The sequence below is a fragment of the Hermetia illucens genome, chromosome 1 (assembly GCF_905115235.1).
Source record: "Hermetia illucens chromosome 1, iHerIll2.2.curated.20191125, whole genome shotgun sequence".
NCBI lineage: Eukaryota > Metazoa > Arthropoda > Insecta > Diptera > Stratiomyidae > Hermetia > Hermetia illucens.
In genome coordinates this window covers 194,809,289-194,941,211 of record NC_051849.1, presented here as the reverse complement: position 1 = coordinate 194,941,211, position 131,923 = coordinate 194,809,289, and the positions used below count along the sequence as shown (strand labels likewise).

The following is a 131,923-nucleotide window of genomic DNA, read 5'->3' as shown; positions in this document are numbered from 1 at the left end:
CCCGAAACCAGTCAAAGTCCCGTTTCGATAGCCAAAGGTCATAGCCGTGAGGTTAGCCCCTATCCGAAGTGTTGTTGACCTTTCGGTAGCAGTAAAATTTTCAGGTTGCTATCCCACAAATTTCTATTCCTGCCTCTTACGATAAGCAGAGAAGACTTCGGGTGTATTCTTAAGCCCTCACAGGGTATTTTTGAGGCCTAAGACAAGTGAATTTCGTTCAATAGCATATGAAGAAAAGAAAATATACAGAGGAGCCTAGAATCATGGTAACATACCCCACTGTATAAGATATACAATATCGTGAAGGTTATCTAAAACAATGAAAAATTATTTCCGGTTGCATTTAATATCCTATTTGAGCTCAAGCAGGCACGTTTCGCAGTAGCCCACATTATCCCCTTCATTCCAGGTCCTGCGGCAGAATCCGAATAAAGATGTACGTACCTTTTCGGTGTGGACTTTCATTATCTTCAGTTACGCTTCCATATACTGCCATAACCTTTTAATGTTCATGGTGCCCTTTTACGACATGACCTACAATCGAATTCGCATAAAAACTGAATTCTTCTTCGGTGTTTATTCAGTATCAATAAACATTCAATGGTTAACTCTCCCACTGCCAAATTACAGCTGAATTGCTGAAATATTCAATGATAAGTTAAGGCCTCCCCCGCCTATAGAGAGAGAGAATAACACTGGAATTCTGGAATTCTAGATCCAGCTGACTAAAGCTCCAGTCTTCAAAAATTTCAATATTATTTTTGAGGGGCATACGCACACTTCAGAAATCAGTTTTTGTCCCATATGTCAAAATTAAAAAAAAACAGCCAGAATAATCATTATGGCTCAATTCTAGCAAATAGCAAATTGAATAAACTACCCCTTAAGAAACTGTTGAATAACATTTGCATTTCAAACGGTAGTTGCCATAACTTGACATGAACTTGGGACTTTCAAATCATGATAAGTTCATGAATCATTACATGACCAACTTATTACCTACGTGCATACATACTCGTCACAACCATCTCAATAACCTTCAACCTAAATTTAATTGAAATATAATTCACCGCATTGAACCTTTTGGCGCTGACATAACCGCCACCCAAGTGACCCCCTTATCTCTTTTCTAAATCGTTATTGATCATAAACTTGCCTGTTTTTCTCAACCAATGAAGCATTCAAAGTACAACATTCGGGATCCATGCCGCCTTCACATGTTGAAAATGTTTTCCACCATTCAAACTATCATTACTAGTTCGAACCGGAAACATACCAGATTAGATCTTCGAGAAAATTGTGATTCTATTACTGAGAAATATAATCAAAAGGCGGAAACAACCCAAAGGGAGAATTAGTGTTTAGAGGGATAATATCTGAACATTTATTTTACAATTCCATTTTATTTACTTTATCAATTTAAAAATACTTAAAATACCACTATTATTTAAAAAATAGTTAGCATGTTAACATATAAACAACTTTATTATTTTCTTATTTCATCTAATTTATTATTTCATCATTATAGTATGTGCTATAGGTAAGGATACTCATAATAAGCAATACCTATTAATTCTAGATGACTCGGCGGTTATAGCACTAATTTGTCGCAATGATCCACATGGATCAAATCTCAGTGATGGCAGATTGATTTGTAATATTATTGGATGTTGGATACCAGTCGATCCAGCCGGGAAAAAGTACCTGAGTCAAATCAGGGCAATAATCCTGGACGATCGTAATGCTGACCACATTGCCTCCTAGTGTACTCTTACGATCTTGAAAAAGAAGTGCTTTAACATGCTTCAAGGCCTAAATTCAAATCGAATTATTCTGCCATCGAATAGCATTAATACACAAAACTAATCACGAAATTTTATTCATGACGCCAATTTGTCTGGTTTTCTTATTTTATTCATTCATGGTGGATTCATATTTAGGCGATTTGTTATGCTCCCAAATCTACAAACTGCAATCATTTCACTAGGCTTTTGATTCTTTCCTTCTATGGTTCATAATTGCGATCCCCCGCGCCAAGCCACGATCAGCTCAAGCATCTAATTCGAATTGGAAAAATTTGTTTAACTGCTGCCGAATATTGCATTTTATTTATAGTAAAAATGAAATCTGATAATCATATCTTTGCAAGATAAAGCTCGAAGCATATCATCATCCTTATTTGATAAAAAACATGCAAACGACCTGTAACATCGTATCCTCTAACCACGGGTACTAATTGCCATAGAGTACTTGTTAATGAGGAACTCTCGAATTTTCATTTTTCTAATATAATACTACGCGTGGTCTTAAACTAGGAATTAATAAGTCTCTGCCAGAACCTACTGCGGACAAAGTTGATAAGAACTATAACAACTCGTGCAATCTAGAAAGCACTAAAAGAAATCATTTTCCGGGGGAAATAAACACCACCAGTCAAAAGTTCCCCAAGTTCGCTTCAAAATGCGCCCAATGTGGGGCAATTTGTAATAATCGCTTATATTTGGCCATTTCAATGCTAAGAAGGTGGTAGTCGAGACCTTCTTAACCCTCAGTTCTATGTCCAATCTCCAATTTGGTTGTGGATCCAGGATTACACCCAGATACTTTACATTGGAGAAAAGAACCAATCTTTGTTCATTCAGCCGTGGTAGGTGGAATTCAGGTATCCTTGTCTTGGTGGTGTTCCATCAGTTCCGTTTTGGTTGGGTTTATGCCGAGTTCGCATCTTGCGGCCCACAGGCACACTTTTCGCATGGACGGAAACATCCCTGACACTAATATCACCAAGTCATCAGCATACTTCACTACCTTCACCCCGCTGCTGACCAAAATTCGTAAAATTTCGTCCATCACTCTTAACCAATTTGCGAGAGTTCGTTCTTAATTACTTGACTAAACTTTCTCCAGTTGATCCTCCTGGGGTCTCTGAAGGGTTTAGAGACCTCTGCGGCGAGATCTAGACTGAAAAGTAGTCAACTGTGATCTAAGAAGGATCTCTGATCAGACACTCTCCAGTTATCGACTCTAAGAATCCCATTGTCAGTTATTAGGGTGATATCAAGGACTTCCTCACAGCCACCACAGTTCTCTGAGCTGGGGAAATGGATAGTTGGTATACTGCCCCTGTTACAAGCCGATAAGTTTGAAGTAATAATAAAATCAAAGAATGACTCATGGCTCTCGTTGATTCTCGAGCTGCCCCAAAGGGCATACTTTGCATTGGCTTCGCAGCCTGTCAACAGGCTGGCCTTTTTGTTGCTATAGTCTTCGTGTGATGTTCTAGTTCTTCTCGCGGAGCTGATCGGTCGTAAGCTATATAAACCGAAAAAATATACATGTTCTCTGTCTCCGCCTGCTCCAGTTTGACCACCAGTTTCCAGATCGCCGGAACTCAGGTCCGGACACAGAAACGTGCGGACTCTTCCTCGTGAGGATACATACTCTAGGTCTGTCCTGATCAGCGTCTTCTGTGCTGCGGAATAAATTAAAATATTTGCTTTGGAACCCTTTGATGGTTCGGTTGCCTCCTACCCAAGGCTCCTATGTTAGTGCGATGTCGATGTCTTCCTCTAAGAGGAAGAGAAGCAGATTAGCCGAGGCACACTTCGAATGATGCAGATTTATCTGCGCTTTTGTGGGGGGTTTGTCAGTTCCCGTCGGACCGTCGATCGTTTTCTCCTCCAACAGCTCGTTGACGGTATAGATTGGATCTAGGTCGTCGTCCAGTTTTGCAGAGCGGATCACTTTTACCTTTGCGTTCCTGACTCCGAACCGCACTTTATAGTCTATTTTTTCCATTGCCTCCAGGCACTCTTCGTTTATATGGAGTAGAAAAGTTTGGCGGTTTGTCTGAAGTTCCACCTCCTTGATAACAACCCTGTCGTCCATGGGAATTCCGAGGTTTTGAAGGCGCAGGGATTGGATGAGTTTGTCCTTATCCATGCAAATCTTCCGCAACCAGATGCGAGCGACTGGTCTCCTGGGATTCTCGTCGTAACGGATTACATTGAACTTTACGCCCCCCCCCCCCTGTCGCTGATCTTAGGGACGCATGAATTGAGAAAGTCCTTAGAGAATTGATCCTCGCAAGCTATAACGTGGAACCCACGGACCACCTGAGAGGAATCAAAGCAGGGGATGAATCACTTGTGTTTGCCTTCGGTGTCCAGGAGATGCTCAATGACCATCTCCGATAACACTGGTCCACACCTCCGGCACTAGTTTGTCACTAACAGAATTACCATCTGCCAGCACCACACGTAAGTGACTCCTGGCCACGTCGCTTAAGGGTTTCGCAGTTCGTGGCTCGTCGACTGAATGTTGCCGCGTACTTTTCTTCAGATGCTGCTCAACGTCTGAGTTCATGCCCATTCTGCTCCGCTTGCGATCTTGTTCGACCTCGTTTTCAGATCGATTGCGTTTCAGAGCGATGGGCTTCGCCTTCTTGGCGTCTACCAGGCTTTTGCTCCTGTATTCCTCAATAATCACCTGGTATTTAGCGAGGTCCTTTTCATCCCGCTCGTCGACAGCACCGACCTCCTTATTGTTAGCAATCCTGCAGAGAATAAGAATGGCCTTCTGATACTGACTTTTGAGCAGGACGCCAGTGGACCTTCACTTCTTAGTTGGTTTCCGGTAACCGGCGTTCTTGTCAGTCTTTACTGTTGAAAGATCCCCCGACACCGAGGGTTTCGGGTTAGGAGGATTACGTCTGGTTCTCGTCCCGCCCAGTTTGACGGGTAGAAACCACTAGTCCGCCTCGCTCCGGAAGATCCCTGCGGCTGGTTTCAACACAACGTTGTTACGGCTGGCACCGAGTGTACTGCTCTCGGCGGTTATTGTCTGGCTGGATGCCAGCAGCTCTTCCTCTAATGATGCGCCTGGCATCACCTCCTCTGCTTCCATCATCGGTGTTTTTATTTTTGAAATTGAGTCCATGTTTTGGTCCCACAAGTAGTCCGGGAAGAGTGTCCACCCTGACTGGCCCGGCCACCAGGGTCTTATTTGAAACTGAAGGTGCCGAAGGTATTCAGAGTTCGCATACTAAACACCAAACTTCCTATTCCACGTAGTCGTCGGCATATGCTGTTCCACCTTGGCTTGGGGTCCTATTAGCACTTTCTCCTGTGCAGGGAGGACGAGCCACACTCTTGGCCCGTGCGAAAACAGTTTCCAGCGGCCACCACGAGGAGATTGTAAGAGGACTTGCCGAATTATGTAACTTTATCCAGAAGCATAATCCGACTAGGCCGCCAAAAAAAAGTTCAGCTAATTATGGTTTTTTTCGATAATTATCGATGTAGCTTCATAGGTGAATGTAATTATAAATGGTCTTGAATAAATGAACTTTACTTCAACAGGTTTCTAGAATTATAGATTACAGTTAAACAGTATTCTCACCATATATGAGGGTCTTTAATACTTACGTCCATCGCCTCCTGTGATACTGTCATTTGGTGATGTCCTAGAATGTAGTAAGCTCGCATTGGAAACACAAATTTTGGCTTCTATACCTGCAACCTCTATTTTTGCCAAGCTTCAAATTCATGTTTTACACAGTGGTATAACAACAATTTTTCTCAAATTTTTTGTTTAGGTAATCTCCGGGAATGGGTACTTTTTTAAGCTCCTTCCAAGGACGCAACGCGCCAATCGCCCTTCAGAAATTAATGCTTGCTCCATTTACAATAGTTTATCGATTTTAAAGTCTTCTCTTGTGAGAAGAGTGATGAAAGATGCAGCTCAGAAAAACTCTCTTCTTCTACATCCATCGCGCTATAGTTCATTGCTTTCCTTGGCCTCCCGAACTCTGCGCCTCCAATCTTCTCGACCACAGACCAAGCATTGCGTAACTCGATTTTCAATCAAGTCCTGCTATTTCGGTTTCGAGGCTTCATAGGCACTCCTCGGCCTCGTACGTAGCCTTTGAGCAGGCGCGTGGGAATTCTTCTGTAATCCACCTGCTTTATTTTACCACTGTGACACAGACGATGCTACTAGTATGACATCCATATGATCTTTAGTTAACCCTAACCTTCAGAAGGCACGTGAACAAATTTTACAGCTGTCGAACTTTTATTATAATTTGTGCGATAGAGTACTTTAAGTGAGGCAACTTGTGTTAGTATGAAGAAAATAGATAAGAAAGAATTTCGTGTGTTTAATAAAGCATTGCTTTTTGCTGAAAAAAATACTTTTGAAGCCAAGGCTTGGCTTGATAAACATTATTCGGACTTTGTACCACGGAAATTAACCGATGAGAAGATGAGGATGGGTAAGTTTAAACAAGGCGAAGTGAGCACCGACGATGATGCGCACAGTGGACGCCCCAAAAAGGCTGTTACCGACAGAAGCATCAAAAAATCCACAAAATAATTTTGGATGACCACAAAGTGAAATTGATCAAGATAGCTGAGGCTCTAAAGATATCAACGGGTAGTGTTGGACGTATGGTGCATGAATATTTGGATATGCGAAAGTTCTGTGCATACTGGGTGCCGCGTGAACAATCAAAAATGACAACAAGTTGGCAATTCTGAGCAGTGTTTGAAGCTCTTTCTCCATAAAAAACCCCAAATTTATGTGTCGATATGTGACAATGGACGACAACTGGCTCCATTATTTTCCACGGTGAACCAGAAAGGGGATGAACCGACTAAAAAGGGTGCAAAAACGCAACAGTCGACTGGCAAGGTTATGGTATCAGTATTTCAGGATGCACATGGTATAATATTCATCGACTATCTTGGGCAGGGAAAAACCATCAACAGCGAGTGTTACATAGCGTTATTGAAATCGCGGAAAAACGGCCCCACTTGAAAAAACCAAAGTGCTATTTCATCAAGCCAATGCACTGTGTCACAAATTAAATGTTGTGCCTCCGCGACTCTCTCAGGCAATGCGGTGCACGTGATCTAATGATGGCAGTCGGCATTTTGACTAAAGGTAGGAAACCCAGTAAAGATTCCGGAAATGACAAATCGTTGAGTAGATACCCATCACCAAGGAACTGAATTCTCCAACAAGTTCCCGACATGCAGATCAACATGTAGAGAAACGCTCGAAACGTCTCACCATAAGGTCAAGGGTCTTACTGTACAAGATTATGATTTTGCCTCGGAGACCTGGATTGTTAGCAAAACCAGCGTTTAATCCTCTGAAGAACTTTTCGCCCCCTACATGAGGATGGACGATTCCGCAGCCTACATAACGATGAAATCTATGAGCGTCACCACGAATTGTGGATAAAATCCGACTGAATAGGTTACGGTGAGTGGGTCATCTAATCCGTATAGATAAGAATGATCCAACTTGAAAACTCTGTAAGGGCAATATCTGTGCTAGAAAGAGAAGACGCGGCAGACCCTCCCTGATATGGAGCGATGGCGTAGGTCAGGATGCCAGACAGCTTTTAGGGATATCGAATTGGTGGATCTTGGCGCAAAGCCGCGGTGTCTGGAGTTCCTTACTAAGGCACTCAGAGCAGAGATGAGAAAGCATTTGAAAAGTTACCTCTGCCCTGAACAAAACCATATTTTTTAAATTCCAAAAAAAAATGTTTGCGAAAAGAAACTGGAACAACGTAGACCGTATTTAGTATATACTGAGGAAAACGGGGCTTCAATCACAATCGATGGGCATAGTACACTGAGGTAATTGCAAGAGGAAGAGAACAAAAGTTAAGGGGTAGCTTTAGTGAGAATCCTACAGGTGCAGGGGCTTAACATAAGTTAGTAAAAGAATATTATTTAGAGTTTTTTGAAAGAGAGATGCAGCATATAAATAGTGGTTGGATCATCTGTTTTGTTATGGCTCTTCGATAAAGAATATTGTTAATACCCTCCGTATCTGTTTCCCATTTATTTACAGTATTGCTGGTTAGAAATTTCCTTGGATTACTGTTGGTCACTCGGAACTTTCTTTGTAATAAAAGTGAGTTGTGTCCTCCTTTGTCCCATTTCATCTAGAATGCAATATATATTGTTGATAACCTCTACATCTATTTTTAAGATTTTGTGTAAAACAAAACCTTGTTAAAATCGGTTTATTATCTATTTGTCTGTCACATGCATTTTTCTCGAAAACGGCTCTAGCAATTAACACTAAAAATCTGATGGAAAGGTGGGAACTGCAAACACTGACGCATACAGTCAGTTACATCATTCTACGTCGAATTTAAGGGGGGTTGGGGGCATACATGCAAAGAAATTTGTTCAGCAAATATATCCATATTTGTCAACAAATATGCCAAATATGTGAGACATCAAATGAAAGGTCTCGGTTAGTACTTTCCAAAGCCGGTCTTAGTTTTGACATCTATAGGAAAGGTGGGAAGTGGGGTGGCCGAAAATGATCATTTATTGCAAGGACCCATTCTCAGAAACTACCCAACCGAAAAATCTGAAAAAAATGAAGAGGCTGCCACGATATGGTGTCTAGACACCGAAATACCCTCCATACCGACATCTGTTCAAATAAAGTTTATAATTGTAGTAGTATATTACTATATTTATTAGTAATTCACTGAAAACCCCCTCTAAAGTTTACCAATAATATAGGCTATAATTTAGAGCATGAACTTGCCAAGTTTGGTGGAAATCGTACTATTACGAACAAAAGGAAACAGGTAAAAATTGTCGCTTCTGCTCAAATTCTAAACTTTGAATGTCCGTGTCACGCAAGAGTGGATATTCTCACAATGATGAGCAGCGCTCTTTTCTCCTTTAAAAAGTGTTGTATTAGAAATTGTTGTGCTTCGCATTCCCCTTCGGTTTTCCTCCACAAGGTATATTGTAAACCACATTAGCTCCAGATCTTTCACTTTTGAGAAGTATCTTCCCACATTGTACTGAGTTCTGTACTATATTATTTCATCCGTAGAGCCTCCTTCCAAAATATATAGCAAGTAGTCGGTCAGGGGATAGTCATCGTGTGCTGTTGCCTTTGTGATCTCTCTGGATGGTAGTTAGGGCCTTCGATATCAGGTGTTTAATATTATTTTCCGGTAAACCATTTTTCAACAGAATTCGAAAGAGTCTGGTTTTACTGTCGCCAGGAAACTCCGCCCTCACCGTAAGTGCTCTAGCTATCAAATTGTAACTGGCGTTGATTTTCTCCCTTCTGAGAGCAACAAAAATCACTCTACCTACAAATACATCCCGAATTCCCGGCTTATAGCCTTTTAAAAAAATTATCAATGAAATTTTTCAACACACTATAAAAGAAAAATTTGATCAAGTGCCATGTAAGGTGGAGTTCAATCTGCTAACGGCTCCAAGAAAATAAATTTTCAAATCTATCGCCAATAATGTAATAAATTCCTTTTAAGTTTTCCCTGACAGAAAAATTATTTCACTGTCAGGGAAAAATCAAAAAAAGAATTTATTAGACTACTTGCAAAATGTTTAGATATCCGCAATCGTTATTAGGTTGCACCGATCGGGGAAAAATTGCGAGAGAGGGGTCTTCGATGGTGCGGTCATGTAATTTGTGCTAACGAAAATTCACTTGCCAAGATTGGTCTGAATATCGAAATCGATGGTAAACGACCAAAAGGCAGGCCAAAGTAACAGTGGCTTGATACGCTGTATGGGGATTTAAAAGCCTCGAGATTGTGAACGGGACAAAGGCTGAAAAAAAGAAGACTTGCAAACTGTTTAGAAGTTTTTTTTGCATTTGCACTTTAAAATACATATATTGATTCATATCTAACGTACTTCACCAAATTTATCTTCCTGATCATTATTCTGAAAGGCCCAGGTCTGATGTATCTTTGGTTAGGAACTGTTGTGATGCCAAGGCAACTTGGCTAAACGTTACAATTGCTGGAATAAATATTTTTTGGTTCAAACTCACTTTTATTCAAATATGCTGGTTTTATGGCCGCTCTTGTTCTTCAAATCTGATTTATTCCTAACAAGCCTGTTCTTTAAAAGCTGCTTCTTGTTCATATATATGCCGCCTCACATTTTCGTTGGTTAGGATATCGTATACACCACATTGGCTTAATTAAGAATAATCCCTGAGGATTTCACTGTCGAGAAAATTTTTCCCATATTATGCCAAGTTCTATAGCATATTTATTTGCCTAAAGGGTCTTGTAGTATTCTCCTCACTCCATCCAAAATACATGGCAAGTTTCCTTGTGATCTCTTTGATGTATGCCTTATCAGGTATTTAATATATTTTCTTAGAAAACCATCCTAAACGGCTTGCTTTTATTGTCCCCGTGAAAATCCATGCCACTCATTATCAACACGTCCTGATGACAATTTACCTTTTTAGATTCTCGATGCAGTATGACAAAGTTGTCTAAGTATGCAAGTTTGTGGTTGGATTCCATTGCTAAAGCGAGCAACAAAAACATCCGTGACCATCCTGATATCAATCTGGCCATCTTGATTATTAATGAAAGACGAATTTTCAGGGAGTCTGATGAGTATCTCGGTAAATAAACTTTGTACATGGAAGGACCCTATTATTCCCCTTCTCTGACAATCTGTAGATTTGTAACAAGTGCGGAGAAGGGTAGGCTGTAACTAGCTCCCACAACTTCGAGATATTTTTTGTATAAATATGGCAAGTTGGAAACCAGAAGCTTGGTGATGTAAGATTTTGGAACAATATTTGGGCGCGCAATGGTCGTACTGTATAAAAGTTGAATATACCCGACATTAAATTCGATGCGATATTAACATTTTATCTATTATATAATAATAATTTGAAACAAAATTGCTAATAATATTTTGATTTCCACCAAACTTTCCAATATTCAAAATAATATAATATACTATTATTAACTTTATTTGCCCCGATAGCAAAGGATATTTTGATTTTGCGTGGACCGCTACAATTTTTGTCAGATTTCTCGATTGGGTAGTTTCGAAGAATCGGCCTTTGAATTAATTAACCCCTTTCGCACCCATGCACTCCACACCTTTGTTACTAACATCAGCTTCGAAAAGTACTAACCGTGACCTTTCATTTGATACCTCACATGATTGTATTCAGTAAATCAAATTTGCACTCATCTTTTATGTGTATAAGGACCAGCCTACGACCCCAACTCTATGTTCAGCGTGTAACAATGTAATTCACTGCTTATGTGGTGATTCAGATTCCTAACGTTTCTACCAAATTTCAATAGGTGTGACCGTTTCTAAGAAAAAAGCGTGTAACAAACAAATAGATGGACATACAGCCAGTGAACCGATTTCAATCAAATTTTGTTTGAAAAAAAAATTCAAAAACGGTGTCCTTTTTTATCTAGCTGCAAGATAGTCATGTCTTCGATAGGAATGTTTTAAAAAAATGTGACTACGTACTGGTGGACCTCGGGGCAAAACCGGTATGTCTGGAATTTCTTATTAAGGCAGACCTAGACTGGATACCGGTAGTTGTGCTCCAGAAAGCCAAATAAGTGCTGACACAGATATACCTAAAAGAATTTTAATGAAATCATTGGCGAACGTTTTGGAAAAAGCTGACAGAATTAAATGTTTGGAGCCGTGAAGACGAAAGCATGATTCCAGCTTCAGCCAATTACAAGAAAAGCAAAATGGTCTCCAACTTCAAACAATCCAGCAATTTAACGTCATCTTAGAATAAATACATTTTTTAAAGCGTATCTGGCTTCCATCGGGTGATGTTTGCGTTTGCAATGTTCAATGCTTTCTAAATCGCTTCCTATTTCTTTCTGAGATTACCATATTGGCTATACCATTACCCCCTCGGGAATTTACAAGGTCAAAAAATCAGATTTCAATCAAAAGAAACTTAAACACAACCCCCAAAGTACGTAAATACTAAAAAAGTGATACTACTAATGGACCAAATCCCGATTACAATAACATCCGATATCTTAACTACTGATTTCTTCGTCTATATATATACATATGTTCCCGTTTGTTATATTTTCCTTTGTACCAGGCTACCGGAATCTCTCATATGACAAAAATAAATTTTATTACAAACCTCCGGTCAATTAGTCCATACACACATACGTACATTATCCAACCAAAATCTTTTTTGTGCGTGTTGCTGATTGTTTTTCTTAGCAATCTGAGACATGGTCCAACAGCAATCTTTTCTTGGACTGTTGACTACAAAGTCGAAAGCATGACAATTTCCTTACCACAATACTGAACTCGCCAGATAGCCTCTGACCTATCTAAGAAGGAAAGGCCACGCAAGAGTTGGTGTTGAAATCAATTAGCCGCGCTGGTGACACACTTTCTTATATCCCGTCCATTGGCAGTGTAGCCGGGAACATTCTTAGAAAATTTAATTGCGGAGTAATTGGAAAATATTGCATGTAATGATATCTCAATGTCCAAATGATAGCATTATCGGAATGAACTATTATATTTGCTATTTACAAAGAACTGTTGCAATTTCAAATCGTTTTTCATAATTTCTCGATTAGGCTCGAAGTCGCATAATTGAAACTCAGCTTTCTCTAAAATTTTTATGGTTGTGCCATGTGGAGCGATAGGCTCGTCTGAAGGCAATGTGCGATTGAAAGCAGGAATGGGTGTATCTACTCCGAAAAAAATATTCAACAAAAACGTGTTGAACTCACTGGAACGTGCCTTTGTAGACAATAATCTTCACACAACTACATGAGCCTCAAAAAATTATTCAATAATAACAGTAAGTGTATCAATTGAAGGAATGCAGTTGAATTTTAAATGAAACTTTTTCAAAAAAATGAAGGAAAAATAGCATAGGCTCCATTTATACGATTTTTCATTTTTGGATATGAAAAAAATAAGCAATATTCAGTAAATAGTGCAGAAAAAAAACCAATTCGAAAAGAATTTTCTTCGTAAGTTGAAATTTTTTATTTAAAGTCACAAATACTCTATTTCGGGAACCAATTGTCCTCAGAGATCCTGTGATGAAAGCGATAGTTGGTTGCGGAAGTACAGTATTTGTTTGAAAGCGAGAAAATAAAAAAACTTTGAGCTTCTTTTTAAGGTTTTGTTTGTAAAACAAAACCTTATTAAAATCGGTTTACTGTCTGTCTGTCTGTCCGTCTGTCTGTCTGTCTGTCTGTCTGTCTGTCCGTCACACGCATTTTTCTCGGAGACGGTTGTAGCGATTGGCACCAAATTTGGTAGAAAGGTGGGAACTGTGAACGCTCACGCATATAGTGAGTTACATCCTTTTACGTCGAATTTAAGGGGGGGTCCCCATACATGCAAAGGGAGGGTGTAAATTTTTTTTTCATCAAATATAGTCATGTGGGGTATCAAATTAAAGGTCTCGATTAGTACTTTTCGAAGCCAGTCTTAGTTTTGACATTTGTTGAAAAGGTGGGGGGTGCGGGGGGTTGAAAGTGGTCATTTTTTTAACGAACCCATTCTCAGAAACTACTCAACCGAAAAATCTGAAAAAAATCAGGGGGCTGTCACTATATGGTGCCTAGGCTCCGAAATACCCTCCATACCGATACCTGTTCAAATAAAGTTAATAATAGTATATTACTATAATTTTTAATAATTGACAGGAAAACCCCCCTTAAGTTCACCCTAGAATCACAAAATTTTGCAACAATATAGGCTACAGCATAGAGCATGATCCTGCCAAATTTGGTGGAAATCGCACTATTACTAACAAAGTAATACTAAGTCAAAGCTGTCGCTTCTCTGCAAATTCGAGACTATGAATGTCAATATCACTTGAAAGTGGCTATTTTCACATAATATATGCATATTTTACGTGCTACATGCTAATGGGACAAATGCACACCCAAATCTCTTTATAAAAGAAATAAACAAAACCTTTCATACCTGAAGCGTCTAGCTTCCGGTTTCCCGACTTGTTTCTTATTCGCTAGTGTTGACTTTTATTTTGCAAATACCGATATTTCGGGAACCACTTGTTTCCTTCATCAGTACTATCTGCTCATCAGTGGGTTTATTAGCTATACTTATACTAATCTAAATCTATAATACTATTCTAATTATGGCTAAATTAGTTTTTCAAGACTTATATCTAAATACTGAAAAAGGAGAATATTTAATTACATTTTAAGGACTTATCTGTCCATCCTGAAAGAAGAAGAGGTTTTTATTTAGTTTTTTAAAAGCTTTTAACGTAATGGTGAATAGCAATTGCCTAGATCGGAATTCAATCTAGTGTCTACCGGCTGTTTGCTAATAAATAAGCTTACCTGTTTTAACACTTTCAAATCGTCGGCGCTTATTTTATGGCCGCATTCCACCATATGTTTAGCCACCATATATTTTGTATGTTTTTGGGAGTACTTGATAGCCAACTCTGCCTCCTTCGTATGCTCCCTAAATCTATAATAGTAGTTACCAGTCTTTTCGTTTGTCCGATATACACCTTCGGACAATCTGAGCAAGCGATTTTATATATACCGCTCATCTCCTTTACCGTTTTTCGGTCCTTTTCTCTAGTAAACTGGGATTTTAGCTGGTAGATACGACTTGATCCTACCAGTTGAACGTCGAACCTTTTCGATGTCCGTTTTATATGTTTGGACAGATTTAAGAAGGTGACACTTGATCTTTTTAATGCGGTAGACGTCGATTGTTGGGTGTACAGTGTAGTTAGATTACTACGTTCTATACTTCGTGCGTGTCTCCTGATCATCGTATCTATTGTGGTGCTGACGTACCCGTTTTTCCTTTCAGTATCAATAATGTAGAGTTTTTCGCTCTGGTAGTCTTCCTCTGTAAGTGGGTTGCCAAGTTGTCATTTCATACTGGTAAGTGACCAGGATTGTCCGCTGGGTGCTGGTGGGTTTCCTGTAAATAGAAAATGAAATTGACCGTTTTCACGTTTAATTAATATGTCCAAGAAAAGTAATTGATTATTAACTTCAATCTCATGAGTGAAGGCTATTTTAGGGTGTAGCGTCTTGATGTTATCCAACATATTGTTGATACTTGTGTTCGGGATCACTGCCAAAATGTCATCCATGTACCTCAACCGTATATTTGGCAATAATCCATCTTGCTCCATTTTCTCCTCCAGTGATGCCATGAACATTTCATTCAGGAGTGGGGAGAGAGAATTGCCCATCGCTACACCCGAGGTTGTCTTGAAGTATTCTCCCCTGAATGTGAAATAATTTGAAGCCAACCTCGCATATTGTTTTGCTTTTCTCCTCCATTCTGGTGTCGAACCAAACCGAAGTAGCCACTCTTCAAATTTTGTTATTGCCTATTTTATAGGCGACTGGGAAATAAAGCTTTGACATCAAATGATACTAGGCGTTTATTATGTGCCAAAGCCTCTACTACACTCAATCTTTTCTCATCAGTTCTTTCCAATCTTTGACAGATGGCTTCCCGTTCGTAGACCCCAATTTTTGGCATTCCTCAACCAACCACTTCGCAATGTTGTAAGTAGGGGAGTTACAATCTGCAATAATATCCCTCATCTCATTGCCTGATGTGTGCATTTTTGGCTGGCATTGGATTCTGGGTAAAGGGGGGTTTGGCATCCGGAGCTGGGCTGGGTTATCAACCACTAGAGAGCATTCTTTTAGGGCTTTCTCTACTCGTTTTATAGATCCTAGTAGCGGGTCATTTCTCAATTCAAAGTAGTTTCCTCCAGTCAACTTTTCCATTACTAGGTTGTCGTGATGTTACTTATCCATAATTACAATCGCATTACCTTTGTCTGCTTTTATGTAGTATACCGGCTTTTTCAGCAGTTCTCGAACGCTGGTTAGCAGACTTATGAATCTTAGTTTGATAATCGTTGGCTTTGGATAATTCGTGCCGGATTTCCTCCTTCGCTTCATTGCCCATAAATTTTATGGCTCCTTCCACATCTACAACAACGTGTCCAACTCGTAGGTCGGTCTTTACGGCCATTGTTTGAGATCCATTTCCTCATTGCCGAAACTAATAGATGATTTTTTAATAACTTGATTAGGAATAGCACTTACCGTTGGTTTTTCCTGTCTAGTGCGCGGCGAATTCTTTATCGACAGGTTGAGCTTCTTTCTTAGCAATGTCCGTTTGAATAGTAGTATAGATTAAGATTAGTATAAATATTGCTAATAAACCCACTAATGAGCAGACTTGTTAGCACTAATGAACGGAACAACGCTACACATTACACTTTGATGACTGAGGGAAAGGTGGGATCCAATTGACTGCAGGCTCCTTTGAACAATCCGATCCTTCACATCTCATTATGCAGATATTCACATGTCCTTTCCGACGCTTGGGACTGCACCGGATCCTGAAAATTCACAAGCGCGGGTATTCACGCGGCCCTACTGAAATATCATCAAGCGAGTTAAACCTGGAAAGGAAATTAAAAAATAACGGCTCGACCGCGCGCGAGGAGCCGTAAAACCCCGATAGATTGGGAGGATCCACGACGGATCACATCCTCGATTAATATTCCCCAGACAGGCGCGGCCTTCGAGGTTCCCGCCCTGCTTTGGCATCCTCGAGCCATTCTATTGAAGGATACCACTTCGTAAAGAGAGTTTTGCGGGGTCAAAGAGGAGGAGGGTAAAACTGAACCCCCAAATCAAAAAGAATTTAAAAAGCAAAATTAAAAAAAATAGACTGCATCGATTGAATGCAGAGTTTAACGATTCCACGCACGCGGTCGGATCGTTATTTTTTTTTATTTTTACTTTCCAGTTTAACTCGCATGATGTTATTTCGATACGTTCGCGTGAATCTCCCTGCTTGTGAAATTTTCAAGATTCAAAGCGGATCCACTCCGAAGCGGATGCTAGCATCGGTAAGCACATATAAACTTTTGTATAATGACACGTGAAGGATCGAAGTGAACAAAAGACCACCCACATTCCCAAGGCTGACTAGCACAGAGGCATGCAAACACGTATCGATGGAGCACTTCAATGGAGCTTCAACAGTTGGAAGTGTACGTTCACGGCCAATTTCGCCTTTTTTTTAGGTTTTTGGGATAGCTTTCCCCTCTTGGTCGTGTCTGGGCACTCAGGATGGTCGTTGACCACCACTCAACGGTTTGAGTAGTCCTAAGCTCACATCAACTTGATGCCGGACTGGACCATTAGGACCCCGCAATTCTCAAAAAATATTTTCAGCTCTGGCCAAGCTTTGATCAACAGTAAAGGCAGATTTGCGCTCAATATAATTCTGCGAATTATATAAAAGAGCACTAAACATCTGCGAGCCGCTTCGATCACACTAAAGCCGTCATCTCCTAATCTTTGTAAAGTTTAGGTGCTAAGCCCTAAACGAGGGGTCTGTGGACCAAAGAAAGAGGGAGTAAGTTGCTCCCTATTTGGTCCGGTCCGGCATCAAGTTGATGCGGACTTAGGACCCCGCAATTCTCAAAAAAATATTAACACGGTAATTTTCTTGCACCTGCGAGCTAAACCTGAGAATAAAAATAAAAAAAGACGGTTCAACCACGCGTGTAGAGCTGTGAATCTTCGGACCCGCGTGCCGCGATCGAAAACGAGAATTTATGACGGATCACATCCTCGATCAATGTTTCTCCTATCTCAGATGTATTGTGAGGCGCGGCCCCGAGTTTCCCACCCTACTTTGACATCCTCAGGCCATGATGTTGAAGGATATCCCCTGCCTAGATGAGTTTTGCGGACCTAGAGAGGAGTAGGGGAAAGGTAGTCCTCTAGCACTACTAGCATATACATATATATACACATATACGTACACATGTCTACCTCGAGCAATTGACACTGAAATGCAAATAACTAAAAAAGGCCAAAAAAGGAAAACTAAAACGTCCCCATAGACCTCGCCGTTCATTTAAGTATATGATGATGACGTCATATACATCTAAAGGCACAATAAATTTACCTGAAATGCGAAACATTGACCTTCTATAACTTTGCCAATAATAGTCGGATTGCCTTCAAACTTTACAGGATAGGATTATGTACATTATCGTCTATACTGATGCCAAATTTTGAGATAAACTTAAGGGGGCTTTCCGGTAAATTTCTAAAACATGGTATACTATTATTAACTTTATTTGTGCACATATTGGAATGGGATGTATTTTGAGGCTTAGATTTGATATAGTTGCATCACTGTGATTTTTTTTAAGATTTTTCGGTTGGGGCCCACATTTTGTGACCTATCGCCCCTATGTTTCAGCCAATATCAAAAATAAGATCAGTTTCGAAACTACTAATTGAGCCCTTTCATTTGAAACGCCACATTGACCATGTTCTGTGAAAAAAATTACACCCTTTTTTCGTATGAAATGGCCCCACTTGCTACATGTAAAGAGATACCAAATTTCGCAACAATCGGTTCCGCTATTTCCGAGTAAATTGTATATGACAGACAAACAGACAGAGAGACAGACAGACAAACAGACGGACAAACGTTTTCTTCTCAAAATTTGAGGCTTTATTTTCAGAAATTGTTAGTACATTTATGATTAAAAGTATTATCTATCGCTGGCCACTATTTTTCCCGGCCTCAAACGCTTCTGTTGAGTTCCATATCGTTTGCCTGTAATGGTTTCACTCGGTTTTAGCAGCTCTTAGTAAACTACACCAAACTGGTTCCATCAAATACAAAGCATAATCTTGAAGCCGTGAATATTAGGTTTGGCTGCCGATGTGGAAACATGGCCGGGCGTCTTTTGCAGCCAGATTAATCAATAAAACACAGCACAATAACAACCCTAAAACTGACTCACATGTTCCTAGCACAAAAACATTCATTGAACCATTCATTGAGCCAGAAATTAATGAATCCGGATGAGTTGAATAAAACCTCATGTCGGTTAATGACATCTTCATGGCTTACAGAATAACCACCTAGTCTTTTCCTCTGACGTGTGTCGGAGAATAGTAGAAACACTCCACTAACCACTCGCTCCGCTCTAGTGCATGGTATTCGTCCATTTGGATTGGTATTGAAACACGTGGTTGGCATTGGTTTAGCATTCAATTTGTCTTGAAAAGTTTGGATCCTCTGATTCCTTCTTTAATCATACATCGATGCTTTCCCTTCAGTTAAGCCAACGTATAAAACACTGTCACACCTTTTTCAAATTTAACTCCACAAATTGTTGTCTTACTAGAATCGTCTGCTTGAATATTATCCGCTTTTGCTAGGCTTCCCTCAGTGATTTTGAAAACTTCCACTGAATTCTGATATGTCCCTGCGCCCACTTGGTCAAAATGTCTTCCACTGCTACATGTAAGACACGGGAAGATTTCTGTGAAACTGTCACCTCACCAACTGCACGGAATTTAGTCAACTGAGTGAGATTGGATGTCGTCATACCCGAATGAATCTGCATCCACCAGTACGCCGTCTTCCCCTCAACTTTAGTCCTTTTTATCTACGACATTCTGGGGAAAAACACAAAAAGAACTCCTTGGACTACTTCACTTTAGTTACACGTTTACTCTCTCTACTACACAACCGCACCCGGGTCAACTGTTCCGCTCTCCATCAATCAGCCGGTCGTGGCCCAGCTAATTTTCATTTAAAATGGATTTTCACTCGCCTCAACCGGATCAGCCGTTAGGCCTGCATTTTCGAAATATATGAATATGGTCAAGTTTAAGTGCAAGGTAAATGTTCTCTTTGGACCGATCATACAATATTTGAACATTGTTATTATGATAAAATTGACAATTTGTATATAAATATAAGCGAGTTTTAAAATTTTAGGAAGAGGTAACAGCTAGTGGGTTTTAATAAATAAAATGAAATGATTGATTTTTAAATTTTTAAATGGTTGATGTAAAGGGGAGAGGTATATCAAGAACGGTACGGGGTGTTAAAATGGAAGAAAAGGGGAGAATATTACGTATTATAAGATGCATCCCCTTTTTAGTTTGTCTCTGGAAAAAGCGAATGAAGAACTGCGCTTAGTTAGTCGAGTCTTAGCCTCTCAATCTCGTTGCTTCGAATATGAATACTTTCGCCTTTCCTGTTTCTTTTTTTTGAATAGGCTTATCACTTGCTCAGCATTGAGTGTGATGAAGTCTCATTTAAAGTGAACAGCAGACATACATATATTGCAAACCACATATCCCTATTATTCCTTCACAAAGTAGGGCCCAGACGAAAATGAAGGACCTGCGCCCCTTTATATTTCTCATTGGCGCTTGACGATAAAAATAATTTCAGTAATCGTTGTCTCTAAGATGAGACCGCAGAATTCAATTTTTGGGAAATTTAAAATGACTTTGGAATTACACGATCAGATTGACCAACAGGCAACTGAAAGTCTTGATGCGTCTAATTTAACCTGAGTCCCCTTGAATTTATTTCAAACCATATTTTCTAAATCTTCTTGATTACGTGAGGGTCACATTGACTGTTTTATTGTATCGAATTGTCACTAATTCGCTTAATCATTTTCTTATATTTTCAAAAATTTGTTTACCGTAGACGAGAATTACAGTAAAATTCCATATTTTTTGTATTCCCAAACATGATACGTTCAACTGTACTTCAATAAAAATTAAAGAGAATCTAATTTGGTATTAAAAGTAGTTTCTGATTACATACGAGTATGTACATAGTCCAGAAAGCATTTTTATCAAAAGTAAACTATTGTCTTAAAATAATGGATTATAAGGTCACAGCGGAATCAAAATTACGATTTATAATTTTCAGGAGTCGAGCATCTCATAACCAAAGTATCTACGTCATTTGAGACAAAATTTATAATGTACCAATACGAGTTAGTGTGCCTGGAACGAGATGAGCCAAGTAAAAAATATTGAGCTTAAAACTGATAAGCTGACTCCAACTGATAATATGTGTAATGGTCACAACAAAACACAGATCGCTAATATGCAATGTATTTTTTTATTCATATTTCGCTATTTATACGGTATTATTGTATAAATCAGTGGATGTTCTCGAAATTTTCTTAGTATGGGGATTTTCTCAATCACATAACCATTGAAGTCCTTTGCCTAAGCTTTCATTGAGTTCGAAGTCAGTCAGCAGTCGGTTCTCTGGCTCTTGAAATCTTTACTGAGCAAAAGATTAGATTTTTGAGTCTTTGTTCATCTATTAAAATAGTTAAAAAGTTCACTGACTGCTGTGATAGTTGTTCAAAATCAACACCAAAAAAGGGAAAAAAATAAAAAGCATAATTTGGAAATAAGTGAAAGAATTGAAAACGAAAGAGTGAAGTGGAAAAAGAGTTTAGAATGGGTGAAATAGAAATAACAGTGACAAATAATGAACCAACTGCTAAAAATATTCTAATTGTGGTTTCAAATCGACTACCCTTTGTGCTGACAAGAGACCCTAAAACAAAAGTTTTATCGAGGAAAGCAAGGTTAGTATTGCAGTTTAGATTGAATTTAGGTCTTTTAGGGAGTTCTAACAGCAGACGTTCAAGTTTTCACAAAATTGCTTTAATATATAAAATATATATTGCATTACAAAGCAGTTTTGAAAAAAGTCGTACTCTTTTGAGGACTCTTCCTCTATAATATTCAAATAAAAAAATTAATAAACAAAGAAATGAACCATTTTCGAAAACGTTACCTAAGTTGCCTTTCGCTGCCCTTAATGCATAGGAAACTTATATTGGAAGAAAAATCCTATAAATTGGTTAAAAAAAGAATGTCTAATGGTTTCATCACAAATTAGTACTAATGCCTTAAAAGTATCTCGTTACGCTAAGACAAATGCAACAAGCGTTGGAATAAAGCTTTTACAATAACATATCTCTCCGTTCTTTACCCATTTGAAAAATAATAAAATAAACCTTTTTGGTGGTCTTATCCGGTCACTAAAGGATCTGTTTTTAATCCACTTATATAACCAACTTTGAGACAAACCTTACATAACCCGGAATGCAATTGCACATTATTCCTTGGAATATTATTTTGTATACTTTAATCAAATTAAAGTTTTCGGTGATTTTTGAGGCAAAGTAATTTATCAGTGTACAAATTAGATGCCTAATATGGACCCTTATTTAATGATAACTATATATATTATAGTGCTGATGTACACTCGATAAGGTGAAGCAAGGGGCCTGCGTAAACGAGACTATTTTACTAAATTGAAAAAAATGTATCAAGATTTTCTATCTAATTTTTGTTTTCCATTATTCGTTTTTTGACGCGGTAATGATCTTCGATAATTCTGAGGACGAAACTAAGGCATACCTGGTGAGATGGCAGAGAGGCAGAGAGGATTCCCTCCGGGCCGGGAACTCTCCCAGAGGCTTGTAGAAATAAATTTCAAAAAAGGAATAGAAGAAGACCTGCATCATTTTTCTCCCATGCCCAGGTTTTCTCTCCAAAGCACTGAAGCGAGCTACTTATTTTCGGCCTACCCTCGCTTTTCTATACCGAAAGCAATCATATGAGGCCTCTCAAGATTCTAACTTGATTGTACTTCAGCAGTTGAATGACCAGCGCTTTCATTTCTCTTCTTCTCAATTTCTCGAAAAATTGAGTATCTTTTTCTTACACGAACAGATCTTTTCTAGGTTGTTTACGATCTGTCGACACAAAAAAAACTTCTTGTGTTTAGATCTCATACGGTGCGGAATTAGAAATAAGTAAAGCAATTGCCTTATCTCGCATTTAAACTCTGCTGGTTCCCAACTATATGTAACACACCTAGTACTATAATAATATTTTTGGGAAGAAAATGGAAATAACATCAATTTAGGAAAACTAAACTAAACAAAGCCCTCCATTGCAAGTTCGTGTTCCAAAACAGGGTTCAATATTTTGGCCCCGGCCGATGCTTATTGCCTGCCAGATATTTTTACCTTTACTGAAACTGCAAGTGTACTGCCAGATGGTTCTTTACGTTTCGTTTAGTTTTTATAAGATCAAAATAACTTTCTAAACTTCCCAAAGTTTGGTTTTGCACTATTCATAGCTAACTCCGATATAGTGATCATCTGCCAAGATGACATAGCTGTCAGTGCACTATAAAACCGAGATAATCGGACGCTGTCGCCTGTGAAACCTGGCCTTCACTCGTCCTTCCCAATATTTCTTTAGTCTGGGAGATCAACGATTTTCAGTATAGTCTTGATTAAAAAAAACCGTTAGCTTCAATTCACTGACAACACCTAGTACTCTAAAAGGTTCCCTATGTTTCTTATTATTGCCCGTCATACCATCTCAGATTACATGAATTTCGTACTATTTTGTTGCCTTTCTCTCTGTCTACTTTATTGAAATAGTCATCTTAACAAGCCCACACAAAATGATAACGCAAATACCTACTAAACCGGGAATGTCGGTTCGCGAGACACGCAGTCTACTTCTCTCACTATAAACAAATCTGGAATCTCAGAGATTTACCAAACATTCTGTATAAATGACAACTACGACTACATGACAACTACAGAGGTAGGAAGAGATTTTGCTGTACTTCCATATAAGAGCATAAATTCACCTCCTAGGAGAGCGAAACACAGCTAGGGAGAGAAAGCCATTATTGCCTTTCCAGCTAATTGTGGAAGAGTCACTTATGCTAAATAGAAGTTTGACATTCATATCAGCGGCTGCCAGGCTTATGTAACTTTATATCTCTACTGTATTTGGGTGGCCAGAACCCGGTTACAAGTAAGCTGTATGCTGGTTTCGAAGACCTTTCTTTTGCATTTTGACGAAACAGCCATCTTTTGTATGGAATTTCCAAAACAGAACAAACAGTAGGGTCAGGGGGAATAGGAAAGGTGCGTGAAATTGGAGAAGACTTTTGATAAAAATCGACTACAAAAAAACTACTCCTTCCGAGTAAATATTACAAATAATAAATTAGCAACCGAGTAAAGGGAGTGGAACTACCTTAACATACATTTGGAGTGCTGACCGCAATCGAAAAGTGCTAGATCCGCCATCGTTGCTTCATCCAGAAGCTGGGAATGCGCCTGCGATTTCAATACCAAGTTGAGGTTCTTTCACGCCAATGCTCCTTCTGTGCTATGTATAGGTTTAAAACAAGTCGGAATACCGGAAGCTCGCGCTTCGGGTATAAAGGTTTTGTGTTCATCTTATGTGAGAAACTTCAACGCACATTTTTCTATCCGTGTATAGCTACAAACCCAACATATTCCTTCATATTTTTCCAAACTACGAGACATACGTACATATTACAGCCATAGATATTACGCTCACCCTAAACAAACAAACTGCCTATTTCCGAATACCGTACACATATATGCACGTATATAAATTGATCGTACCCATATTTCCGATTTACTTCTTATATCTATCTGAATAGGCACTACCCACAAAGTTCATTAGCACGCATATACTATATACCTACATACACAGTTGATATTCATATACAAATGACTAAAAAACTAAAACAAAATAATTCTTTGGGACCCCATTCATAAGAACTCATTTGGTTGTGGTATTGACGAATTGATATGTGATGATGACGTCATGCAGTCATGCATGAAGAGTGGGCGAAATTCACAAAAAATGGTAAAGTTTTACTCCCTATAACTTTGTCAATAATAGTTGGATTTTCTTCAAACTTGACCAAACTGTGCACTACGATCTTCATTATATGCATGCCAAATTTTGTACTTCTGGGATGAACATAAGGGGGGTGCCGGGTAAATTTCTAAAATGTGGAAATATACTATTATTAACGTTATTTGTGCAGATATCGGAACCGGATATATTTTGAGGCCTAGATCTCGTAGAGATGCACCACTGTGATTTTTTTCAGATTTTTCGGTCGGATAAGTTCTGAGAACGAGACCTGTTACACTTTTTGGGGGTCATATTTTGAGCCCTCACTCCTCTACATTTCACCCAACATCATATATTGCACCAGTTTAGAAAAGTACTAATTGAGACCTTTCATTTGATACCCCACATGGCCACATTTTATGAAAAAAAATTTTGCACCCTCCTTTCACATGTATGGGGAGCCCCTCCTTAAACTTAACACAAAATGGCGTCAGTTGCTGCATGTAAAGGGAACGGCAGATTTCATACTCCTACCAATTTTCGTGACAATCGGTTCAGCCGTTTCCGAATAAATCGGGTATGACAGACAGACAGACAGACAGATAGACAGACGGACAGACAGACAGACAGACAGACAGACAGACATCGAATCGATTCTAATAAGGTTTTGTTTCACACAAAACCTTAATAAGGTTTTGTTTCATACAAAACCTTAAAAAGGCGGGCCATGACATGCAATGGAATCCACTGCCCTAGGATAAGCGAGGAGTGGTTCTTCCTAGCAACACGTAGCACAGAAAAGTAGTGAAGTAATATAGGCTCCTCTGGTAATCCCAGGCGAAACCGTAGAATATTGCCGGAAACCTGCAGCAATGGTGCGAATTCGTAATTAGCACGCCTTACCTAGGGATCGATGACGGCCGTAAAACCGAATAATGCTCAGTTAATAGAAAACACCACATTTTGCATGCTACTTACCAGTAATAATCGGAGAGTCGAAGGGACAACACTTACTTCAAATGTGAAAAGCTAATTAAGCAAATCCAATAGGTGTAAATAATAGTCATATAAGAAGCAAATAATAAACACCAGGAGACATGGGTTTAATGCGGGAAGTTCTAAAAAACAGATATCACCATATGTCATGCAATAATCAACGAAATTTGTAAATTTTCCTTAAGGCAAATTAGTGCGGCCAGATTTACCACTTACACCACTTAAAAATAATTTTTACATTTTTAGTTTGGCGACAGAACTGTCACTTCATTTCGTCTAACTTAACAGTTAAGGGTAATTCGCAAATTATATCCCTTGGCCCTTTTTCCAAATCGGCCAACAGTGTGTTTTTTTGCTCCATATTACAAAGGACACCAAATGAAGAGAGAATCATTGATAAAAAGGAAATTAAAATCTGTTTATTTGGTAGAACGCTTTCTGTTTGCCTCGACTCTTCTGAACATTCTCGTCCACCTTCAAGCCTTGAAGACGTTGAAGACAAGGTATCATCCCAGACGGCGTTCTCAACCTTTCCCTTAGTTAAAAACTTGATAATAACCTTTTCTACAGCGGACGATAGAGCATTTCCTCGCCCATGGCTATGGCTTGTAAGAACTAAACTGAAAAGGTTCTGAAAAAACCAAAGGGATTGGTCAAGGTAAATGGAACTGATTTTGACCCATCTGGAATTCAAGGGTTAAAGCATTTCTCAGTGCGTCTTCAACAGTTTATCCTGCCTCAAAGTCGAAGTGAGAAACCTACCGTTTACCTGTAAAGATGGCTTTCACTGACTCCGAAAACTTGCAATTGTGGACAGTCTTTATTGTACAAAGGGGGGGGGGGGTATATATATGTATTTCCGAACTCCAATCAACTGCACTTCACTTTATATGATGATGACGCCATACACGTCTTAGAGTGCCATAAAATCTCGTCAAATACACAATTTTGGCCTTCCTATAACTTTATTGATAATAGTTGGATTTTTCCCAAACTTGCCAAAATTATGCATTATGTTATTACTTATAATCGTACCATGGTCGTGTACTTCTAGGAAGAACTTAAGGGGCTTTCGGGTAAATTTTTAAAATATAGGAATATACTATTATTAACTTTATTTAAGCAGATATCGGAATGGAATGCATTTTGAGGCCTAAATTTGGTATGTACCACGGTAATTTTTCCCAAGTTTTTGGGCCAGTTTTTCACCCAGTACCAAAAATTTTATCAATTCGGAAAAGTATTAACTAAGCCCTTTCATTTGATTCTATATTCTGTGAAAAAAAAATGTAAAACCCCTTTCACATGTATGGGAACCCCCTTAAACCCAGTGCCAAATGACGTTCCCCGTTGTATGTAAAGAAATTCACAGACTGCACGTAATCACCAAATTTCGTGGCAATTGGTTTAGCCGTTTCCGAATAAATTGGGTGTGACAAACAGACAGACATCGAATCGATTTTTTGTTGCGTTGCGTTCCACAACTGGTGTCCTTTGTGATCGACGTATCAACGAACGTCTCAAATCTAAAATTTACCGCAATGTCGTCCGTCCAGTCACTCTCTATGGTTCTGAGTGTTGGCCGACCATAAAAGACAATGAACGGCGTCTCGCGGTAATGGAGACGAAAATGCTACGTTGGACTAGTGGCGTCACACGTTTAGATCACAACCGAAATGAGGATATCCGCGATCGTTATGGGGTTGCACCGATCGTGGAAAAGTTGCGAGAGAGGCGTCTTCGATGGTATGGTCACGCAACTCGTGCAAACGAGAATTCACTTGCCAAGATTGGTCTGAACATCGAAGTCGATGGTAAACGACCAAAAGGCAGACCTAAGCAACGGTGGCTTGATACGCTGGATGGGGATTTGAAAGCCTCGAGATTGCACCCAGATCAGGCATTCGATAGAGCCAAATGGCGAAGCCGATCACGACGAGCCGACCCCGCTTGTGAACGGGACAAAGGCTGAAGAAAAAGAAGAAGAATGTTTGTCCATCTTTATTAATCCTTATCAGTTAATGTTTTTGCTAAATAATGTTCCTAGTGTCCGGATAGCTGAGTGATTAGAGCACAAGGCTGTCGTACGGAAGGTCGCGGTGCAAATCTCACTGGTGGCAGTGGAATTTGTATCGTGATTTGACGTCGGATACCAGTCGACTCAGCTGTGAATTGAGTACCTGTGTCAAATCAGGGTAATGCTGACCACATTGCCGCCTACAGTATACTGTAGTGTACCGTTGCGGTCTTGAATGAAGTGCTCTAACATATTTCAAGCCCCTGATCCAATATGGATTGTTGCGCCAACGATTATTAAGATTTTGGGCGAACTTCATCCGGCTCTTCCTCCAGAGAAAAGTGTCCTATCACGAATCCTCCAAACCAATTTGACACAGTTTTCAGACAAGGTGCATTCGCCCCCTATGCATTTTGGCATTCATTAAAAATTTGTGTTGGCTTCAGCTGACGCCGAAAACAGTTGAAAGTAACGCATCGATTTCCTGTTGTGTGTGGGGGGGCTGCTACACTTTTTTGTCACCGAATATAGTCATACTGGGTATCAAATAAAAGGTATTGATGAGTACTCTCCGAAGATAGCGTCAATTCTGACGTTTGAGGGAAACGCAGTTACTGAAAAACGATAAATTCTTTCACCGACCTATAGTCAGAAACTCCTCAACCCAAAAATCTTAAAAAGAATCACGAGGCTAGCACCATACGGTACAAAGGCCGAATTCCGATACATATTAAATAAAGTTCACAATAGTATGTCACCATATTGAAATTGGCTAGAAACCTTCCTTAACGTTATCTTACAGTCACGAAGTATTGCAGTCATATAGACTATACTGGAGAGCAGGATACTACCAAGTTTGGTGGATTACAAGCAAATATTACTATTCCTATCCTGAAGCCTTCAGATTCCTTTTGTTTTCGTCTAAACACTTTCTGCTTTGGCTGCTCCTTAATAGTTCCCAATATTTTTTGCTTTGATTCCACTTTCTCCAGGTGAACTTTACAATATTGGCAGATATCAACCGGTTTACTGCCACATTCTTCAATCTTTTTCAGTGCTCAGTAAACCTAGGATTCGATGTGTAAACCTAGGACAGTATGGTGAATTGCCATGTTATGTATAACAACCTCAAGGATTACGTTCCTTTGTTGTTTAATTCTTGACAAGTCTGGCCAATCCGTCTGCATGTACAACGACCAGTTTGTGACTCGTCTTTTGCCATTCTGCGAGAGAATCTCTCCATGCTAGCAACCGCCAAAGTGTAGACACTCAACGTGTTTCTTGAAGCCGAACTTTATGTTTATTATTACTCCCAAGTATTGAAGAGCTAGTTGGGAGTAAATTATTTATTCACCAACTTAATTTTCACGGTTGTGTCCTTTCCTCTCTTGTTGGTTAACAATATTTTGTTTTATGTAAACTCAGTAAGCGATAAGCCAGCATTTTTCAACCAGGAATTGACCTCCCACATCACTTCATGAAACATGAAGGATCTAGGACGCCGAAGTTGCCGAGAATGTTTTCTTTCAATTGTCTGAGACGTAGTATAATAATCCCCCCAAATAAAGTTGATTACAATACGTATAATGTATGGTTCTGAGTGTTGGCTGACTATAAAAGACAATGAACGGCGTCTTGCGGTAATGAAGACGAACATGTTGCGTTGAACTAGTGGCGTAACAGCTTTTGATCACATCCGAAATGAGGATATCCACGATTGATATGGGATTGCACAGATCGTGTAAAAATTGCGAGAGAGGCATGTGGTATGGTCACGTAATTCCCGCTAACCAGAATTCATTTGCTAAAATTGGTCTGAGCATTGAAGTCCATGGTAAACGACCAAAAGGCCGGCGGAAACGACAGTGATTTAATACGTTGGATGGGGATTTAGAAGCCTCGAGATTACATCCAGATTTGCTAAAATAAAATGGTGAAACCGATCACGACGAGCCGACCTCGCTTGTGAGCGGAACACATGCTGAAGAGAAAGAAGAAAAAAGTTTGATTAGCATCTCAATAGTTAAGTTCTATTAAACGGAATTGGATGCATTTTTTATATCGCCAAAGCCTTACGCAAGCTGATTGCTGATAAGAAGGAGAGAACTCAAAAGGCTTGGCAATGGTGTTAACTAGACATATCAAATACCTAGTGGTTTACCTGATCAAGATCAGCTTTTGTAGCTTCCATTTACTTAGGAACTTCCCTTGTTTAAGGTATGCATAAAAGCATGGGTGAAAATACCACTTTCAGTGCAAAATTCCGGACTCTGGGATCTTCAAGGTCGGGGTCTTATCCTAACAAGTATCTCGGAGACATATAAAACTTTTCATTAACCAAAGCAGGGGGGGGGGATTTACATAGACTGCAGGAAAGCGATTCTTTCGGAAAAGAGTGGTAACTATATTCTGCAACAATTAATCGGTGGGGAACGTTTGCCTTTCAATGATTATATAACCGGCTCGTTCGCGCCTCCCCATGGATCAAAATCAACTTCGTTACATATCTGATTAATATGTTCGATTTTGTTCATCGTGATAGACGATAGCAATTTTGTTCTCTCGACTTTGTATTGCACGTGAGTCCTTGCTTTCAGCTAGGTTTCTTCAACGCTGGGAACAGCCTCCTAGCATTGAAGAAACTTTTCTGGCAAATCTCAATTTACGAATTTCACAAAAAATTGGGCATTTATTTTCGAAGAGCGATATAACGAGGCACAGAGACGACACATGTTGCAATTTTTCTGCGATCTGAGGAACCTCTGGGTCTCCTAACTCTATTTGTTGGTTTCATATTATCCCTACGTGAAGTTTGAAAAGTGATGGATGATCAGAATCTTATTAAATTTCACAAACATATTACTGCAGCTCCTCGGCTAGTGTATCGCTAACCTAAGGTCTATTGTTAATTATATTCATGTGAGAGAATGTATCCAGTAATATACATCTTTTTATATCGATTTCTGAGCTTCATAATGGTATATAGGTTGGAGGGTCCGAGTGCCAGGAAAATTGCTGATTTTTGGAGGAATCTTAGGGAAAACTTTAAACGCTTATATCTCCGTTAATATTGAGAATTTTGCAAAAACGAGCTTAATTCGTGACCACTACTACCGGGGAGGGTCTGAGGGGATATCGATATCGAATTAGGGGACCTCCGCGTAAAACCGGGGTGTCCAGAGTTCCTTTTTAAGGCAGGCCTAGACCGGATACCCATTGTTGGGTCGTTAATGATGATGATGATGAACAGCTTGCATTCAAGGATAGTTTCTCCTGCAAAGATGTGGATTCTTGTGAGACTCAACGCTGCTTAACAGCGATAGATCTGCATGCTCCTTATCTTAGTTCTTTGTATTCACCGCTTAGTGGAGTATAGGGCATCCACATAGTCTTTGATGAAACTGTGCCACAGTTTCATTATTATCACACTTAACGTTATGCAAGTGATATGTAGCGTCCTATCTTGGCTCCACCTTAACCCATCCTGTGGGTGTTTTTTCCTAGCATCTTCAATAGCTTAACTTTAGCGCTCCTTATCGCTTTCTGTCTATCGCACATAGTTTTCTAAAAAACGGTAATATCACTATATTTGGTAAGAAGGTTGAAACTGTGAACCTTCACGCATACAGTGAATGATATCGTTCGAGTTAAGTTTGAGGGGAGTCCCCACCATACATGAAAAAGGGGGCGGGCGTAAAATTTTGTTTCAACGAATATAGACAAAAAATGAGAGAAAAAATGTGGTAGTGCCCAAATTAGTATCACAATGAACTTTGGCTTCCTTAGTATGACCTTGTAAAAAAGCCAAGTAGGTAGCTCATTCCTTCCGCTGAAGACAATGTACCAGGAATTGGTCACCGTGTTGTCCAACCTATTAAACGAAGACTATCTATATAAATGACGTTTTCTCAATGTTTGCATGGCTTTTGGATGCACTAGGATAGTTAATCCAATCATTTAAAGACCATGCAAATCCTAAGGAAGTGACAACCAGGAGTACTGACCTCATTAAACTTCTACGTGACAATTTTTAGGCTTGTGCGAAAAAGTGAAAGCTGTGGTACTTCCACCCACTTTTATTACCAATTTGGCCATTCATACTTGACAAAGCGTGACACCACAAGCATAAATCTGGCTTGCAAGTGTCTTCGACTTTTTTTTTGTCCATTCTCACACACGCTGTTGTAACCAAACCAGGGTTATCTTAGTTTCAATACACTCTAATTTATATAAAATGTGGGCTATATTTAGTCAAACAGATCTAAAGAAGTAGGTTCATGTGTCCAGGGCATGACATATTTCCAAGAAATAACAACTTTCTTTTGGAACATTCAAATATAAATATCGAACAGTAAGTTAAGTATGTCCACGGCACGTGACTCTCTCTCGCTGATGCACATAACCCCAGCTTGATAATTCTTCTCCCTTAATTGTGTTATATAACGTTTATTCAAGCATTCGGAGTGCACTGAGTCCAGCTCCTATCAAAATCAAAAACAAATAGACTCGATTAATTTATGCAGTTCGTTCTTAAATCAGTCATTCTGTTTACAATGCATTCCTGTGATAATCTTTGTTGAATTTTACTGTCATAAACAATAACGCGGTAGTAATAGCGGTCCAAGTGTTCGAGATGATACCAGTCCAACATGGGACGTTATTGACTAGAATAAATCCTCTTATCAGTGTTTGCGTAGAAGATTTCAGATTATTCTTAATTAGACAGTGCCAGATAATAACCACAAAAAACCAGATGATTGCTATAAGCGTAGCGTTAGTAAGGATTGCATGGATTGTGTAACGTTATAGTAAAAAAATAAACGTGCCAGCCATTGCGCAACAAGAATTATGACCATCTGACCATCATCCATTACCGCTGAGAAAACCGCGATCATTCTGAAACAGTCAACGGTATTTTTAAGATATTGGGGTAAGTGGCTTATTCATTTTAGATGATAGCCTCTAATACCTTGTTACAGACCTGGAAGTTGAAGGAGGATCAATTGAGTAACGGAGTTGAATCCTGTCGACCACGAAGACAGACCTGTAGCTAACTATAGAAAGTTGGCGATTGTCACTATTCAGCTCCGCCATAACTATTGCTCGACAGAAGCCTCCTTTCCAGTTGGCAGGGTCCTTCACAAATCGGTCTCCCATACGTCATTATTCTAAATTCACGTCATCTTCCAACGTCAGTTGTCTTAGAGGCGCGACCACTAGAATATCTAAGTTTGCGAATAGTCAACATCCTTTACCTATGCTTCAAGGTTCAATCAATTTTTCAACAAATTTTCTTTCTTTCAACAGCGCCGGAGGACTGGTAACTGCAGTATGTCCTGTGGTAATAAATGGAAATGGAATTTGGGTTGGCTGGCCTGGTCTGCATCTTCCGGATCCAAATGAACCTATTCCAGAACCAGATCCAAATGATCGCACACCAACAGCCGGATTGAAATCGGACCAGGTAATTAGTGTGAGGTAATAAATTTAGTGGAAAATTGGAAAAAATAGCGTTAAATCTTATATCTTAAATATTCAAATAGATTTTGGATTAGTCAGATAAGTTGATACATATCGTTCAATTATCAGAAGCAATCCTAGGTTATTGTTTAAATTCACTTAAAAAGTTGATAGAATTTGAAAATGTAATGTAATCCACTCTGGTACAGTTCCCTCTTCTGTGTATATGAACCATTTGGACAGTCTGCTGTTATTGTGAAGAAATGGCCTGAAAAGGCCTTCAAGATCTGAAAACATGTTGACCAGACGAAACGATACTTTGTCTAGCTTTTTCGATTAAGGGAACCTTGATCTTGGTAACTACATAGAATAGACGTAAATCGGTTAGAAATGTCGTTTCGGAGAAACCCAAAAAAACCTTGAGCGCAAAATTAAAGAAATTGTTCATTAAAGAATACAACAACCATCACAGCAGTATTAGGAAAATTATTTCATTTAAGCTTCTTCTGAACGTATGCTCCGAAGGCGTATTCGGCTGAATGAATGGGAAGATTAAGGGGATTTCCACAAGGCCGAATTGAAGATTAAATCGGCACAATCGGTAATAAATTTATTCTCCAAGCAGAAATATTCTGCGTACTACCTTCCACAATATCTTTCCGTCCGTGCATTTCCATCTATTTCGCCGTGCCCAAAAAAAACCCGAAGGATGTGTATGCTTGCCATTCACCCTTGAATTGCGTTTTGCTCAAATCTGCCTCAGCTGCCACCAGTATCGACGCAAACTAGTGTTGACGAAGATTTGGACCTTTCAGAAAGAACAGATTTGATGTGTGTGTTTCCATTTTCAGATTTTAGACAAAGCAACGAATACTGATATATCATTGTTAATACGTCGGACTACATCAAGTTCGGTAACGTCGTTAGCAGAAATGCTCCCGAGCTATATATCAATTAATCATTACCCTAAATAGATATCCCTAAAAGCTGTCTGGCGTCCTCACCTACGCCATCGCTCCATTTCAGGAAGGGTCTGTCTCGTCTTCTTTTTCTACCATAGATATTGCCCTTATAGACTTTCCGGGCTGGATCATCCTCATCCATACGGATTAAGTGACCCGCCCACCGTAACCTATTCAGCCGGATCTTATCAACAACTTGACGGCCATGGTATCGTTCATAGATTTCGTCGTTATGTAGGCTACGGAATCGTCCATCCTCATGTCGGGGGCCGAAAATTCTTCGGAGGATTCTTCTCTCGACCGCGGCCAAGAGTTCGCAATTTTTCTTGCTAATAACCCAAATCTCCGAGGAATACATGAGGATTGGCAAGATCATAGTCTTGTACAGTACAGCATTGACTCTATGGTGAGACGTTTCGAGCGGAACAATTTTTGTAAGCTGAAATAGGCTTTGTTGGCAACAACCGAGTGCGGATTTCATCGTCGTAACTGTCATCGGTTATGATTTTTGACCCTAGATAGGAGAAATTATCAACGATCTCAAAGTTGTATTCTCCTATCTTTATTCTTCCCGTTTGACCAGTGCGGTTTGATGTTGTTTGTTGGTTGATTTTCGGTGCTGCCGGTACCGCCATATACAGGGTGCGGTAGCATAACTTCCTTTTTTAAAATGCGCGCCACTCAGTTAGTTGATGTCATAGCGGAGCGCTAGTGGTCTCGTTCAAGAGGGGATACTGTAAAGTTTTGTCCCGACACGGTTCAGTCGCCATCATGCGTTGGAATAGTGAGGAGCGTGCCTTTGCCGTTGAGGTTTACTTTTCAAGCGGATGTTCGGTTATTGCAACACAGCGTGCATTTCGGAATCGCTTTAATTTAGCCCCGTTGGCTCTCGTCCCAGACCGCAAATCAATTGTTACATGGGTCACTACATTCAGACAAACTGCAAGTGCGACAAAAGGAAGAGCTGGGACTCCAGTTCTTCGGCCCGTTAGATCACCTGAGAACATTGAAGCAGTGAGAGCGTCAATGTTGTGATCGCCACGGCGTTCTGCGCGCAAACACGCATCTGCCCTTGGACTATCCGATCGTTCTGTGAGAAGAATTCTTCGTGATGATCTTCATTTTCATCCCTATAAGATGGCGATAGTGCAAGAACTTTCAGAACGTGTCTTCAATTCTCGGATGAACGCGTGTGAGCTTCTTTTTGATGTCGTTCCCGAGGGTGCTATTGTTTTTTTAGCGATGAAGCCCATTTTCATTTGTGTGGGTCGGTTAACAAACAAAACATGCGCTACTGGGCTGACACCAACCCTCGAGAATTGCATCAAAAGCCTTTGCATTCACCCAAAGTCACAGTGTGGTGTGCAATTTCCTCAGCTGGAATTATTGGTCCCTGGTTTTTTGAGGAAAAATGAGGCTACAGTGACAGTGAATTCGGACCGGTATGTAAACATGCTACAGATTTTTTTTTCCCACGGCTAGAAAATTTGGATTTTGGATTTTGGAATGGCCGGCACGCTCCCCCGATCTGTCCCTTTGTGATTTTTTTCTATGGGGTTTTTTGAAATCCCGTGTTTATGTGAACCGTCCAAGAACCCTACAAGATTTGAAGACCAACATCCAAGAAGAAATTGCCAATATAACACCTGCTATGCTAACAAGAGTAATGGCAAACGCCAGAAATCGGTTTACGCAATGTATGGAGAATGGGGGACGTCATCTAACAGATTTGATCTTCAAAACAATGTAAAAAAAAACTTTAGAAATGTACCTACATTATAAAAAATAAATAAATATTTTCCGATGCATACAATAGTTTTTATTGAGTTTTGAAAAAAAGGAAGTTATGCTGCCGCACCCTGTATTTTGTCTTGCCTTCATTAATGTGCAGCCCAAGATCTCGCGCCGCGCCTGCTCGATCTGGATGAAAGCAGTTTGTGGGTGGTTCTTCACATGATGTCGATATCGTCAGCATAGGCCAGTAGTTGGGTGGACTTAAAAAGGATCATACCTCTTACATTTACCTCAGCATCACGGATCACTTTCTCGAAGGTTAGGTTAAAGAGGACGCATGATAGGGCATCCCCTTGTCGTAGACCGTTGTTGATTTCGAATGGTCTTGAAAGTGATCGTGATGCTTTTATCTGACCGCGCACATTGGTCAGGGTCAGCCTTATTAATTTCTTCAGGATACCGAATTCTCTCATGGCCGTGTGCAGTTGTACCCTGGCTATGCTGTCATAGGCGGCTTTAAAGTCAATGAAAAGATGGTGGAACTGATGGCTATAGTCCAACCGTTTTCTCATCGCTTGCCGCAGAGAGAAAATCTGATCTTTTGCTGATTTGCCTGGAGTGAAGCCTCTTTGGTATGAGCCAATGACGTTCTGGGCGTATGGGGCTATTCGGCTTAGCAAGATAGCGGAGAATATCTTATAGATGGTACTCAGCAACTCTCCCTTTTTAAGTATGAGACAGATAATGCCTCGTTGCCAATCATCAGGCTTTGATACGCTTTTCCATACCTTGAGCACAAGTTGATGAACCACTTGGTGTAACTGGTCGCCTCCATATTTAACCAACTCGACTGTAATTCCATCGGCTCCTGACGACTTATGATTTTTAAGAATTGCACGGGCTGTTTCTCCTATACTTTGTGGTGACAGTATTTGTCCGTCGTCTTCAATATTTTGGTTGTTGAGCAGTTCAAAATACTCAACCCATCGCTCCGATATACCCATTTTGTCAGAAATCAGATTTCCCTCTTTGTCTTGGCAGGATGATGCTCCCTGTACTTTCCTAGTTCACAGACTTGTTGGTTCTCCCAGGCTTCCTTTTTCCGTCTGTGAAGCCGCTTCTCCTCTCGACGGAGTTCGTGATAATTCTCTGCGCGTGCCCGCATTCTTTGAGAATGCAACATTACTCGGTATGCAACATTCTTCGTTGCTAGCTTACATTCATAGTCAAACCAAGCATTCCGACCTTTTTTGCGACTGGTGCCAAGTATCTTTGTGGCCGTATCAATAATAACGTTCTTCAGGTGGTTGTGAAAATCATTTGTTGATGTTTCATCTCCAGGATCTCTGTTGACTGTGGTTATTGCGGCATCCATTTCCCTCTTATAAGTGTTGCGGAGGGCTGAGTTGTGGATGGCTTCAGTATTCACTCTCACCTGATTGTCAGAGGGGATTGTAGGTGATGTCGCAATTCGAGCTTGGAGCACCATGCCAACGAGATAGTGATCCGAGTCGTAGCGTTACACTTTATTATGACAGTGCCCTGTAGGATGCAATGTAGTCAGCATTGCGCCCGCTAATGATTATTACCCTGATTTGTGTCAGGTACTCATTTCCAGCTGAGTCGACTATCCGACGTCAAGTGACGATATAAATTCCACTGCCACCGATGAGATTGGCATTATGAGCTATCCGGACATCGTTGGTGAAGAATGCTGTATTATAACCCTGCAACACGTCGCCGGTCTTATACTCTACCCGGGTTGGAAACTCCTAAGCAATTTTCTCGTGAAACTCGGCTTGCGTGAGGCATAATCCGTTAGGAATACCTAGAGTTCCCAAGGCACTTCGTCTAGAGTGTTACTATGGCCATGGGCTTCAATGTCATACATCCGGATTCATGTAGTGTGGCAGCACTGCACGCTACAGCATATGTAATGTGGAAGTCCATAGGAGGAGGTGCAACAGTATATTGAGACCATGTACCTTGTAGGACTCCAGAACCCCACCAACTCGTTGGCATGCGCGACAACCTTCACCCCGCTCCTATCCAATATCGGTAGGCATTATCAACCTGAGCACTTGCCACCCTGGAGTATCTTTCTGCTCACAGCTCTGGACAAGTGGTTACCTCCCAGATTAGATTGAATTATCCCATGCATAAAATACTCCTCCAATCCTATTCTGGCAAGAGCCTCCTTAGCAAACCACCTAGAGATGCATCCCCCTTTTCATCCAAGAGATGCTCGATGATCATCTCCGATAGCCTGGCCTCAAGACTTTCATACCTCCGACGGCATTCGTTTTGTCACAGCCGTACTTTGTTGGACGTCTCATACTTTGCCACAATAAAGGAGCTCTAGCGCGTGGCGCTCACTCACAGTCATCGACTGACGTTGTTCTTTCTTACATTCATTGATCCAGATCCATCCACCTCCAGATAAAGACATAGAAAACTTATCCTGAAATGGCGTAATAGTATTTGTGCTTGTTTAGGTGAGCTGTTTCCGAAGTCCGAGCCTTCGCTGTTTTCTGGCGATCGCACTGAAGAGAGGGGCCGGGGTGTGGAGAGATTCTTTCTCAGTGTTGCTTGCGAGAGGATTTTTTTCCATGCTTTCTGGAAGACTGCCAGAGTTGTTGTGCTCCTGAAGCCACCAGAAGAGGATAGGAGTAATCCTCGGGGGCCATATTTCTTCTCACGCCTTTAGTAAGGTCCTGGAGAGGATTATGGTCTAACGGCCAGGAGTAAAAGGATCCCATCTAGCGCCAGAAGAGCAGTAGGGTTTCTGAACTGCCAGGTCTACCAACGGCGCCTTGATGTATGATATTTAGAAAACCTTCTCATCGGTTGTGCTAACAAATACGTTCTTTGAATCTTTGTAGATTTGATTGGGCCAAGGTGTCGGCAGCGCGGACAAAGCGTCAGCCCCGCAATCTTGCTGCTCTAGGTTCGAATGCTAGTAGCTATGGGTGTATATGTCCGTCTTGTGTTTGTCTCGCCGCTACGAGCTTATCACTTACACAGTGAGCAGGTGATGACAGTAAAATCGAAGCACTGACTGTGTGAATGCCCTATACTCCAGTAAAGAGTGAACAGGAACTGTTTAGGTGAGCTTGAATGCGTTGCTTATACGGACGGCTTCCTCATTCTTGTTAAAGGAACAGCCGACGTGAGCTCGAACAAGGGGTACTGAGTACATGCGGATCGTCAATGCATGGTCTCTTAAAGTCGCCATTGTGATCTCAACGTCGCGATCACAGTTAAGGGGGAATACGTGAAACAACTTTTTGCTATATGGGTGAGCACGCCGTAGTACCAGAATAGCAAAAACTCACCGATCTCTCTCTTACCAATACGATTTGACGAAGATTATGCCTTTTCCTTGTTTAGCGTCTCTGATGTGTACAGATAAGCTTCTGCAAGCACATTCGCAAGTGGGGTCATTTTAGTAAGGGTACTGCCTATAGTAGATCTACTGTGCTCGCGATATTGCTGAAAGGCAACTTAAGTCATCTGTCACTTGTCAAGTTGCATGCAGCGTATTTAAACTAGCGAAAGAAAGTGACATACCTGTGAGTCACAATCGCGGAACGTACGTACTTGTATTCGCATGATCTGTTGTATGAGTTTCCGATAACGGTATAGGGCAAGAAACTGCTTTAGACCTGGCAGCGAGTGGCGCTGTTAGCATGGTTTTCTGTAGATCTAGGTGGTGGGCTTAGGACCGCTTCCGGTCAAAAAATGCACGGATTAGAGGGTTCCACGTACTGAGCTAGTTCCATTCAAGTAGTTACCTTCCCCATTTACTCGATGAGGGCGATCAGACCCGAGCGTGCCGTGTACGAACATGAGCGTGGGATTATAAGTACACGGCAGGTTCATAAGGTAACCTCCAGGACCCTCCAAAAGATAATTCCTAAATTTATTAAAGGTCTCCATATAATCAATTTAATTAGATGTTTGTTGCTGATCAGTTGAAACCCAACTGATCTTTTGGTGAACTTTTCTCAAAATTTTCCCACAATATTATATTTTCGTCAACCATACTAATCTAATTTTTTTCTTTTTTACGTAGGTCGTCCCAGTGAACGTAGACCCCGCCACATTCGATAGCTACTACAATGGATGTTGTAATGGTACATTTTGGCCACTTTTTCACTCAATGCCTGGACGAGCAGCATTCAGCGCGAGCGATTATCGGAACTACGTAACTGTCAACAAGTGTTTTGCAGCCAAGACAATTGAAGCTTTGGAAAAATGCCACAAGAATAAGAAAAATCCCAACGCTGTGCCAATCATCTGGATCCACGACTATCACCTAATGCTGGCAGCCAATTGGATTCGTGAAGAGGCTGAAGAAAAGAAACTGCCCTGTCAACTGGCCTTCTTCATGCACATTCCATTCCCACCATGGGATATCTTCAGATTGTTCCCGTGGTCCGATGAAATCCTTCAAGGAGTCCTGGGTTGTGATATGGTCGGCTTTCATATTCAGGATTACTGCCTGAACTTCGTGGATTGTTGTCAGAGGAATCTGGGATGTCGTGTTGATCGGAATAACTTGTTGGTTGAGCAGGGTGACCGATCAGTGAGGATTCGTCCGCTTCCTATTGGTATTCCATTCGAAAGATTTGAGGAATTAGCAAAGAAAGCGAAAAGAGTTCTAAAAACGAAACAAAAGGTTATTTTAGGAGTTGATCGATTAGACTACACAAAAGGACTTGTTCATAGGTTAAAAGCATTTGAAGCTCTGTTGGAGCTGCATCCTGAACACAGAGGTAACGTAAGCTTACTGCAAGTTTCAGTCCCTTCACGAACAGATGTGAAGGAATACCGTGAGCTCAAGGAGGAAATGGATCAATTGGTCGGTCGAATCAACGGACGATTCACTACAGCCAACTGGGCCCCTATTCGTTATATCTATGACTATGTCGCCCAAGATGATTTGGCTGCCCTTTATCGAGACGCTGCTGTTTGCCTAGTTACCCCATTACGAGATGGAATGAATTTGGTCGCCAAGGAGTTTGTCGCTTGCCAGATCAACGAATCACCTGGGGTTTTAGTTATATCACCCTTTGCAGGCGCAGGTGAAATGATGTTGGAAGCATTGCTGTGCAACCCCTACGAAGTAACCGAAGCGTCAGAAGTGATTCATCGAGCGTTGACCATCTCTGAAGACGAAAGAATTCTAAGAATGAGTCGATTAAGGTCTCGTGAGAAAGAATGTGATGTCAACCATTGGATGAGGAGCTTTTTAAAGGCAATGGGAACATTGGAAGTGGACGATGTTGGTACAACTACAATGCAACCGGTTTCAATAGACGACTTCGATGACTACTTGCTGAAGTAAGTTTTACGCTTTTCAAAAAATAAATAGGTTGACATGGTTTTGATGGTTGTAGATACATTGGCTACAATCATAAGTTAGCTTTATTGATGGACTACGACGGTACTCTGGCTCCCATAGCACCTCATCCAGATTTGGCAATCTTATCACCGGAAACTAAGAATGTACTCTTCAAACTATCGAATCACTCAGATGTTTATGTAGCAATCATTTCGGGACGAAGTGTTGACAACGTAAAGAAAATGGTAGGCATCGAAGGTATCACATACGCAGGTAACCACGGATTGGAAATTCTACATCCTGACGGCAGCAAATTTGTTCACCCAATGCCAAATGAATACGAAGAAAAAGTTAGGTTACTTCTTAAGGCACTCCAGGATTCTGTAAGTACTCCGTTATTTTTCCTTCTGATGGGATTCGACTTACTTTTATCTTTTCAAAATATTAGGTATGCCGAGATGGTGCCTGGGTAGAAAATAAAGGACCTTTGTTAACATTCCACTACCGAGAGACACCTAATGAACTCAGGCCAGCTATGATCGAGAAAGCTCGTACCTTGATTGAAAAGTATGGATTCCGCGCAACAGAGGCTCATTGTGCCTTGGAAGCTAGACCTCCAGTACAATGGAATAAGGGTCGCGCCTCAATTTATATTCTGAGAACGGCATTTGGCGTTGACTGGAGTGAAAGGATAAAAATCATATATGCTGGCGACGATTTAACGGACGAAGATGCCTTGGTGGTAAGTGATAAAGCTTAGAACTTCCAGAAGATATCTGCGCGTACAGAAATATGGAATCTTATCACCAACCACCATGATCTCTCTGCTTTGTAATTTCAGTCCCTCAAAGGTATGGCCAGGACCTTCCGTATCACAAGCTCGGACTTCGTCAAAACCGCTGCGGATCATCGTCTACCATCAACGGATTCGGTACTGACTTTGCTGAAGTGGGTAGAACGACATTTCATGGGAAGGAAGGCTCGAGCGAACTCATTGACTTTTCGAAATCGAAAAGAGGATGGTGTAACCACTCATATGTCATTTGACTTGGTACCGAATACTCTGAATAACTGTGACAATTTGTAGATAAGTATTTGGATGAAAACCAATCGAAGCCTAATTCAAATTTGGTTTTAATCATTGATTTTATAAGATAATTAGGTTGTATTAATGTTTAGGGAATAGAAAATTCAAATCAGTAAAAAAACTGAAAAGATTATGGTGAAATGTAGAATTCTATATTCATATTTATGAGTAAATTTGATTCCCAAAGGAATTTATAGACCAATGTCTCATTCACAAAAATAATATGAATCCTTAGATGTACTTTCAATCAAATCGCGGTGACGTCTGTCATGCACCTCTTACCTGTATAAAAGCAGCACTAGGCATAAGCAAAGTAAAGCCGGAAAGCTGGATTGTGTAATGTTGATAAATACAGAGCAAATAAAAACCATAAGAAATAAGCTTTAATTAATTCGAAATAATAAGAGGTTATACGAGGGGCAGCTGATGAGTTCGTGACCTAAGATACTTCATCATCAGCGACGCAACAATCGGTATCTGGTCTAGGCCTGCCTTAGTAAGAAATTTCTGACATCGCGAGAACAACAAATTTGATATCCCTAAAAGCTGCCCGACGTCGTGGCCTTCGCCATCGTTCCACCTCAGGCAGGGTCTGCCACGTCTTCTTTTTCTACCATAGATATTGCCCTTATTAACTTTTCTGGCCCACTACAACCTCTTGAACCGAATTTTGTCCACAAACAGAAGAGCTATGGAATCGTTCATCTTTCTGTATGGTCAAACATTTTCTGAAGCATTCTGGCAAGATTATTATCTTGTATAGTAGGCGGTTTGGCCTCGAAACGTCTCACCTTTCGAGGGGAATAGTTTCTCTAAGCTGTAAGCTGTAAGTGGATGAGTCGGCCAAGTTGGACTCTCTTAGAAAACCCGACGGTACTTTCACCAGCTCCAGACTGGAGTCAGTACAGACCCTCTGGGAAGTACATCACCCGGGGGAACGGGTAAGAGAAGTGGCGGGGGGGAATTTGACGATTCTTTCAACCCCTTCAACATGCAAGTGCTGCAAGGGGAACTGAAACACTGCGAAAGCGGTTGTTACCTATGAAAAGGTGAGAGCTGCCATACTGTTCTTCGAACATTTCAAAGCACCTGGCATGGATGGCATCTATTCGGCAATGCTAAAGGAGGGCATGGAGCACTTAGAGCAACCTCTGAGAAATATTTTTTGAGAACGTCTTGCTTTGGGCTACGTGCCTTCCTCTTGGCAAAAGGTTAAGGTAGTCTTCATACCGAAACCTGAAAAAGATGACTATTGTAATCCGAACAACTTTAGACAGATCAGCTTAACTTCATTCTTGCTGAAAGGTTTGGAGAGACTGGTGGAGCGTCACATTCGTGGAAACGTACTTAGGTCCCACCCACTTAAAAAAAACCAACATGCTTATCAGCATGGAAAGTCCTGTAAGTCTGCTCTTCATTCTTTGGTTTCAAAGATAGAGGATGCAACTTGGAATGGTGAGAACGCGATGGGGGTGTTCGTGGACATTAAAGGGGCTTTTCACTGTGCGCCTTTTCAAAAACTTTGTGATGCCGCCAGAGCGCATGGTGTAGATGATGTTTTAATTAAGTGGATCCATGCTATACTAGCTCAAAGATTGCTGTGCGCTGAGGGGTGTTGATCACTATTTGACTGCAGAAACAACGAAAGGCTGCCTCCAAGGAGGTGTGCTTTCACCACTTTTGTGGAGTATGCTGATCGACTCTCTACCATTCCAGCTGCAACATTTGCCAATATACGCTCAAGCTTATGCTGATGACGTGGCTTTGCTTGCTGTTGATCGGGAACTTGGAACGGTATGTAGAAAAATACAACGTGCCGTTGATTTGATAGACAGTTGGTGCCTCAGAGATAACCTTTCAATACCTCAATGTTATTATTCATAAAAAGAAGGAAAGTAGATGGACTTTGCCTCCCTGAGATGAGAGAAGCGAAATATCAGGTAAAGATGAAACGAGCTCTCACAGCTTATGGACTGTGCAGATGGACCTTTACCTCGACATGGGGACTCAGGCCTCATATAGTAATGTGGATATACATTACTATCATTTGGCCGATGTTCGTTTATGCATCCGTAGTGTGGTGGGTTAAGATGAGACAAAAAGGTTTTCACCTTAAACTAGCCTCACTGCAAAAAACTGTGTGTCTGGGTATCACTGGTGCCATGAGCACGACATCTGGCGCAGCTCTAAATGCACTACTCAAATTGCAGCCCCTGAATATATTTATTCAAAGCACTGCAATGAGAGCAGCTTATAGAAAAATTTGATTAGATCTATGGGGAAACAACGGATGGGGGGAGGGGGCACAGAGCATTGAAAGAGTAACCGGGAGTACTGAATCCAGTTCTTACAATGCCTTCCGATTCTCGTGTCCCCATCCATTTATTCGGTAGAAAATATGAAGTTATCTTGAAGCGTAGAGAAACTAGGTACTCCCAGAGGAATGCGTGGCAGGATATACGGAAGCTCAATATAATTCGTAGTCATGTCTTGTTCTGCGAATTATATAAACGAGCATTTAACATCTGCGAGCCGCTACGGTCACGCTGCTCCCAGGGCAGAGGTGAGGCAGCGTCTGACGATTTGCCTCTACCCTGGTAAGAAACTGTAAAGCCGTTATCACTTGACATTTCTGTGAGGTTTGGGTGCGGACCCTAAGCGAGGGGTCCGTGGACCAGGAAAGAGGGAGTAAGTTGCTCCCCATTTGGTCCGGTCCAGCATTGGGTTGATGCGGACTTGGGACCCCATCATTCTCAAAATGTTAAATTGTAGTTCCTCTACTATCTGCTGTAAGTAAATTCTTCAATCAGACGATTTTTTTGCCGATTTTCTTCAATCCCTACTGCCACAGGGAGCCTCGGGGGACGTCTTCGCAGATCTCTCTTCTTTGTTGCAATAGTCCTTTATAATTTTTTCTTATTGGACGCTAGGAAAACATCATCTGTATAAAACAGTATATAGGGCACTGGACGTTGGATGTCTCATGTAACAGTGTCCATAATAAGAACAAAGAGGAGTGGTGAGAGGGTGCTTCCTTGATGAACACCAACAGAGACACGAAGCGGTTTTGATACACCCGCCCCACTTCGAACTTTACTTTTCGGATCGTAGTAGAGCAATTGAACGCAGGGCACAAGTTCTTCTGGCACGAGGTGTTGTCGTAGAGTATACCAGATGAATTCGTGTGGCACACAGTCAAAGGCTATGTCCAGATCCAGAAATACAATGTAAAGAGGGCGATGCTTCTCACGATGTTCCTCCATGAGTAACCACGCAGGGTGTATTGCGTCAGTAGTTCCACAGTTCTTGACAAATCCAGCTAAATTCACGGTTATTTCAACGATTTCGCGAATAAGTTTGTCAAGAATACGTTCGGAAATCTTAACCGGATCGGACGGTAATTTGAACATTCTGCTGGACTACTTTTCTTTCTCCATATTTGAACTGTGGTACTTTATTGCCAGTCGGATGATCTTCTACTCTCCTGAATAACCCGATTAAAGAATTCACTGAGCCACAGTGTTGGGTCCCAGCTTTTCACTTTCCCTAGCTCAATGAGATGTCATCAGGTCCTGTTGCTTTCTCCGATTTCATTCGTTTTATTGCTTCCTCGAGTTCAGTTGCGCTGACAGGTGCAACTACTCCAAATGTCGGCAATGATTGTGGAAGTGGAAAGTCAGAATTCCTCGGTCTTTCCAGTTATAGTGCCAATAGTTAGCGTGTAGACACGTATTTGGTTTGCACGGACTAACTTATTTACGCCGTCCATACGTCAAGAATCATTGTCCATTTCTCGACAGAACCAGGACCCGTTCTGCCACGTCGACTGCATTTTATTTTTGTTTTACTGATGATAGTATAAAGTACGCTGCCTCAAACTCGCCTCCTTTACCTGGGCTTGTGACCCGAATGTTATGTTAATAGCATGGCGGAGTTCGTACCACGCGAAAATCAATTTCTCTTAGATTTTCCCAGCTAATGCGTCGCTAAAACATCGACACTTGGAAAGACTAAAATTAAATTGATGCCATATAACGAGATTCCTAAGAGACTTGTTGTTTCGATTTGGGTACCGAAGAGGCAGCGATCCAATTCTAGTTGAAACCGCTAACGAGATATTTAGAGAACGAAAGCAAGTAATGTTAAGTGTGGTGCTGATCAACATGCAACAACCAAAGTGACTTACTTGATAACTTTCTTCAGGAACGAAAGCACTGACGTCATTTAAACACAACAATCCTCCATATTTCAAAAGATATCAAAGTGGTCCACAACCAGTGTCATTGTCAAAAGCGTTTACAGGTTTTTCTGCGTTCTGACCTAGCTTCCAGTGATTTAACCATGATCAAACTTAAACCCAGCCTCTCTTCCTCCGGCCGCAACCTCATGGAGATGTAGACATGTTTAATTATTATATTATTTTCTCTCTCTTGAAATAAAAGAAATAGTTTAACTATAGTACTTTCATGTTCCCTGGACTTGCATTACTCACCACCGATATACACTGCCGAAAAAGCTGCAGCATTTAGTTCCCTTTATGACAGATAGCAAGAGCAGCTAACCTGCTAATATGCCACAATACCAAGAGAAGGCGCATATCCTTGCAAATAAGTGAACAAAAGGAGTCTCTTTTAGATGCTATTAGTGGTACTAACTTATGTAAAGGCCCGTCCCTAGTTAAACGCAGCGCAAAGACACTACGGTTGAGATAGAACGAGGACTAGTCTGTCTTTAATATCCGCTATGGCTATAAATACAAACAACTGAAGTTGTCCAAGAGTGACATTAGTACTACCCGATGATGGTCCCGTTTGCCAATGAACATAGAAATCAATTCTTTGTTAAGAAATCGGATATTTTCTTAACGGAACTATCTGACGAAATTCTGACGGTATTAGTTCAAATGCACTTCTCTGCTTATGAGGAGAACTAGGAGCCTGAACCTCTGGGAATTCCGTCATAGCAAGGGGCAAGCATGGCCACGGGTTCACGAACATTTTTAGACTAGTTAGTCGCGCTTTCTTTGTTTAAAAAACTTTGGGGGGTCGTCCAGATATCCACTTAAGAACGATTATGGAAACATTGCCCTTTCTAACTTTCAACACAGCTACTTCAAGAGCATCTAAATATGGCAGTGTATAGGGCGCTGGACGTTGGATGTCCCGTATGACAGTATCTATAACAAGAGCAAAGGGGAGTGATGAAAGGGCACTTCCACGATGAATACCGACAGAGATACGAAGTGGTTTTGATATACTCGCCATACTTCGAACCTTACTTTTCGTATCGTGGTAGAGCAATTTAACCCACCGCATGAGTTCTTCTGGTACTAGGTGTCGATAAGCATACATATGTGGTATACAGTCGAACGCCTTCCCGAAATTTAGAAATACAATGTAAAGAGGGTGTTTCTCAATGAGTAACCCTGTAGCGTGTATTGCATCGGTAGTTCTTAGCAAACCCGGCTTGATTTGGTTATTTGAACGATACCGCGAATACGGTTATCAAGAATGCGTTCAAAAATCTTCATGGTATGGAAGAGTAACCGTATCAGACGATAATTTGACCCTTCTGCTGGATTACCTTTATTTTTCCATATTGGAACTGTTGTATTTTCTTAAGATTAAAGAATTCGCTTTCCAGGGCTCAGATGCGATGTCGCCTTCTCAACTTCAGTTACGCTGACAGGTGGAACTGTTCCAAATGTCGGCAGTGATTGTGGAAGTGGAGGATGAGTAAATTCTTCAGTTGAAATCTGCTCGAAATATTCTAGCCATTTATCCGCCGCGGCTCGACGATTGGTAAACAAATTACCATTCTTGTCAATAACGCAACAAAAGTGCTGGATATCCTGTGTACGATTGTTTCAAGTGTCCGGTTTATCGTAAAGATTTTTGGAATGAGTCGATCGGGTAACAGCGATCGCCTTCTTTGCTTCCCGGTTGGCATTGTTATAAATTTTCCAACTGGCCAACGTTTTATCGTTGAGAAACTTGTGGTAGAGGCATTTCTTTTCATTTCAACATTGTCATTTCAAAGCCAAATGATGTACCGCCTACCTGGCTTGGTGACCCCAAGAGTAGCAGAAACCACTTTGTGGATCGTTTCTTTCTTCCACATTCGGAATGGTTGGTAATTGCGTAAAATCATTTCTTCTTTTTTTCTCACAAAATCGCCACCGGGCCAGTTCGTTGGCTCAATTCGCAGAACGGCAATCAACGGCCGATGTTGAGGTGCGATGGTCTCATAGGGAACGGCTTTGCAATCAGTGACGGTGGTAAAATGTCAGCGCTTAATGAGAATATAGTCGACTTACGTTTTACTGTTCCCACTATAAAATGTAGGAAGATGAGACAATCGTTTGATGAACCATGTATTCATACAGGGTGCGGCAGCATAACTTCCTTTTTTAAAATGCGCGCCACTCAGGTAGTTGATGTCATAGCGGAGCGCTAGTGGTCTCGTTCAAGAGGGGATACTGTAAAGTTTTGTCCCGACACGGTTCAGTCGCCATCATGCGTTGGAATAGTGAGGAGCGTGCCTTCGCCGTTGAGGTTTACTTTTCAAGCGGATGTTCGGTTATTGCAACACAGCGTGCATTTCGGAATCGCTTTAATTTTGCCCTGTTGGCTCCCGTCCCAGAACGCAAATCAATTGTTTCATGGGTCACTACATTCAGACAAACTGCAAGTGCGACAAAAGGAAGAGCTGGGACTCCAGTTCTTCGGCCCGTTAGATCACCTGAGAACATTGAAGCAGTGAAAGCGTCAATGTTGCGATCGCCACGGTGTTCTGCGCGCAAACACGCATCTGCCCTTGGACTATCCGATCGTTCTGTGAGAAGAATTCTTCGTGATGATCTTCATTTTCATCCCTATAAGATGGCGATAGTGCAGGAACTTTCAGAACGTGTCTTCAATTCTCGGATGAACGCGTGTGAGCTTCTTCTTGATGTCGTTCCCGAGGGTGCTATTGTTTTTTTTAGCGATGAAGCCGATTTTCATTTGTGTGGGTCGGTTAACAAACAAAACATGCGCTACTGGGCTGACACCAACCCTCGAGAATTGCATCAAAAGCCTTTGCATTCACCCAAAGTCACAGTGTGGTGTGCAATTTCCTCAGCTGGAATTATTGGTCCCTGGTTTTTTGAGGAAAATGAGGTTACAGTGACAGTGAATTCGGACCGGTATGTAAACATGCTACAGAACTTTTTTTCCCACGGCTAGAAAATTTGGATTTGGGGGACACTTGGTTCGAACAAGACGGTGCAACAGCACACACTTCAAGAGCATCGATGGCTGTTTTGAGGGAACACTTTCCAGAGCGCCTTATCTCAATTAGAGGCGATTTGGAATGGCCGGCACGCTCTCCCGATCTGTCCCCTTGTGATTTTTTTCTATGGGGTTTTTTGAAATCCCGTGTTTATGTGAACCGTCCAAGAATCCTACAAGATTTGAAGACCAACATCCAAGAAGAAATTGCCAACATAACACCTGCTATGCTAACAAGAGTCATGACAAACGCCAGAAATCGGTTTACGCAATGTATGGAGAATGGGGGACGTCATCTAACAGATTTGATCTTCAAAACAATGTAAATAAAAACTTTAGAAATGTACCTACATTATAAAAAATAAATAAATATTTTCCGATGCATACAATAGTTTTTATTGAGTTTTGAAAAAAAGGAAGTTATGCTGCCGCACCCTGTATTTTGTCTTGCCTTCATTAATGTGCAGCCCAAGATCTCGCGCCGCGCCTGCTCGATCTGGATGAAAGCAGTTTGTGGGTGGTTCTTCACATGATGTCGATATCGTCAGCATAGGCCAGTAGTTGGGTGGACTTAAAAAGGATCATACCTCTTACATTTACCTCAGCATCACGGATCACTTTCTCGAAGGTTAGGTTAAAGAGGACGCATGATAGGGCATCCCCTTGTCGTAGACCGTTGTTGATTTCGAATGGTCTTGAAAGTGGTCGTGATGCTTTTATCTGACCGCGCACATTGGTCAGGGTCAGCCTTATTAATTTCTTCAGGATACCGAATTCTCTCATGGCCGTGTGCAGTTGTACCCTGGCTATGCTGTCATAGGCGGCTTTAAAGTCAATGAAAAGATGGTGGAACTGATGGCCATATTCCAACCGTTTTCTCATCGCTTGCCGCAGAGAGAAAATCTGATCTTTTGCTGATTTGCCTGGAGTGAAGCCTCTTTGGTATGAGCCAATGACTATTCGGCTTAGCAAGATAGCGGAGAATATCTTATAGATGGTACTCAGCAACTCTCCCTTTTTAAGTATGAGACAGATAATGCCTCGTTGCCAATCATCAGGCTTTGATACGCTTTTCCATACCTTGAGCACAAGTTGATGAACCACTTGGTGTAACTGGTCGCCTCCATATTTAACCAACTCGACTGTAATTCCATCGGCTCCTGACGACTTATGATTTTTAAGAATTGCACGGGCTGTTTCTCCTATACTTTGTGGTGACAGTATTTGTCCGTCGTCTTCAATATTTTGGTTGTTGAGCAGTTCAAAATACTCAACCCATCGCTCCGATATACCCATTTTGTCAGAAATCAGATTTCCCTCTTTGTCTTGGCAGGATGATGCTCCCTGTACTTTCCTAGTTCACAGACTTGTTGGTTCTCCCAGGCTTCCTTTTTCCGTCTGTGAAGCCGCTTCTCCTCTCGACGGAGTTCGTGATAATTCTCTGCGCGTGCCCGCATTCTTTGAGAATGCAACATTACTCGGTATGCAACATTCTTCGTTGCTAGCTTACATTCATAGTCAAACCAAGCATTCCGACCTTTTTTGCGACTGGTGCCAAGTATCTTTGTGGCCGTATCAATAATAACGTTCTTCAGGTGGTTGTGAAAATCATTTGTTGATGTTTCATCTCCAGGATCTCTGTTGACTGTGGTTATTGCGGCATCCATTTCCCTCTTATAAGTGTTGCGGAGGGCTGAGTTGTGGATGGCTTCAGTATTCACTCTCACCTGATTGTCAGAGGGGATTGTAGGTGATGTCGCAATTCGAGCTTGGAGCACCATGCCAACGAGATAGTGATCCGAGTCGTAGCGTTACACTTTATTATGACAGTGCCCTGTAGGATGCAATGTAGTCAGCATTGCGCCCGCTAATGATTATTACCCTGATTTGTGTCAGGTACTCATTTCCAGCTGAGTCGACTATCCGACGTCAAGTGACGATATAAATTCCACTGCCACCGATGAGATTGGCATTATGAGCTATCCGGACATCGTTGGTGAAGAATGCTGTATTATAACCCTGCAACACGTCGCCGGTCTTATACTCTACCCGGGTTGGAAACTCCTAAGCAATTTTCTCGTGAAACTCGGCTTGCGTGAGGCATAATCCGTTAGGAATACCTAGAGTTCCCAAGGCACTTCGTCTAGAGTGTTACTATGGCCATGGGCTTCAATGTCATACATCCGGATTCATGTAGTGTGGCAGCACTGCACGCTACAGCATATGTAATGTGGAAGTCCATAGGAGGAGGTGCAACAGTATATTGAGACCATGTACCTTGTAGGACTCCAGAACCCCACCAACTCGTTGGCATGCGCGACAACCTTCACCCCGCTCCTATCCAATATCGGTAGGCATTATCAACCTGAGCACTTGCCACCCTGGAGTATCTTTCTGCTCACAGCTCTGGACAAGTGGTTACCTCCCAGATTAGATTGAATTATCCCATGCATAAAATACTCCTCCAATCCTATTCTGGCAAGAGCCTCCTTAGCAAACCACCTAGAGATGCATCCCCCTTTTCATCCAAGAGATGCTCGATGATCATCTCCAATAGCCTGGCCTCAAGACTTTCATACCTCCGACGGCATTCGTTTTGTCACAGCCGTACTTTGTTGGACGTCTCATACTTTGCCACAATAAAGGAGCTCTAGCGCGTGGCGCTCACTCACAGTCATCGACTGACGTTGTTCTTTCTTACATTCATTGATCCAGATCCATCCACCTCCAGATAAAGACATAGAAAACTTATCCTGAAATGGCGTAATAGTATTTGTGCTTGTTTAGGTGAGCTGTTTCCGAAGTCCGAGCCTTCGCTGTTTTCTGGCGATCGCACTGAAGAGAGGGGCCGGGGTGTGGAGAGATTCTTTCTCAGTGTTGCTTGCGAGAGGATTTTTTTCCATGCTTTCTGGAAGACTGCCAGAGTTGTTGTGCTCCTGAAGCCACCAGAAGAGGATAGGAGTAATCCTCGGGGGCCATATTTCTTCTCACGCCTTTAGTAAGGTCCTGGAGAGGATTATGGTCTAACGGCCAGGAGTAAAAGGATCCCATCTAGCGCCAGAAGAGCAGTAGGGTTTCTGAACTGCCAGGTCTACCAACGGCGCCTTGATGTATTTAGAAAACCTTCTCATCGGTTGTGCTAACAAATACGTTCTTTGAATCTTTGTAGATTTGATTGGGCCAAGGTGTCGACAGCGCGGACAAAGCGTCAGCCCCGCAATCTTGCTGCTCTAGGTTCGAATGCTAGTAGCTAGTATATGTCCGTCTTGTGTTTGTCTCGCCGCTACGAGCTTATCACTTGCACAGTGAGCAGGTGATGACAGTGAAATCGAAGCACAGTCTGACTTTGTGGCTGCTTTAGGCCTGGCAGCGAGTGGCGCTGTTAGCATGGTTTTCTGTAGATCTAGGTGGAGGGCTTAGGACCGCTTCCGGTCAAAAAATGCACGGATTAGAGGGTTCCACGTACTCAGCTAGTTGCATTCAAGTGGTTGCCTTCCCCATTTACTCGATGAGGGCGATCAGACCCGACCGTGCCGTGTGCGAATATGAGCGTGGGATTATAAGTGCACAGCAGGTTCATAAAGTAACCTCCAGGATCTTTTTACTACACACATTCAAAATTATCTTTCCTAAATCTATTAAAGGTCTCAATATAATCAATTTAATTAGTGTCCGGATAGCTAAGTGGTTAGAGCACAAGGCTGTCGCGGTTCAAATCTCGCTGGTGGCAGAGGGTTTTGTATCGTGATTTGACGTCGGATACCAGTCGACTCAGCTGTGAATGAGTACCTGTGTCAAATCTAGGTAATAATCTCGGGCGAGCGCAATGCTGATCACATTGTCTCCTACAGTCTACTGTAGTATACCGTTACGGTCTTGAATGAAGTGCTCTAACACACTTCAAGGCCCTGATCCAATATGGATTGTTGTGCCAACGATTATTATTATTAATTAGATGTTTGTTGCTGATCAGTTGACACCCAACTGATCTTTTAGTGAACTTTTCTCAAAATTTTCCCACAATATTATATTTTCGTCAACCATACTAATCTAATTTTTTTCTTTTTTACGTAGGTCGTCCCAGTGAACGTAGACCCCGCCACATTCGATAGCTACTACAATGGATGTTGTAATGGTACATTTTGGCCACTTTTTCACTCAATGCCTGGACGAGCAGCATTCAGCGCGAGCGATTATCGGAACTACGTAACTGTCAACAAGTGTTTTGCAGCCAAGACAATTGAAGCTTTGGAAAAATGCCACAAGAATAAGAAAAATCCCAACGCTGTGCCAATCATCTGGATCCACGACTATCACCTAATGCTGGCAGCCAATTGGATTCGTGAAGAGGCTGAAGAAAAGAAACTCCCCTGTCAACTGGCCTTCTTCATGCACATTCCATTCCCACCATGGGATATCTTCAGATTGTTCCCGTGGTCCGATGAAATCCTTCAAGGAGTCCTGGGTTGTGATATGGTTGGTTTTCATATTCAGGATTACTGCCTGAACTTCGTGGACTGTTGTCAGAGGAATCTGGGATGTCGTGTTGATCGGAATAACTTGTTGGTTGAGCAGGGTGACCGATCAGTAAGGATTCGTCCGCTTCCTATTGGTATTCCATTCGAAAGATTTGAGGAATTAGCAAAGAAAGCGAAAAGAGTTCTAAAAACGAAACAAAAGGTTATTTTAGGAGTTGATCGATTAGACTACACAAAAGGACTTGTTCATAGGTTAAAAGCATTTGAAGCTCTGTTGGAACTGCATCCTGAACACAGAGGTAACGTAAGCTTACTGCAAGTTTCAGTCCCTTCACGAACAGATGTGAAGGAATACCGTGAGCTCAAGGAGGAAATGGATCAATTGGTCGGTCGAATCAACGGACGATTCACTACAGCCAACTGGGCCCCTATTCGTTATATCTATGACTATGTCGCCCAAGATGATTTGGCTGCCCTTTATCGAGACGCTGCTGTTTGCTTAGTTACCCCATTACGAGATGGAATGAATTTGGTCGCCAAGGAGTTTGTCGCTTGCCAGATCAACGAATCACCTGGGGTTTTAGTTATATCACCCTTTGCAGGCGCAGGTGAAATGATGTTGGAAGCATTGCTGTGCAACCCCTACGAAGTAACCGAAGCTTCAGAAGTGATTCATCGAGCGTTGACCATCTCCGAAGACGAAAGAATTCTAAGAATGAGTCGATTAAGGTCTCGTGAGAAAGAATGTGATGTCAATCATTGGATGAGGAGCTTTTTAAAGGCAATGGGAACATTGGAAGTGGACGATGTTGGTACAACTACAATGCAACCGGTTTCAATAGACGACTTCGATGACTACTTGCTGAAGTAAGTTTTACGTTTTTCAAAAAGTAAATAGGTTGACATGGTTTTGATGGTTGTAGGTACATTGGCTACAATCATAAGTTAGCTTTATTGATGGACTACGACGGTACTCTGGCTCCGATAGCACCTCATCCAGATTTGGCAATCTTATCACCGGAAACTAAGAATGTACTCTTCAAACTATCGAATCACTCAGATGTTTATGTAGCAATCATTTCGGGACGAAGTGTTGACAACGTAAAGAAAATGGTAGGCATCGAAGGTATCACATACGCAGGTAACCACGGATTGGAAATTCTACATCCTAACGACAGCAAATTTGTTCACCCAATGCCAAATGAATACGAAGAAAAAGTTAGGTTACTTCTTAAGGCACTCCAGGATTCTGTAAGTACTCCGTTATTTTTCCTTCTGATGGGATTCGACTTACTTTTATCTTTTCAAAATATTAGGTATGCCGAGATGGTGCCTGGGTAGAAAATAAAGGACCTTTGTTAACATTCCACTACCGAGAGACACCTAATGAACTCAGGCCAGCTATGATCGAGAAAGCTCGTACCTTGATTGAAAAGTATGGATTCCGCGCAACAGAGGCTCATTGTGCCTTGGAAGCTAGACCTCCAGTACAATGGAATAAGGGTCGCGCCTCAATTTATATTCTGAGAACGGCATTCGGCGTTGACTGGAGTGAAAGGATAAAAATCATATATGCTGGCGACGATTTAACGGACGAAGATGCCTTGGTGGTAAGTGATAAAGCTTAGAACTTCCAGAAGATATCTGCGCGTACAGAAATATGGAATCTTGTCACCAGCCACCATGATCTCTCTCCTTTGTAATTTCAGTCCCTCAAAGGTATGGCCAGGACCTTCCGTATCACAAACTCGGACTTCGTCAAAACCGCTGCGGATCATCGTCTACCATCAACGGATTCGGTACTGACTTTGCTGAAGTGGGTAGAACGACATTTCATGGGAAGGAAGGCTCGAGCGAACTCATTGACTTTTCGAAATCGAAAAGAGGATGGTGTAACCACTCATATGTCATTTGACTTGGTACCGAATACTCTGAATAACTGTGACAATTTGTAGATAAGTATTTGGATGAAGACCAATCGAAGCCTAATTCAAATTTGGTTTTAATCATTGATTTTATAAGATAATTAGGTTGTATTAATGTTTAGGGAATAGAAAATTCAAATCAGTAAAAAAACTGAAAAGATTATGGTGAAATATAGAATTCTATATTCATATTTATGAGTAAATTTGATTCCCAAAGGAATTTATAGACCAACGTCTCATTCACAAAAATAATATGAATCCTTAGATGTACTTTCAATCAAATCGCGATGAGGTCTGTCATGCACCTTTTACCTGTATAAAAGCAACACTAGGCATAAGCAAAGTCAAGCCGGAAAGCCGGAAATGTTGATAAATACAGAGCAAATAAAAACCATAAGGAATAAGCTTTAATTAATTCGAGATAAGAAGATATTGTACGAGGGTCGGCTGATGAGTTTTTGACCTAAGGTACCTCTTCATCATTAACGACGGAACAATCGCTATCTGGTCTAGGCTTGCTTAATAAAAAACTTCAGACATCCCGAGGACCACCAATTCGATATCCCTAAAAGCTGCCCGGCGTCGTGGCCTACGCCATGGTTCCATCTCAGGCAGGGTCTTCTTTTTCTACCACAGATATTTCCCTTATTGACTCTCCTGGATGAGGATGATCCGTGCGAATCAAGTGACCCGTCCACTACAACCTGTTGAGCCGAATTTTGTCCACAATCAGACGAGCTACGGAGTCGTTCTGTCTGTAGGGTCAAAAATGCTTCGGAGCATTCTGGCAAGATTATTATCTTGTATAATAGGTGCTTCGACCCTCGAAACGTCTCACCTTCTCCTCGAATAATTTCTGTAAGCTAAAAAAGGCTCTGTTGGCTGACAATGACATGGATTCCATTGTCATAGCTTTTATCGGTTGTGATTTTCTATACTAAGCAGAAGAAATCATCAACGGTTTCAATGTTGTATTCTCAGTTGACCAGTGCTATTTGATGTTGTTGTTTCTTTCGTTTTTGGTGTTGACGTTGCTACCATATATCTCGTGTTGCCTCGGTTAATGTACAGCTCAACTTCACACACCCCCCACCGCCTGCTCGATCTGGATGAAGGCAGTTTATGCAGTACCCTCGGGTTGCTCCTCCCACGTCAATATCGTCAGCATAAGCCAGCAGTTGGGTGAACTTGAAAAAGATGATGCCTTTGCATCTAAATCAGTACCGCTGATCGCTTTTTCCAGGGCCAGGGTAAAACATGTCCTACCAAGCAGTTTCTTGTCTTAGACAGTTGCAGCTGGTAAATGGTCTCGCGGGTGATGCTGCTGCTTTCATTCAGTCTCGTACATTGGTCAGGGCCAGCCTAGTCAGTCTTATCAATTCAGTCGGAATGTTATCATAGTCAGCTTTGAAGTTGATGAAAAATTGATGCAACTGATGGCCATATTTCAGCAGTTTTTCCAATTACTGCGGCACAGAGAAAACCTGATCGGTTGCAGATTTGCCTGGAGTGAAACTTTTTAATGTTCTGGGTATATGGAGCAATTCGGCCTATCGAAATAGCGGAGAATATCTTATACGTGATACCTCTATAATTGTTGCACTGAATGCTATTCCCTTTTTATGGATGGGGCAGATAATACCCCGTTGTCAGTCAGTTTCCTGTCTGCAAAGTCACTTCCCGGCTCAACGAAGTTCATGATAGGTCTCTGTACATCCCCACATTATGTAGCGTCTTTCACATATATTAAGCAACTCATCGTGTGATCGAGCTCTAAACACCTTTTACAATATCCTGCCCGATCTCCTCTTCTGTTATGTCCCTTCTTCCGCTCCCTACCTACGTTCGTACCCAACTTGGTTCACGACGGAAATTCTTATTAACATTCGCTTGAAACATACACTGCGGAAGAAGTTTCGGGCTGACGCAGATCTTTCTCACTTTAAGGCTATACGCTCTACTGTGAAGTCAATGGTCAGAAAAGCGCGTAAAAGGTACTTCTTGAGCGTCGAAGCCGCCCTTGTCCGCGGTAACTTAAAACCCTTTTGGTCTCACGCTCGCAATTCTCGTAATCCCACCCAATCTCCCCCTTCTTCTATCAGCTTCGCTGACTCCACTGCAAACTCCCCACAACAATCCTGCGACCTTCTCTGCATCTACTTTTCTTCAATATTTTCTCCCTCGGGCCCTCCACCCTCTACATCTCTCATAAGTGCATGACTGCTCCGAATCGCTAGCCATTCCTCTCCTTACGCCTTCCTAGGTTGAGCTCCTCATTGGTAATCTTGACGCCAATGTCAGATCTGGCCCCGATGGGATTCCTAATCTCTTCCTCCTTAACTGTAGAAAACATATTTCCCTCCCCCTGAGTATAATCTACAACAAAAGTCTAGATGAATGTTACTTTCCCCGTCTCTGGAAAGATGCCCTTATCATCCCTATCCTCAAGAGCGGAGACCCTTCCCTTGCTGTGAACTACCGCCCCATTTCTCTTCTCTCCTCTTGCTCCAAAATCCTGGAAAGGTACGTCAACGACTGGTTGACCGCGCACTTTGGTCACCTCATTGTCAAAGAGCAGCATGGTTTCGTAAAACATAGATCAACGGCTTCAAACCTTCTGGTCTTTACCAACTTTGTTGCTAAATATTTGAATTCACGACAGGAGGTAAATGCTATTTATACCGATTTCTCCAAAGCCTTTGATACCGTTGACCATAACATTCTCCTCTCTAAACTTTCATTACTAGACTTCCCTCCCTCAGTCATCTCCTGGTTTTCCTCCTATCTCTCATACCGTTCCTGCAAAGTTTCTTTTCGTGGTTACTCATCTCGTTCCTTCTCTCCTTCCTCTGGTGTTCCCCAAGGCTCTATACTTGGTCCGCTACTTTACCTGTTTTTTATTAATGACCTCGCCTCCATCATCACCTGTCCGTATTTGCTTTACGCAGACGATCTTAAATTGTTTGCCTCTGTTTCGTCTCCGTTGGACTGTGCTCTCTTACAGTCCAGCCTTGATAGTTTAGCCCATTGGTGTTCGGTCAACAAGCTAACACTGAATGTCAACAAATGCCACTGGATGCGCTATTCCCTTAAACCCCCCCCAACATCCGCTTCCTATTCTCTAAGTGAACAACCCCTTTCACTACTGAACTCCTTCAAAGACCTGGGTGTAATATTCGACGACAAACTTCGTTTCAATTCCCACTTCGGTGACATCATCAATAGAGCTTCCAAAATGTCTGGTTTTATCCTATATTCCTCCTCCGACTCCTCCTCAATCCAGCCCTCCTTAACACTCTTCAATTCCGTTGTCAGAAACATCCTTGAATATTGCTGTGTAGTCTGGTCCCCCTTCTGCCCGTGACTGCCGCGCTCTTGAGGTTGTACAACGCAAATTCACCCAGACCCTCTTTTACAAAGGGAACCTTCCACGGGTTGATTATCCGTCACGACTCCGCACCCTCAATCTCCCCTGCCTACAGCAACGCCGTACCTTCCTTGATATGTGTACTTTTTTCGAACTCTGCAATTGTCTGATGGACTGCTCCGCCAACTAGGATATTACTTTCCGTATCGCCTCTCATAACACAAGTAGTATGGACATTTTTGATGTACACTTCGCGGACCCCGAGATTTACTTCCACTCTCCGATCCCGAGGCAATGCCGGTCCTACAACGCCTTACAGCTTGGGTCCTTTGACTCTATTTCCCTCTCTAGTTTTAAGCGTAAAATAAGCCATTCACTTGCTCCTCCCTCTAAGGACAATATTAAATAAATAAATTATCTGAAATTGTTGCATTGCCCAGTAGGCAACCCCCTATATCATCCGCAGTCCGTTGTCAACGGTAACTCTATACAAGCTATGTGAGCCGAGGTATCGCCTACTTGCCTGTTAAAATACGATATACGTTAAAGTACGATTTTGATATCATACCTACATATATCGATATTTTCCCCGCATGCGCCGAGTACGAGCTTTTCACTTATATTTTCAAAGTCCGTAACAACAAGTTTCATTTTTTGGCTGACTAGTGAGCCTACTTCGAGCACATAAATCATTAGATGGTCACTATAATATAAGCTCTAGTGGTTCTTCTCCAAGAACCCGGTCCCTGTCCAGCGCATTTCTTGTAACGCAGTGACATCAATCTTAATTGGGACAGGGTATCGGCTAGTAACTCATCTCTTCTCCACGACAGCCTCACGTTCCTAACGTAGTAAATCACCGTACTACTGACCGCTCGTTGTTGCCCTTCAAGCAATGGAAAGTGGTAGCCATAATCTTCGACATCGATTTTTCTATTTTGAATTCGGAGTGGTGAGAGGGTACTTCTTTAATGAACACCAACCGAGGCACGAAGAGGTTTTGATACACCCGCCCCACTTCGAACTTTACTTTTCGGATCGTAGTAGAGCAATTGAACGCACGAGTTCTTCTAGCACGAGGTGTTGTCGTAGAGTATACCAGATGGATTCGTGTGGCACACAGTCAAACGCTATTTCCAGATCCAGAAATAACACATCGTTCAATAAGTCCCGGGACTAGCGTAGAAATGGCGCTAATAATGCCATTTATATACCAAGGTTCAGAAGTACCAACCTTCAGATAAGATGTGTCAAAATTTGATGTAATTCGAAACATAACCAAGAAAGCTATAGTGGTTAAACTGACCCTACCTTTGCAATCGTGAAAAAATGGACCAAAACGAGTTTCGTGTGTTGATAAAACATTGTTGTCTAATGGGGAAAAACACTGTTCAAGCTGAGCAATGGCTTGAAAAACGTTATCCGGAATCTACTCCGTCGAAAACAATCATTTGTCGGTGGTATGCTGACTTGAAATGCGATCGTGCTGATACAAATGATGCGGAACGTTCGGGTCGGCCAAATGAGGGAGTAAATCCCGAAAACACCAAGCAAGTATTGAAAATCGTGATGGGTGACCGCAAAATGAAAGTGCGCGAGATAGCTAAGATGGTGAACATATAAACTGGTAGTGCATTTACTATTTTGCACCAAAAATTGGCTATGAAAAAGGTTTTTTCCAAATGGGTGCCGCGTTTGCTCACAATAGAACAAAAGCAACAACGTATCAATGATTCGGAGAGCTGTTTGGCACTGTTTACTCGCAATAAACAGGATTTTTTGCGTCGATATGTGACAGTGGATGAAACATGGATTCACCATTTCACTCCGGAGTGAAGTCGGCAGTCAGCGGAATGGCGTACAACCGGTGAAAGCCGCCCGAAGCGTCCAAAAACACAACAGTCGGCCACCAAAGTGGTGGCTTCCTTATTCTGGGATGCGAATGGTATAATTTTCATTGACTACCTCGAAGACGGAAAAACCATCAATAGCGACTACTACATAGTGTTATTAGATCGTTTGAAGGCTGAAATAGCGAAAAAACGCCCACACATGAAGAAGAAGAAAGTCATCTTTTATCAAGACAACGCACCGTGCCACAAGTCAATCAAAACGATGACCAAATTCAACGAATTAGACTTCCAACTGCTTCCTCATCCTCCGTACTCGCCGGATCTGGCCCCCAGCGACTGCTGGCTCTTTGCGGATCTCAAAAAGATGCTCCAGGGAAAAAGATTTGGTTCAAATGAGGTGGTGATCGCTGCTACTGAGGCTCATTTTGAATCAAAAGACAAATCGTTCTACAAACATGGCATTGAAAAGTTAGAGAAGCGTTGGAATGATTGTATAACCCTTGAAGGAGATGATGTTGATGAATAATAAAGAATTTTGCCGATAAAATGTTGTTTTCATAGTTAGTCCCGGGAGTTATTGAACGATGTGTTACAATGTAAAGAGGGCGATGCTCACGATGTTTCTCCATGAGAAACCGTGCAGGGTGTATTGCGTCAGCAGTTCCACAGTTCTTGACAAATCCGGCTAGATTCACGGTTATTTCTGCGATTTCGGGAATACGTTTGTCAGAATGCGATCAGAAATCTTAACCGGATCGGACGGTAATTTGAACATTCTGCTGGACTACTTTTCTTTCTCCATATTTGAACTGTGGTACTTTATTGCCAGTCGGATGGTCTTCTACTCTCCTGAATAACCCGATTAAAGAATTCACTGAGCCACAGTGTTGGGTCCCAGCTCTTCACTTTCCCTAGCTCAATGAGATGTCATCAGGTCCTGTTGCTTTCTCCGATTTCATTCGTTTTATTGCTTCCTCGAGTTCAGTTGCGCTGACAGGTGCAACTACTCCAAATGTCGACAATGATTGTGGAAGTGGAAAGTCAGAATTCCTCGGTCTTTCCAGTTATAGTGCCAATATTTAGCGTGGAGACACGTATTTCGTTTGCACGGACTAACTTATTTACGTCCTGACGCCGTCCATGCGTCAAGAATCATTGTCCATTTCTCGACAGAACCAGGACCCGTTCTGCCACGTCGACTGCATTTTATTTTTGTTTTACTGATGATAGTATAAAGTACGCTGCCTCAAACTCTCCTCCTTTACCTGGGCTTGTGACCAGAATGTTATGTTAATAGCATGGCGGAGTTCGTACCACGCGAAAATCAATTTCTCTTAGATTTTCCCAGCTAATGCGTCGCTAAAACATCGACACTTGGAAAGAGTAAAATTAAATTGATGCCATGTAACGAGATTCCTAAGAGACTTGTTGTTTCGATTTGGGTACCGAAGAGGCAGCGATCCAATTCTAGTTGAAACCGCTAACGAGATATTTAGGGAACGAAAGCAAGTAATGTTAAGTGTGGTCCTGATCAACATGCAGCTCCCAAAGTGACTTACTTGATAACTTTCTTCAAGAACGAAAGCACTGACGTCATTTAAACACAACAATCCTCCATAGTTCAAAAGATATCAAAGTGGTCCACAACCACTGTCATTGTCAAAAGCGTTTACAGGTTTCTCTGCGTTCTGACCTAGCTTCCAGTGATTTAACTATGATCAAACTTAAACCCAGCCTCTCTTCTTCCGGCCGCAACCTCATGGAGATGTAGACATGTTTAATTATTATATTATTTTCTCTTTCTTGAAATAAAAGAAATAGTTTAACTATAGTACTTTCATGTTCCCTGGACTTGCATTACTCACCACCCCTTTATGACAAATAGCGAGAACAGCTAACCTGCTAATATGCCACAATACCAAGAGAAGGCGCATATCCTTGCAAACAAGTGAACAAAATGAGTCTCTTTTTGATGCTATTAGTGGTACTAACCTATGTAAAGCCCCATCCCTAGTTAAACGCAGCGCAAAGACAACACGGTTGGGATGAAATGAGGACCAGTCTGTCTTTAATATCCGCTATGGCTATAAATACAAACAACTCAAGTTGTCCAAGAGTGCCATTAGTACCACCCGATGATGATCGCGTTTGCCAATGAACATAGAAATCAATTCTTTGTTAAGAAATCGGATATTTTCTTAACGGAACTATCTGATGAAATTCTGAAGGTATTAGTTCAAATACACTTCTCTGCCTATGAGGAGAACTGGGAGCCTGAACCTCTGAGAATTCCGTCATAGCGGTCAGTAGAAATTGTCCGATGGGTTCTGTTGAGGGAAAGACTCCTTTCTGTAATAAATGGCAGTGGATCGTTTACCGCACATCTGGAGACACGGAGGCTTTCCATACCGAAGAGGGGCAAGCATGGCCATGGGTTCACGAACATTTTTAGACCAGTTAGTCGCGCTTTCTTTGTTTAAAAAACTTTGGGGGGTCGTCCACAACAGAAGTGTTCGATATCCTGAGTGCGTTCGTTTCGAGTGTCCACTCGGGTAACAGCGATTGCTTTCTTTGCTTCCCGGTTAGCATTCTCATAAATTTTCCAAGTGGTCAGCGTTTTGTCGTCGAGAAACTTGTGGCAGAGGCGTTTCTTTTCATTTCAACATTGTCATCCCAAACCCAAGTATCTCGGTTGAGGTACCGCCTACCTGGTGCTCAGAGGTGGCGGTGAGGAAGACAGGGAGGCAACCCTGTCGGCCAAACCAAAACCAAGTGGCCGAGGAGAACCTCCATAGTAAAGGCACCGGGAGACGCTGTAATCACTTTGGCTTGCCGGCCATGATGCAATAGGTGAATGCTCCAAAGGCCTAATCAGGGCGATCAGACCCGGGTCTGCACGGGAACTCATCTGAAGTGGCAATTTGGTCACGAAACCTTACCAGGGGTATACTGGTACCATGGGAACCGGGATAGCCCCTGGACTATCATACTTCGGGAGAACTCCCGTTGTATGTGAGTACAACTCGGTTGTTTGCGGCCCCCTAGTGGGAGTTTCATGGGGGTTGTGGTTGTGTTCAAGCGAGAAGAGACCTTCAGACCTCGGCGTCGTGTTGCGTATCAGCACGGGTGCCGTACTCCTTAGTTCGGTAGAGATTTAGGTAGGTCTTGCATCCACCAGTATAAATGCTAAGCCATGCACTTGGTATAGACTGGCACCCCCGTTGCTTGTTTCAGCGGGGCTTTGATTGTGGTCACAAAATCCATCCGTGTCCTAAGAAGACCGTGGGATTAAGTCTTCCAGACATGTGCTCACGTAAAACCCTCAAGGAGTTAACTGTACCGCCTACCTGGCTTGGTGATTCCGAGGGTTGGAGAGACCGCTTTGTGGATCGTTTCTTTCATTTGGTTTCACGATTCTTCTACATTCGTAATGATTGGTAATTGTGTGAGATCATTTCTTGTTTTCTTGTTTCCCCCCATGGAACCTGCTACCATCTGCCTTATCACTCACATGGCCATTAAGGTCGCCGGCAATGATGATATAGTCATCAGCAGGCACGCTACAAGTGTTTTCATCGAGAAGTTGCCAAAAGGCATCTTTCTCGGCATCAGGTCGACCTGTGTGTGGTGCGTACGCGATAAAGAAGTGAATAGTGCGATCAGCTGATATAATGGTGAGCTTCATCAGCCGATCATCGAATCGTTCGACTCTTTTAATGGTATCACGGAAACCCTCTGAGATGGCAATACCAACACCGCATTGAGTGTGTGGAGTACCAAAATAGAGAAGTTTATAGCCATTTTTACCGCATTCGCGTTCTATGTCGCGGTTTTTGGTACCAGACCATCGGGTTTCTTGCAGAGCGTAGATATCAACGCGCCTTTTCCGAAGGGCTCTTGCGAGTTCCTCGGTCCTACCAGTTAGGGTGCCAATTGACAGTTCAAATTTCTTATCTCAAGAATGCAAGTGCATTATTGGATAACTAATCATAATTTCCACGTCACATTTAAAAGGTCTACTTCGGCGAGGCAAAGGGTATGATTCTCCCCGAAGTTCAGTCGAAGTTTTCGCAAGGATCCGTAATAGAGATGCTTCAAGTTTTTTTCAGAAAGCGTAATATTTTCCGTAGACCCACCGATCATATAGATTGTTTACAACTAAATTCGGTTCCTTACCCAGAGTTTGTTGTTGTCATATATTCCATTGTGTTGTATTTTGAGTAATACAGCAATAGATATTATCGTTATGATTTTGATCTCCAAATGTTTGCGGACCATCCTCTCTTTTACATGTCTCTAAGGTTGCGGCCTCTATTGAAGAAATCTAATTTCAGATAGGAAGCGCTCTAATGCTCACCAAAAACAATAAAGTAGAATGCGTTGTCCGAAATGAAAATTGTAAATAATTTCGAACATAAAATACGTTTTATATAACATATTGGCCATCACAAATTAATATATCTTACTTAATTCAAATTCTATTCACAATCGCTTCTGATCGCACGGGGGTAATAAAATGCCGAATTATTTTCTCATCTTTACTTGTCTATAAAATAAATAACCTAGCGTAGTTCATTTGGACGAGTGCGATATAACAAGCCAAGATATTATGAAATAAAACAGAAATATTGGATAGACGGCAAGTGGTTTTCGATTTGGTGGTTGGCTGTCACCCAGAAAGACGAAGGAAGCTGAAAAGAGAATGATTGATGGAAGGAAAAGGTGTGTGAATGCTGCATTAATACTGACCATAGGTTGCCCACACGAATCCACAAAGTGTTGCGACTAGTCTCAGGAAGAATATCGTTACCGACTGCGTGGCCAACAACAAAACTCTACAAATAATAAGCGATAGCGCTACTGGTGTTAGACAATATCCTAGTACACAAACTGATTGAAAAAATGATCTGGAAAGAAAAGAAATTAGAATAGCATCAGCATAAAATATAGCAGAACAGAACAGAGATCTCTTCATCGCTGCCAATCACGGTTATCCACGGGAAGGCTACTGAAAGGAGTTGATTTCTGTGGAAGTGTGTAGCGGGAATCTTCGATGAGAAAGAATCCTTAGCGCCAAATCATCTGAGCAATATTTTAGGCAAAGATCAGTCAGGAGCTGCCTTTACTGCCCTGGGTAAAAAGATCATGGAGCTGTGTGAATCCATAAAGAGGCGCAGGAACATTCACCAGAAGATAAGGGCCATGAAAAGAGGCATCCGTTTGGCGTACGGCGAGGTCCAGGACGAAAGAGGAAGAAAGCCATCGAATGAAAATAACGCCTGTTCAAAATACCGGGGAAGAGGCTGCACGAAAAGCAGAACGACTCAACAGGTCAACATACCTCGAAAAGAAAAAAAGGATTCAACTCCCAAAAAGCCGGAACACATGAGGACTACGACTGAAGTTGCCAACGAAACTGTTGCAGCGGCGACCTCGAGAAAAGAGACCGCATCTTCAAAGGCGGATAGCCTGGAGGAAAGTGGAGCCACGGAAAAGAAACGATTGGGGGAAGACAAGACCGAAGGTGATTAGCGTTTCAATACCATGTGAACGGTCAGACGTTAACATTCTCAAAAGAATGAAAGAAAAACCCGTACTTACCAACTTGGAAGACAATGTCCCAGAAGGGAGATCTTAAAAAGAAATTCAAGGATGTTACTGCGGACAGATTCTTGAGCCAAATCGGAAAGTCGTTAGAGCAGGAAGCAGACAAAAGGGCTAACAGGCCGGAGATCACTATAATCTGCAAAGATATAGATGAAATGACCACGAAGAAGGATGTTCACGAAGCGCTGGAGAAGCAGTTCGATCTGGTTGTACTACAGCCGTCAGCGGTGAAAACACTGAGGAAAGCCGAGATACCGCCATCATCAGTACCAGCAAAGACAGCACTCAAACTATTAGCAGCAGGGAGAGAGAGGACAGGCTGGATCGTCGTAGGGGTAGGCGCCGTCGAAGTGATGCTTTAGATGTCTTGGCTTCGGTCACATTGCGAAAGAGTGCACAGAAATACAAATCAACCTCAACCATTTTGAGGCAGCGCAGAATCTTCTCTCGCAAAACATTCGCGAGAAAAACATCGATGTGGCCATAATTAGTAAGCCATATCGAAACCACGGTGACAACATTTGGGTCAAAGACCAAACGGGCCAAGCAGCGCTATGGGCTTGCGGGGAACAAACTTTCGAGGAAATAATGGAGCACCCGGAGAAGGTATATATCCAACCCTAGCCTAAGCAAAGGAAGATGGTGTGACTCTGGAGAGTACTCATCTCCCTCTTGTGGCAATGGGCTTTTGTACTCTGGAAAGCGAAGTGGTAGCAGACGCAGCTCTGGTATCTGGTTCTTTCTGATGACTACCGCACAGCGCGTTCTCTGGACCTGGGAGCAGATTTCTTACAGACTTTTAACTGCAAGATTTAAGTCCAAGTTAAGGAGCATAACAATTGTACAAAGCTATGCACCAACGGAGACTTCCGATAAAATGGCGAAGGATGTTTTCTACGAGCAATTACACACAGTCTAGGGAAGCTTCCTAAATCTCCCATCGTAATAATAATGGATGATCTGAACGCCAATGTGATGAGGAAATATGGTCTTGGTGATCGTATGGATGTTGGGAGGTTTATGAATTTCTGTACCATTCATCGTCTTGTCATTGGTGGCTCAGAGCTTGCCATAACGTCAGTCGCTTTTCAACAAACCGACACCATACAAGCGATCACATTGGCCACTTTGCGATTAGCAGTAGATTTAGAAATTGTCTTCTGGAGATGCACGAAAAAAGAGGCACAGACATCGGCTTCGAAAGGGATCAACATCTGGGGGCATTTGCTTTCGTTTTGCGTCCGCCACATCTTGCAGGCGGTTGCCGTTTCAGAATACAAAAAGGTCAACGTTTCGGCTCGATTATGCTTGAAATGCTAAGGTGCGCACATAATGAATGTCTGTAGGACCACGAAGATAGCGACGCAAAAATCTCTGGATGAGGCTAGCAGTTACCCAGCTTTCAATCGAGTCATCCGGGAGAATGCGTATTTAGAAGATCTGCTAGCGTTTGCTGATACTCTTTCTCAGCTCCTAGGTTTGCGACAAATGCTGACAGCGTAGCTCAAGGCAAACGGTTTTTCGCTAAGTAAATGGACGGCTAATCACCCCAAGGCACTTTCATCAACCACAACTGATCACAGAGCTGATCAGCTTTTCATCGTAAATTGTCGGACCTGGGCTACGACACATTGAATCGGGATTTTATGCCATCCAATGATGCATTTCGTTTCAAGATAGCATCGCCGACTTGCGGTGGTCCGGTCACCAATCGTCAAGCGCTCTGTTATCTTTCGTCTTTACGGTCCTCAAAATTGGATCTCGCCCGATTAGTTTTAAGATTTTTATGCAGAGCTACCATCCGCCTCGCAACCCTGTTATCTTTTCGATCACGGGCGTCTATACCACGTTGAATCTACAGCGATTCATGGTTTTTGCGACGTATCGGAGATCGATTTTGGCGCTGCTATCTGCCGAAGGACGTTCCCCGCGGAAGGTCATTTCTGAAACAATGGTCGTACCGCTTAAGAAGGTATCGCCCTTACGCCTCGAACTATATGCTGCCTAGCTACACGCTCATTATTTTAGAAGATACAAGCCGTTCTTTCGATGATGCCCCAACATCCGCTTGGATTCGTGGACAACCTCCTTTTGTGCTCGCCTGAGCCGTGGTCATGCACGGACGATTTTGAGTCGCTCAAGCCTATTCCCGAGCAGCGTCCCACTTTCAGCAATTTGACCAACGCACCCGCCCGCACGATGTCCGAATTATTACTCCGAGTTTTAAAACGGAACAGATTATTCCGGATCATAGCAAGATGCTTGGAATTCATCCAAAGGTTATGCCAGCGGCTGGCGGACAAGAAGATGTCTCACTCGCACTGGAGAAGTTACTGAGCTTTCGCTGCTTCGCGTAAATTCAGCACGACTCGTTCTTTTCGAAGCGGGTAGCGCGAGATGTGCATCATCGCACTCTCCATGGGCACATATTGCTTACACTGAGCCATCGGCGCTATCACCTTTAGATACTCCGCGGTCAAAGGCTGGTACGGACTGAAATATTTCGTTGTTAGCGCGGCTGGCTTCAGCGTACCTGTATCTATATGTTCAATGATGCCGCTCGTTTCTATACTCGGGCGTAGACTTTGCAGATACTATTCATCTACGAGGCTCCCGAGGACGAGGAGTGCACACATATAAAGATTACATAATAGTCTTCGTTTACTTCGCCAGACTCGTCTCCTGAGCAATTTCGGAACCAATTTTCTCAGAGCCGATACAGAGCTACAGGAGTTCTTCCCATGGACGCAAGCCCGGAGTTATTCGACTGCTCGCGTCCTTGCCAGCGATGGCAGGGAGTGTCAGTTAAACCCTCCCGGCGCTCCTCATTTCTGCAGACCGCGGATGTTCGGAAACTGAACAAAGTGAGGAAAATATGTATCCTCGTCATTGTTTCCTCAAGTCAATCAACCAACATCAAAGGTCCAACATCGCAGTCACCACCCAAAACGGTAACCTCCACAGTTATGAATCCGGCGCCGAAAGTCCAGCATCGTCTAATTCGGCGTCAGGTAAATGCTAAAACATGTTATCCCTAAACACGGAATCCAGACAAAGCCATTACCTTGGCATTGAGCAAGAACATTAAGTCGAACGCCATCCCAAACCCAGATGGCAATGGTACCCGATAAGTCGAGATGCCATGAAGCCGGGCCCCTGTTCTGGTATTGCTCGCTAATTGACACTAGATCAACTTTTATCTCCGCAACGAACTGTGTTAGCAACTGATAAGCGGTTGCACTCCGGTACATGTTAGTTTGTAGGATGCGGATCGTGCTTTAGTTCCGTTCTAAAAATTGGACGCCGCCCCGAACCCCAGTGTGAGTAACGCTTTCATCAGACGCGCCACGATCCTTTAAGAAAACACAATTTTCGCTTTCATAGTAGATCTTCGCTTAGTGACCTAAATGACCGCATCTGCAGCATGCTGTTCTTCGGTCGTGGCCTCTTTGCCTAGAATCATGTGGCCCGCAAAGTTGCGATTTCATTGTTCCACTGGGTTGCCTACTGACTAGCAGTCGTCTTCTGGGCATAGTAGCATCGCATGCTCCTGTCATTCATTGGGTATCTGGGTGACTTTTTCCTGGGCCCTGCCATTCAGAGATATGTCGGGTCGCCGTGAGTTGCTTGAAATTTTTCACCTACCTGGGCAACACATCGATGGTCACGGCAAGTATAGTCCTAGTAACTTCCCAGGCAACTCTTCTGGGTAAAGTAGCACTCACGTATGTCTCGCCCAGTATAGAACCTAGGACCCCTCCTCTGAAAGTGTATGAGGTCCTTAGATTCGTGAGTACCACCTCCAGCTCCGCGAATACTTCGTACAAAACGCGGCTTTACATATTCATTGTCCGACTGCCCCATTCAAAAGCCCAGGCTTTAAAATCCCCCCTCATATTATGTACGTTATACTGTGGAATGCTATAAAAACTCTGGGCATTCCCAACGCAGTATGCCACAGGTAAGGCGACCTTCGCAACCTTCAAATAGCTGTGAATCAAGCTGGGTTTGTCAAGAACTCCGGAAGTACTGGCACAAACACCCTGCGCGGTTACTCATGGAGAAACACCGTGAGAAATATCGCCTTCTTTACATTGCATTTCTGGATCTGGAGAAAGCGTTTGACCCACACCACACCAACTCATCGTGTATGCTCCACAACAATACTTAGTACTAGAACAACTCGTGCGCTTGCTTAAATTGCTGCACCATAATCACGTATCAACGAACGTCTTAAATATAAGATTTACCGCAATGTCATCCGTCCTGCCGCTCGCTGACTATAAAAGACAATGAACGGCGTCCCACGGTAATGGACACGAAGATGTTACGTTGGACTAGTGGCGTGACATGTTTCGATCGCATCCGAAATGAGGATATCCGCGATCGATATGGCGTTGCACCGATCGTGGAAAAAATTGTGAAAATTGCGAGAGGCGCCTTCGATGGTATGGTCACGTCTATTTTTATTTTTCTCCAGTTTTTGTCCCGCTCACAAGCGGGGTCGGCTCGTCGTAATCGGTTTCGTCATTTGTCTGATCTGCAATCTCGAAGCTTTTACATCCCCATTCTGCGTATCAAGCGAAGTAATTCACGTTAACAAGGATTCACTTGTCAATATTGTTCTGACATCGAAGTCGATGGGGAGGGCCAAAAGGCGGAGGTTTGATACATTGGATGATGATTGAAAGTGAGGTGACGGCACCCAGATCAGGCATTCGATAGAGCAAAATGGCGAAACCGATCACGACGAGCCGTCCTCGTTTTTGAACAGGACAAAGGCTGAAGAAGCCAATGGAGGCGTAGCATTAGTCTCGGATATGGACAGGATCCAGAATACGTCAGTGTATTTCAAATGGGGTAGTGGCGATATTGGAGGTTTGTCGAAGGTACCCTCAATGTGTTCTTTCTCTACATTTTAGGTCACGGTAACATGTGAAGAGGCCGATGGGTTGCCCAAGTAGGACTCCGCTCTTGGCAGTTCCTCGATGGGCGTAGTCCGCGTCCCACTGGCGGTTGTGAAGAGTGAAATCTAATCGCGCTTTGCACGACATAGCCTATAGGAGTCCCTAAGGGACTTCCTATGAGATCTCTGATTGGAGAGTGAGAGATGCAACCCATTGGCTCTGAAGATCCGAACCTGCATTATTGTCCTCACTTTGTCTTACACACAAGCGTCATGAACTTAAGAATTTATAGCACCAAAATAGCGCGCCACAACGCTAATTAGGCTCCCCGGAACGGCTGGTTATGTGAGGGAGATAATAGGGTAGGCCGGCTTCAAAAATGGAATTTTACAGCTCAGACGACTTCCCTTTGCTCAGGTAAACTTTATTGGTTTTCTAAGGTGACCTAACTTGCGTCAATCAAACGTTGTGACTCGGCTTTATGGTCCATTGAAAGCCATTCTGATGCCGTTAATCACAACACACCAAAATTATCTCATCATCCATGAAACCACTTCATATTAATCAAATTCTTCGAGTTATCTTCCAGACGGTGGCGCAAACTTCAACGCTCTCAACTTTTGTGCAAGTAAGTCTTCGGTATTGGAAATGTTTGAGGACAATCATTCACTTTACTCTCATTTGTCGCATGACCACTCGGCGCGATTGCACTTTATCGTCGAATTAGATTCGCCACTCATGAAACAGACGCAATCCGGAAGAGATATTTCGTCTTTTGAGTCTTGATTGGGGAATTTGAAATGCTGCGACATTTAGTATGTCTAATGATTGGAATACGTCGCAGTTACTCCGACACTAATTTGGAAAGCCCCTCCGAAACCCACTTCTGAGTCCAGAGACACCACTTTGAGCCCACAAACCTAATCAACAGCAATCACACTCGGTGAGAATGCAACAAGACGTGGGTGTGTGGCTCCAAATTAAAACAGACACGCTAATGTGTGCCTAATTGCTCGTCAATACACGAAATTCTCCTCTGATAGCACAGCGTGACTCACGCGATCTGTGTAAACACAGCCCCGATAACTTTTATCGGTTCACCGATTCCCCCAGATACTTACATATTGCCACCGAGCAATTTGGAATTGAGTGTGACAATCGCCGCCCCGATCCAGACGATCACGAAAACTTGTGCGAATTCAGGTCCGCCGTCGTAGGCGCTGTCCGCGTTCCCTTGCAGGATCGTGGCGAGGAATGTGCACAGGACCAAAGGGCCCCACAAGTCCCCTGAAAATAGAAATAAACAAATTGGGATCATCCGACTTGGCACTGACTCGGAATGTTTACAGTCTTTCAGCAAACTCGACTTCTCTTTCGGGTACAGGACGTGGTAGAATTTGACGCCAACGGCACGGATGTCACGCAGCTGCAAATAGAAGATATTCGCTATAAACATTGCATGGAATTGAGGCCAATTTGTATACGAACAATCGTTTCCTTGATGGGCTCGTCAAGCGTGTAGAAGTCAGGGGCCCCCGGTTGTGACGTGTTCCGTGTTTTGGACGGAATTGTCATGTCACCTTCCAGCGAGCCTGGAACATCGTCCAGCATCTGCAAGGACACAATATTCACTCTGCATATAGAGCACCTTTAAATGACAAGTTTTACCTCCAAACGTGTATCCATTTCTTTGAATATCTACAAATATTACGAATCTTCAGTGGTAAATGACAGACGCCGACATATTTGACAATAAATTGACATTGACACCTTAGTGGTACCAGTGGTGTGTATATCTAATTAGAAACCGATTGAATTGTTGGCACTGAAAACGAAACAGAAATAATTTAAAACGGAACAATGTCGAATTGAACGTATTAATATTTGAAAAAGGCGGGAAGACCAGATCCACTGGTAAGAAGTTTCCTTTGACTAAATAATACATTTTACAACAATAATTGGCAACAAGTCGGGATGCTGAATTGAGGTATGCACAAACATATGTATGTAGGGTGATCTACAATATTTTTAATTCAGAAATGTATATATGTACATACGTTAATGGCAACGTCAAACTCATTTCCGCTAGACAGCCCAATTAGCGCTTTGGTGCGCCATTTTGGTGCCACAAACTCCCAAGACCATGACTTGTTATGGGAGCAGGGAGGCAGAGTCCAGCCGGCTCGGATCTTCAGAGCCAGTCCGTAGCATTCACGATAGAAACAGCTCCCCCACCCTGCAGCTCGAAATCTCTCTGAGGTCCCCAAAGAATGGTTTACGCAATGTCCGCAGCCTGACTAGCCAGAGCTGGGCAATCGCAGTGAAAATGCGTGAGGGTTTCCCTTCTTTCTCCGCTGCTTCGGCAATGCGAATTGTAGGGAATGCCGAGCCTAGCGGGATGGTCCCCTATGGGCCAGTGCCCCGTGCAGACTGCCGTAAATTTGAATGCGTCTGCACGCGTCTGGCAAAGGAGCTCTCGTGATCGGGTTATGTTATAAGCGGGCCAAATTCTCCTTGACTTGGCACAGCTCGTAAGCCTTCGCCATCTTAGGGCCGCGGCTGCTAGGTAGTGCGAGTACACTCGCCCTCCGACAGCCGCCAGCGAAACACCGACTGTATTCGCCGGACGGCTGCTAAGAGCAGAGCCTTGCCTGGCCAATCCGTCTATGTTCCTATGCCCCGGAACGCAGAGGACAGTGACCTTGAGCGTGCCGCCCAGACGGTTCAGCGCGTCTCTGCACTGCCCCACCAGCCTGGAAGATGTCGTCGTTGAGTACAAGGTCTTGATGGCCGCTTGGCTGTCGGTCAGAATGACTATGTTACGATGGAGCTCGAATCACGCTCCAGCCATCGACAGACTTCTAATATCGTCAGTACTTCCGCCTGGAATACACTGGCGAAACCTGGGAGACCATACCACTTGCATACACTGTGTGTATTCGAGACTCCAGCGCGCCGACTCCACAGACCATCTTTGATCCGTCCGTAAAGAATACTGTGTCATAGCCTTGCAACACGCCGCCGGTCTTCCACTTTGCCCTGGTTGGAAGGTCCACAGCAAAGTTTCTCGTGAAGTTCAGCTTGCGTGTAGCATAGTCCGTGGGGGATGCCCAGATTTCCCGAGGTATTTCATCTAGGATGTTGCTATGGCCGTAGGACTTCGCTGCCCAGCATCCGGACTCACATAGTCTGACGGCACTGCATGCTGCAACATATTTAATGTGGAGGTCTAAGGGAAGGAGATGCAGGAGTACATTTTTTTTGGGAGTAGGGTACATGAATGCGTTACGCACAGAGTGTTGGACTTCCGCAACAGCACACTGGGGGACTACCAACTAAACACCTCCCTGTCATCAGAAAACTAGCCAGGAACCGTTTGACACATTTCCCGACGTTGGGAGCCTTCAAGTCAGGGAATTCCTTTCACCAACGGGATGGGACGGAAGGAAGGGAGTTGTTGTTAGTTCAGGGAACCCCTTACCGTCCGATCCCTTCGCGGTCGAGTTCAATCTTCTTCGCAATAAGAAGAGCCCGAACATAATGCGTAATACGATTTCAGCTGCCAGCGCTCTTCAGCATTTCTCTGACAGTGTTGTCTGGAGAGAGCTCCCCTGTGTCTACATAAAGCTGCTAGCGAAGGCCTTCCCTCTCGCAAGAGAAAAAGGTGTGTTCAGCGTCGTCCGCCACCCCATTGCAGAACACACAATCAGGAGATCGCGCCTTCCCGATCCTGTGCAGGTAAGACTGAAAACCTCCATGCACACTTAGAAGTTGGCTAAGGAAGTAACCAATCTTAACGTGCGTTTTGTTCAACCACGAGTATAATTTGTCGATGAGCCACGCAGTCCACCTGTCCTTTGGCTCATTTTGCCAAGAAAGTTACCACTCGATAAGGGTGCGTTGTAGTTCTTCACGGGCAACCACCTCTCTTAAGTTTTCGCCCTTACGGTGGTAGATAGCTTTGCGCTCCTCTGCAAGGACGGCAACGGGGATCACTCCCGCGATCACCATCACAGCCGGTTCGGAGACGGTGCGATAAGCAGACGCCACTCGCAAAGATCTCCACCTCTGCACTTGAGCGAGGCATTTACGATGCACCTCCTTGTCAAGGGCATCAGCCCATACTTCCACACCATAGAGAAGAACCGACTGCGTTTCTCCCATAAGGAGACGTCTCCTAGTTGATATAGAGCCCCCGACATTCGCCATTAGCCGACTCAAGCTGCAGCCCTGTCCGCTGCTCCTTTGATTTGCTCGAAGAAGCTCATCTTCGAGTCTAGCATTAAACCAAGGTTGATTTTGACTCAATAGTCAACTCGCCGATAGATATGGGACACAGGGTCGGGATTCTCCTTCTGGTCAGGATGATTACTTCGGTTTTTCCAGCGCAAGGTTGAAACCGTGAGCAGTCATCCATCCTCTTGCCCGTCGCATCAATATGCCAAGTCTGCTTTGCGACTGTTCAACAGTACGTCCGGCAACAAGTGCCGCAACGTCGTCTGCATAACCGACCAGGCGCGACTTTTCGGGCATATCGAGTATCAGGAGACTATCGTAGGAAGCGTTCCAGAGGTCCAGAGGATGGACTCCTGTGCTACTCTCGACGTGATTTCCATCCTCCTTTGGCCCTCTAGCGTCTCATAGAGCAGGGAGCGGTCTTTCAGATAATCCATCAATATTCGCAAGAGATAGCTTGGCACGTGAAAGGAGTTAATTAGTGTATTTATCATATCTGTCCATCTTACGGAATTGAAGGCATTTCTGACATCAAGCGTTATGAGGAGCACTATCCGTCGAGATCGGCGGCTGTGTGCCTCGGCACGATTAACCGCATCTACGCTTTCCATAACAATATCCACTGTAGATTTCCCTGTTTTGAACCCGAACTGCCTTGCGGATAAGTTCCCGGCAGCACGGATCGCTTGAGTGAGTCTACCCCTGATGAGCTTCTCGAGCACTTTTCCGGCCGTGTCAAGCATAGACAGCGGTCGGTATGCAGACGGGAGCTCCGGGTCTCCTTTACCCTTACTGGTCAGAGGTATCACGTTGCTGAGTACCATCTATAAGATATTCTCCGCTATCCTGCTAGGCCGGATAGCCAACAGATCAGATTTTCTCTTGCGGCAAGCGATGGAAAAACTGTTGGAATATGGACATCCGTTCCACTAGCTCTTCATCGACTTTAAAGCCGCCTATGATAGCATAGTCAGGGTGAAACTGTACACGGCCATGAGAGAGTACGGTATCCCGACGAAATTGATAAGACTGACTAGGCTGACTCCAATGTGCGAGGCCAGATAAAAGCAGCAGGATCCCTCTCAAGACCATTCGACATCAACAACGGTCTACGACAAGGAGATGCCCTATCATGCGTCCTCATTAACCTGGCCCTCGAGAAAGTGATCCGTGATTTTGAAGTAAATGCAAGAGGTACGATCCTCTTTAAGTCCACCCAACTACTGGCCTATGCTGACGATATCAACATCATGGGAAGAACCACCCGAGACGTACAAACTGTTTTCATCCAGATCGAGCAGGCGGCGATTATCGCGAGATCTTGGGTTGCACATCAATGAAGGCAAGACAAAATATATGGTGGCAACGTCAGTACCGAAAACTAACCAACCAACAACATCAAACCGCACTGGTCAAACGGGAAGAATAAGGATAGGAGAATACAACTTTGAGACCGTTGACAATTTCTCCGATAACAGCTACGATGATGAAATCCGCGCACGGTTGTTGGCAGCCAACAGAGCCTATTTCAGCTAACAAAAACTGTTCCGCTCGAAACGTCTCACCATAGGGTCAAAGCTCTTACTGTACAAGACAATGATCTTGCCAGTCCTCATGTATTCCTCGGAAACTTGGGTTCTTAGCAAGAAAAATTGTGAACTCTTGGCCGCGTTCAAGAGAAGAATCCTTCGAAGAATTTTTGGTTCCCTACATGAGGATGGACGTAGCTTACACAATGACGAAATCTATGAGCGATACCATGACCGTCCGGTTGTGGATAAAATCCGCCTCAATTGGTTACGGTGGGCGGGTCACTTAATCCGGATGGATGAGGATGATCCCACCCGGAAAGCCTATAAGGGCAATATCTATGATAGAAAAGGAAGACGAGGCAGACTTTGCCTGATATGGAGTGATGGCGTAGGCCAGGACGCCAGACAGCTTTTTTGGATATCGAATTGGTGGACGTCGGCGCAAAACCGGGATATCTGGAGTTCCTTATTAAGGCAGGCTTACACTGGATACCCGTTGTTGCGCCGTTGATGATGATGATGTGAGTCCGGATGTTAGACAACGAAGCCGGAACTCTGGGCACTCCCTGCTACCCCACACGCAAGTCGAGCTTTACGAAGAACGTTGCTGTGGATTTTTCAATTAGAGAAGAGTCGAAGACCAGCAACGTGTTGCAAGGTTATGATACAGTATTTTTCACTGACGAATAAAAGATGTTCTGTGGAGTCGGTTCGGGAGTTTTTTTACGGGTACACACATTATAGCGCAATTGTACGGTATTCTCCAGCATTCGACAGTGCTTTCCATGCGAGAGTACTGGCGATACTGAAAGTCTGTCGGTGGCTGCAAGCGTAAAGCCAGTCTTACCGACAGCTAAGTGGCCATTAAGACTTTGTGCTCAGTGGCGGCATCCTCCAGGCTGCTAGGAAGTGCAGCAACTCGCTGCACAGTCTGGGCGGTGCTCAAAGTCTCCCTTCTCCGGGTTCTCAGTCATAGGAACAGAAAGCAGAACGAGCGGACTGACAGTCTAGTCGGGCGGGGAATTGCTCTTAACAGTCCCTCGGTAGACACAGTGTAAGTCCTGCTGTCGACTATCAGGAGCGGAATCTACTCCCACTGTTTAGCACTCGCCGACTTCAAATAGCGAAGGTTCACCACCTGCGTCAAGTTAAGGAGGATTTGGCCAGTCTATAACAAGACTCGATTGCAAGAGCTTTCGCGGTCCGCGCCAGGCTCGACATACTGTACAGTTCGCATTGCACCTCCTGTGCGATTGCCCAGTTCAGGCTTCGTACGCTAGGTAAACCATTCTTTGAGAAACCTACGGAGATCTCTAATTGCACGTTTTGGAAAGCTGCTTCGTGAATACTACGGGCTGGCTATGAAGATTTGGCCTGGCTGGACTCTGCCTCCTTTTCTCTTACCACAGCAGTTCAGGACTTAGGTGTTTATGGCATCAAAACGGCGCACTACAGTGCTAATTGGACTCCCGGGAACGGCAACTGATCTCTACCTACCACACCTACTATCGACATTGACTCCACCAAAAAGGGCAAGCGTCACCACTCACAGCATATACAATGCTATATACGGACAGACGAAAAGGTTGGTAACCGTTAAATTTAAGGTACAAATGAAACATTTTTCAAAGGAATTATACTCTCTTGCTCATAGAACTGCAGAGACATTACCAAAAAAATATCTAAAGAAGCTTTTCTTCGAAATACTTTCTTTTTATATTTTAAATTGTTAATTAAATTTGATAATCAGTAAATTTAAAATAAATACATAAGTTGATAGAAAAAATAAATAATCTTGAATAAATTTAAATGTAATGTAAATGTTGATGAGATTTTTATTTCTTCTTAGCAAGGTAATGGTCTAGGACCCACTTCAACATGAGAGAGGTCTCGTTGGGCGTTTTGAGTTGGAAGTCGGCATAGGTTTTCAAGTTGGGTTGCTCAGATACACGGAACGTCTTGCCAACACCTTTGAGTACCTGAAATTGGGAAAAATTAATATGTCATTGGGTTTTGAATATTTTTAAGCTAGAATTGCAGTTTTTACCTTCATGGCATCTTCATCAGTCGTGTCATCGCCGGCATAAATGATCTTCAATTTCTTTGCCCAATCTTCACCGAATTTCTTCTCGAGAATCATTTTAACAGCCTCACCTGTAATAAATAAGCATTGGTGTAAGCAAGAAATTTGTATAACTGCATAAGAACGCGACATAGTTGAAATTTAGAGTAATGTTTCAAATTTGGAAAAAAAAAATTGTCCCATTTTTGACTAAAAAAATTATTGCCGCAGATATTATATATACATTTCGGGAACCAACTGATCCGTTCTGCAGTGCTTTACATTGGGGAAGGGTAAATCAATCTACCAGGGTCACAATCCTCCAAATATTTTGATTATTCGTATTTCAGGAATTATATGAAGCCCACAGGAATTAAAACATAAACAAGTTTAAGGAAATGAAAGAAGGGTGGGGAGTTCCGATAAATCCGGAGATCATATAATCTGCAGGTATCAGGGCCACCGGATGTTCGTTTAAGGATTTCCAAATGGACGCAAGCCCGTCTGAACTGTCTGCTTTTAAAGTTCAATGCTGTCTCCAGGTAAATAGGGGGTATATTTAGGGTAGCTTCGATTGCCGGCTGAAATAATTTTCATTACGCAAGCTTTTGGAATTATGCCAACCGTTTTCTGCTGTGGGCAAAATCTAGTCTTGTACACCAGATGATTCATGCATAATTGTACTGCAATTAGCGAATTGACCCAGCACTCATTCCTTGCATTCTGCTTTGGGAACTTGTTGCTAGTCACAATAGCTAGATTGCTTGTGCAAAGATTCTTTGATCGTCCAGAAGCCATTACAAAGAGTCGATTACCAGAAACCATAACATCAGAGAGAGAATGCCTTCTTGTGGGCAGCTTCTACAACATATTGTTTCAATCACCCTCGTTTCGATCACAATGTGGACCTTCGTTCTCCATTTCAGCATGTGGAGAATATAAATTATCAATCTGTGAACAGCAGATCGATTTCATGCCTTTTTCCCGTGTCACAAACACCCACTATAAAGACATAAATATTTAAAGGAATACTGTTCCCGTGGATTGCCTTTTCTGGTAGACCTACCGTGACATGACCACTGAGGAACATATGTACATATCCCTTATCAACCGCCCCAGGAGCTTTCCCAATCCTATATTAAGAAGGAAGTTAGACCAAGCGATCGGGCGTCTGTTGCGTCCTTGTAGCTTGGTTCCCAAGGTTTGGGAATAAATACTGCCTCTACGTCCAGCTAAATTACTGAACTAAAATGCATTTACACTGGCTTGATAACATAATATGAACACCGGACGTATACACATGTTCATTTATTAATACGGTATTAGGCCACCATTTGCATATAGAACAGTTGCAATTCTTCAATATGTTAAGGTCTGGGTGCTGGTCACAGAAGGTGCAGGCAATCCGCAATAGGCTTCTCTCGGAATTCTCCATACATACTAGGTGTATAAATATGAAACTGCCCTACGTAGATGCTCGTTGCTATTCATACATAGATGGCTACTGCTGTTATTTTTAAGGTTTTCTGTAAAACAAAACCTTATTAAAATCGATTCAATGTCTGTCTGTCTGTCTGTCTGTCACACGCATTTTTCTCCAAAACGGCTAAACCGATCCGAACGAAATTTGGTGGACAGATGGGAACTATGAAATCCCACCCATACAGTGAGTGGCATAAATTTAGGTGGAGTTTAAAGGGGGGGTCCCCATACATGCAAAGGGGGGATTCAAAATTTTTTTTCACCGGATATAGTTGTGTAGGGTATCAAATGAAAGGTCTCGACTTGTACTTTTCGAAACTGATATTAGTTTGCAAAGTGCGTGAGTAATGAGTCAAAATGTACGCACTTGAAATGAGACAGGACTCATTTTCGGAAACTACCCAACCTAAAAATCCGGAAAAAATCGGAGTGGTGCACCTAGATGAAATCTAGGCCTCAAAATATGTCCCATTCCGATATCTGCTCAAATAAACTTACTAATAGTATATTACTACTTTTTAGAAATTTATTGAAAAGCCCCCCTTAAATTCATCCTATGACTTCCGAATTTTGTACCAGCATAGAGGACAATATTTTGCATGCAAAATTTCGTAGAAATGTGGCAATTAACGCCAAAGTTATAGCAGTTCAAACTTAGCAATTTCGCCCGAATTTACCGCTTCCAAAGCCATGCAAATCAGATGCTGACGTCATAATTACCCGGAATAATTGACATTCGCGTGAAATATTAAAGTCGCATTTATGAAGAATCTACTTATCTGCAGTACTTTTTCAGATTTTGTGTAAAACACTTGTGTGAAATCTAATCTTCGAAAGATGTCCTATTCCGGTATCTGCTCAGATAAATTTACTAATAGTATATTATCAACTTTTAGAAATTGACTAAAAATCTCCCCTTAAGTTCATCCTAAGTGTACTAAATTTTGCACCGACATAGAGGACAGCCTCGTGCATACACATGCCAAGTTTCATGAAAATCCAACTATTATTGGGAAAGTTATAGCAGTTCAAACTTATCAATTTCGTACTAATTAACAGGATACTAAGCCATACAAATAAGATGCTGACGTCATAATTAACGAGAATAATTGAAATTCGAGTGAAATATTAAAATTCCATTCAAGAAGAATCTAATTCTCCCTAGCCCTTTTTTATATTTGATGTTGGTTAAATTGTTGGCATTTGCTAATAATATTAAACTCAGAGTGTGAAGCGTATGAGGTTGACTATTTCAATACAGGGCTTTCCATCAAATGATTATTTAAATTACTTTCTCAAAATAGATGCCAATAGAATTTTTAACTATGTGACACGGAACTGTCAGGCTCACCGCTCCTCACATCTGCTACTTTTTCTTCAGCTTTCAGTTCACAAGCGGGGTCGGCTCGTCGTGATCGGTTTCGTCATTTTATTTTATCAAATGCCTGATCAGGATGTAATCGCGAGACCTTCAAATCCCCATCCAGTGTATCATGCGACCATTGTTTTGGCCGGCTTTTTGGTTGCTTACCATTGACTTCGATGTTCTCACCAACACTGGTTGTTGAATTCTCGTTAGCGTGAATTACGTGACCACACCATCGAAAACGCCTCTCTTGCAGTTTTTCCACGATCGGTGCAAACCCATATCGATCGCGGATATTCTCATTTCAGACGTGATCAAAACGTGTCACGCCACCAGTGCAATGCAACATCTTCGTCCCCATTACCGCAAGACGCCGTTCATTGTCCTTTATAGTCAACACTCAAACTATAGAGAGCGACAGATGGACGACATTGCAGTAAATTTTAGATTTGGGACGTGCGCTGATACGTCGATCACAAAGAACACCAGTTGCGAAATTTCACTTCATCCAGGTGGCGTTAATGCTTGAAACATTTCATTACGCAGTTCTCCATTGGCTGGTAGCATTGACTCGAGATATTTAAATCGCTCAGTTCTTTCAATGGCAGTAATCTGCCCCTCCAGATATTTAAATCACTGAATTCTGGCAATGGTGGTAACTTGCCCAGAACTGAGCGATTTAAATATCTCGGGTCAATGCTATAAGCCAATGGAGAACTACGTTATGCTCCTCACATAGGGAAACACAAAACCTTTTATACCTGAAGCGTCAAGCTTCCGGTTTCCCGACTTGTTTAATCATTTGTATATGAATATCAATTATTCCAACGAGACATGTGTGTAGGTATATAGTATATGCGTGCTAATGGACTTTGCGGGTAGTGCCTAATTCAGATAGAAGTAGATAGAAGAAGTAAATCGGAAATATGGGTACGATCAATTTATATACGTGCACATATATGTACGGTATTCGGAAATAGGCAGTTTGTTTGTTTAGGGTGAGCGTAACATCTACGGCTGTAATATGTACGTATGTCTCGTAGTTTTGTAGCTGTATACGGATAGAAAAATGTGCGTTGAAATTTCTCAGATAAGATGAACACAAAACCTTTATACCCGAAGCGCGAGCTTCCGGTATTCCGACTTGTTTTCTTATTGTTTTGACGTCTTTCAAAAATAAATAGCATACACCGTTTGTGATTTCCTGGCGAACCATCAACATCGACTACAAGGCCAAATCGCTTTGGAAAGTAAACAATGTCTGGGTTTGGTGGGATGACACGTGTGTGATCTATTATGAACTTCTCAAACCAGGTGAAACTGTTGATACGCAAACACTAGTAAATGATCAATTTGAATCATGCATTGCTTGAAAAGCGACCAGAATGTAACACCAGGCGTGAAAGAGTAATTTTTCAACACGACAACGTCCCTTCACACATCAAAACCAGTCAGGGACACCATTGTTGCACTTCACTTTGATGTCCTACCCCACCCGTACTACTCACCAGGCTTGGCACCTTCTGACTTCCACTTATTTGCATTAATGGTATACGCGCTTGCTGAGCAGTGCTTCGGTTCTTATAAAGAAGTCAAAAAATGGCTCGATGCTTCAAAAGACCAACACCTTTACTGACAAGGCATCCACAAATTGGCAAAAAGATGACAAAACTGTGTAGCTAACGATGGCCAATACTTCGAATGAAAAAGATATAACCATTTTTTTTAACGTGTTTTTTAAACTCAAAAAGGCAGTTTCCTATTTATACACCTAACAAAACAGTGTGAACGACGATTCATCGGACCATACCCCATTTTTCCAATCCTGAAGTATCCATGTTTTTGCTCGTGGCACCACTTCTTTCACAGCTTACCATGGACGTCCTTTATAAGGGATTTTGCAATTGCAGCCCTTCCGTGAATGTTAGCGTTGTGGAGTTCTCGCCGTACAGTTTTCGTATTATAGTATTATTTAAGTTGGTACTGAGTTCTGCTGTTTATTTTCTCGCGGTAGTTTTGGATTGTCCAAACATAGGGTGCTCAACTATAATATCAGGTATGCCTTCTCCGTTTTCCTCAATCTTGACGAGTTTTCCGTGGTGTCATAGCCTTCTTGGATGCACTGACTGGGCAACTTTGCTTGGAAGCTACTTCCACGTTAGTAGTAATAATTTGAACGACTTTCTTTATTTTGGCAATGGATTTGATGTACTTTTTTTGCCAATCACAATAAAGGCACTCATTACTGGTTTGCATATCGTCCAATTGGCCTTTTGCTGATTTTGAAATGAATCAACACCTATTATGGAACCCACGCCTTTGGGGTCTAAAAGTGAGACGTGGTTGACGTGCTATGCTCCATTTAAAATTTAATGTGTATAGCAAAATAGAAAGAATGATCAGCTTGAAAATGCAAAAAATAGATTTCGTGGAAGAGATACTAACCTATAAGAGAGTCCCTATGTGATGAATATACACGCACATTTTTAAAATCTCATTCGCCACGAGTAGCATAAAATGTAGATTGGGAGAAACTCAGGAATGTCCTGTAATATAAAGGAGCAGGGAAGAGGAACCTCGTGGTACAAAAAGGTAGCGAACAATATACCAAAGAAAAACACACCAAAGGTGGTCAAAGGGTAGTATAGTCCTCAGGGCCAAACGTGGATTGGTACTTGCGATGGAGCCTTAATCCTGGGAAACGTCTGTTGAACCAATATGAGCAGCTCTACTACCAATCTCCACCTTCACGTGGTGACCGCTGGGAGGTGTTTTCTAACGAAAAGCTTCAGACCGAGAAAGATAACAGTGAGCCTAAAAACGGGACAAAATGTACCAACTGGTCCTCCAGGTTGTGAGGGTTGGGTAGGGGAAACCGGAAGCTTGACGCTTCAGGTATAAAAGGTTTTGTGTTTCCCTATGTGAGGAGCATAACGTAGTTCTCCATTGGCTTATAGCATTGACCCGAGATATTGAAATCGCCCAGTTCTGGGCAGGTTACCGCCATTGCCAGCACTCAGCGATTTAAATATCTGGAGGGGCGGATTACTGCCATTGAAAGAACTAAGCGATTTAAATATCTTGAGTCAATGCTACCAGCCAATGGAGAACTGCGTAATGAAATGTTTCAAGCATTAACGCCACCTGGATGAAGTGACATTTCGCAACTGGTGTTCTTTGTGATCGACGTATCAGCGCACGTCCCAAATCTAAAATTTACTGTAATGTCGTCCGTCTGTCGCTCTCTATAGTTTGAGTGTTGACTATAAAGGACAATGAACGGCGTCTTGCGGTAATGGGGACGAAGATGTTGCATTGCACTGGTGGCGTGACACGTTTTGATCACGCCTGAAATGAGAATATCCGCGATCGATATGGGTTTGCACCGATCGTGGAAAAACTGCAAGAGAGGCGTTTTCGATGGTGTGGTCACGTAATTCACGCTAACGAGAATTCAACAACTAGTGTTGGTGAGAACATCGAAGTCAATGGTAAGCAACCAAAAAGCCGGCCAAAACAATGGTCGCATGATACATTGGATTGGGATTTTAAGGTCTCGCGATTACATCCTGATCAGGCATTTGATAAAATAAAATGACGAAACCGATCACGACGAGCCGACCCCGCTTGTGAACTGAAAGCTGAAGAAAAAGTAGCAGATGTGAGGAGCGGTGAGCCTGACAGTTCCGTGTCACATAGTTAAAAATTCTATTGGTTTCTATTTTTTAGAAAGTAATTTAAATAAATCATTTGATGGAAAGCCTTGCATTGAAATAGTCAACCTCATACGCTTCACACTCTGAGTTTAATATTATTAGCAAATGCCAACAATTTAACCAACATCAAATATAAAAAAGGGCTAGGGAGAATTAGATTCTTCTTGAATGGAATTTTAATATTTCACTCGAATTTCAATTATTCTCGTTAATTATGACGTCAGCATCTTATTTGTATGGCTTAGGATCCTGTTAATTAGCACGAAATTGATAAGTTTGAACTGCTATAACTTTCCCAATAATAGTTGGATTTTCATGAAACTTGGCGTGTCTATGCACGAGGCTGTCCTCTATGTCGGTGCAAGATTTAGTACACTTAGGATGAACTTAAGGGGAGATTTTTAGTCAATTTCTAAAAGTTGATAATATACTATTAGTAAATTTATCTGAGCAGATACCGAAATAGGACATCTCTCGAAGATTAGATTTCACATAAGTGTTTTACACAAAATCTTAAAAAGTGCTGCAGATAAGTAGATTCTTCATAAATGCGACTTTAATATTTCACGCGAATGTCAATTATTCCGGGTAATTATGACGTCAGCATCTGATTTGCATGGCTTTGGAAGCGGTAAATTCGGGCGAAATTGCTAAGTTTGAACTGCTATAACTTTGGCGTTAATTGCCACATTTCTACGAAATTTTGCATGCAAAATATTGTCCTCTATGCTGGTACAAAATTCGGAAGTCCTAGGATGAATTTAAGGGGGGGTTTATCAGTAAATTTCTATAAAGTAGTAATATACTATTAGTAAGTTTATTTGAGCAGATATCGGAATGGCACATATTTTGAGGCCTAGATTTTATCTACGCGCACCACTCCGATTTTTTCCGGATTTTTGGGTTGGGTAGTTTCCGAAAATGAGTCCTGTCTCATTTCAAGTGCGTACATTTTGACTCATTACTCACGCACTTTACAATTTATGCCAAAACTAATATCAGCTTTAGAAAGTACAAATCGAGACCTTTCATTTGATACCCTACACAACTATATCCGGTGAAAAAAATTTTTGAATCCCCCCTTTGCGTGTATGGGGAGCCCCCCTTTAAACTCCACCTAAATTTATGCCACTAGCTGTATGCGTGGGATTTCATAGTTCCCATCTGTCCACCAAATTTTGTTCGGATCGGTTTAGCCGTTTTGGAGAAAAATGCGTGTGACAGACAGACAGACAGACAGACAGACATTGAATCGATTTTAATAAGGTTTTGTTTTACACAAAACCTTAAAAAGTGTTCTGTGTTTATTTTGTTTTTTTTTAAATATAAAAGTGTTCAGTTATCTATAGCAAGTGCCAACAAACAAAATGTTTCCCATGTCGTGCACTTCACGGGCCTCATAGAATTCAGGGGTCAAATATTTATTTTGCGGGCCTCACATTTTACAGGCCAAAAAGCAAGTGTTTTTCGTGTTGTGCATTTTACGAGGCTCATAGAATTCAGGGGCCAAATTTTTAATTTTCGGGCTCATTCACCAAATAATAATTTTCGAGCCTCACATTATTATTAAACGTCGGCGGGACTCACTAGGGCAGGAGATTGCTAGACTGATTTACATCAGCACCGGCAATGCCAGCAGACGGGCGACAGTCATGAAAGGGTGGCATACCACCTTATCAGTTCGAATCAGCATGGCTGGAAATCCAGAAAGCTTTTTCAGATTTTATGACCGATCATAAGAGCCTTCTGGAGCAAAACCCACCGGAAGACTTGGGATACTTCCAGGATAACAAGTTAGAACTGATGCAAGGCGTCTATGTCTGGGGTAAAAAATTGAGGGGAAAGTTCATAAAACGCTTATACCCTAGGAAAGACGCCCTGGGAATGCTAGAAATAGCAGCAGGCGGGGCACCTGTGCCTTCGCCAGTGCAGCATGGAATGAATCATCAAACTTTTAGTATGAAAAGCAAAGGGAAAGGCAGGTGGAGCTGAGTTTGCCCTTTGTGGTACAATTTTGAGTCCCAAGTGGAAGAGGTAGGAAGGGGGGGGGGGAGAAGCAGGAGGAGCTTCCGGGTTGGCAACATATGTGTCTATGTCTTTTCGGGATTTTTACCTTTAGATAATTTAAAAAGAATAACTGAAAAGGAAAGGATCTGTATCTATCCCAAACTTTATATCCCAAAATCTATCAGCCCTCATTTGGCATGGATACTGTAATTATGTAGCAGGTGAAGCATGCATTATTAATTCTATCTAATATATGTTTTTGGATTCACTAGATTAAAATGTGAATTGCTTGTGACCCATTTATCTTGACCGTGCGTATTTAATTTGTTGATTTCTATATGTAGAAATTCTTCAGATTTTTGGGGGATGGATGCATGTGTTCATTACTGCTTTTTATATGAAAAGTGGACAAAAATAAAGATTGAAAAACAAACCAACTAGAAAATCTCATATTTTCATTTCAGCCCCTGGTCATAAACTTTACTGAATTTAAATTTACAAAGGCATTCCATCTGTAGATACACATTGAAATAACGTGTTTAATTCAGGGGATGGCATTTAAGATTCCCAAGCTCTGATATAACAAATTTGTTTTATTTTGATTTCTTTTAAAAAATTGGGTGATTGGAGGAGACGGATGTACGTCTGGTATTTGATGATTTATAAACTCGAAAAAAAGATACTTTTATTTCCTCTAAACAAACGTTCTGAAACCAGATTGCCTGCACCATTGCAGATACATCATCGAATCGAAGGAGTAACGAGACTTAAGTGTTTTGAATGTTGTTGCCGTTATAGCTTTCGCTACAAACAGATTTCTAAATAGAAAATTTCTCTCGGATTTTCACGGATTTTGATTCGTATCCATTTCTTAATATTATTTTTAGCTCCGTTTCATCTTGTGCGATGATCGTTGTAGGCGGTATAAATATATAACAAGTGAAAATGCTGAAGTGACGGCCGCATAATATGAGTGCCAGCTAGGTTTTGTGCACTATGATTTCTATATGGAATACCTATACACGTACATAGCTGGGTGGATAGTTTGTTTTCGAATATTTTCTTTGGAAAACACAGTTGGGAAATGGATATTAAAGTTGCTTGAACTCGTAAATTTCAAATGAGAAGGAAGATACAAGGCGCGGAAAGATACGAAAAAAATATGTTCTCGTATGTGTTTACTCAGATAAATAATTAATTTCATAATTTAGGTGACGTATGATAGGTCGGACAGGTTTGGAACCACCCCGCAACCGAGAGCCATTTTATCTGCGGTATTAGAACCGTGAGGTTGATTATTCTCAAAATTGTTTTCTTTTGCACCCACACTTGGTCACTTCACTTAAGTATCTTTCTTGAAAGCTAAATTTATGTCGATGATGGTTGTATCAAACAGATGTTCACACTTTTCGATTATTTTTAAATTTCGGCATATTTTCACGTTTTCTGAGAAAGAGGGAGGAGGAGGGGGGATATTTTTCACAATCTTACCTTTATCCCAATTTACTGGGGGCTTTCCTTCAATGGCATAGTGGGCGTCAATAATCTGGAATCCATGGGATTTAATAATCTTTTTAGCGTCTTCAATGAGCTTTGCACGGAGTTTATCATTGACTCCTTTGTAGTGGTATGTAAGAGCGATTTTCTTATCCTCAACCCACGCTCCGCTGCACACGACCTGTTTTCAAAAAAAAAATCGAATTAATTGATGTCCAAGATTCATTTCTTAGAGGTCACATTACCTTCTCCTTGAGCTCTTCCAACAATTTTCCGTATTTGTCCAAAAGAGCTTGGGGCATTTCAATGGAGAATTTGCTCTTGTCAGGATATTCGACCTCCAGACCATGGTTGGCTGCATATGTTACGGTTTCCAATTTCATGTGCTTCTTGATATCATCAAGGTTGCGACCACTCATAATGCACATGAAGACTTTCTCGTTGGCAGCCAATTTCTTGATGGCCAATTCAGTGTCTTTTGGCATAGGGGCCAATTGTTCCGCAATAGGGGCGAGGGTGCCATCGTAATCAAGAATCAAAACAACATCCTCGTTGACACCAAGGAATCTGATAAGGTAAAAAAATGATAAAAATCAACAAAGTAACATTTTATTTACCAATTTATCAAAAGATATCTCCCAAGGGCCCTTAACTTACCCTTGAATGTTTTTTTCAAAATCCTCTTGGACCTTAAGTAGAGGCGCCTTTTTCTGTTCAGCCATTGTTAGGCTATTGATGCCACGGACACTTAAATCTTAGGTACTACACGGGACGAAAGACACTTGGCTAGTGAGAAGATGCTATTCTGGACTATGTCGAAGAGACGATTTTCCCTCAGTTTACCCACATTTCGCACAGTATAATATCAAAGTTCTAATTTTAATATAAGCAGGTTTCGGTGTGAAAATTTTAAAAATAAAACGGAAAATTCGAATATTTCGCTGCGATGGAGTTGGATGGAAACAGAATGTCCGTGTATAAACACCACCATACGGTCACAAAGCCACCTAGAACCACATACATGCCAGAGGGAATGTTTCATTTGAAAACTTATGTTTGTTTGCGAATCAAAAGAATATTTAGCGGCAGCCAGAGGGATGAGATGAGATGCTGAAATTCCTGGCTAGACATATGTTGAGGGTAGTCGGCAAATGGGTATTAGAAATTAGGCTTTTATCTTGGGAATAAATAATTTCGGCCCAACTTTCAGTTGTTGTCATGAGGTTTCAAGACACCTTAAATCAGCTCCAACAAAATGGGTCGATTCAGTTCTGTAAGGGTCGCAAATTTACCTTGCCCCATTGTTTATAGCTTTTGTACTCTTCAACTATAATTGTCATGGAAAATTCCTATTTTTTAGTTCTTTTAATAATTTATTAGTAAATATTTACGAAAAAATTAAGCCTCCCGTTTCTTAGAACATTTTTAATGGGCGGCGCACGTATGCGCAGCCACAGTTTTGTATGATCGTAAAGTGGTTTCCGCAGTCCTCAATTTTTAATGCACACTTTGCTCTTAGAGTGTAGGAGACATTTCCCACACGGACGAATTACCGTCAACAACAGAAAATATTTTTTGAATTTTTTTGCTTTGCAAATGCGACAGGAGCCATTTAAAATTTATTGGAATTTTATTATTTCGACGAAATCCATCAAAAATGCTTAGATCGTCGGCATTTCCTTATTTTTGTAATATTCTGACAGGAAGATACCATTGCCCCACTTTTAATTTTCCGATTTATCCAACAAATACTTTAAGTCCTGGAATAAAGAAAGTCCCCCATATTTGACGATGCTTCCTTCAGGATCCAAAATAACTTTGTTTACTGGCATCGAAATTGAATTCTTGTGCCAAATCCAATATTTCCTCAAACATTCAACCTAATACTCCTCCACGATTCCGTTTTATTTTCATTTATATTAATAATCATTAAATCAAATTAAGAGATCAAACCAACTTTGTTGTTAATCCTCAACATTTGGAATGGGATTAAAAATATTCTGAAAGCCAAAAATATAATTTACAATGTGTACGTTTCAAATGAGTTCCATGAACTCGCAAAAACAAGTGATATTGGAAGGGATTTACATTAAAATATCATCATCAAAAATATCAATGAATGGCATGGCATTACTACCCGTTAAAGTGGCTTTTTAGAGGAGAGAGAGGTTTCATGCTTCCTCAATGTGAAAAAAATTCTCTTAGGGCTTTGTCTCCTAGTCGAACGAGTTTGACAATAACTCCGTTCGGGTGATCATGGCCGACCCTGTTTCTTCAGCCACTGAGCCACTCCCGCTTCGCTCAACGACTAGTGTCTCGGCGAATAATGTGTTCATTGGACAATAGAAGTAAAACGCGGCACCACAATTCACCTTGTTGGCGTTAACCTGGTTCCACTGGGCTTCCTTGTACCACCTCCGATGGCTACGGTAGTACCAGAAGTTACACCTTGGATGGTTCTGGGCTCTTCTTTTGCTTAGCCCGCTTTTGCAAGCGCCTTCAACGCCGAAGTAACTCTTCGCATCCAATTTGGCTTATTTTACCTACGAGAGAGACCTAAAAAAACTCCGCCATGCTATTAACATAGTATGCTGGTCCCAAGCCCAGGTAAAGGAGGAGGGCCCAGGGGGAGGAGGGCAACGTACTCTGTACTATCCTCAGTAAAACAAAAATAAAATGCTGAGATCAGGGAAAGAGATAAATAGAGTATAGTTGGAGTTATTCTACTATGCTAAATCCTACCTGATCTCTCTTGGTGACAGGCCCCGCAACAGGTCGACCAAGAAAATGCATGGAATGTCGTTACAAACATGATGATCGGATTGAGTCACAAGCCTCGGAGAAATGCTAGGGCGTCCACCTCAGTCGACGCGGCAGGACGGGCCCCGGTCCTGTCGAGAAATGGGCAAGGGTTCTTGACGCATGGACGGCGTCAGGACGTAAGCAAGTTAGTCCGCACACAACGAACAAAACAAATACGTGTCTACACGCTAAATGTTGGTACCCTAACTGGAAAGACGGAGGAACTCGCAAGAGCCCTTCGGAAAAGGTGCATTGACATCTGCGCTCTGCAAGAAACCCGATGGTCTGGTGCCAAAAGCTGTGACATTGAACGCGAACGCGGTAAAAATGACTACAAACTTCTCTATTTTGGTAACCCACACACTCAATACGATGTTGGCATTGCCACCTCAGAGGGTTTCCGTGATGCCATTAAAGAAGTCGAACGATTTGATGATCGGCTGATGAAGCTCACCATTATATCAGCTGATCGCACTATTCACTTCTTCACCGCGTATGCACCACAAACAGGTCGACCTGATGCCGAGGAAGATGCCTTCTGGCAACTTCTCGATGAAAAGATTTGTCACGTGCCTGCTGACGATTACATAATCATTGCCGGCGACCTTAATGGTCATGTGGGTGAAAAGGCAGACGGTAACAGGTGCCATGGGGGAAAGGGGTTCGGAGCGCGCAATGAAGGTGGCGAGCGTATAGTCGATTTTGCGGACACCCATGACCTTGTACTTATGAATACATGGTTCATCAAACGATTTTCTCACCTTCATCATCATCATCATCATCAACGGCGCAACAACCGGTATCCGGTCTAGGCCTGCCTTAATAAGGAACTCCAGACATCCCGGTTTTGTGCCGAGGTCCACCAATTCGATATCCCTAAAAGCTGTCTGGCGTCCTGGCCCACGCCATCGCTCCATCTTAGGCAGGGTCTGCCTCGTCTTCTTTTCCTACCATAGATATTGCCCTTATAGACTTTCCGGGTGGGATCATCTTCATCCATACGGATTAAGTGACCCGCCCACCGTAACCTATTGAGCCGGATTTTATCCACAACCGGACGGTCATGGTATCGCTCATAGATTTCGTCATTGTGTAGGCTACGGAATCGTCCATCCTCATGTAGGGGGCCAAAAATTCTTCGGAGGATTCTTCTCTCGAACGCGGCCAAGTGTTCGCAATTTTTCTTGCTAAGAACCCAAGTTTCCGAGGAATACATGAGGACTGGCAAGATCATAGTCTTGTACAGTAAGAGCTTTGACCCTATGGTGAGACGTTTCGAGCGGAACAGTCTTTGTAAGCTGAAGTAGGCTCTGTTGGCTGACAACAACCGTGCGCGGATTTCATCATCGTAGTTGTTATCGGTTGTGATTTTCGACCCTAGATAGGAGAAATTGTCAACGGTCTCAAAGTTGTATTCTCCTATCCTTATTCTTGTTCGTGTTTGTGTTTGACCAGTGCGGTTTGATGTTGTTGGTTGATTCGTCTTCGGTGCTGACGTTGCCACCATGTATTTTGTCTTGCCTTCATTGATGTGCAGCCCAAGATCTCGCGCCGCCTGCTCGATCTGGATGAAGGCAGTTTGAACGTCTCGGGTGGTTCTTCCCATGATGTCGATATCGTCAGCATAGGCCAGTAGTTGGGTGGACTTGAAGAGGATCGTACCTCTTGCATTCACTTCAGCATCACGGATCACCTTCTCGAGGGCCAGGTTAAAGAGGACGCATGATAGCGCATCCCCTTGTCGTAGACCGTTGTTGATGTCGAATGGTCTTGAGAGTGATCCTGCTGCTTTTATCTGGCCTCGCACATTGGTCAGGGTCAGCCTAGTCAGTCTTATTAATTTCGTCGGGATACCGAATTCCCTCATGGCCGTGTACAGTTTTACCCTGGCTATGCTATCATAGGCGGCTTTAAAGTCGATGAACAGATGGTGCAACTGTTGTCCATATTCCAACAGTTTTTCCATCGCCTGCCGCAGAGAGAAAATCTGATCTGTTGCTGATTTGCCTGGAGTGAAGCCTCTTTGGTATGGGCCAATGATGTTCTGGGCGTATGGGGCTATCCGGCCTAGCAAGATAGTGGAGAATATCTTATAGATGGTACTCAGCAACGTGATACCTCTATAATTGCTGCACTGTGTGATATCTCCCTTTTTATGTATGAGACAGATTATGCCTCGCTGCCAATCGTCAGGCATTGATTCGCTGTCCCATACCTTGAGCACAAGTTGATGAACCACTTGGTCTAACTGGTCGCCTCCATATTTAACCAATTCGGCTGTAATTCCATCGGCTCCTGGCGACTTATAATTTTTTAGCCGATGAATTGCACGGACTGTTTCTCCTAAACTTGGTGGTGGCAGTATTTGTCCGTCGTCTTCAGTTGGCGGGACCTCCAACTCGCCGATGTTCTGGTTGTTCAGTAGCTCATCAAAGTACTCAACCCATCGCTCTAATATGCCCATTCTGTCGGAAATCAGATTTCCCTCTTTGTCTCGGCAGGATGAGCATCGAGGTGTATAAGGCTTCATCCTGCTGACTTGTTGGTAAAACTTCCGCGCCTGGTGCGGTTGCTCCCTGTACTTTTCTAGTTCACAGACTTGTTGGTTCTCCCAGGCTTCCTTTTTCCGTCTGTGAAGTCGCTTCTCCGCTCGACGGAGTTCGTGATAAGTCTCTGCGCGTGCCCGCGTTCTTTGAGAATGCAACATTACTCGGTATGCGGCATTCTTCCGTTCCGTTGCTAGCTTACATTCATCGTCAAACCAGCCGTTCCGACTCCTTTTGCGGCTGGGGCCAAGTATATTTGTGGCCGTATCCATGATAACGTTCTTCAGGTGGTTGTGAAGATCATTAGTTGATGCTTCATCTCCAGGTCCTCTGTTGACTGCGGTTATTGCGGCATCCATTTCCCTCTTATAGGTGTCGCGGAGGGTTGTGTTGTGGATGGCTTCAGTGTTCACTCTCACCTGATTGTCAGAGGGGATTCTAGGTGGTATTGTTATTCGAGCTCGGAGCACCATGCCAACGAGATAGTGATCCGAGTCTATATTGGCCCCCCTATATGTTCTGACATTCATCAAGGCTGAGAGGTGGCGGCGTTCGATCAACACGTGGTCAATTTGGTTGAAAGTGGTCCCGTCTGGAGAGGCCCACGTATGTTTGTGGACCGCTTTCCGCGCAAACCAGGTACTTCCAACAACCATTTCGTGTGACCCTGCTAATTGAATAGTCCGCAGTCCGTTATCATTTGTTTTTTCGTGTAAGCTATGGGAGCCAACGTATCGCCTGAATACGGGCTCCTTCCCTACTTGGCTGTTAAAATCCCCAAGTATGATTTTGATATCATATCTGGGACGGGCTTCGAGGGTTCTTTCTACTGCCTCGTAGAAGGTATCCTTCTCCGACTCTGCAGTCTCCTCTGTAGGGGCGTGAACGTTTATGAGGCTTATATTTCTAAACTTGCCTCGCAAGCGCAGAGTGCATAGCCGTTCGCTTATACTTTCAAAGCCGATAACAGCAGGTTTCATTTTTTGGCTGACTAAGAAACCTACTCCGAGCACATGGTTTACTGGATGGCCGCTATAATATATGGTATAGTGGCTCTTCTCCAGGAAACCGGTCCCTGTCCATCGCATCTCTTGCAACGCAGTTACATCAGCCCTGTATTGGGACAGGGTATCGGCTAGCTGCTTATCAGCTTCATCTCTGTACAGGGAGCGCACGTTCCATGAGAAAATGCGCAAATCGTTGTTCCTTTGTCGTTGCCGGGTCCGTCGTTTTAATATCCGTCCTATCCGAGGCTCCTGTTGTGGCTTCGTAACGGTTGTTTTCCGTGTAGGGTTGTCAGCCCTACCCAACCCCCAACCTGGAGGACCAGTTGGTACAATTTGTCCCGTTTTTAGGCGCGGGAGACTCGCCTTCATCCTTCTCCGTCTGCAGCTTTTCGTCAAGAAAGAGCTCCCAGCGGTCACCACGTGGAGGTGGAGATAGGGTTTGGTAGTAGAGCTGTTGGTGTTGGTTCAGCAGGCATTTCCCAGGTTTTATGCTCCATCGTGGGTACCAATCCACGTTTCGCCCCGGGACCTATACTATTTTCTCACCTTCCCACATTTTATAGTGGGAACAATAAAACGCAAATCGACTATATTCTCATAAGACGCCAACATTTTACCACTGTCACTGATTGCAAAGTCGTTCCCTATGAGACCATCGCACCTCAACATCGGCCGTTGATTGCCGTCCTGCGAATTAAGCCACCGATAAAAGAGCGTGAGGAACGCACTGGCCCGCCGCGCATTAAATGGTGGCAATTTGGTGAGGAGAAAGAAGAAACGGTCTCACTCATACGATTGCCAACCATTACGAATGTGGAAGAATCATGGAACCAAATGAAAAACACGATCCACAAAGCGGCCTCTGCAACCCTCGGGGTCACCAAGCCGGGTAAGCGGTACATCAACCGAGATACTTGGCTTTGGAATGATGATGTTGAAATGAAGGTCCGTGAAAAGAAACGCCTCTACCACAAATTTCTCGACGATAAAACGCCTGCTAATTGGCAAATTTATAAGAATGCCAACCGGGAAGCAAAGAAAGCGGTCGCTGTCACCCGAGCGAACCATTTCAAAAATCTTTACGATAAACTGGACACTCGGGATGGCGAGAGAGATCTGTATCGACTTGCTAAAAGCCGTGATGAACGCACACAGGATATCGAACACTTCTGTTGTGTTAATGACAAAAACGGTACTTTGCTTACCAACCGTCGAGCTGCAACGGATAGATGGCGAGAATACTTCGAGCAGATTTCAACTGAAGAATTTGCTCATCCTCCACTTCCACAATCATTGCTGACATTTGGAGTAGTTCCACCAGTCAGCGCAACTGAAGTCGAGGAGGCAATAAAACAAATGAAATCGGGGAAAGCAACAGGACCTGACGACATCGCATCTGAGTTCTGGAAAGCGAAGAGCTGGGACCCAACACTGTGGCTCAGTGAATTCTTTAACCGGGTTATTCAGGAAGGAAGAACACCATCTGACTGGCAAGAAAGTACCACTGTTCCAATATGGAAAAAGAAAGGTAGCCCAGCAGAATGTTCAAATTACCGTCCGATCCGGTTACTTTCCCATACCATGAAGATTTTCGAACGCATTCTTGACAACCGTATTCGCGAAATCGTTGAAATAACCGTGAATCAAGCCGGATTTGTCAAGAACTGCGGAACTACTGACGCAATACACGCTGCGCGGTTACTCATGGAGAAACACCGTGAGAAGCATCGCCCTCTTTACATTGCCTTTCTGGATCTAGAGAAAGTGTTTGACCGTGTACCACACGAACTCATCTGGTATGCTTTACGACAACACTTCGTGCCAGAAGAACTCGTGCGCTGGGTTCAATTGCTCTACCACGATCCGAAAACTAAAGTTCGAAGTATGGCGGGTGTATCAAAACCGCTTCGTGTCTCTGTTGGAGTTCATCAAGGAAGTGCCCTCTCACCACTCCTCTTTGTCCTTGTTATGGACACCGTCACACGGGATATCCAACGTCCAGCGCTCTAGACACTGCTTTATGCAGATGATGTTTTCCTAGCATCTGATAGTAAAAATGATCTCGAGTAACTTGTTCAAAAATGGAATGATCGCCTCATGCAACACGGTCTCAGATTGAATTTAAACAAAACTGAATTTTTGACGACCGATCGCCATGAAACAGACACAATCACTGTCAGCGGCAGTGATCTGCCCAGAACTGAGCGATTTAAATACCTCGGGTCAACGCTATCAGCCAATGGAGAGCTGCGTTATGAAATTGCTTCACGCATTAACGCAACCTGGATGAAGTGGCGTTCCACAACTGGTGTCCTTTGTGATCGACGTATCAACGAACGTCTCAAATCTAAAATTTACCGCAATGTCGTCCGTCCAGTCGCTCTCTATGGTTCGGAGTGTTGGCCGACCATAAAAAACAATGAACGGCATCTTGCGGTAATGGAGACGAAGATGCTACGTTGGACTAGTGGCGTCACACGTTTAGATCACATTCGAAATGAGGATATTCACGATCGTTATGGGGTTGCACCGATCGTGGAAAAGTTGCGAGAGAGGCGTCTTCGATGGTATGGTCACGCAATTCGTGCAAACGAGAATTCACTTGCCAAGATTGGTCTGAACATCGAAGTCGATGGTAAACGACCAAAAGGCAGACCTAAGCAACGGTGACTTGATACGCTGGATGGGGATTTGAAAGCCTCGAGATTGCACCCAGATCAGGCATTCGATAGAGCCAAATGGCGAAGCCGATCACGACGAGCCGACCCCGCTTGTGAACGGGACAAAGGCTGAAGAAAAAGAAGAAGAAGAGAGACCTAAAAACCACATCTGCGCTTCAATTTATTCACCCTCGCTTACCACCATCACATCATTTGCATTTCTAAAACCTGACTGGATGATAACCTTTCGGATACTTGGCTCGTGAAAAGCTACTTTGCTTTTCGCTGTGGTAGAGACTGCAAGGCTTTGGGTAGGGCCACAGGCAAAGTAGCAATTTTTCAAACTTTGCCTTTATCCGGTGCTCAGAGGTGGCGGAAGAAGACGGGGCGGCAATCCTGTCGGCCAAACCAAAACCAAGTGGCCGAGGAGAACCTCCATATTGGTGGCAGCAAGAGACGCTATACTCACTTTGGCTTGCCGGCCGTGATGCAGTAAGCGAATGCTTCAAAGGCCTAATCAGGGTGATCAGACCCGAGTCTGCACGGGGACTCATCTGAAGTGGCAAATTGGTCACGAAACCTCACCAGTGGTATACTGGTACCAAGGGAATCGAGATAGCCCCTAGACTCTCATACTTCGGGTGAACTCCCGTTGTATGTGAGTACAGCTCGGTTATTTGCGGTTAGTCCCCTAGTGGGAGCTTCATGGGGGTTGTTGGTTATGTTCAAGAGAGAAGAGACCTTCGGGCTTCGGCGTGGTGTTGCGTTTCAACACGGGTGCCGTACTCCTTAGTTCGGAAGAGATTTAGGTAGGTCTGGCATCCACCAGTATGAATGCTAAGCCATGCACTTGCTATAGACTGGTACCGTTGTTGCTTGTTACAGCGGGGCTCTGATTGTGGTCACAAAATCAATCCGTGTCTTAAGAAACCGTAGGATTAAGTCGTCCAGGCAGGTGTTCACGTTAAACCCTCAAGCACTTAACAGTACCTTTATCCCTATTGAGTTTTTTTTCGTGTAGAGCCCCCTTTAAAGATTTTGTGTGAAAAAAAAACCTGATTAAAATCGATTTACTGTCTGTCTGTATGTCTGTCCGCCTATGTGTCTGTCTGCTTGTACGTCACACGCATTTTTCTCGGAGATGGTTGTAGCGATTCACAGCAAATATGGTGGAAAGGTGGGAACTGTGAACGCTCACACATTTAGGGTTACATAATTCTACATTGACTTTTTTTTTCATCAAATACAGTTATGTGGAGTATCAAATGAAAGGTCTCGGTTAGTACTTTCCGAAGCTGCTATTAGTTTTGACATTTGTTGGTGGGAAGGTGGGGAGTGCGGGGGGTCGAAATTGATAATTTTTTTAACGGACCCATTCTCAGAAGCTACCGAACCAAAAAATCTGGAAAAAATCAAGAAGCCGCCACTATATGGTACCTACAATCCCAGATACCCTCTATATCGATATCTGTTCAAATAAAGTTAGTATATTACTATAATTTTTAGAAGTAAATTTTAGAACCATGCATTTTTGTAGCAATATAGGCTATAGTATGCAGCACGATCCTGCCAAGTTTGGTGGAAATCGCATGATAGAGTATGATTCTACCAAGTTTGGTGGAAGTCGCACTATTACTAACAAAATTATAAAAGGTCAAGTTTGCCGCTTCTCTCCAAATTCAAGATTTTAAATGCCAATATCACGCGAAAGTATATATTCTCATATAACACGTATATATTACGTGCTAGGTACTAATGGGACAAATGCATACTCAAATGTCTTTATAAAAGAAATACACAAAACCTTTCATACCTGAAGCATCCAACTCCCGGTTTCTCGACTTGTTTTCTCTTTCTGAGCCTCTTACGACTGTTTTGCCCTATGTATTTCTCCGCCAAACTGCTTTGTCATTTTCTACTTATATTCACCCTCGTTTAGAGAGAGAAATTCTTGGACACATTATCGGAAATTCTAACTGTGGTTTTTCTTTTTTTCAATGTCTATATGCTGACCTAGTTTAACATCCCCGGCGCTCCACCCCTCCGCAATAATCCTTTCTACAGTTCAACCTCACCACCACCGTTTAAACCGCATCACTGATCTTGTCCGGAGAATTCGGTATCCCAACAAAATTGATAAGCCTGACTAGGCTGACCCTGACCAATGTGTGAGGCCAGATAAAAGCAGCAGGATAACTCTCAAGATCATTCAACATCAACGGTCTAAGACAAGGGAATGCCCTATTATGCGTCCTCTTCAACCTGGCCCTGGAGAAAGTGATTCATGATACAGACGCAAATGGAAGAGGCACCATCCTCTTCAAGTCCACTCAGAAACTGGCCTGCGCCTGGCTTGACATTTTGGGAAGAACAGCCCGAGATGGATGAGGATGATCTAGCCCGGAAAGTCTATAAGGGCAATATCTTCGGTAGAAAAAGAAGACGAGGCAGACCCTGCCTGAGATTGAGCAATGGCGTAGGTCAGGACGCCAGACAGCTTTTGGGGATATCGAATTGGTGGACCTCGGCCCAAAACTTGGATGTCTGGAGTTCCTTATTAAGGCAGTCCTAGACCGGATATCGGTTGTTGCGCCGTTGATGATCATGATACCAACCAAAGCACTGTAGGAAGATGCCTGAGTTTTTTTTTACATATAAAATCAATAGTACTAGAGGCTATCTTCCGCGGTTTTGACAAACGCAAATAGAGTAATTGCACCGTAGCATTACCCGTTACACCACCAATGCTAGCGTGCTTGGATGGGGCATACCTTACCTAGACTCCAGAGGGAAATAAATTTTCGAAATGGCGGCGAGAATAGGACTTGTAGTTTTAAAAACTGGATCCACCCCAACGTTCCGGCGCCCAGGCTGCGAGGGAAGCATACCCGACGTAACCTTCACATCGGAATCACTGGTGTCGCTGGTAGACGGTGTCCTGGAAGACTTCTTAGCAAGCGACCACAGATGCATTGCCTTCGCAGTGGTTTATACAAACTCACAGTGTGCGCTACCTCGGCACTCTTCCTGTGCGTGGAACATCGCGAAGGTGAACACCGGAAGGTTTGTCGAAACTCTTGGAGCAGGTGGGGCCACGATGCTGGGGACTCGGTTACAAATTGGTAACCCCAAAAATCGGGGTTCTGCGAAAACACTGTTCACTTAAGGCCGAGCAGATGGACCCCACTGTAGGGGTAATATTTCCTGCGCATCACTTTTCTGAATAAAAAAGTTGAAAAAAGCAACCCTCTTGATGGTACGCTAACAGATATATACAGGCTGGTTCTCCTACATTGGTCGAACCCACTGTCCGGTGTATTTAACGCTTGCTTGAAAGAGGGCATTTCCCTTTCTCGAGGCAAAGTGGAGAGGGTTGCAATGATCAGCAAAGGGAAAGGCGACCCTGAGTTGCAGCCTTCATATCGTTCACGTTGTATGTTTATCACTGCCGGGAAGGTGCTCAGAAGTAGACTCGCTGAATCGATACGTGCTGTAGGAGACTTATGTGTACGGCAGTTTGGCTTTAGAGTAGGGATATCCACAGTTGATGCAGCCATGTAAGCCGTGGATGCTATTCATCGAGCGGAGGCACACAGCCACCGATTAAGACGGGTGGTGCCCCTCGCAACGCTTGACGTCAGAAATGCCTTTAATTATGTAAGATGGAAAGACATTCTAGGCACACTAGACAATACTTGCCATCTGCCGAGCTATCTCTTACGGACATTGAGGGATTATTTGAGGAACCGCACCCTGCTGTATGAGACTATAGAGAGTGAGAGGAGAAGGTTACGTCGGGGGTAGCCAAGGTATCCATCCAAGGTTCGGACTCCTGGAACGCCTCCTATGATAGCCGTCTTAGACTCGACATGCCAGAAGAGTCGCATCTGATCGGTTATGCAGATGATGTCTTGACGCATGTTGCTGGACGCACTGTTGAACAACGCGAAGCAGACTTGGCATATTGATGCGAAGAGTAAGTGGATGAATGACTGCTAGTGGTTTCAACCTTGCGCCGAAAAAGATCGAAGTAGTCATCCTGAGTAAAAATAGAATTCTAGTCCCGGATTTTCCGCAATATCTCGTGCTCCCGGCGTCATAACGTGAAAATTCTTACAGTTCTGAAATTTGGGCCGTCTCCCCTTTCGACCAAGACCATACGGGAATGCATACGGGAATCCGATGGTTTTGAATTTTTGGTTTTTTTGTTGACCTATGAGTCGTGGAAACTTTCAATTTTTTTTAATTTGCATTTTTGTTCATTTGTGGACGTGTTTCCAGTTTTCTTGGATTTCCGCTAAACTCCCCCGTGGCCCATTTTGCGCAAGTGCTGGCTTTTCCAGCATTGTAACGTGAAAATTCTTACATTTCTGATGTCTGGGCCGTCTTTGTTTTCGATCAAGGTATCGGTCCCAGGAATCCGACGATTTCGCACTTTTGGTCATTTCGTTGAGCCGGGGTAATGGAACTTTTCAATATTCTTGGATTTCGGCCAGCCTTCCCGGCAGCCAAATTTCCGCAATATTTCGCGTTCCCGGCATCGTAGCGTGAACATTCTTCTTTCGATCAAGCTATCACCTATGGAAATCCAACAATTTTGTATTTTTGGTTATTTTGTCAACCTGGTGGTCCTGGAAATTTTCAATTTTCTTGGATTTCGCATTTTCGAGCAAGACCAAATACAACATTCATCGAACAAGCAAGCACTCTAGACGAAACAAAATGAGTAAGTATATCGTTGTCAAAACATTTTCGCAGAATTAAGTATTTTCTTGGAAAATATAATATAAAAGTGATCGGATCCAGCAGAGACGCAACACTAAAACGACAATTAGGAAGTGAAAAGGTCCCATTAATAGAAGAAGAGAAAAGTGGAATATATTTATAAAATCAACTGCAATAATTGCGAGATGTTCTACATTGGCCAAACAAAACGGCTCATCACGACGAGGTTCCAAGAACACATAAAGGAAGTAGATAAGGGAGAAAGACGAGGAACCAACACGGCGCTATCATTGGTTGCTATGCATCACGTTGGGCACCATTTGTAATGAACTTAAGGGAAATAGGACGATCAGACGATCATCTTAAGTAGCCTAGAACGACCTAGAGGGAAGAATTATCCCAGAATCGAAAACAGTTGGCGAAATTAACCGCGAAGATTCGCCCGCAAAGACTGAAGCTCCATCAAAGTGCTCGGTCGAGACGTTATTATTTATAACAAAAGCTTCTAATGGTTTACTTATAATGAGTCATTACTCTTCAGCTAAGCATCCTAGCCGTCTTGTTGCGATTAAGGGGGTCATCCCGTGTGCCGGGTTGGAGAAATCTATTTTTTTTTTGCATGAATTGCATCCATATATAGTGGAGAATATGTGGGCAAAGGGATTTTCCGATATTCCGAGTCGTTCAGAAATTACAGTGTTAAACAGGTAAGGAGTTTGCAGCCGCGGCTAGAGTACTCGATGAGAAAGAGCATCGAATCTTTTTTTACCTGTTAGTTTTTTACCTGAGCTTTAGAAATTCGAACACAGGTATAAATATAAAAAGATGGAAAAACAATCAATTGTCTAAACTTATTTGCTGTTTGGAATAAAAAGGATAATCCAATCTAGAGTGAGCACTGAAAGGCTTTCAAGCTATACTCAGTTATATTTTGTTGTAAGTATTGTGCTGTTTGTGTGCTCAGTGATTTTTTTAAATGGATCGTACGAATGGAGATCGCTTTAACGTTCAACGTCATGCTCGCACTAAAAAACGAGTATTTCATGGGAATCGATACTTATCAGAGAAGAAAAAGGACTTCGCATCAACATCAGCAAAGAAAGTTTTAGCAAGCATGAACATGGATGTTCAAACTGCGACAAGGTTTGTATATTGTATATTGGATTTTAATAATAATCATTGGCGCAACAATCCATGTTGGATCAGGGCCTTGAAGTGTGTTAGAGCACTTCATTCAAGACCGTAACGGTACACTAGGAGGCAATGTGGTCAGCATTGCGCTCGACCGAGATTATTACCCTGATTTGACTCAGGTACTCATTCACAGCTGAGTCGACTGGTGTCCGACGTCAAATCACGATACAAATTCCACTGCCACTAGCGAGATTTGAACCGCGACCTTCCGTACGACAGCCTTGCGCTCTAACCACTCAGCTATCCGGACAACGGATGTTGCTGGAGTTTTCTCCAGTATTTCTGCAAATTTCTGCAAATAATAAAATATACGTAGTAGTAAACAAGTCGGGAAACCGGAAGCTGGACGCTTCAGGTACGAAAGGTTTTGTGTATTTCTTAGTACATAGCACGTAATATATCCATATATTATGTGAGAGTATCCACTTTCGGGTGATATTGACATTCATAGTCTTCAATTTTCAAAGAAGCAACAAATTTGAGGCATTATAGTATTTGTTAGTAATAGTGCAATTTCCACCAAACTTGGTAAGATCATGCTCTATATTATAGCATATATCACTGCAAAATTTCATGGTACTAAGATGAACTTAAGGGGGGTTTCTAACCAATTACAAAAAATTGTAGTAATATTTAAACAGATATGGGCATGGAAGGTATTTCGGAGCCCAGGCACCATATAGTGGCAGCCTCCTGATTTTTTTCAGATTTTTCGGTTTGGTAGTTTCTGAGAATGGCCCCCTTAAATAAATGACCACTTTCAACCCCGCGCGCCCCCCACCCTTCCAACAAATGTCAAAACTAAGATCGTCTTCGAAAAGTACTAATCGAGACCTTTAATCTGATACCCGACATGACTATATTTGATGAAAAAAAATTTTACACCTCCCTTTTGCATGTATGGGGACCCCCCCCTTAAATTCGACGTAAAAGGATGTAATTCACTGTATGCGTGAGCGTTCACAGTTCCCACCTTTCTACCAAATTTGGTGTCAATCGCTATAACCGTCTCCGAGAAAAATGCGTGTGACGGACAGATAGACAGACAGACAGACAGACGGTCGATAAGTCTTCCTGTCGAAGCAGCAAAAAAGGCGATAGCAGCAGGTAAAGTTCGTATTGGATGGGTGGTTTGCCGGATACGAGAGCAAAGTCAGGTGCATAAATGTTTTAAGTGCTGGCAGTTCGGCCACATTGCGAAAGCCTGTACCAGCTCACAAGACAGATCTAGTCTGTGTCGCAAGTGCGGAGAGCAAGGCCATTTTGCGAAAGATTGTAACGGAAAGCCCAAATGCGTGTTCTGTGTCGAAATGAAAAATAGCGACAGCGCCCACATTGCAGGAAGCAGTAATTGCCCAGTATTCAGAAAGGCGTTCATAAATAAGCCCAAATGAAGTTTATGCAACTAAATCTGAACCACTGTCGAGCGGCCCAAGACCTGCTCTCCCAGAGCGTGTTTGAAAATAATGTCGACGTAGCTATTGTATGCGAACAATATGAAAATCTTCATAGCGGAGTATGGGTAACTGACAAAAACAGCAAAGCCGCGATATGGAGCTGCGGAAATCGTGCTATAGAAGATGTAAAAAAACATCCAGAGAACGGATTTACACGTGCAAAAATAGGAGGTATATACATCTATAGTTATTATGCAGCCCCGAGCCTCACGATGGAGGAATTCACTTTGTTCCTTGAGAAACTATCTTTTGATGCCAGGCGCTATAATCCCAAAATAATTGCCGGTGATTTCAACTCATGGGCAGAAGAATGGGGAAGCAGAAAAACAAATGCAAGGGGGCAAATACTGCTAGAGGCATTCTCGCGTCTAAATGTCGTATTTGCGAACTCTGGGGGAGCCAACACATACCGGAGGGGAGAATTGCAATCGGTAGTAGACCTCACTTCCGTCAGTGACACCCTTATCAAAGACTTGCAGTGGCATGTTACGAAGAGTACACACACAGCGATCATCAGGCTATTGTCTTCCAAACCTCGCATAGGAATTATATGAAGCCACCAAAAAGAATAATGATGAGCTGGATAACTAACAAATTCGATGAAGAAATGTTCAAGGAGGTACTTCTAGATGACACATTAGTATCGGGAAGCGCACAAGAAAAAGCTTTACAGGCCGCGGAAAAATTGCAGCGGGCATGCGATACCTCTATGCCACGGCGTAGCGCTTTCCGAAGACAAAATCCCAATTTCTGGTGGAATTCAGAAATTGAGGAATGTCGGAAAAACTGCCTCAGAGCTAGGAGATGCTCCCAGCGCAGAAGAAATCAACCTGATTTCGTTGAGCTGCACATGCAATACAAGAACGCGAGGAAAAAATTGCAAGTAGCTATCACGAAGAGCAAATCCGAACATTTCAAGCGGATGTGTACCGAAGCTGATTCTGATCCATGGGGTGGCGCCTACAGGTCTGTAATGTCATCACTGAAAGGCAAGCGCTCCCCACCGATTACCTGCCCAAAATTACTAGAAAACATAGTGGACACTCTCTTCCCAGAGGATGTGGACTACACAAATTTGCCTAAAGTGCATGTAAACCCCGACGAAATCCCGGAAGTGGTAGAAGAGGAAATTTTTGATGCAGCAAGTAAATTCGCTGAAAATAAGACCCCAGGGCCAGATGGAATCCCGAATATCGCCCTGAAAGTGGCAGCCAGATCAGCACCAGGTATGTTTGCCAAAGTTTTTACGGCATGCCTTAGAGAAGGAGAATTCCCCGAGCAATGGAAGCTGCAAAAGTTGATACTTATTCCGAAGCCAGGTAAACCATTGGGAGACCCCTCCTCATATCGACCGATATGTTTGGTCAATACCATTGGTAAACTATTTGAACGAGTATTATACAACAGGCTGCTCGCTGTTGCGGAAAAGGGAGGAGGCCTATCCGACAAGCAATTCGGGTTTCGTAAGAGGAGATCAACCATCGATGCAATCAACATGGTGACTGGCCTGGCTCGCGCTGCAATACAAGATGACAAATGCTGCGCAGTGGTGACCCTCGATGTAAAAAATGCTTTCAATACTGCAAAGTGGACGAAAATCGTAGAGGCTCTAACCAAATTAAAGGTTCCAAAGTACATTGTACGCATCGTTGTTGCATTTCTTCTTGGAAGAAGATTATATTGCGACTCGGACAATATGTATGCAATCGGTGAGTCTATTGTACTTCGACGGTAACTAGCACGGCGAGAATCCATCGCAAAATGGCAAAAGAGATGGAACGAGGCACAAACTGGCCGTTGGACCTACCGTATCATTCCACACATTCGAAGATGGATGGAAAGGAATCACGGGGAAGCTACGAGCTAACACAGTTTTTAAGTGGACATGGAGGTTATTGGGCTTATCTTTATCGATTTGGACACGACGAGCCACCATGGTGCCCAAGATGTGGTAACGTGGCTGAGAATGCGGAGCATGTTGTGTTTAAGTGCCCAAGGTTTCCAGCATACCGAACTAGGCTGGAGGCGATCGCAGACAGTCGCTTAACACCTGGAAATATAGTGGAGTTTATGTTGGAATCAACGGAGGCTTGGAATCAAGTGGTAATTGAGCTGAAAATGATTCATGAACAGCTAAGGTATGAAGAACTGCGAAGAAAGCAAGAAAGGGAGCGAACAATAATGCGCCGCAGTTGAGAACTGATCCAGCCCCACGGTGCAATGCTTATAGCAGTCCCGTGGGGAGAGTGGAAGAAGAAGGAGGTGGTTTTAGTGAGTAGAAGTCTCACATAACTGTTTGGCAGGAGCCAGCAGTAGGTTTTGAACCTTTCCACCTTCCAACGATGAAAAAAAAAAAAAAAAAGCCAGACAGACGGACAGACAGACAGACAAACAGACAGACAGACAGTAAACCGATTTTAATAAGGTCTTGTGTTTACACAAAACCTTAAAAAGGAATGCGTAGGACATGTCGAGAAAAGGATGGGAACGCGACTTAGAAAGGGAAAGAAGAATCACAAAGGCATTGGTGGAAAAGGGGCTGGAAAACTTACTGATAAGGTTATTAACGACCTCACTACATTTTTTGGGCTAGCTATTCGTCGACACGCAAATTCGACAGATGGAATGAAGCAAGAAATTTGGGCAACTTTCTTCCATAAATGTTCTACAGACGAAAATCCCCAGCATCAACATTTTCCAGCAGGCGAGGACGGTTGGTGCAAATGGCGCAAAGCGGAAGCTAAAGGTGAACTGGATAGTTTCCACCACGAGAAGGCACCTTTGACTGAACAAGTTCAAACAGTCATCAAACCAATCTACGAAGATTTGTCACGAGATGATCTCTTGAACCGATGTTTAGGATCAGAGACCAGAATAACGATGAGTCGTTAAATGCATTGATCTGGACTTTCGCTTCTAAACACCTTCATTCTGGGGCCAAGGTCCTAGAAATAGCCACTTTTCTGGCTGTAATTATTTTCAATGAACGATTCAAAGGCATTCTCAAAATCTTAGTGAAGTTGGTCACATATGTCAGGTTTATGTCGACCGCCGTAATGAAGCTCGAATTTGGCGGTCCGAACGACGATCGACTGACCTCGCTAAAAGAGCCAGAATTGAAACCAGAGAGCAACAATCGGCCTTACAAGAAGAAGAAGAAACGGAGGGTGCTCTCTATGGACCAGGTATAGCAGATTAATGCTGAGTGAAAATTTTACTGTTGATAATCACATTTAAATTTTCAAATGCGTTTTTCTCGAAACTGCATCTTGAAAATCGGTTGCCACCATAGCTCAAAATTTATCCAACCAAATTCTTTGAAATTTTCACGGCTACTTTAATGCATATCTTTACGGTCCGCAAACTAGGATAATTGCAATCGGACGGGTCGTTTTTTTTATTCATAAAAAAAGCCGAAAAAAAACACCAAAATCCAAAAAATTAAGTTTAAAAGCCCACCAAAAATTTACCTTTTAATATTTTCTAATTTTGTTTGCGGACCGTGGAATATTGTCCACATGAAAATGCCGTTTAGTTTTTTTTCATCAGATGAACATAGCGCCCTCCAGCGTGGCAGCAGAAAAACACCTGTTTTTTGGAGATAGGTGCATAAATTGGCACGTATTCCGAAAACTGGCTACGATATCAAGCTGAAAAAGTTATCACATATACTAGAGATACCAATAAACATATGGTGAAAAAATCACCCTCTTAAGCATTCGATTTCCGGAAGCGTCTTAATTATTTATACTCAAGTAGCGCTCCTGTGTGATATTGGATCAGGACGGAAATTATCGCCACGGAAAATTCGATACTCGATTGTTTTGCAAAAGTGGTTGCCGAAGTGCCTCGCAATGACAAGGTTGACTTGTATCGACTTAATTCACCTGAATTGTACCGTTATTTTCAATATTCCGGTCATCGGCTCTCCCATTCAGTTCTTGATGACGTTCTAACCTGTTTTGATTGTTGGTCCAAGCAACAGTAAAGGGGCCATACTTCTTCACGATATTCACTCCTTAAGTCTGCACAAAATCCAGCTTATCTTTAGTACGCCTACTGTAATTAGCGCGGATTATAGTGACCTGCACTCTTTCTCCTTCCTGTCTATGTCCCTTCGCCCTTTTGTTCAAACCAATAAGACTAAAGTAGTTTTCAAGTGCGGCGGGAATATCTTTTCGCAAGATGACTTCACTAGATCTCTATTACGATTATCTCCTGCGTTATTGACGTATCATAATCGTCATATCATCTGTTAAATATTTAACATTCCACAATACCGGGTGAACTAATATTTTCCTACGCCGAGTATCTTTTGGGCTCTTTTTTCTTTGGAGAGGTAGATAACTAAACAGAAATAACAAAAGATGCATGAAAAATCGAGTTAGAATCTAATCTAATTCGTTGTTCATAGCTGCTATGTACCTATCAAAATGTATTTATTTTTACTCTTAGGGTCAAGTTGTAAATAACGGAGAACAAGTCGGGAAACCGGAAGCTGGACGCTTCAGGTACGAAAGGTTTTTGTGTATTTCTTAGTACGTAGCACGTAATATATGCATATATTATGTGGGAATAACCACTTTCGGATGATATTGACATTTATAGTCTTTTGCGAAGAAGCGACAACTTTGACGTATTATAACTTTGTTAGTAATAGTGCGATTTCCACGAAACTTGGTAAGATCATGCTCTATGTTATACCCTATATTGCTATAATTTCGTGGTCCTAGCATGAATTTAAGGGGGGTTCTGCAGCGAATTACTAAAAATTACAGTAATATACTATTATTAACTTTATTTATGCAGATATCAGTGTGGAAGGTATTTCGGAGCCCAGGCACCATATAGTGGTAGCCTCCTGATTTTTTTCAGATTTTTCGGTTGGGTAGTTTCTGAGAATGGCCCCCGTAAAGGAATGGTCACTTTCAACCACCCGCACTCCCCACCTTTCCAACAAATGTAAAAACTAAGACCCGCACTCCCCACCTTTCCAACAAATGTAAAAACTAAGACCAGCTTCGAAAAGTACTGATCGAGACCTTTAATTTGATACGCCACATGACTATATTTGATGGAAAAAAAATTTACACCCCCCTTTTGCATGTATGGGGACCCCCCCTTAAATTCGTTGTAAAAGGATGTAATTCACTGTATGCGTGAGCGTTCACAGTTCCCAGCTTTCCACCAAATTTGGTGTCAATCGCTGCAACGGTCTCCGAGAAAAATGCGTGTGACGGACAGACAGACAGACAGACAGACAGACGGACAGACAGACAGACAGACAGTAAACCGATTTTAATAAGGTTTTGTGTTTACACAAAACCTTAAAAAATGGGCTCAGAGCTAGACCTGGAGTTTTTTGCCAGAAGGTATAATGGAAGTACTGTACGTTGTAGATAGACTTCATGTCGACACTTTATGCTATGTTACAGAAGAAATTGTAGGTGGTAAAGAGTCTTTTTCATGATCCGCTCAAGGATGTAATGAAAACACTGTGTACATATGTATATATGGAGACTAATGTAATAAGTAAAGGTGAAGAAATGTTTTTAGGCATTTGCAGAGCCTTCCCATTATATTTTACGCCCTCTTGCTAGCAAAAACACGGGGGAGTACAAAAACCTGAAAAATAAAGGATCGTTATGTAAGAGAACTCTCAGCCCTTTAAAAATTTTCTTATTGGGTACCATTTTATCAAAATAGTATTAATTTTAACAGATTGATTGGAACTGTAAGAGCATGTGGGTTATAATGATCCCGAGAGAGCTCTATATCTAAACGTTTTCAATTGTCCAAACTTTAGATGTGCGAGAACACATATACGAATGGAGGGATTAACTTCATTGTTTTTTGCCTGATTTCGTTTCAAATCTAGAAAATCTTCCGCGTAGGAAGCGAGTGTTGGATGTAGCTTGTTTATTCTGTCTGGGATTGTGTTATGCTTCCAACATATTCCGACATATACACTTACATGAAAAGAAAATTAAGCTTCCTAAGAACCGACTCCGCCAGCATCCTCTCACTAGCTAAGATGATTGATGGCTCAGTTATATTTCAAGCGAATTTTCCTCTGTAGAAAAAAGTTACATGAGATTATTTTTTATAGAATTTGTAGCCAACGATACTTAATTTCAATGTGTTTGGTGAATTGCCGCTGTCTGTAACTAGATATATGATCTTTTAAAATTTTTGGTTTTTGGTTTTATGAGCACTTACTTCCTTCCTTTTTCTAGTGAAATAGAAATGCGTAGGATAACAGGTTCTCGAATTGCGGAAAATGTCGCTGACCGGTTTTTGAAGGCCTAGTGGAATAAAAAAAAATTGTCAATATATTTTAAAGTAAGGAACCTTTTGCATTTCACTAAAAAATGCAAGACGATTATCAAAACAGTTCCTTGTGTGGATGCAAGGCCTACGCGAAACATTTAACTAGGAGATGAAGGTTACTTTCGATATCAAGTCCAATGCCATGAATGAAAGAAATGCGTGGTGGTATCGACTTCCATGCTATTTCAGTAGTGGGTTAAACAAGGTTCAATATGTTGAATTTTCAACCCGATTTTCGGAGGGATTAGAGTGTTGTGGAGGGATCGCTCTCCCTCTATAACTCGGGTGAAAATTTTCGGTGGCTACCCCCTTCAATGACGTCTCAAAGTCGATTTTTGTAGATCATCATTATGGAGTTCAAATTTTCAGCCCTATTACCGAAAAGCAAGCGGATGTGGAGGATATGCAGGAGGAAGAGAAAGGTCCCACCTCTAACCGCGTTGAAAAATTGCGCTCATCCCCCAACGTGGGGCCTGAAAGGTTGCATTCCCGCTATCTTTTGGGATTTACACTTACAGGGGTTATTAGTATTATTATGAGAGCTTCCTTTGCTTGCTTAAACGAACCTAAAAGGGTGTTTACTAGGTGAAGATCCTCTTGTAAGTTCGAGCTTGACGCTCAAAACAGGGCTCTTTAGCGGATTCCTCTGTATAGCCGGCTGAAACAATTGCCAAAGTGCCTGAGTGGAGGATGTAGAAGGAATTCAAATGGACCTTGTCCATTCACTTGTCCATCTGGAGCTCAGGGGCTTCTCCTTTTAAATGTTTACCGAGGAATTATTGGCTCATCACATGTTAAAATAAAAGTTCAATGTCGCGTTTTTGCTGACTTTGTGGGCGTCTGGTTTGGATCGTGGCTTTGAGTTGCGACGAAACTAGTGGAATTTGGGAAGATGGCTGTGCCATCACATCATCCCTAGTCTGGAAGAGACTAAGGTTTGCGATCCCGATCAGATTCCCCACAAAACGTATGATTTCCTAACCATATTTTTTAGTTTTCCTAAATAGCATTGATTTGGTTTATGTACTTGGTCGACGGGCGGCCGTCGACCTTCTTCTTCATGGGAGACTCCCTTTTATGTGGACGGACACTTTTCTTGGTTGAACGAATTCTACGAAAATTCCTGAATCAAGTTTTGCTAAAACCTTATCTATCTCGGCATGCCTTTTAATGCAGCCTGTATATGCTGATAGTCGGAGGATAATAAGGAGGTTGTGTCGAAACCGGCCGGAGTCAATTAGGCGAACGGAAAGATTGAAAAGGGAGCCAGAACCAACTTTTCAGTGCCTTCTGCCCCATCCCCTCTCAACAAATAAATACCCAGACCGGTCCTCTATGCTCGTCCAGAAGATTGAGCGGCTGCGAAAGGAGATCCGGGAACTTAGGTTCCCATCGAAGCACTGCAGGGTTCACTCTTCGGCGACCGTATCAAATAAGGACTCTTCGGGTCCGAGATCGTAACTTCTCTACTCCTTGAGCTGGAGAATCGCATTTGCCATCTGCGAGCTCGGATCGAGACTAGCTAACGAGCTGTGTGGGAAGTCCCGCCTCTCATGGATGATTTGGATATAAATTGCTCCTCCAGATAAAAGTGAAATTGTATCTGCCATCATTACTTTCTAGCGGAATTTTAACAATCTCCGCTCCTCTTGAATGCGACAACTGGAGGGATAGTTGTATGCTCCTTCACCATCATCATCAACGGCGCAACAACCAGAATCCGGTCTTGGCCTACCTTAATAAGGAACTCCAGGCATCCCGGTTTTGCGCCGAAGTCCACCAATTCGATATCCCTAACAGCAGTCTGGCGTCCTCACCTACGCCATCGCTCCATCTCAGGCAGGTTCTGCCTCATCTTCTTTTTCTACCATAGATAGCGCCTTTATAGACTTTCCGAGCTGGATCATCCTCATCCATACGGTTAAGTGACCCGCCCACCATAACCTATTGAGCCGGATTTTATCCACAACTTGACGGTCATAGTACAGATTATAGATTTCGTCGTTATGTAGGCTACGGAATCGTCCATCCTCATGTAGGGGGCCAAAAATTCTTCGAAGTATTCTTTTCTCGAACGCAGCCAAGACTTCGCAATTTTTCTTGCTAACAACCCAACTCTCCGAGGAATACATGGGGACTGACAAGATCATTGTCTTGTACAGTAAGAGATTTGACCCTATGGTGAGATGTTTCGAGCGAAGCAATTTTTGTAAACTGAAATAGGCTCTGTTGGCTGCCAACAATCGTGCGCGGATTTCATCATCGTAGCTGTTATCGGTTGTGATTTTCGACCCTAGATAGGAGAAATTATCTACGGTCTCAAAGTTGTAGTCTCCTATCTTTATTCTTCCCGTTTGGCCAGTGCGGTTTGGTGTTGTTGGTTGGTTGGTTTTTGGTGCTGACGTTGCCACCATATATTTTGTCTTGCCTTCATTGATGTGCAACCCAAGACCTCGCGCCGACTGCCGCCTGCTCGATCTGAATGAAAGCAGTTTGTACGTTTCGGGTGGTTCTTCCCATGATGTCGTTATCGTCAGCATAGGCTAGTAGTTGGGTGGACTTAAAGGGGGTTGTATCTCTTGCATTTACCTCAGCATCAAAAGGACCTCATTGAAAAGGACGCATGATACGGCATCCTCTTGTCGTAGACCGTTGTTGATGTCGAATGGTCTTGAGACTGATTCTGCTGCTTTTATTTGGCGTTTTACATTGGTCAGGGTCAGCCTAGTCAGTCTTATCGGTTTCGTCGAGATACCGAATTCTCTCATGCCCCTGTACAGTTTTACCCTGGCTATCCTATCATAGGCGGCTTTAAAGTCGATGAATAGATGGTGCAACTGATGGTCATATTCCAACAGGTTTTGGAGTGAAGCCTGTTTGGTATGGGCCAATGATGTGTTGGGCGTATGGGACTAACCGGTTTAGCAAGATTGCGGAGAATATCTTTTAGATGGTATTAAGCAGTGTGATACCTTTGTAATTGCTGCACTGTGTGATATCTCCATTTTTATGTATGAGACGGATAATGTCTCTTTGCCAATCGTCAGGCATTGATTCGCTGACCCACACCTTGAGCATAAGTTGATGAACCACTTGGTGTAATTGGTCGCCCCCATATTTAGCCAATTCGGTTCCTGGCGACTTATGATGATGACAGCAGTCACGGTCTGAGGAGTTTATGGCATCAAAACAGCGCACCTTAGATGCTATTTGTTTAAATTTTCTTAGGAAAATCCTGCGAACGCCGTAAGTAGGAAGCATTTGAATAGTCGATTTCAGGGGATAGTACGATGGACATAAAAACGGTTTGTGCGTTAGCAGCTGAGGCTTTCATCCATCGCTTTATTTGACCGAATACTAGAAGCGAGCTTATTTGTTCACCGACTTCAAATAGAGATCTGCGTTGTCAGTGATCATGCGACTTCAACCTTTCCAAGATTCGACAACATTCTCCCAAATACCTCAACCAGGTACCTAATAGTCGACTTAGAGACAACCGTACATTCACGGTCCGTTATTATCCACAAAGTGTCCCCCTTGTAGCGTTGTATTCTTTGTAGCCCTCATCTCTCCCGATCCAGAGAGGCACTTCGTAAGTTACTACTCACCAAGGGTTCAATGTGCCTCTAATTTGGCTTTAGTTGATGAAATGACCACAGCTCCATGCCAACTTCACAACCGTTCTTACTGGATGCTTGCCGAAGTCCTAAAGGCGCTCCAACATGCATTGTCATTTTCGACGATGAGTAGCAATCTATTAGATATGACTCTCTTCACTATTCTCCCCATTGTATCCAATAAGTTGATCGGGCGATGCCATATTGAGGTATTTGTGTGGTCTAAGGGGGCACCAATTCTTCCTTTTAGGTACATTTCAAAAGCGTTAATGATTAACATAGGTCGTGCATGGTCTTAATGTTTTTACAGCATTTTCATTATCTGTGAGCCTATATCAGCATACTCGCATACCAGGTTCTTTTGCTTCTAATAGCCTCATATTTGTTTGTATACTTTCTCTCAGTCATACTTTCTTTCCGAGAATCTGGTAAAGCCTTTTTACCCGAAAGCATGCAGTTCGCTGCGCTGCAATTTCATTGCTCCGCCAGTAATTGGGCTGACTACGGGGGAGCAGTTGCAGTTGTTCTTTGGACATGTGAGTGTGTGTGTATGTGGTGGGGGAGAAGCTACAGCTTCTTCGCACTCAGGCCGTGATGGCCCATTGTACTCACCACTCCCATCTAACGGAATATTCAGGACTCGTTAAATTACCGTAGGATGCTACCCGTCGCAACTGGAGAACATCGGCACTAAAGATCTGAGACCTGATGTGTCCATAGGCGGGACATTCACATTGGAAATGCTCCGTGGATTCCGCTTTCTTATTACAGGATGCACGCGTATCATCTTGGAAAATTCCTATTCTGAAGACATGCCCAGCTAGTAAATTATGGCCAGTCAGAATGTCCACAATACTCCTACAAGTCCTCTTGCTTTTCGACGGGATGAACTTTGCGATACGCATTCTCGGTTCTGACAGGAAAAGTTAGGTGTGTCGAGCAGCATTTAGGCTCAGCCACCCGTCATTGTGGAAAGCTTGTTCCCAGTTTTTGACGACAGACTTCGCCAATGTTACTGATACTCCAATTGCTGGTTCCGGTCCAGACATGGGGGAGATTGACCTCTACGCCACAGTGGCCAGGTACCCAGAGTAGTTCTGCATTCCTGAACGATTTTCGAGGTGATCAAAATACTACTCAACGTTCTCAATGCAGCTTGGCTACCACTGCAGATTGCGATACGCCAGTTTCCCGCCCTAAGGATCGCATAAACTCAGGCTTGAAAAACCGTTGTATATTGTCCCAAAGGAAAAGCCCACTTTTTGTTTTTATTCGAGAGGTAGACTCTGGCTCCAGAACCCTCTTCTGTTTTTGAGCCATCGGTGTATATCCCGCCACGCATTCATCTGGAACTTCCCAGCTCTCTCTACGCTCCAGGGTAACTCCATATCGTCTACCAAACAGATGTATGGAGACACGAGAATCGGAAGGCATTGTAGGAACTGGATTCATTACTCCCAGTAACTCTTCCAATGCTCTGTGCCCCCCATCATCAACACCATGTGCTCTGGCGGCATAAGGACATAGTAGCATTGCATATTTTATACTCATTGGGTAATCTGCTTGACATTTTTGCATCGGTTGGTTTCGAACGGTGCCGAAAAAAAGTGTTCTTTTCAAAAGTCTTCGTCGTTTATCCAGACCGCTCACACTGCATTCTAACAGAGTCTCTTTAAAGCAGGTCCATTCTTTCTTGATCTCCATGCTGATTGCCTGGTGATACTGCAATTATAGCCTTCACTAGTCATTCCAAGTGAGTCTACTGACTAACGAGTCGCTCACGTTTGTCAGGTCCATTATAGAGCCCAGGCCTCTCAGTCAATGGGACACTTTTTTTTCAACTGGTGTGATCTAACATGAAATAAATATAAAATTGGTCTCCAAGTAAGGGACGATAACGGTACGATGACTTACGGGGGCTATATTTATCATAATAAGTAAACTATTTCTTTGAACTAGAACGGATTTCTAATGAGCCTGAAGTTAAGATGTTGCCACAAGCCTAAAATAAATTTATTTCAGTCATAGTTTTTAATAATGCTGATGCAATCCCAATTACAAATTAAAAGATGCCTATTTATTTTTGAAAACGCTACTGATTATTTAAGACAAATTATAATTAATTATTTCTAAGTTATCATGCTCAACCCCGCTTTAGTTTAATTATGTAAGAAAAGATAGAGAAAAGTAAATACAAACACCATTATCTGTTCAGCTACTATCATTGAATTGTTCTTTTGAACATCTTTTCCAGGGTGAAAACTACTCAAGAGCAACTTAACTTGTGTAAATAAGAATTCATTCAGATTTGCAGAAATAGTTGTGTATCTTTCTCTACTTTTCGTGTCAAAAATGGAATGCCAAGATTCAGTAGTGTTGAATAAACCATTATACTTGAAATATATGACAACTTAATCCATTTAATCGCATCACAATGATAGTCGTCAGTTCATTGTCCATGATGCCATTCATGATTTTTTCTTCCGGAGATACAGATATTTCGCTTGTAATGTGTTCATATTAATTAACGGTGAGAGTATCTATGGCGATTTCCATGACATTGACTCTAATTTCACGGTCGAGTCTAAAATTAGAGAAAAGCGTCTTCAGTTTGGCTCGTAGACTTTTTCAAAAAACATTTCATGCACATAAAAACCTGAAATTTCGAACGGAATATATTCTCACCGTGAAATGTCTCAATTGGAAAATGGGTTGGGAAAGTATAATTTGTTTGATAATTAGCGGTTGTTTCTACTTAGAAAATACGAAAAGTTTAATTCTTTCAAATATTTTGGGTATTTTGTAAACAATGAGTGCATTGCTTGTTGTTTATTCGATACGACATGTTTTCTCGGTCAGGGTGGTTGTATTTATTTTCTTGGGGGTCGACAAAAGGGGGAGATATGGGAATTAATACTTTTGAAGTTATTTGAACTCATATTTTTATTTTTTGATGGATATATCCTGTCCTTTAATAAATCACATATGTCCCCACACAAACAAATATTAAAATATTGTAGAAATTGGCAATTTTGCCTCCCTCGCATCTGGAAAGAAACTAATGTCATGGAATTGATTTATTCATTATTCGATGAGAAAGGATCAGAATTCATGATCTATTAAATGATCCACGAGACAGAAAGTACGACCACATAGTGATATAAACTCTTGCGGAAGCGTGAGCCTGAGCCTAGAAGACCCAAAAGCAAACCCTATATTCGCCTCTGCTTAATATGAAGCAAAGTACGGCCTTGGGGGTCTCAACTTATTTTGGCATCTTATAACCGATGAAAATTTGATAAATTCGTAAGCAAAATTTTTAAAATAAAGGGGGAGGGGGATCAATTTTGCTGGAATACTTATTCTGCGTTATTTAAGGTTTTGTGTGAAACAAAAAGTACCAGCACCTGTCCTCTAGTCTCCTCTAGATGCCCCCTGTCTTCCATAAATTTTGGACAATGGAAAAATGCATGCTCTCGGTCCTTAGGAACTCCATCGTAATTGGGACAGCCGGGTGATGTGTTCTGTTTAAACCTGTGCAGGTACTGGCGATATCCTCCGTGCCCCGTGAGAAACTGGGTGAGATTATAATCTCATTGCGTCGTCTCTCTAACCACTCCTTGATGGCAGGGATGAGCCTGTGAGTTCTCTTGCCATCTATTTACCGATCTCTCTCTCTCAACGTTCTTGGTCTGGAATAAGGGAGAGATTGGCTTCACATTGTATATGTTCGCCAACTCATCTGCCAAGATCTTAATCGGCATCATTCCCGAGATGACGACCGCTGCATCATTTGAGACAGTCCTGGAGGTAGAGCATACCCTCAGGGATGTCCTCCAATAGAACCCACTCTCTCAAAACTGTGGTCGGATAGAGCATGATTAAGCGCACCACCCTGGCAATAAGTAACCTAGAGGTATGCTCTAGCCCTCCCACTTTCGGCATCATTCTTGCCAGGGCCACACTTGCAGTGAATGCTTTGTCATAAGCATACTGCACATGTTACTTCTAACTGAGCTTCCCGTCGGTGTCATACCAAAGCCTCCATTCTTGTAAATAGCTGTTGTCAATAGCTGCAAGATAGTCGGGAATACGAATCTTCGTCCAAGATTCACACAAGATTTGAATGCATTTCTCACGTCCAGGGTTATCACCATGCAATTTGCTTGTGCTGCCCTTTCCGTGGATTGTATCTTCGGCCAAGCCAGTAATCATTTTGATGGCATCAATGATGGATCTGGATTTACGAAACCCATATTATCGATCTGAGAGGCCTCCCTGTTGTAGGTTATCCGCTCCAGCATTTTCCCCACAGTGTCCAAAAGACAAACAGGTCTGCAGAAGGTTGGCTCACCTGGAGGCTTAACAACCTTAGGCGGTAATAGTAACTTTTGTCGCTTCCATAATGCAGGAAATATCCCCTCGGACATGCACGCTTCTCACAACCCAGCGAACATATCCGGTCTGGATTTAACCTCAAGTTTAAGGGCCCTATTCGGCATGCCATCCTGAAGAGCTTTGTTATCTCCTATTCTAGCGCATATCTCCAGCAGTTCGTCACTGGTAACTGGCGGTATCGTCGTCACATTCAGAGGTCGCTGGAAGCTGTCAATGCCACCATCTTGCTGGGGGAATAACCCCTGGATAATTTTTAACAAGAGGGAAGGGATCAGCGGAGATGAACGGCCTTTGAATCTCACCATCACAATTCTGTAGGCGTTCCTCCACGGATTCACATCCGCTTCCGGACAGAACTCCTTAAAGCATTCCTGCTTGCTTTGTTGGATTCGAGCTTGAGGGTTTTGAAGGCTTCTTTATGAGCGGTAGTCGCCTACCGCTCTCTGGAGCCACACTTGTGGCTCGGTGACAGGTTGATTAAAGGCTGGCCAGTTCACCATTCCACTAGTAGTTTGGTCTTCTACTGGGGAGTGAGCACCTCCTACGCATGGACGCATCACACGCTTTGGTGATGCGTTGGGCCACGTGGGCCGCTTTTTCCGTAGAGGCGGCTGCTTTATTAGGCTGGTCGAACCACACCTCTATGAAGGTCTGCTCATCCAGAACTTTAGCAAACCAGCCTGACATCTTTCTCGGTTTCGGGCATGATGATCTTCTGGCCTGTGAATCCACCCATAGGGGAAAGAAAATTGCCTGATAATCACCGTCGTGGTAGTCCTCGCTAATGCAACAGGACGTGCCAGAGCATGACTGACAAAAGTTGGGTCTACGACTGAGGCACACCGCCCTTTCTGAAAGGTGGAACAAGACTGTCAAGTATTTCTTCGAATTCGGACAGGGTCCGACTTGGTGGGACATAACAGCTGTGCACATATACCTTGTTTATTTGCGCTCACACAAAGCCGATGGCCGTCTCACTCTCAGTACATTGCATAGGATGTCCACCGCATGGTCATATCGCCGCTCCACCAGTCGAATCTGTAACCCATGCGCCACCGCGACGGTTTCTATAGGGTTCGCTAATGATGGCAATCTCAGCCTCGTATTCGGATGTGGTGTGCCTGAGTAAATTCTGAGCGAGTGAGGTTTATTTGAACAAACCTCATCTTTTCATTGAAGCCGATCGGACCGATCAATGTCGTTGGTGCACGCTTTGGCGAAATGACCAAACGCGAGGTAATTGAAGCACCTCTTTAGAGAAATCTGCTCTCTGAGACGGTAAACGACCCATGCGATTCGAACTTTCCCGCTCGCTAATAACTTCTGCGCTGCGTCCACTGGTAATCGCAATGTACCGTTTGAGTATTACCATTGGGTTTCCACAAACTTACAATGGACTCCTCGGCAAGTTCCGCCAACTTAAACTGTTCCATCAATGCAAATTTCTTCTTTGGATGTGACTTCATCGAGATCCTTGCACTGTATATAGACCTCATGTTTTTGGGTCCGTACTGTGACATTTTAACCAAATGAGTTTTAAAGTTGAGTTTGGAATTCATTAGTTTTCCCAAGCTGGATTTTTTCAGCTCAAACATGAGGTCACCCTTTTAGGTTGGGGTCAGCTTTTCCCTTTTTCAGTATTTCCGCGTAGGGTAAATTTCACTTCCTGGAGATTATAATTGCTTCTGGACAAATTCGCACTTTTCCATTTTTCTCCGCCTTTTTATTATCTACCTTGGTCCATCCACCGTTATCATTCTCCTTGGATTTTGCCCATTCGATTGCCGGAGCTTGCACATGTTTCTCTCTTCAGTGCATCTAGTTCTGTTTGTTTGGGGTCATGAATGGTTCCTTGGCCTGGTCCTGGAGTACCACCTGCTGTCGCTCCTCTTGAATATGTCCGATCGGTGCTGTTGCCGTTCCTGTCGTCCAACGATCTGCTTTCAGCTCATCTTTCTTCGACATTGTTACTGGTGTCTTTGGTAGAGTAGCACTTCGCTTGAAAATCTCCTTTTCCAAATCTGAAATACTTGTAGGAATAGATGCCACGGTGGCCAAGTTGTCCACCACCGAGGCACTGCGGTTGAGGGATATCGTCGACTGGGGGCCCGCTTGCTCACACCTTAAGCTGCCGGTACTGGGGTCTGAGCCCCTACACCGCAAGTTTCCTCCTTCTCACATCTTCCATAGTGGTTTTATGTTCTGAGTGTCCTTCCAATTCCAAGAGCCATTTTGTTCCGTTGTCACTTGATATTGCTTAGGCTCCGAAATACCTTACATAACGATATATGCTTAAATAAGGTTAATAATAGTATATTCCTATAATTGTTAGTAATTGGCTGGAAAACCCCCCTTGAGTTCATCATAGTAACACACACACCACAATTTTACAGCAATGTAGACTATAATGTAGAGCATGATCCTACCAAGTTAGGTGTAAATCGCATCATTAGTCATCATCATCAACGGCGCAACAACCGGTATCCGGTCTAGGCATGCCTTAATAAGGAACTCCAGACATCCCGGTTTTGCGCCGAGGTCCGCCAATTCGATATCCCTAAAAGCTGTCTGGCGTCCTGGCCCACGCCATCGCTCCATCTTAGGCAGGGTCTGCCTCGTCTTCTTTTCCTACCATAGATATTGCCCTTATAGACTTTCCGGGTGGGATCATCTTTATCCATACGGATTAAGTGACCCGCCCACCGTAACCTATTGAGCCGGATTTTATCCACAACCGGACGGTCATGGTATCGCTCATAGATTTCGTCATTGTGTAGGCTACGGAATCGTCCATCCTCATGTAGGGGGCCAAAAATTCTTCGGAGGATTCTTCTCTCGAACGCGGCCAAGAGTTCGCAATTTTTCTTGCTAAGAACCCAAGTTTCCGAGGAATACATGAGGACTGGCAAGATCATAGTCTTGTACAGTAAGAGCTTTGACCCTATGGTGAGACGTTTCGAGCGGAACAGTCTTTGTAAGCTGAAATAGGCTCTGTTGGCTGACAGCAACCGTGCGCGGATTTCATCATCGTAGTTGTTATCGGTTGTGATTTTCGACCCTAGATAGGAGAAATTGTCAACGGTCTCAAAGTTGTATTCTCCTATCCTTATTCTTCTTCGTGTTTGTGTTTGACCAGTGCGGTTTGATGTTGTTGGTTGATTGGTCTTCGGTGCTGACGTTGCCACCATATATTTTGTCTTGCCTTCATTGATGTGCAGCCCAAGATCTCGCGCCGATTGCCGCCTGCTCGATCTGGATGAAGGCAGTTTGCACGTCTCGGGTGGTTCTTCCCATGATGTCGATATCGTCAGCATAGGCCAGTAGTTGGGTGGACTTGAAGAGGATCGTACCTCTTGCATTCACCTCAGCATCACGGATCACCTTCTCGAGGGCCAGGTTAAAGAGGACGCATGATAGCGCATCCCCTTGTCGTAGACCGTTGTTGATGTCGAATGGTCTTGAGAGTGATCCTGCTGCTTTTATCTGGCCTCGCACATTGTTCAGGGTCAGCCTAGTCAGTCTTATTAATTTCGTTGGGATACCGAATTCTCTCATGGCCCTGTAAAGTTTTACCCTGGCTATGCTATCATAGGCGGCTTTAAAGTCGATGAAAAGATGGTGCAACTGTTGTCCATATTCCAACAGTTTTTCCATCGCCTGCCGCAGAGAGAAAATCTGATCTGTTGCTGATTTGCCTGGAGTGAAGCCTCTTTGGTATGGGCCAATGATGTTCTGGGCGTATGGGGCTATCCGGCCTAGCAAGATAGTGGAGAATATCTTATAGATGGTACTCAGCAACGTGATACCTCTATAATTGCTGCACTGTGTGATATCTCCCTTTTTATGTATGAGACAGATTATGCCTCGTTGCCAATCGTCAGGCATTGATTCGCTGTCCCATACCTTGAGCACAAGTTGATGAACCACTTGGTGTAACTGGTCGCCTCCATATTTAACCAATTCGGCTGTAATTCCATCGGCTCCTGGCGACTTATGATTTTTTAGCCGATGAATTGCACGGACTGTTTCTCCTAAACTTGGTGGTGGCAGTATTTGTCCGTCGTCTTGAGTTGGCGGAACCTCCAACTCGCCGATGTTCTGGTTGTTCAGTAGCTCATCAAAGTACTCAACCCATCGCTCCAATATGCCCATTCTGTCGGAAATCAGATTTCCCTCTTTGTCTCGGCAGGATGAGCATCGAGGTGTATAAGGCTTCATCCTGCTGACTTGTTGGTAAAACTTCCGCGCCTGGTGCGGTTGCTCCCTGTACTTTTCTAGTTCACAGACTTGTTGGTTCTCCCAGGCTTCCTTTTTCCGTCTGTGAAGTCGCTTCTCCGCTCGACGGAGTTCGTGATAAGTCTCTGCGCGTGCCCGCGTTCTTTGAGAATGGAACATTACTCGGTATGCGGCATTCTTCCGTTCCGTTGCTAGCTTACATTCATCGTCAAACCAGCCGTTCCGACTCCTTTTGCGGCTGGGGCCAAGTATATTTGTGGCCGTATCCATGATAACGTTCTTCAGGTGGTTGTGAAGATCATTAGTTGATGCTTCATCTCCAGGTCCTCTGTTGACTGCGGTTATTGCGGCATCCATTTCCCTCTTATAGGTGTCGCGGAGGGTTGTGTTGTGGATGGCTTCAGTGTTCACTCTCACCTGATTGTCAGAGGGGATTCTAGGTGGTATTGTTATTCGAGCTCGGAGCACCATGCCAACGAGATAGTGATCCGAGTCTATATTGGCCCCCCTATATGTTCTGACATTCATCAAGGCTGAGAGGTGGCGGCGTTCGATCAACACGTGGTCAATTTGGTTGAAAGTGGTCCCGTTTGTGGACCGCTTTCCGCGCAAACCAGGTACTTCCAATAACCATTTCGTGTGACCCTGCTAATTGAATAGTCCGCAGTCCGTTATCATTTGTGTTTTCGTGTAAGCTATGGGAGCCAACGTATCGCCTGAATACGGGCTCCTTCCCTACTTGGCTGTTAAAATCCCCAAGTATGATTTTGATATCATATCTGGGACAGGCTTCGAGGGTTCTTTCTACTGCCTCGTAGAAGGTATCCTTCTCCGACTCTGCAGTCTCCTCTGTAGGGGCGTGAACGTTTATGAGGCTTATATTTCTAAACTTGCCTCGCAAGCGCAGAGTGCATAGCCGTTCGCTTATGCTTTCAAAGCCGATAACAGCAGGTTTCATTTTTTGGCTGACTAAGAAACCTACTCCGAGCACATGGTTTACTGGATGACCGCTATAATATATGGTGTAGTGGCTCTTCTCCAGGAAACCGGTCCCTGTCCATCGCATCTCTTGCAACGCTGTTACATCAGCCCTATATTGGGACAGGGTATCGGCTAGCTGCTTATCAGCTTCATCTCTGTACAGGGAGCGCACGTTCCATGAGAAAATGCGCAAATCGTTGTTCCTTTTTCGGTGCCGGGTCCATCGTTTTAAAATCCGTCCTATCCGAGGCTCCTGTTGTGGCTTCGTAACAAGTTGTTTTCCGTGTAGGGTTGTCAGCCCTACCCAACCCCCAACCTGGAGGACCAGTTGGTACAATTTGTCCCGTTTTTAGGCGCGGGAGACTCGCCTTCATCCTTCTCCGTCCGCAGCTTTTCGCCAAGAAAGAGCTCCCAGCGGTCACCACGTGGAGGTGGAGATAGGGTTTGGTAGTAGAGCTGTTGGTGTTGGTTCAGCAGGCATTTCCCAGGTTTTATGCTCCATCGTGGGTACCAATCCACGTTTCGCCCCGGGACTTATACTACCCTTTGACCACCATTAGTAATAAAATTATAATAGGGCAACGCTGTCGCTTCTTTGGAAATTCAAGTCTTTGAATCTTGATATCACTTGAAAGTGGATATTTTCACATAGCATATGCCTATATTACGTACTACATACTAATGGGAAGAATGCACACTCAAATGTCTTTATAAAAGAAATACCCAAACCTTTCATACCTGAAGCGTCTAGCTTCCGGATTCCCGACTTGTCTTTTAATTACTAAGGTTAAGCGGTGCATGGAATGGTTCGTTATAAGTTGGAGGCCAGAGCGAGAAATTTGTTTTTATGTTTGTTTTTTTTTTTTAATAATTGGGAAGTCTATTCATAACATAGGACTTGGTACTACTTAATTTGGGAAAATCTGCTATTATTAAAAAACTAACTTCAACTGGCTAAAGGGTTATATATAAGACAAGAGTGTGCTTTAAGAAACAGAGCGGTCGGACAGTTAACGTTTCTCTCGCAAGAAAAATACAAAACCTTTCTGGACTGTGGGTTGGACGGTGGTGGTCGTTTTCGTTGGGCTTTAGCTTGCTTACCGGCACTTGCCCTTAAAGAGCCCACTTCCAACTAGCCAATTAGTGGGATTAAGTTTATGCTAATTAATTGCTACTAACACAATTTGTAGTATTAAAAGAACCAAATTTTTGTCAAAGCCGTTCCACATATTATCCTTGAATTAATGCGAATTATCTGGATATTTATTCAAACTACAAAATAAAATTTTATGTTTCACTATCATGTTCTTAATGCAATTATGAATAATTTTTAATGAAAGGATATTTCGTTGAATTAGAAATTAATAAATCGAAATGACTCAATTTCTTTAATTTCTGTTGATACTCTAAAAATACATTTAGTAGGAACCATCTTTACATTAGCGTCTTGTGTTTGAGCTTCTTCACTAAACAGATTTTTGGAGCCTCTTAAACATGTTCAAATCAAATTAGCAGATTTCGGATAAACTCAAAAGATCACGACTCTAAATTGGCTGTTAGGTGTCTGCCTAACCAAACTAACATGTCGTGTATGACATAATTTATATTGACTAATCGTCAAAAAAGAGTCATCCCCCAATTTTTACTTGCCAAAATTCAAAAATTTATAATTAGCTCCCGCTAATAGTTTAGATCGAAAATGAATAATTAGATTTGATCTAAAGAAGATTTACAAGCATGTTGTACAGGACTTTCGATTTCATGAAATAAATAATCATTTTTATTAGGGGTTGAAAGCAGTGGGTTGTTAGTGTAGGAAATTATGCATGCGCAATTGTCCGAAATAATTAAATTTGTTCTACATTCGAGGTAGAACGTGTACTGTGAAAACTGATTTAAGAGGATGAAAGTTCCACGTAAGCAATGATGATTGGTTCTGAAAAGTATGCGAAATAGATACCTATAAATATCCTTGTTTTTAGCAATTATTTGCAATAAACATAATTTTCCCATTTGTTTTTTAAATCATTTTCATTTACGGGTAATTAATACCCGTCGATGATAGCTATTGTAATTTATGACAATTTTGGTAGCCGTAAAAAATATTGAATTAACTTTTAATGGGTTCGTCCGAAGCCTTTTCTCTCTTCTGCAACTGTTAGGAGGGGGAGGGGGGGGGGGACTTAGGGTGACGGATATCTCGGAAAATGAAGTGAATGACTATCTGGATTATTTAGACCAGCAAAAGATTGTATATTCTCTACAGAGCTTGAGGACAAAGAACTTGTAAATTTTATTACGAATCGACTAGATATGTAACCTCAGGAATGCGGTATGCAGTTAGAGTTGGAAAAGGGTGAAAGATTGGTGGAAAGGTTGCGGTGGCGCTGGTAAGCGCATCATTTCATCCGTCTTTGTCCTGCGTTTTTTCCACGATCGGTGTAACCCCATAATGATCGCGGATATCCTCATTTCGGATGTGATCAAAATCTATCACGTCACCAGTCCAACGCAACATCTTCGTCTCCATTACCGCAAGACGCCGTTCATTGTCTTTTATAGTCGGCCAACACTCAGAACCATAGAGGGCAACAGCACGGACGACATTGCGGTAAATTTTAGATTTGAGATGTTCGTTGATACGTCGATCACAAAGAACACCAGTTGTGGAACGCCACTTCATCCAGGTCGAGTTAATGCGTGAAGCGATTTCATAACGCAGTTCTCCATTGGCTGATAGCATTGATCCGAGGTATTTAAATCGCTCAGTTCTGGGCAGATCACTGCCGCTGACAATGATTGTGCCTGTTTCATGGGGATCGGTCGTCAAAAATTCAGTTTAATTTAAATTTAATCTAAAACCGTCTTGCACGAGGCGGTCATTCCATTTTTGGACAAGTTGCTCGAGATCATTTCTGCTACTAGATGCTAGGAAAACATCATCTGAATAAAGCAGTGTACAGGACGCTGGACGGTGGATGCCCTGTGTGACGGTGTCCATAATAATAACAAATAGGAGTGGTGGGAGGACGCTTAGCGATTTTGATACACCCGCCATACTTCGAACATTACTTTTCGGATCGTGGTAGAGCAATTGAATCCAGTGCACGAGTTCTTCTGGCACTAAGTCTTGTCGTAGAGCATACCAGGTAAGTTCCTGTGGCACACGGTGAAAGGCTTTCTCTCGATCCAGAAATGCAATGTAAAGAGAGCGATGCTTATCACGGTGTTTCTCCATGAGTAACCACATAGCGTGTATTGCGTCAATAGTTCCACAATTTTTGACAAACTAGGCTTGATTCACGGTTATCTCAACGATTTTGCGAATACCGTTGTCAAGAATGGGTTCAAAAATCTTCATGGGATAGGAAAGTAATCGGAGTGGATGGTAAATTGAACATTCTCCTGGACTACCTTTCTTTCTACTTATTACTTATACCGCTGAGACAAGCAACAACGGTACCAGTCTATACCGAGTGCATGGCTTAGCATTTGCACTGGTGGATGCAAGACATACCTAAATCTCTACCGAACTAAGGAGTACGGCACCCGTGTTGAAATACAACGCCCGAAGGTCTCTTCTCGCTTGAGCATAACCACAGCCCCCATGAAACTCCCACTAGGGGGCCTACCGCAAATATCCGAGCTGTACTCACATACAACGTGAGTTCACCCGAAGTATGAGAGTCCAAGAGCTATCCCGGTTCCCATGGTACCAGTATACTCCTGGTGAAGTTTCGTGACCAATTACCACTTCAGATGAGTCCCCGTGCAGACTCGGGTCTGATCGCCCTAATTAGGCCTTTGGAGCATTCGCCTACTGCATCACGGCCGGCAAACCAAAGTGATTACAGCGTCTCCCGGTACCACCACTATGGAGGTTCTCCTCGACCACTTGGTTTTGGTTTGGCCGACAGGGTTGGGGGTTACCAGTTGCGATGACAGTGAAGCCCATAGTGTTTTACGTAGGCACCTGTCTTGAGACTTAATCCTACGGTCCTCTTCAGACACGGATTGAATTTGTGACCACAATCAGAGCCCCGCTGAGACAAGTCACAACGGTACCAGTCTATACCAAGTGCATGGCTTAGCATTCATACTGGTGGATGCAAGAATTACCTAAATCTCTACCGAACTATGGAGTACGGCACCCGTGTTGATACGCAACACCACGTCGAGGCCCGAAGGTCTCTTCTCGCTTGAGCACAACCACAACCACCATGAAACTCCCACTAGGGGGGCCAACCGCAAATAACCGAGCTGTCCTCACATACAACAGGAGTTCACCCGAAGTATGTGAGTCCAGGGGCTTTCCCGGTTCCCATGGTACCAGTATACCCCTGGTAAGGTTTCGTTACCAATTTGCCACTTCAGATGAGTCCCCGTGCAGACTCGGGTCTGATCGCCCTAATTAGGTCTTTGGAGCATTCGCCTACTGAATCACGGCCGGCAAACCAAAGTAATTACAGCGCCTCCCGGTGCCACCACTATGGAGGTTCTCCTCGACCACTTGGTTTTAGTTTGGCCGATAAGGTTGCCGCCCCATCTTCCTCACCGCCACCTCTGAGCACCAGTTGCGATGACAGGTGGAACTGCTTTAAATGTCGTCAATGATTGTGGAAGTGGAGGATGAGAAAATTCTGCAGTTGAAATCTGCTCGAAATATTCTCGCCATCTATCCCTGGCGGCTCGACGGTTGGTAAGCAAAGTACCATTCTTATCATTAACGCAACATAAGTGTTCTATATCCTGTGTGCGTTCGTTACGGCTTTTGGCAAGTCGATCTGTATCTCTCTCGCCATCCCGAGTGTCCAGTTTATCGTAAAGATTTTTGTAATGGTCCGCTCGGGTGACAGCGACCGCTTTCTTTGCTTTCCGGTTGGTATTTTTATAAATTTGTCCATTGCCCAGTGTTTTATCGTCGAAAAATTTGTGGTAGGGGCGTTTATTTTCACGAACCTTCGTTTCGACATAGTCATTCCAAAGACAAGTATATCGGTTGATGTACCGCTTACCCGGCTTGGTGACCCCGAGGGTTGCAGAGGCCGCTTTGTGGATCGTGTCTTCCATTTGGTTCCACGATTCTTCCATATTCGTAATGGTTGGTAATCACGTAAGTGGGATCATTTCTTGTTTCTTCTCACTAAATCGCCACCATTTAATGCGCGGCGGGTCAGTGCGTTCCTCATGCTGTTTTATCGGTGGCTTAATTTGCAGGACGGCAATCAATGGCCGATGTTGAGGTGCGATGGTCTCATAGGAAACGGCTTTGCAATCAGTGACAGTGGTAAAATGTCGGCGCCTTATATAAGAATATGGAATATAGTCAATTTGCGTTTTACTGTTTCCACTATAAAATGTGGGAAGATGAGACAATCGTTTGATGAACTAAGTATTCCTAAGTACGAGGTCATGGGTGTCCGCAAAATCGATTATACGCTCGCCACCCTCATTGCACGCTCCGAACCCCTTTCCCCCATGAAACCTGCTACCGTCTGCCTTTTCAGCCGGCCGGTCGCCGGCAATGATAATATAGTCGTCAGTAGGCACGTGGCAAGTCTGTCTTTTCATCGAGAAGTTGCCAGAAGACATGTTTCTCGGCATCAGGTCGACCTGTCTGTGGTGCGTACCCGGTGAAGAAGTGAATAGTGCGATCAGCTGGTATAATGTTGAGCTTCATCAGCCGATTACCAAACCGTTCGAAATCTTTAATCGCATCACAGAAACCCTCTGAGATGGCAATGCCAATACCAGGTTGAGTGTGTGCGCTACCAAAATAGAGAAGTTTATAGCCATTTTTACCGCGCTCGCGTTCAATGTCGTAGCTTTTGGCACAAGACCATCGGGTTTCTTGCAGAGTGCAGACATCATTGCGCCTTTTCCGAAGGGCCCTTGCGAGTCCCTCGGTCCAGCTAGGGTTCCAACATTTAGGGTGCAGACCCGTATTTGTTTTGTTCGGACTAACTTGCTTACGTCCTGACGCCGTCCATGCGTCAAGAACCCTTGCCCATTTCTCGACGGTACCGGGGCCCCTCCGCCACGTCGACTGAGGTGGAAGACCTAGTATTTTTCCGAGGCTTGTGGCTCAATCCGATCATCTTGTTTCTAACGACATTGTATGCATTTTCTTGGTAGACCTATCGCGGGACCTGTCACTAAGAGAGATCAGGTAGGATTTAGCATAGTGGAATAACTCCAACTGTACTCTATTTATCTCTTTCCCTGATCTCAGCACTTTATTTTTGTTTTACTGAAGATAGTACAAAGTACATTGCCTCAAACCCTCCTCCTTTACCTGGGCTTGGGGCCAGCATATTATATTAATATCATGGTGGAGTTTATAAGCAACATTTTTCCCGTTTCTCCCGTTTAGCATCCTTTGGCACCTCTATGTTTTTTTTAAATTTCCCCTTTTCTCGCTGACTCTAGTAGGACCCACACAAAATTAAGGAACATTCTCTATTTTAATGGCCTGCGGATATCAAGAAAAAGTTGGAATCCCAGGCTGCAGCTCCTAAATGTCTGAAGCATTTCAAGTTTCGGTGCGTTCCCACAAATCGGCTAAAAGGGCATGTGCAATTTTGGTAAATGGCATGAATAGGAATGAAGTGTCTAAAAGGACACCCTCACATTCCCGAGCTTGGCTAGCACA

The 131,923-nt window shown here is 42.8% G+C and overlaps 4 protein-coding genes across 5 annotated transcripts; 2 read left to right on the top strand and 2 right to left on the bottom strand.

Moving 5' to 3' along the window:
* The first annotated feature begins 20,868 nt into the window (after positions 1–20,868).
* LOC119661336 (alpha,alpha-trehalose-phosphate synthase [UDP-forming]-like) lies at positions 20,869–42,392 on the top strand. 2 transcript variants are annotated; one of them, XM_038070638.1, is made up of 6 exons: positions 20,869–21,282; positions 32,730–32,886; positions 39,654–40,924; positions 40,981–41,308; positions 41,374–41,667; positions 41,767–42,392. In XM_038070638.1, exons 1-6 carry the CDS (start codon positions 21,152–21,154, stop codon positions 42,010–42,012), a joined length of 2,427 nt encoding a protein of 808 aa, XP_037926566.1. In that variant the 5' UTR covers positions 20,869–21,151; the 3' UTR covers positions 42,013–42,392. The 2 variants fall into 2 exon arrangements, with proteins under 2 accessions (XP_037926566.1, XP_037926567.1); XM_038070639.1 differs by lacking the exon at positions 20,869–21,282 and having other exon boundaries at positions 32,766–32,900.
* Positions 42,393–53,361: 10,969 nt separating this feature from the next.
* LOC119661734 (alpha,alpha-trehalose-phosphate synthase [UDP-forming]-like) lies at positions 53,362–55,877 on the top strand. The gene is made up of 4 exons (XM_038071200.1): positions 53,362–54,628; positions 54,685–55,012; positions 55,078–55,371; positions 55,471–55,877. Exons 1-4 carry the CDS (start codon positions 53,445–53,447, stop codon positions 55,714–55,716), a joined length of 2,052 nt encoding a protein of 683 aa, XP_037927128.1. The 5' UTR covers positions 53,362–53,444; the 3' UTR covers positions 55,717–55,877.
* Positions 55,878–65,430: 9,553 nt separating this feature from the next.
* On the bottom strand, positions 65,431–73,222 carry LOC119646729 (protein YIPF6). The gene is made up of 6 exons (XM_038047310.1): positions 73,089–73,222; positions 72,909–73,031; positions 72,768–72,846; positions 72,542–72,707; positions 65,656–65,813; positions 65,431–65,597 (listed from the first exon to the last, which is right to left on the bottom strand). The coding sequence occupies exons 1-6, from the start codon at positions 73,104–73,106 to the stop codon at positions 65,479–65,481; spliced, it is 663 nt and encodes a 220-aa protein (XP_037903238.1). The 5' UTR covers positions 73,107–73,222; the 3' UTR covers positions 65,431–65,478.
* Positions 73,223–78,956: 5,734 nt separating this feature from the next.
* On the bottom strand, positions 78,957–90,145 carry LOC119646699 (probable trehalose-phosphate phosphatase J). The gene is made up of 5 exons (XM_038047265.1): positions 89,976–90,145; positions 89,564–89,885; positions 89,313–89,499; positions 79,236–79,342; positions 78,957–79,167 (listed from the first exon to the last, which is right to left on the bottom strand). The coding sequence occupies exons 1-5, from the start codon at positions 90,038–90,040 to the stop codon at positions 79,024–79,026; spliced, it is 825 nt and encodes a 274-aa protein (XP_037903193.1). The 5' UTR covers positions 90,041–90,145; the 3' UTR covers positions 78,957–79,023.
* Between the last annotated feature and the right edge of the window lie 41,778 nt (positions 90,146–131,923).

Bases quoted from the DNA above. Each gene is read 5' to 3' on its own strand.
- LOC119661336 (XM_038070638.1), top strand. From the start codon at position 21,152: ATGGGTGAAATAGAAATAACAGTGACAAATAATGAACCAACTGCTAAA. The intron at 32,887-39,653 runs GTAATTAGTGTG...TTTTTTACGTAG, and splicing joins CCGGATTGAAATCGGACCAG to GTCGTCCCAGTGAACGTAGA. The intron at 41,309-41,373 runs GTAAGTACTCCG...TCAAAATATTAG, and splicing joins TTAAGGCACTCCAGGATTCT to GTATGCCGAGATGGTGCCTG.
- LOC119661734 (XM_038071200.1), top strand. From the start codon at position 53,445: ATGCCTGGACGAGCAGCATTCAGCGCGAGCGATTATCGGAACTACGTA. The intron at 54,629-54,684 runs GTAAGTTTTACG...TGATGGTTGTAG, and splicing joins TTCGATGACTACTTGCTGAA to GTACATTGGCTACAATCATA. The intron at 55,013-55,077 runs GTAAGTACTCCG...TCAAAATATTAG, and splicing joins TTAAGGCACTCCAGGATTCT to GTATGCCGAGATGGTGCCTG.
- LOC119646729 (XM_038047310.1), bottom strand. The intron at 72,847-72,908 runs GTTCGTATACAA...TTCTATTTGCAG, and splicing joins AGCCCATCAAGGAAACGATT to CTGCGTGACATCCGTGCCGT. The intron at 72,708-72,767 runs GTAAACATTCCG...TTCTATTTTCAG, and splicing joins GTCGAGTTTGCTGAAAGACT to GGGACTTGTGGGGCCCTTTG.
- LOC119646699 (XM_038047265.1), bottom strand. From the start codon at position 90,040: ATGGCTGAACAGAAAAAGGCGCCTCTACTTAAGGTCCAAGAGGATTTT. The intron at 89,500-89,563 runs GTAATGTGACCT...TTTTGAAAACAG, and splicing joins TGGAAGAGCTCAAGGAGAAG to GTCGTGTGCAGCGGAGCGTG. The intron at 79,343-89,312 runs GTAAGATTGTGA...TATTTATTACAG, and splicing joins CCCAGTAAATTGGGATAAAG to GTGAGGCTGTTAAAATGATT.